This window comes from Citrus sinensis, chromosome 5 (genome assembly GCF_022201045.2).
Source record: "Citrus sinensis cultivar Valencia sweet orange chromosome 5, DVS_A1.0, whole genome shotgun sequence".
NCBI lineage: Eukaryota > Viridiplantae > Streptophyta > Magnoliopsida > Sapindales > Rutaceae > Citrus > Citrus sinensis.
Genome location: NC_068560.1, coordinates 11,119,634 through 11,263,812, shown reverse-complemented (window position 1 = coordinate 11,263,812; position 144,179 = coordinate 11,119,634). Strand labels below are relative to the sequence as shown.

At 33.6% G+C, this 144,179-nt stretch overlaps 10 protein-coding genes across 32 annotated transcripts; 7 read left to right on the top strand and 3 right to left on the bottom strand.

The window, feature by feature from the left end:
* The first annotated feature begins 22,198 nt into the window (after positions 1–22,198).
* On the top strand, positions 22,199–24,082 carry LOC127902245 (uncharacterized). The gene is made up of 2 exons (XM_052441082.1): positions 22,199–23,249; positions 24,039–24,082. The coding sequence occupies exons 1-2, from the start codon at positions 22,199–22,201 to the stop codon at positions 24,080–24,082; spliced, it is 1,095 nt and encodes a 364-aa protein (XP_052297042.1).
* Positions 24,083–30,064: 5,982 nt separating this feature from the next.
* LOC107178833 (putative disease resistance RPP13-like protein 1) lies at positions 30,065–34,940 on the top strand. Its single transcript, XM_025092823.2, has one exon. The coding sequence runs from the start codon at positions 30,166–30,168 to the stop codon at positions 34,744–34,746; it is 4,581 nt and encodes a 1,526-aa protein (XP_024948591.2). The 5' UTR covers positions 30,065–30,165; the 3' UTR covers positions 34,747–34,940.
* A 14,785-nt stretch (positions 34,941–49,725) lies between these two features.
* LOC102626160 (hypothetical protein) lies at positions 49,726–53,653 on the top strand. 6 transcript variants are annotated; one of them, XM_006491809.4, is made up of 4 exons: positions 49,728–49,899; positions 50,255–50,320; positions 50,530–50,603; positions 52,076–53,653. In XM_006491809.4, the coding sequence occupies exon 4, from the start codon at positions 52,089–52,091 to the stop codon at positions 53,181–53,183; it is 1,095 nt and encodes a 364-aa protein (XP_006491872.1). In that variant the 5' UTR covers positions 49,728–49,899; positions 50,255–50,320; positions 50,530–50,603; positions 52,076–52,088; the 3' UTR covers positions 53,184–53,653. The 6 variants fall into 6 exon arrangements, with proteins under 6 accessions (XP_015389946.1, XP_006491872.1, XP_006491871.1 ...); XM_006491808.4 differs by having other exon boundaries at positions 50,530–50,623; XM_015534460.3 differs by having other exon boundaries at positions 49,726–50,316.
* Positions 53,654–54,657: 1,004 nt separating this feature from the next.
* Positions 54,658–74,194, bottom strand: LOC102627230 (separase). 7 transcript variants are annotated; one of them, XM_025092810.2, is made up of 27 exons: positions 73,476–74,193; positions 72,725–72,902; positions 72,538–72,645; positions 71,103–71,240; positions 70,507–71,000; positions 69,811–69,916; positions 69,548–69,673; positions 67,753–68,052; positions 67,560–67,676; positions 67,195–67,416; positions 66,960–67,082; positions 66,695–66,832; positions 66,234–66,602; positions 66,039–66,128; positions 64,317–64,580; positions 64,099–64,222; positions 63,153–63,983; positions 60,843–61,080; positions 59,479–59,575; positions 58,292–58,489; positions 58,072–58,127; positions 57,756–57,985; positions 57,410–57,659; positions 56,436–56,838; positions 55,678–55,917; positions 55,389–55,476; positions 54,658–55,265 (listed from the first exon to the last, which is right to left on the bottom strand). In XM_025092810.2, the coding sequence occupies exons 1-27, from the start codon at positions 74,093–74,095 to the stop codon at positions 54,760–54,762; spliced, it is 6,654 nt and encodes a 2,217-aa protein (XP_024948578.2). In that variant the 5' UTR covers positions 74,096–74,193; the 3' UTR covers positions 54,658–54,759. The 7 variants fall into 7 exon arrangements, with proteins under 7 accessions (XP_024948578.2, XP_024948575.2, XP_006491875.2 ...); XM_025092807.2 differs by having other exon boundaries at positions 59,479–59,581; positions 73,476–74,192; XM_006491812.4 differs by having other exon boundaries at positions 59,479–59,581; positions 66,960–67,070; positions 73,476–74,192.
* A 19,082-nt stretch (positions 74,195–93,276) lies between these two features.
* On the top strand, positions 93,277–97,602 carry LOC102628015 (probable plastid-lipid-associated protein 4, chloroplastic). 8 transcript variants are annotated; one of them, XR_008054787.1, is made up of 8 exons: positions 93,277–93,713; positions 94,554–94,667; positions 94,838–94,936; positions 95,023–95,138; positions 95,225–95,269; positions 95,482–95,551; positions 96,665–96,732; positions 97,222–97,300. XR_008054787.1 is itself a non-coding variant. In XM_006491815.4 (6 exons), exons 1-6 carry the CDS (start codon positions 93,414–93,416, stop codon positions 97,292–97,294), a joined length of 729 nt encoding a protein of 242 aa, XP_006491878.2. In that variant the 5' UTR covers positions 93,287–93,413; the 3' UTR covers positions 97,295–97,602. The 8 variants fall into 8 exon arrangements, 2 of the variants coding, with proteins under 2 accessions (XP_052297527.1, XP_006491878.2); XR_003062326.2 differs by lacking the exon at positions 95,225–95,269; XR_008054786.1 differs by lacking the exon at positions 97,222–97,300 and having other exon boundaries at positions 95,482–95,556.
* A 4,019-nt stretch (positions 97,603–101,621) lies between these two features.
* Positions 101,622–104,451, top strand: LOC102628495 (uncharacterized). Its single transcript, XM_006491817.4, has 8 exons — positions 101,622–101,788; positions 101,899–102,061; positions 102,177–102,267; positions 102,394–102,452; positions 102,602–102,662; positions 102,983–103,073; positions 103,161–103,237; positions 104,086–104,451. Exons 1-8 carry the CDS (start codon positions 101,761–101,763, stop codon positions 104,200–104,202), a joined length of 687 nt encoding a protein of 228 aa, XP_006491880.2. The 5' UTR covers positions 101,622–101,760; the 3' UTR covers positions 104,203–104,451.
* Positions 104,452–105,867: 1,416 nt separating this feature from the next.
* LOC102628798 (partner of Y14 and mago) lies at positions 105,868–113,522 on the bottom strand. 2 transcript variants are annotated; one of them, XM_006491819.4, is made up of 4 exons: positions 113,220–113,522; positions 112,590–112,709; positions 108,992–109,240; positions 105,868–106,551 (listed from the first exon to the last, which is right to left on the bottom strand). In XM_006491819.4, the coding sequence occupies exons 1-4, from the start codon at positions 113,409–113,411 to the stop codon at positions 106,408–106,410; spliced, it is 705 nt and encodes a 234-aa protein (XP_006491882.2). In that variant the 5' UTR covers positions 113,412–113,522; the 3' UTR covers positions 105,868–106,407. The 2 variants fall into 2 exon arrangements, with proteins under 2 accessions (XP_006491882.2, XP_006491881.2); XM_006491818.4 differs by having other exon boundaries at positions 108,992–109,243; positions 113,220–113,521.
* A 461-nt stretch (positions 113,523–113,983) lies between these two features.
* LOC102629251 (uncharacterized) lies at positions 113,984–118,017 on the bottom strand. Of its 2 annotated transcripts, none has more exons than XM_025092826.2 (5): positions 117,597–118,005; positions 115,805–116,741; positions 115,628–115,723; positions 115,015–115,151; positions 113,984–114,627 (listed from the first exon to the last, which is right to left on the bottom strand). In XM_025092826.2, the coding sequence occupies exons 1-5, from the start codon at positions 117,797–117,799 to the stop codon at positions 114,453–114,455; spliced, it is 1,548 nt and encodes a 515-aa protein (XP_024948594.2). In that variant the 5' UTR covers positions 117,800–118,005; the 3' UTR covers positions 113,984–114,452. The 2 variants fall into 2 exon arrangements, with proteins under 2 accessions (XP_024948594.2, XP_024948595.2); XM_025092827.2 differs by having other exon boundaries at positions 114,357–114,627; positions 115,015–115,132; positions 117,597–118,017.
* A 2,114-nt stretch (positions 118,018–120,131) lies between these two features.
* On the top strand, positions 120,132–125,550 carry LOC102629537 (protein INVOLVED IN DE NOVO 2-like). Of its 2 annotated transcripts, none has more exons than XM_006491821.4 (8): positions 120,132–120,287; positions 121,546–122,475; positions 122,743–122,924; positions 123,027–123,116; positions 123,222–123,509; positions 124,002–124,211; positions 124,671–124,913; positions 125,174–125,550. In XM_006491821.4, exons 2-7 carry the CDS (start codon positions 121,575–121,577, stop codon positions 124,899–124,901), a joined length of 1,902 nt encoding a protein of 633 aa, XP_006491884.2. In that variant the 5' UTR covers positions 120,132–120,287; positions 121,546–121,574; the 3' UTR covers positions 124,902–124,913; positions 125,174–125,550. The 2 variants fall into 2 exon arrangements, with proteins under 2 accessions (XP_006491884.2, XP_052296927.1); XM_052440967.1 differs by lacking the exon at positions 120,132–120,287 and adding an exon at positions 121,118–121,440.
* A 1,272-nt stretch (positions 125,551–126,822) lies between these two features.
* LOC102630013 (probable U3 small nucleolar RNA-associated protein 7) lies at positions 126,823–132,367 on the top strand. 2 transcript variants are annotated; one of them, XM_006491823.4, is made up of 9 exons: positions 126,823–127,172; positions 127,478–127,548; positions 127,641–127,706; positions 127,789–127,878; positions 128,202–128,334; positions 129,581–129,699; positions 129,995–130,062; positions 131,071–131,119; positions 131,239–132,367. In XM_006491823.4, the coding sequence occupies exons 2-9, from the start codon at positions 127,492–127,494 to the stop codon at positions 132,268–132,270; spliced, it is 1,614 nt and encodes a 537-aa protein (XP_006491886.2). In that variant the 5' UTR covers positions 126,823–127,172; positions 127,478–127,491; the 3' UTR covers positions 132,271–132,367. The 2 variants fall into 2 exon arrangements, with proteins under 2 accessions (XP_006491886.2, XP_024948571.2); XM_025092803.2 differs by lacking the exons at positions 126,823–127,172; positions 127,478–127,548; positions 127,641–127,706 and having other exon boundaries at positions 128,202–128,377.
* The last annotated feature ends 11,812 nt before the right edge of the window (positions 132,368–144,179 follow it).

The following is a 144,179-nucleotide window of genomic DNA, read 5'->3' as shown; positions in this document are numbered from 1 at the left end:
TTATGCTCTCTCAAAAATGGGGAGCAAGAACCATGCTCTCCCAAGAATAGGGAGCAGGAATTATGCTCCCTCAAGAATGGGGAGTAGGAACCATGCTCCCCCAAGAATGAGGAGCGGGAATTATGCTTCCCAAGAATGGGGAGCATCATAACCATGCTTCCCCAAGAATAGGGAGCATGAATTATGCTCCCAAGAGTGGGGAGCAGGGATTATGCTCCCTCAAGAATGGGGAGAAGGAACCATTCCAAGAATGGGGAGTAGGAACCATTCTCCCTCATTCCCTCGAATGGGGAGCCAACAAGAATTATGCTCCCCCAAGAGTGGGGAGCAGGAATTATACTCCTAGGAGCAGGGAGCAGTAAAACCATGCTTCCAAAAATGAGGAGCAGAAATTATGCTCCCCCCGAAATGGAGAGCAAGAACTATGCTTCCCAACAAAGCATGGTCCCTAGGAATGGACCCAGGAGTGGAAGATGGCAAAAGTCATGGGTCGATGGGGCCCTAGACCCGGTTCTAGATTATGGATTGCATGGGAAAAGCTGAATAAAAGAGTTATTGTCGAATCAAGCCTAACAAAATAAAAGGCAACAATAGAAGGACATTGTTTGGTCTAGAAGTAAATTAAATAAAGTCTGACACGGATACAACCTATAAAAAAGAAGAAATATTCTGTAATTTGGCTTTATTCCTTCTAGAAGAGGGGGAATTCCACAGTCAAAAAGAAAGAAGAAGAAAAATAGAATTTGAAAGCAACAAATGTTGAAGGGTTTGGCATCGCTAAGGAATAAGAAGAAAGAAGAAGAAGTTTGAAGAAGACAAAATAGAGGCACACGGTTTTGACAAAGAAAAAAAAATATTAAACTTATAGACAATTTTGGCTATAAATAGAGGGGCTCACCCCCTCATTTCTATTATCCCATTCTTTAGTTCTCAATCCATTTTGTGAGAGAGGAAAAATTAAGAGTTGTGTGAGAGATTAAGAGTTCTAATACTCTTGTGTAATTAGTAAGTGAGAGATGGATGTATTGGGGTTCTAGGAAGTGAGCCAAAATATTACAATACTTGTTCCTCATATTACTAGTGAAATATTTTCCTTCTGTCTTCGACTGTGGACGTAGGCTAAAAGTCGAACCACGTAATTTTCTGGTGTTCTCTTGTGTGCTTATTTTTCATTTTCTTCCAATCTCATTTTATTTGTGGTCCTGCTTCACTCATCAATTTCCTAACAGTGATATCAGAGCTACTAGTTGTATTTTTTGAAGTCAGGATATTGTTCACATAAAAGTACTATTCATGTATACGTACTGTTCACGTATACAGTTATTGTTCACATAAAACGGTGTGAGCCGATCTTAGCAAAGTTAGTTCGTGGTGAAAAACGATGGCGGCAAAATACGAAATTGAAAAGTTCAACGTAAATAATTTCTCGTTGTGAAAAATGAAGATGAAAGTTGTTTTGAGGAAAAAATAATTATTTGGCAGCAACTAGAGAAAGGCCCATGGAGATAACTAATGACAAGTGAAATGAGATAAACGGCTACACTTTTGCTGATCTACACTTGGCACTTACGGATAGGGTATTATCCAGTGTGGCAGAGAAAAAGACAGCAAAAGAAATATGGGATACTTTCATAAAGCTATACGAGGCTAAATCACTACACAACAAGATCTTCTTAAAGAGGAGACTTTATACTCTTCAAATGGTGGAATCCACTTCGGTGACCAACCACATCAATACCTTGAAAACTCTATTTTCACAACTCACAACGTAGGGTCATAAAATAGAGGAAAATGAATTTGCAAAGCTTCTACTTCAGAGTCTACCAGATTTGTATGATCAACTTATCATCAATATGACGAAAAAAACCCAACGAACAGTCAATTTCTCGATGACATTGTACCCTATGTATTAAATAAGGAGAGCAGACAGAAAAATAAAGAAGACAGATAAGCAAGTTCGCAGCAAGCGGAGACATTATCGGTGACGAAAGGGAGATCGACGAAATGTGACCTCAGTGGGAGTCACAATCATGGTAAATCAAAATCGAAAAGTAAGAACAATATTAAATGCTACAATTGTGGCAAGAAAGGGCATGTCAAAAAAGAGTATTAGAACTACTAGAAGAGAAAAAAAAGGTAAAGAATCTAAGTCATCAAATGCTCAGGGGTGTGTAACAAGTACCTCAGACGATGGAAAAATTCTCTACAGCGAGGCAACAACTGTTTCAAAAGGCAGAAAACGACTATCTATCGTCTGGCTTATAGACTCAGGAGTTACCTAGCACATGATCTCTTGGAGAGAATGGTTCCACACATATGAACCTATTTCAGGAGGATCTTTATACATAAGTTATGATTATACCTTAAAGATCACTAGTATTGGTACTGTCAAAATAAAAATGTTTGATAGTATGATTCGCACAATTGAGGAGGTACGACATATCAAAGGCCTGAAGAAGAATCTATTGTCTTTGGGACAAATAGATAGTCATGGGTGTAAAACCCAAGTTGAAAATAAGATCATGAAGATTGTGAAAAGTACGCTTGTATTGATGAAGGCAAAAAAGATCAGTGTTAATTTGTTCATGTTTAAAGGAGAAACATTACAGAAAGTTGATGTGTTTGTTGCGTCAAATGGAGAAGAGTCAACGATGATATGGCATCTCAAACTTGGCCACATGTCGGAACAAGGTTTGAAGATTCTGTCTAAATGAAAATTGCTTCCAGAGCTTAAATCGGTGAACTTACCATTTTGAAAGTATTGTGTTACAAGTAAGCAACATAGATCGAAGTTTAGCAGATCCACCACTAGAAGTAAATGCATTCTAGACTTGGTTTATTCTAATGTTTAGGAATCACCAGAAATATCCATGGGAGGTGCCAAGTACTTGGTGATTTTCATTGATAATTACTCCAAGAGATGTTGGGTGTATCCAATTAAGAAAAAGTCATATGTGTTTCCAGCATTCAAACAGTACAAAGCACGAGTAGAACTTGAATCCAAAAAGATGATAAAGTGCTTAAGTACAGATAATGGTGGAGAGTATACAAACGGCGAGTTTCTTGCTTTCTGTAAGCAAGAAGGTTTTCAGAGACAATTTACGGTAGCATACACGCCTCAATAAAATAGAGTGACAGAGCAGATGAACAAGACTCTTACACAAATGATAAGAGCTATGTTGAGGACTGCTGGTCTACCCAACTCATTTTAAGTAGAAGTAGCAAAAAATACTTGTTATATAGTAAATTAGTCACCATCCACAGCAATATGTATATATGAATTCTGTATTTGTATCGACTGCGAAACCAAAATTGTTCTTGATATAATGTTTGATGCTTGGTTTTTGAAATATAACTGTTGAGGACAGAGATTACTAATCTAAAAAACCCAATCATCTCAGTTGATTTGGCCTTTCACAATCCCCCTTAAGAACATTTATCAAAAAGCAATTTCATAAGCTAACTTGCTTCAATGAACAATAACAAATAGCAGAAAATGCCAATGCAGCAACTAAAGTGCTGTGAAGTGAAATATAGACAAATATTAAGAAAAATCAGAGGTCTGATAAGCATACAACAATTGAATTAACAAAAAAATCTAAGAAACTGTTAGGAAATTGAGCTTCCTCCCAAGATCACTCTAAGCAATTTGTCAAGTAACAAATCAATAAAAAAATTAAATTGAGAATAATATAAATACCACAACAACCAGATTTACGTGGAAAACTCCAAATCCGGAGAAAAACCACAACCGTTGTCAAAAAACATCCAGAAAAAAATATTCACTATGTTAAAAATTATTATAACCACACTGTCAAAAATAATTTCTCTCACCCAAGCTCTAAATACACCCAAAACTCTCAATTTAAGAGTAATTAGATTCAACTCACAAATTCTCTCTAAATATAAGAGGAAGTGAATATTGAGGATGATAAAACTTATAAAATGCTCTCCTATTTATAACCAAACGGATAGCACTGTTCAGACCGCCTTACTATTCATATAGAGTTACTGTTCATACCACGTTACTATTCATGCTGCGTTACTATTCAAACCGCGCGGTCAAACCCTATTTTTAACATAAGCAAAAGAATCGAGGATATTATTATAGTCCTCGCATGATACTGAATTGCTTAAGTTGCTTCCGACTTTGTGATAGAAACTTAAGTGTTTGTGTTTGGCAGTCCAGAAAGCTAAAGAAAATGAAAGAAAGTGAAAGAAAATCTCATTATAGAAACTTATAGAATGTTCTCGTTTATTCATCTGAGTACAACTTACACACACTCTTATATATAGAAGCTCAATTGTGCTTGTTACAGTTCGTTAGCTAATTTGTTATACACACGTGAGAGCTAACACAAATAACTAACTAATCCACGTTGGCTTAAGTGAGCTTATTAGCTGCTGTCAAGAACACAATAACAGCATGTACATGACTACTCTGTTTCTTCTCATTTAATCAGCTTCACTAACATCCCCTCTTGAACTATTCTCATTACTTCTTTCATATTCTTGTCATGACTACTCTATTTCTTCTCATTTAATCAGCTTCACTAACATCCCCTCTTGAACTGAAGTATCATTACTTCTTTCCTCTTCTTGTCTCATTTCAACAACCTGACTGACATCCCCTCTAGAACTTGACATCTAAGATGAACATTTAGCTTACTTCGCAAGTAATGAAATTGAGTAAAAGTAAGAGCCTTGGTCAACACATCTACTGTTTGATCTTCACTTCGCACAAAACAAATTGTAATTTCTTTTGAAGCAACCTTGTCTCTGATAAAATGAATATCCAGCTCTACATGCTTTGTTTTTGCGTGATAGATTGGATTATAGGCTAAAGCAATTGCACCTTAGTTGTCACACCACATAAGTGGGGTTGTGCTAGCTTGATTTGAAGCTCAGCAAACAGAGACTAAATCCAAATAACCTCTGATGCAGCATGAGCTAGAGCTCTATACTCAGCTTCTGTACTTGACCATGAGACAGTTGATTGTTTCTTGGAAGACCATGAAACCAAATTGGGACCAAGATACACAGCAAAACCAGCCACTGACTTCCTATCATCTCGATCACAAGCCCAATCTAAGTCTGAAAAATAATTTATTTGCATAACTCCACAATTGTAAAATTGGAGTCCAAAATTAATTGTGCCTTTGAGATATCTTAACAATCTTTTGCAAGCATCCCAGTGAGAAGTTTTGGGATTAGATAAAAATTAACTAAGTTTGTTGACAGTGATAGCTATCTCTGGTCTAGTAAGTGTAACATATTGTAAGGCCCCAATAAGACTTCTATATTGAGAAACATTTGTAATATCATTACCTGAGGCTTTAGTAAGATACTGACCTGTAGACATGGGTGTGGGAACTGGGCTGCAATTAACCAAGTCATGTTTTGCCAAAATATTAGCAATGTATTTGGCTTGAGATAGATTAATTCCATTCTGCATTTTTTAAAATTCAAGGCCTAAGAAATAACTGAGTTCTCCAAGATCTTTCAAGGTAAAGGTCTTCTGCATATCTTGAATAACTTGCTGAACTTTAGCTGAGCTAAAACCAGTGATGATAATATCTAACACCAAAATCAAATGACCATTTTCTCTCTTGTAAAAGAGTGAATTGTCTGACTTAGAATTCTGAAAATGCCACTGAGAAAGCATGGTTGTTTTGAATTTAGCAAACCAGGCTCTTGGAGCCTGCTTCAAGCCATAGATTGCTTTCTTTAACTTGCAAATGTGTTGTGGTTTATGGGGATTAATAAACCCCTCATGCTATGCCATATAGACTTCTTCATCAAGAATGTCATTTAAAAAGGCATTTTTCACATCTACTTGTCTAAGAATCCAATTATTCATGACTGCAATACTTAAAATGACCCTGACAGTGGAAGCTTTTATCACTGGGCTAAAAGTTTCAGTATAATCAACACCATGAATCTGATGAAAACCTTTAGCCACCAGCCTTGCTTTGTACTTCAATATGGAGCCATCATGATTATATTTTATCCTAAAAGCTCATTTATTTCCAACCACTTTAACAGGAGCAGTAGTTAACACTAATTCCCATGTGTGATTAGCTTGCAAAGCTTGAAACTATTCTTGCATAGCTTTGAACCATAATGGATAAGATAAAGCTTGAGTGACATAATAAGGTTCAGATGGTTGAGCTAGAAGGGCAGTAAGATATGACTTTGGTTTAAAGATACCATTCTTAGATCTAGTTATCATAGGATGACCAATAGGAAGTGGTGCAGGGAGAGTATGTGGTGGTGAATCATTTAAAGAAGAAGAAGAATATTAATGAGAAAGAGGTGTGGTATTTGTTAGCCTATATGGCTATAAATATTGATTTTGATGATAACAAACCACATGTATTTATTGAGTAAAGATTTATGAATTGTGCTTTTATAATAAGAAAATGATGTTATGGAATTAAAGCATTTTGGACTAAAATGAAAGTAATTTTAAAATCTTTGATAGTATTTTAAATTTCGGATTTGGACCTATTTGAAACAATTTAAATATTTTTAGGTCATTCTATAATTTCACAAAGTTTGCACAAAGTCATAATTTCATAAAGTTGTGGGATTGACAAAGCATTATTCTAAAGTTCTGAAATTGGACCTTTTGGCAAACTTTCATAACCTTTTGGGCCACACTACAGTTTTATAAAGTTTTAGGGTTAAACTATAAATTTGAGAAAATATTCATTGTAGCAGTTACTGTAGCAAGCGAAAATCCGGATTTTGACAAACGGAAGTCCGGATTTTAAGCAAAATCTATCCGAATTAAAAGCGGAATTCCGAATCCTGACAAACGGAAATCCGGTTGTTGGGCAGTAAGCTACTGAGCGTAAGCGGAAATCTGGATGTGACAAAGCAGAAATTCGGATGTTCAGAAATTCAAATTTGTGGCTGTAACGGTAACATTAAGCGGAATTTTGGATGTCCATAACCAGTAATCTGGTTACGACCAAAATGTGCATAACGGCTAGTTTTTGAGCTAAAACTATAAAAACTCAAATCCAATTCATTTTCAATCTCTCCAACATGCAAAAACAAAAGTACACGTGATATCTTGAGCCTTCAACTTGCAAAACACAAATCATTGAATCATTCATTGTTCTTCATCTTTGAATATCTACTCATTGAGTGAGTTTGATTGTAACTTTCATTTCTTCATTTCATTTGTAAGAGTTTGAGTGTATGAAACACTTGAGTGAAGAGATTGGGAGATAATCTCTTTGTTGTAAAGGTTTATTGACACCTCGAAGTCAATTGTAATCGGTTGAAGTCTCGGAAAGGCTTGGATAGTGAAATCCTCAAGCTTGAATTGCTTGGAGGCGTGGACGTAGGCCGGGATTGCCGAACCACGTAAAAATTCGTGTGTTTGTTTCTCTTCTCCCTTACTCTTTAATTATTGTGCCTTTATTAAACTTATTGCTTTCAATTTTTATTAAGGCATTAGATTGCTTGTTGTGTGGATTTGCTAGGTTAATATTTTTTAAATTTCCAATTCACCCCCCCTCTTGGGTTGCACACTTATATTTCAGTATTTAGATGAGTTGAGTTATTTGAGGTTGAAAGCAGAGGAAATGATGAAGATGATACCTGAGGAGTAGTTGATACTAGAGTTGCAGAATCATTTGCTGAAGTTGTTGCTAAAGGAGCTAGAAATTGAATAACATAAGAAGATGAAGAGGGACACTCAGAATTTGTTTGAGAAGATACTGTGACTGAAGAAAAATCAATATGAGTGAAGACACTGATAACCCTTATTATTGGAGCTGTATCCAATGAAAATGCACCTGCCGATTCTAAATTCAAACTTGTGTCTATTAGAAGGTCTCATATATGGAAAAAATGCACAACCAAAGATTTTAAGACTGGAGTAATCTGGTTTTTAATTAAAAAGCTTCTGCTAAGGTGAGATGTTGTTTAGAACTAGTGTAGGAAGTCTATTGATTAGAAAAACAGCAGTGTGAAATGCATTCCACCAGAATTTTAGAGGAAAATGTGCTTGAGCAAGTAAGATAAGTCCAACATCAACAATATGTCTATGTTTCCTTTTCAGTCATCCCATTTTGGTGATGAATATGTGGGCAAGGGTGCCTAAATTGTATTCCTGAGTTATTGAGTAAGGAAGAGAAAGATCTAAATTCCCCACCCCAGTCGGTTTGAACTACTTTAATACTCTTTTGTAAGTGTTTTTCAATATAAAGATTTTTAATTTGATAAACACTGGCAGTGCATCAGACTTTGAACTTAGTGGAAATATCCAAGTAAACCAGCTAAAATCATCTAAAATGGATGGATAGTAAGCATAACCTTGGGTTGAATTAACATGAGAGGGTCCCCAAAGGTCTGCAAAAATCAGTTGTAAAGGTTCTGTGGATCTAGATTGAACAAAGTTAAAATGAAGTATATGATTCTTACCAAACTGGCAAGCATCACAGAAGTCTAAATTCTGAATTTTATGAACGCCAACAAACTTATTACAAGAATTCAGGACTGTTTTTAAAACATGAATAGTAGGGTGCCCTAATCTTCTATAAAGAAGATTTACATCAACAGCTTTTGTATCAATAACAGACATATAAGACTTTTTATTTTCCTGAGAAAAAATTGAACCAAACATTTCACAGGTTGAATATGGAAGATAAGCAAATAGAGACTGAAATTTGTTTTGACTAAGATACACTGAATTGACAGCAACAGACTGAGAATTTAAAGTAGGACTTTGCACTTTATAGAGACCTCCTCTAGCAACTCCTTCAAGCAATACGATCCCTGTGCTCCTGGCCTTAATGAGACAAGAAATTCCAACAAATTCAAGTATCACATTATTATCAGCAAGTAACTTTGAAACACTAAGTAAGTTTTTGGTGATTTTAGGCACATATAATACATGATTAAGAGTTAATAATTCAAGAGTGTTTGTAGCAAGCTTAATTGATCCAACATGTTCAATAAGCAATGCATTACCATTACCAACAAATAGTTGTTCAGTTCCAACATAAGCTTTAGGGTTGACAAGCTTACCTAAATCATTTGTGATGTGATTGGTTGCTCCACTGTCAATATACTAGGAAGGATCTTCAATAATCTCAAGATTTGCAGCACAAGTAGCTTGAGCTTGAGCTGGTGGTGCAGAAGTATTAGGCATTCCTTTAGTAACATTTCCAGGTAAAAATATGGAGAGACACCATAAGGAAAACAAGGAGTAAAAGTATTATAGCCAGTGGAGTAATTAAGAGGTGTAGCCTGATATGAAAGCAAGATCTGAGTAAGCCATATTAGCTTGAAATGCTGCTCCTCTTAGCATATAGGGATTCACAAAATTAGGTTCAGGAAACATTGAACATCTGCCAAAACCATTGAATGACATGCCTCTGCCATATTGACCTCTGAAATTTCCTCTACCAAAATTCTTCTGAGGGACAAATGAAGGATTGAACTTGTTTTTGCATCTATTTGCTCCATGTCCAAGAATGAAGCAAATTTGACAGATAATGTCTGAAGAGTTTCTAGCACCAGCAAATTGAGAAGTATTGTTGTTCTGAAACCCACTATTAACATTTCCAAAATTATCTCCAGTGTTTTTCTGAAAACCATTATTATTTTTGCCGGAGTATGGACTTTTCTGAGCAACATTTGCAGACATATGATGCATGACTTCACTAGCAATTTTTCCTTTCTTTTGTTCAATTCTATTTTCATGATTTAGAAGCAGTGAATACAAATCATCTAGAGTAATAGTTCCTTCCCTTGCTAGAACAGCAATTATCAAATATTCATAATCAGAAGAGTCAAGACCAGTCAACACATGCATAACAAAGTCATTCGGTTCAACTGGTTTCCCTGCTAAGGCTAGTGTATCCGCTATACGTTTGATTTTAGCAAAGTAATTAGTCATACTCATAGGCCCTTTATTAACAGTTTGGATTTTCATTCTAAGAGTTTCAATTCTAGCTTGTGATTGAGAAATCAACATACTGTTAAGTGATTCCCACAGTTGTTTTGAAGTTGCACAATCAATTACGGTTGACAGTAAACTTTGCTTAATAGAGGACATCATCCAGCTCAAGAGGAGTTGATCTATTTTCATCCAAGCAACGAACTCTGGATTTACAAATCTGGACTCACTTGCATCTGATTCTGAAGCTTCTCTAGTGTTGAAAAGTGAAAGAAATTGCTCTGGACATTTTCGATCACCATTAATGAAACCTTTGAAACCATTTCCTTTAATTGATGTCAAGACTTGAGTCCTCCACAGAATGAAATTGTTTTGATCCAATTTAACAGGTGTAATAAAGCTAAAAGATGAATTGGATTGTGCAATATTTTCCATTGTTGGCTCTGATACCATGATAGAAACTTAAGTGTTTGTGTTTGGCAGCCGAGAAAGCTAAAGAAAATGAAAGAAAGTGAAAGAAAATCTCATTATAGAAACTTATAAAATGTTCTCGTCTATTCATCTTAGTACAGCTTACACGCACTTATATATAAAAGCTCAGATGTGCTTGTTACAGTTCGTTAGCTAATTTGTTATACACACGTGAGAGCTAACACAAATGACTAACTAATCCACGTCAGCTTAAGTGAGCTGATTAGCTGCTGTCAAGAACACAATAACAGCATGTACATGACTACTCTATTTCTTCTCATTTAATCCGCTTCACTAACATTTTGTAACATAAATATCAACTACCTGATTACTCTAATATTCAAATGGAAGAGTTAATCAACATTGGATATTAGAGGCTCATGAAAAAGACAATCATAGTAGTTTCGACCGATCAGCGCAGTAGTCCCTTCTAGCATTTCAACAATCTTAGCCTCTTCTTTTGATATGACAAAAGCCACTTCTGAATCTGAATAAACCTGGAAAGAAGAAATTGGCTTCCGTAAATAAGAAGTTCTTAAAACAAAAAGCTAACAGATAACCAATCATAATGAATCTTGAAACCCATCTTATGGCTTAAATTAGACAAAATAGAAATCTCCTCTTGCAATAGCATAATTGAGCCAAATAGCCGCAATAATGAAAAACAATCAGCTGACTTTTAGCAAGGCCACAAATAACCGTCGAATGTGAAGGAGAACATCTCCAGCAAGATATTTTAGAACTAGATATATCCAAGAAAAGACGAGATCCAGCTTCTCTTGTTAGTCGTATTAATTAATTAGTATAAATTAGCTGAATGCTTAACTGCCATGCACTTTTGAGTGAGTTTCTGTGATTGTTGTGACGTAATACGACACTATTCAATTAAGCCGCTCTGCTTTTCAGTGATAGACTTATAGACACAAATGAGATTAGTGCACATGCGTTAGCTAGATATAATTAAAATACCAAGATTATATTCCCATCATAATTAACAACTAATTTTTCAGTTTCTTATATCAATTTCTTTTTCAATATATTTAATGGCAATATCATGAGCTCAATGTTAATTTTACTGTATTTTGCACATTTATGATATTTTATTAAACCAACACCAACACAAAAGAAAATTTGACAAAAGTACTGCTAAGATTATCATCATCTGAATTTTTGATACCAAACATCATATATAAATCAACAATCCCACACTAAGTAAAATGATTAGGATACCCATTAGATAGAAATTCACATTACAATTTGTCCAACAACTACCAAGAGAAACACCATAAGAGTAGAGTACATAACTTGTCACATAAAAACAGATTATATCTTCTCCTCAGCAGTTGAATCTTCCTAAGAGCTCAACGATAACACAATACACAATTCGATGGATAGCTGCATGATCGGGAAGTCTAATTTTGTACTTATAATATGATCTTTTCATCAGACTTGGTCAAAGGTCGTTTTGTGATTGATTTCAAAAGCTGAGTGTATATAAATGATCGGGTGTTCTTCATGAAAATAGCAAGATTGAACATAATTAATATAATGGAAATCAAATTATAATGATTGGATTTTCTAGATTAGCACTATTTCATCATTGTATAATCTAACTTGAGACGATCAATATTTATACCGATTTCATCCCTTTGATTGTTACTTTGATGTTTGCTTTTAAAATTCTCTTCATCTACTGATTTCATGTAACAAAACTTTTAGACACAATACAACTTTACAGAAAATTAACTAAACCCAAATGAAATATCAAGGCTGTAATTAGCTATTGATCAAAGTAAAAGAAGAAACGAATGAATTCGTAACGAGTATTGCAATATGTATATGAATCTGTTTAAGAGTTCTTTATCATAGATAAACCATGTATTTTTTTATGAGATTTATTGGAGTTAATTGCTGTTTTTATGATTATCAAATAATATATTTGAGAGTTATTCATTTTTGTATATATAAAATTGAATTTATTTTAATTGTGTACAAGCATTTGAGGGTCATTGGGAGGATTTGCTCATTAATAATGGTTTGTGAAGTGAACCGATCAGGGGAATTTATCAAAAGCACTCTGTTATATCATATTCGTTCATGTACACTCTCTCCAAATCCCATAACAACAAAAACAGAAAATCAAAAGAGAAACAATATCCCCCAATGCCAGGAAAGTATCAGAAACAAATCAAAGCTTTCTCTTGTGATGCCATGATCAAGAATGTTGCTATCATAACAAGAAATGGCATTGAAAAAATGTAGAATTCCACACGCTACCTAATCTGTTCTAAATCAAGATTATCATCATCCCAAATTCCGAATTTTGCATACAAGACATTATAAATCAACAATTCAAAGAAAAATGAAGAATTTAAACCAACTAAAAGGGAAACCATTAGGTGAAATTTAACATGAAGAGCAATCAATCAACCAAGTTTCTATCTGCCTGAATTGCCGAATGCATTCGGCCGCTTCTCATGAACTACTGATCCTATAGAATTTTGATTACATCCATTCTGCCAAAAACACTTAATATCGGCTTTCGGTTTGGACTAAAAGCAAACCTGCAGCTGAATCCGATTGATTGAAAATTTAAAACTGTGCCCAAAAGAAAAAAGAAAATGACAAGCAGCTCTAACTAATGCAGGGGATGCATGCATATTAATATTTCTCATTAAATCATCCCCCCATTGTGCTCTGAGACAAATAAAAGCTAAGGTAATTGATTTATATTGATTTTTCGAAACAAAACTATCTTACATCATTTAGTGATTAGTGAGGCTGATGTTTGATAGAATGAATCAAATGTTTGCTTAAATGTCTCAAGGAAGGACCTTTGAGTATTTATCATCTCAGCAAGCGACTCAACACATGAGAATGAGAAGAACATTCAAGAATATGCAAGACAATATAAGATGAGGGATGCAACGAGGACAAACGAAGATGGCTGCTGTAGTGTTTGATAGTACACATGTTATAGCCGTTAGATTAAACAAATGTAAACCATCGGATGCAAGTTTTGTATATATAGATTCAAAATGAATGAAACATTGCGGGGCTAAGTGTGCACTATTCTCTCATTTTGTTTTCGTTACATCTCTTTTAAGATTTTTTTTTTCAATAATTTTCAGTTTTATGTCAAATCTAACATAATATGATCATGTGCTAACTAATAACACAATGCATAACTGCAGCTCTAATCTTTTTCAAACTAGCCCAAAGTTGTTGAACACATAAATTCTCAAGTGTTCGGTGTTCTTTATTAAATTAGCATGATTGGACATAATAAAATAATGAGATTAGGCACTATTGTGATATTATATTAAACCATAGAAATGTGGGTTAGATTCAAGGAGATTTTGAATGATTTCTTAAATTGTAAATTGTCCGGATTATGTATGTTCGGTCAAAAACAAGGGAGCTCCTTGAATTGGCTTGACTTCCCATTTTGCACAATAGTAAAAAGCAGAGGCTATTCTGCCTTCCCAACTAAGGTTAATTTCAATTGTAGAATGTGATGCATTGAAATCCAGTTCATCTCTTAAGGACTTTGGCCATGTAAATTATTTTAAATTATTCAGATTATTTTTGTCAAACTCAAAACCGGGGACTTCCATGCGTCTTTGTCATCAGTATTAATATTTCTATTTCTTAACACAAATCAACTTTTAAAAACTGTTATAATGATGTAGGAAGCTCTTTAGGTACAATATCATGAAATTTTGATATTAACTCTTAAAAAGAGGTTAGGCACGGTCAAAGAAGTGACTGAAACCGAGGCTATGCCTAAGTAAGTCCAGCGGCTACTCTAAAAAATTCGGGTTATTTTGCCTAAAGGGTTTCCTACATCATATAAATTACCACGGTTCTTCATAATTATTAACAGGTTAATATGACTAATTAGAAAGTAATAAAGAGATGGATTTTTTATTTTAAAACGGACGTAATTGAATGAAGAACGTTATTTAAAGAATGGGGATTATTTGTAGTCCAAATTTTACTATGAATGTCCTTTCATTATGTGCACAAGCTAATAGATTTTAAGAAATCACTTTTTACTTAGAAACATTTTTCTTTCGATTAGAGATCTCGGGTTGTCCCTTCATAGAAGAAGGGTACACAAAAGATGAAGGACAATATCGGCACTTGCTATCCCATATACCTTGCGTCGTAATAAATGGTAGAGCAGTGGATTTGGATTTGAAACAGAGGAGGATTCGAGTAGTGAACTGTACAAATTAATCAATTATTCCTACTGCATGGGTTTGCAAATTTCTTTTGATTAATTTCTTATTGGGGCGGGTGTAAAATGTAACGGCGTCCGTGTAATTCTTGTTGTTATTATTATTGATCTCGAATCTTGGTAGTATTGTGTTGATGGCTTGGCAGTCTTTGGGATGCTGAGTTGCTTACTTCGAATGCCAGAGCTAAGTTGTAGTTCTTGAATTGCCATCGCATGGTTCAATAGCCAAGCAAGTCTTCAATTATTTGTTGATTTGGTGCGCTACTTATATACAACTAAAAGTCAATTTGATTCTTTGACTAATGAGAATTGCCATTCTAATATTAATCATCAACAATGGTAATCAACATCATCATCATCATCATCAATCATCATCATTTTTGTCATAAAAAATCATCATCATCATTATCGATTGGTTCTTCGACGACAGCTAAGAGGCCGACCATGACAGCGGCGATGAGCTACTGAACCGACGAATCCGAACAGTGACGAGCAATGGAGATGGGCTGCAATCGGCAAGCAATCTGACTGGTGACGAGCTGCTCAATTGGCTAGTGAGTGAGAGGAAACTTTATTTTGATAACATTAATTCCTTCCTCAACTGCTCCAGCAATTAGACCTGAGCCAAACTGATCCTCCACGAAACCCTCCATACAGGGAAATTGGGAGAAAAAAAAAAAAAAGTTATAACAAGTATGATTTATATCACCTTAATATGTTCAAATGTAACAACTTGATACAATATGTTCATTATTAGTCAATCTATGTGCACTCTATTTCAAAAAGCAATCTGTCAAAATCAATAAATTTTCTCGGTCATCCACAAGGCATAATAGATAGTAATTGTTAAGTTCACCTAGCAACATGAACTATGGGAATCAATGGCATTGTGAAGAGGTTACACATTAAGGGGAAAAAAAAACTAAAACCAGAAAAAAAAAAATCTTTCAGATCAAGTTTCCCTATCTCCTCTCAGCATCTGTCAAACTCACATTATCCTTTTCCCACTGTCTTCACTGGTTTGCTATATTTCCCAATTGATATTGACCAACTAAAGACATCAACCTTACCTAAGGTATCCAAGCTTCAAACCAAAGTTATAACAAGTATGCTTAGAAATATGTGAAACCAGAAGAAGCCTGTCAACTTAATTGCTAACTTCCCGGCAATTTGCAATTGCGCATCACAATTAAATTATTTAGAATATCTTCCAACCTGCAGGGCACAATAGTTACTCAATGAATACAGAAATTCCTCGCTTGCATTTTCAGTGATTATTTTCAACATTGCATCGGAATTGGGGTTGAGAATCTGCATGGAGAAAACAGAATAAATTAAACAAGGAGTTAAAAGTAATCCATGAGGGCACACTAAAATTCGAACTTAATGTTAGATAAACAAACTTCACCAAAATTTAATCCCCGAGAAATATCATGAGTTGCAGATAGTGATAATAACTGAGGTATGCATCCCACTATTCATTCAAGCTGAATGTCTGCAATACGCTAGGGGATCAGACTCATCATAGGCATTTGGCGTTTTGAGCTTGCTAATTAAGTCACGTATCGTGCACATGATTGAGATTGTTACAGCAGTTGATTTTAGTGGGAAACCAGCTGGGTTGTTCTTAACGTCGGGCATGGCCGTGTCTCCATCTTCTTCTTCTGGGACTGTAGCTAGGGTTTCTTCTTCCAGTTAAGTCTTCTGAACTCTTCTTTGATTCTATCTTTCAGTGACTATCAATGTTTTAAAATTTGGCAGGGTTTTTTAATTTTATACAATTTTTTTTAACAAGAAAATGATAAATGTCTGGACTCTGGAGTGGAAAATTTTTGTTTATATCCCTCGATTTTGATTAAAAATACAAATAAATTCATTTATTTTTGGTCAAATTAAAGAACGCCACACACACACACACATACATACATAAGCATTTGTATCAGTGTATCATTGCAACAGTCACTCTAATTTTCCCCCTTATTTCTCCCCTCTCTTAATTTATTATATGCCCATTGAATAATAGAGTAAAGTAGAAGAAAAAATTAACTATAAATTTTTTTTAAAAAAATTTGTGACAATTTGAACATTATTTTTGTTAAGTTAGGTCGTGCATCAACATAAAATAAGGGTTCAATTTATGAGTATTTATTTATGGGTGAATCTATGTGAACCCATAATTTTACTCATCAAACCCATAAATTCATTAAAAAAAAAATTATTATAAAATTACCCTTAAGGACAATAGTCAACTTTTTTTAGCAAAACAACTTCAAGAATAAGTGCGATGAACATCCAATTCTATGTATAATAGTCTATAGTCTAAATTCATTGTCACAAAATTAATTATTTGATTTAGGTGAAATTGCAATTATGTATTCTTTATAATCCAAAACTCACCAATTCAAACCTAGTTTGGTTTCTAGTTGTCTTGGAAACATGTCTGGAAGTTTTTCTTTTAAAACACAAGAATTTCTTTTACTTTATTTTATTAAGGTGAAAACAAGTTTATAAAGTTTCGATCAAATCTGAATTATTGGAAGTTTTTAGTCTTTTATTTACATACATTGCCAATAAAGCTAATAAAGCTTTTTCCATACCAAGAATATCATATAGAAAACAAACAAATAATTTGTTAATGATATTTTTAATCTCTATATTCTTATATTGAAACTCTAATTAGTGAATCAACAGTGGTAAAATATTGCAGATTCAAATAAAATTTGAGAATGTTGAAGAAAAATAGAATGTGAAGACAAATGCGTGATATTTGCGATATTAAGAGGTGCAATGAGTATAAGAAGGATTTTTGAATTGTTATGATGGGTTTAATGAGTAAATGGATTTAAAAAGTTGTTTAATGCGTTAAAATAATCGTGCCCTTTATTTATATGAAATAAGTGAGAAAGTTAGTTCATGCATCATACAATTAATTTAGATTGAAATTTAGAAATGTTTATAACAACCTACTTACACCCTACTGATTTTGAGTTGGAGCTATTATAAAAAATTTTTAACTTCAACAATTAATAAAGGTTAATACAAGAGAAAGTACTTCATTTGGCTGACTCCTTGTTCTGCATTTGCTAAGCCATTAACCACAATGATGAAGAATATTAGTACAGTGAGTTTGACTGATAGAAAAGTGTACATTTCTTTGAGTTAACAAATATGCAACATAATTCAGAAGCGGCCAATTTGTTACACACCATACCAATTAGAAGGAGGTAGTGGAATTCATTAATTAATTTTCATCAACAAAAGAGTTAAGATTAATATATGATATGCCTGCATGCAATTTTGTATAATCTTATTTTCAATTTTTTGGGACATGATCAATTTTTGTTTTTTCTTATTAAATTATACTCACATTTTAAATTAGTACCAAATTTATGTATATCTCTAATCTAATCTGGTTAATTTTTCTTTTCAAAGACTTCAAGTCAAAAAGATTCTTAAAATTAATTTCGATGTATGGCGGGTGTTGTTACTTTCAATCCGTGATGGCCGCCTGTAAAGAAACCAAACGATATTTGCCAATTTGTGAGATGAGATACAAGCATTTGATGACATTCAGCAAACTTTTACAACGTCAATAATAGGAAAAGAGTGAAATCAAATAATAGGAATTAAAAATATAAAAAAAAGTTATCTTTTTATTTTTCATACATTGATTGAAATTCATTTTCAATTGAAAATTATGACAAATTAAATAAATTAATCACCACAATTAGTAAATATTAGTACCTCAAGTTAATGAATTAATAACTTAATAACGATGCATTTTCATCGAAATTAATAAGTCTTACGAATTCATCTTACATAATCCGATGCTAGTGACCCCTTTACAAATGATTACATGTTTGCTTCGCTAATCTATATCTATATCTATATATATATATATATATAAAGTTGGGACTACAAGAGGTGATGTGGCATCACCATTTCTCATCATTTCATTTTCTCTATTATCTAATAAATTGGTTGAAATTAAAAAATAATTACATTATAAAATATTAAAATAGAAAATAATTATTAGATTATAAATGATTACATGTCTTTTCCTCTTTCTATTTAAATTCAACAATATGTAACCATTAATAATAATTAATTATAAGTCTTGAAACATTCATTTATTTTATTATGCCAACAATTAAATTTTAGTGGCTTAAAATACATCAATTAATTAATATAGGAAAGAATGTTCCTTCATCTTCTCTCAACAATACCATTAGAGCCTAATTTAATGTCATAATCCCATATTTAATTATTCAATCTTTTGTTTAGTGCCTTTTGGCTTCTTCAAACTCTATAAACATTAAATATTTAAGATTTGTGTCATCATTATTTCTCATCTTTTTTTATTCTCTATTATCTAATATATTGGTTGAGATTAAAAAATAATTACATTACAAAATATTAAAAATCTATATCTATCTATCTATATCTATATCTATATATATATATATATATATATATATATATCTCTCTCTCTCTCTCTCTCTCTCTCTCTCTCTCTCTCTCTCTCTCTCTATATATATATATATATATATATATATATATATATATATATATATATATATATATATATATTGTCCCTAAAAGATTTCATGAAAAAACAAATGAAAGACTCTCTGGCGCCAATAATTCAAAATTAAAAATAAAATCTAAAGTTGATTCCTCAGTATACAATAATGGTTTTGAATTTAGGACTTCCTTTCTTCTAACAAATGGGAACTCCTTTCATTAACATTATAACCCATTATAAAGTTAACTATGACAGTATATCTTTTAAAGCAAAAAGATTTCAAAGTTTTAAATTTCTGAAATTAATTTAAAGTTTTTAATCTTCATAAAAGCTGCTACGTTCCTCTAAGGCAAAGAGACCGGATCTCTGCCCTTAGTTGTATATTCTCTTCTCCCTCCATCCAATCAGAATACTATTTCTAGGATCCAGATCTGGTATTATCTTTGAGCCTTTAGATTTTGTTGCTAGGCTTGATTAAAGAACATTAAATTATTTTTAGTATATTGGCTGGAAAACAGAACGGGCGTGATATTGATCTGTTCTAAGTCAGATCTGGTCACAAAGGCAGATTAAGTTCTGCATCGATCTGTAAACAATGCCATGTACTAACTAAATTCTTGTTTATTAATTGCAATTTGAAGTCTAAAATTTTGAAATCTACTTAATCACATCCACACTCCGATCCTATTTCTTACTGATATCAGAGCCACGGGAAGGATAGTGTAATATCGAATAGAGACTTTATGTTTAAAGATTTGTGTTTTAGTTAAACTCTGTTTGTGTGGTGAGTTTTACCTCTGTGTGCCTTGGTAGTTTTTGGTCGCAAGTCCCGATTAGGTTGAAGGGCAGTAAAACCAATTCTTAGCCTTGGATTGTAGCCATACCGACAAGACTGATACTAGAATATAGGTCTTGACCCATGGATTCTTTGCTCTGTAGAGCATCGTCTTTTTCTAGCTCTTCTTCTGGAAGAACTAGTGATTCAAAGAATGTTGTGAATTCAGAAGAATTTGTGATTGAAAACTTTAATAAAGCAATTGATAATTGGGAATTACCAAAGGTTAATAAAGAAATGATTTATAAAACAAAAAAGCTTGATTTTTTAAAGAATTATTATGTTATAAAAACGGAAGAAAGAGACATAACCATTTCAAAGCCTTTTGAAAATATTCATCTATTGTCAGAACACCCTTTAAAGAAATTAAAAGATAAGAACTTTAATTACGTTCATATCGGCTTAATACAAGTTGGTATAAAACCCTTAACAAAAGAAGGTCTTAATACCTCCATACTGGCTATCCTAAGAGATGGGCGATTCATCTCTTTTGATGATTATTTACTAAGTAGTATAGAATCAAGTCTTTGTAAAGGTCCCATTTCATTCAATTGTTATTCGAACATAACAATTTCTCTAAAAGACAAGAACATTCTAAAAAGCATGATTTTGCAAATTAAAATCCATAATTATCACATGATTGAGGGATCTGTTCCAGTTGCATTAATCTATAAAATTTCCTACAAAGCCATGATTTCTGCGTTTAGCACGCAACATAAATTTCAGTTAAAAAGATATGAGACTCTTCTCTTGCAGACTGACCTGTCTAAAGCCAACACCGTTATTCCAAAACCAATCCAATGGAAAGATGTCAATCTTCCAGACGAATGGATTCTTAAAGGAGCCACTGCTCCAGTAATTCCAAAACAACTTGAGCCTAATACAGAGTTACAAAATGTAACTCAGTATTCAAATGGTAAAGTCAAATTATCCTTTAGGAGATCTACATCATCCAGATTCTCCTACAAAAACTCAAGTACGAGTATTCCTACTTTAGAAAGGAGATTTTCAAAAATTCCTTCTGTTATAAATCTCCCTTTTCAACAAATACAAAGTCAACCTAGGTTTTCCACCTCGAATATATCTAGTTCTTCCATACATTCTGTCGACTATACAACTAGTGTTCTTCATCCTATTTACACTAGCCGACAACATGAACAAAGACAGGAAGAGAAAAAACCTTCTCCTCCAACTTCTCCTACATTTTCTGCCGTCACAGAAAATGTAATTAATGTTATAGAAAAAGACTTTGAATTAGATAAAACACTTCTTCACAATGATTTTTATTCTGATTCCAACAAAGAAAAAAGACTTTGGTTTTTCAAACATTTCTTAAACCAAAGAAAAGAAATCCAACAAGTTTATTATGAGTTTGTAAATTTGCATAAAGTTCATATATTATTTTTTGATTGGTTTGAGATGTATGCTACGGATAACAACATTACTTATCCTTTTAAAGAATCAAATCCCATTACTGTTAGAAAGAAAATCCTAGAATGGAATCTCTCTGGTAGTGGTAGAGTCATCGAATCAGAGGATCCACCTCTTAGGAGTCTAATCATTGAGCATGGTGAGCCTCCTGTTGAGATTAAAACCTCACCCTATAAAATCCATAAAGATCCAGAATCGGATTTAGATAGCATTATTCAACAGAATAATTTCTGTAATGCAAATCTAAATACGCTAGGAAAACAGTTAACTAGGATAGAAAGCCAATTCCAAAAGTCGACCATAGTTGTTTCTCCTGTTACAACAAAATCGGATTCTGACAAAAAGCTTAAGGAGCCTATTTTCAAACCTTTTCAGGTTTCAAAAACTAGTCAAAAGCTTGTTCAAAAGTCAAAATCAGATTTTGTTAAAGCTATTAAAGAACAACCAGATAGAATAGAAGCCTTTTCTTCTTCATCTACTAAAATCCAAATAGCCCCAGATAATGCCCAATCCAGTAAGATTGGAGTACTAGAACAGGACAATATGTCTATAGCCTCTTCAGATATATAAGCCTTTAAAGAAGAACCTGCTTCTAAAGCCAATAAAATCCATTGGGAATTAGCCCTACCTTCTATCAAGTCCCCACCTGATCTGGCCATAGACAACAGACCTGCAGCATTAAATCAATCACGCTTTAATGCATCCTCTGTCTATGAGTGGAACATTGATAGTATGTCTGAATACAACATCCTAGGATTGTTGCAACAGATGACCATGGCAGCCAATGCTTATAAAACCCAGTCGGGAACGTCTGACAAAGCCATTGCAGAAATTCTCATAGTAGGTTTTATGGGTCAACTTAAAGGCTGGTGGGATCATCTTCTCACCAAACAGCAACAATCAGATATCCTTGATTCTATTCAAACAGATGAGAATGGAGTCCCCATCCTCGGTGAATTCAATAGTCCAATTCAGGATGTTGTTGCTACCCTAATTCTGACTATATCCCTTCATTTCATAGGTGATCCTTCACACCTAAGAGATAAAAATGCTGAGTTACTACATAACCTGAGATGTAGGAAACTTAGTGAATTCGAAAGTTACAAAACCACATTCTTTATCAGACTCTTCCTTAGGGATTATGCAAATCATATAACTTGGAAGGAAAAATTCCTTGCAGGTTTACCTACCCTATTAGGAGAAAAGGTTAGGAATTCCATAAAAGCCCTCTATGACAACCGTATTCCTTATGACGAACTCACCTACGGTGAATTAGTCAGTTTTGTTAATAAAGAAGGTTTAAAGATTTGCCAAGACTTGAAACTTCAGAAACGTCTAAAATGGGAGCTTAGAAAATCTAAGCAAGAATTAGGCAGTTTCTGTAAGCAATTCAATTATGATCCCTTTAAAGCATCCACCTCTAAAGATTGTAATGGTAAGTGTTCTTCAAAACCTTACAGGAGACATTACAAATCAAAAAGCCACAGGAAACCTTTTCAAGATTCTAGAGAACTTTCTTATAAGAAACCCCCAATGTCTTATAAGAAGCCTAACTTCTCCAAAAAGAAGGACTTTAGACCCAAACAAAAAGTCCCTTTTAACTACAAAGAAGCCACGTGTTTTAAATGTGGAAAGAAAGGCCACACTGTAAAATTTTGCAGAATTAACAAAAAGCTCCACAAGCTTGGCCTTGATGACGAAACACTTTCTAAAGTAGCCCCTCTACTTGTAGAGTCTTCTGACTCTGAGTCTTCCATGACGGGAGATAATGAACCTCTACAGGTTGATGAGTTAATTGACTCAGATACATCTGTATCCAGTGATAGTGATTCTGACACAGAATCTTATCTAAAGAAGATTCATATCTTGACTAAAGAACAAGAAACTTTTCTTGAATTGATTAAACATATTTCTGATCCAAATCTCCAAAAAGAATACCTTGATAAACTTTTAAAAACCCTAGAACTCAATAAAATAGAAACTTCCAAAGCCCCAATAATTAAAAAGAATACTTATGATCTTACTGAGATTTTGGATAAAAAGAAAACAAAGAAAACTATAACTCCTAGTATTCAAGACCTTCAAAAAGAGATAAAAGAAATCAAACTTGAGATAAAAGAATTAAAAGAAAAACAAAAGAATGATTCTGAAACCATTCAACTCCTCCTACAAAAACAATTAGAAGATAATTCTGATAAAGGTGTTGAATCTGAAAATGAACAAAACGTGAAAAATATTGAATCCATACCCAATGATTTCCTGTTTGTTTTAAAACAAATCACCACGAGAAAATACCTAATAAAAATTACATTAATTCTTTCTAAAGACTTTGAGATTGACACCATTGCTCTTTTTGATATTGGTGCCGATTTAAATTGCATTAGAGAAAATATTGTCCCTAAAAGATTTCATGAATATATATATATATATAAAGTTGGGACTAGAGAAGGTGACGTGGCATCACTATTTCTCATCTTCTTGTATTCTCTATTATCTAATAAATTGGTTGATATTAAAAAAATAATTACATTATAAAATATTAAAAATAAAAAATAATTATTAGCTTATAAAAGATTACATGTCTCTTCCTCTTTCTATTTGAATTCAATAATAGGTAAGGGTGTTCAGAATCCAATCCGATCTGTTCAATTCGTCTGATCTGCTAAATTCGATCCGTATAAATCCGATCTGTAGATTGGTGGATTTGATATGGATTGAAAATTTAAAAATTCGCAGTCGATGGATTGGATATGGATTCACTTCTGTAAATCCGCAGAAATCCGTGAATCCGCAAAATATATATATTATAAATTTAATTAAAAAAATTATAAATGTGACATTTCATAGTTACTAAGCACTATAACATATCTTAGCCATTACCCAATAATAATATAAAATGAAAAATAATTAAATAATCAAATATACAAATATAACTTGTAAAAATTGTAAAACAAAATAAAAGCAAAGTCACACACACTAGCAAAAGCAAAGTAACAAAACGCCAAGTCACCAACAATTTGCAAACAAAAAACTCTAAGCTTCCCCGCCGTCACACACACTAGTAACACTCAATACTAGTGGGATACACTCTCGACATGGATTTAAAGGACATCGGCCACGCGATTCCGGCGATAGCAAGCCATCTTCTTTCCCAAGTCCATCGAGCCACTTCACATTCACTGGTTCCAGCTGGATAATTTTACTATCACAACCTTCAAGATCGCCACCAGTACGGCTTCTCCTGATTCCCATCGTGGATGGCTTCGTAATCACCACTTTTCGACAGGTGCAACAGCCCTAGTGAAGGATCATATTGTGTTTGGTTTCCGAAACTTCGCCATTTCAATTAATTATGACTTTATTTGAACAATTAATTTTGGTGTTATATTAACGTATTATTGTAACTTTATTTGAACAATTAAGCTTGGTGTGTTATATTTTGAAACTTTGAACGTATTATTGTAGCTTTATTTGAATAATTAGTCTCGATGTGTTATATTTTGAAACTTTAAATGTATTATTTTAGCTTTATTTAAACAATTAATTTATTTAAATTTTATTCAATTTTAAATTTAATTGGTAGCAAAATTATTTTTATATTAGATTTTTTATTTCATTAGTTGGAGAGAATTAAAAATTTTTAATTCGAAAACTAATGCACAAAATGGTGGATTGCATATGGATTAAGTCAAATCCGCATCCGATCCGCAGACGTATGGATTGGATATGGATTGAGTCAAATCCGCATCCAATCCGCAGATGTATGGATTAGATTTGGATTGAATTTTATCAATCCGTGGATTGGATTGGATTGAAAAATTATAATCCGCAAAATCATGGATCGGATATGGATTGATGTCCAATCCATAAAATCTGATCCGCGAACACCCCTAATAATATGTAACCATTAATAATAACTAATTATAAATCTTGAAATATTTATTTATTTTATTATGCCAATAATTAAACTTTAGTGGCTTAAATATATCAATTAATTAATATAGGAAGGAATGTTCCTTCATCTTCCCTCAACAATATCATTAGGGTCTAATTTTAATGCTATAATCTCATATTTAATTATGCAACCTTTTGTTTAGTGCCTTTTGGCTTCTTCAAACTCTATAAATATTAAGTAGTTAAGATTTGTGGCATTATTATTTCTCATCTTTTTATATTTTCTATTATCTAATCTATTGGTTGGGATTAAAAAATAATTACATTACAAAATATTAAAAATAGAAAATAATTAATAGATTACAAAAAATTACGTGTCTCTTCCTCTTTCTATTTAAATTCAACAATATGTAACCATTAATAATAAATTAATTATAAGTTTTGAAACATTCATTTATTTTATTAAACCAACAACTAAACTTTAGTGGTTTAAAATACATCAACTAATTAATGTAGGAAGGAAAGGTTCCTTCATCTTTCCTCACCAATGCCACTAGGACCTAATTTTAATGTCATAATTTCATATTTAATTATGAAACCTTTTATTTAGTGTCTTTTGGGTTCTTCAAACTCTATAAATATTAAGCATTTAAGATTTGTTATGTTTGGGTTTTTTTTATTATTTAACCAACATCCTCTTTAGAAATATTCTTGTGTTTTTATTTTTTGACTTATTTAAATTTTTAGTATTGTGTGCTTCATGGAGTACTCTTTTCTTCATGAGTTAAACAATGATAAAGATAGTTGGATGATAAGGGTTAGACTTTATAAGATGTGGGAGTCTACTAATACCAAGAAAAATAGAGAGTTGATTAGTGTGAACATAATTTCTATTGATGAAAAAATTGTGTACACTTAACTATACACATTAATATATATTTTTAATGTTAACAAAAAAATAATTAACTTTCATAAATAACATTTGTTTTATAAGGCTACGTCATCTTTTAAAAAAATAATTCATATTTTTTGTCAGTTTCATCAAGTACAAAATAATAAAAAAAGATAATACTAATTTTTTTTTAAAGCCGCACGAAGTGCGGTTCCATTTCCTAGTATATATATAAAGTTGGGACTTGAGAAGGTGATGTGGCATCACCATTTCTCATTTTTGTATATTTTCTATTATTTAATAAATAGAGAAATTTTCTTTTAGATTTGACTTTTCATCTTCTCATAATTAATTTGATTGTTATTACACAATAACAATTATGTAAAGATTTTAATGAGGCATATTCTTTGTATTGAACATTCAAGGAGGAGTGCTATGAATTTATTAAAATAAATGAAGATGTTCATAATATATATCTCTTAGTCTCCGCACCATCTCTCATTAGCAACATTTAGCTTCCCTATAACTCCCACTATCTCACAAGGAATTATGATCCATAATTTTTCATTAATTTCATGGAGTGATTATGTAACTATAAAAGGAGAGTTCATCTTTTTGTTTTGTACACACAATTAGAATGAATAAAATCACTCTATAATATATTCTCTCATTTTATTCTTTATCTTGTGTTGCTTTTTTATTTGTATTTCTGGCTAATAGTTTTTCTGTTTTTTATAAGGCTGCCTCATCTTAAAAAAAAATCAATTCATATTTTTTATCAGTTTCATCAAGTGTAAAGTAAGAAAAAATGATAATACTAAATTCTTTTTTCAAAGCCGCGTGAAGCGCGGTTCTATTTTCTAGTTAATTAATAAAGTGAAAACAAAAACAAATAGACCCCCACACCAATAATTTTGGAAACAACCAAACCCCACAATCTCCTTTTAAAAAAGAGAAAAAAATACAATTAGAGAATTACCACTTTTCTCTCTGTATCATTGTTATTCGAGTTCATACAATGTTTCCAAATAAAAGGAAATCATTATGCATTGCTTTTGTAAATAAGTGAATTTGAAAATATCTTACAATTAGTCACATTTTCTGTTTTTTTTTTTAAATGCATAGTATCTATTTTGTTATTTTGTAACTCTTTCATTGATCCTTGGTGTTAATTCACCAATGTTTAGTTCCTGAAACACGAGCATGCGAAGCTTGCTAATTTAATTATTGGTCGTGGGTACTGTCTTTTATTTCATTTAGTGTAATATTTGCGTCATGTTAATTATGTTATTAGCTTATTATATATATACCTTTAACAAACCAGTCGAGTTTGTGTTATTTAAAATTTCGACGCGACGGGAATATGGATATAACATTACATTACAAATTGGCATGGTTGATTATAAAAAAATGCCGTGCACAGTGCATACATAGTAATAAGAAGAGAGATTAAAATCTTGTAATTTAGCTTGCTTTTATAAGTAGAAGAATTGATAAACTCTCTTCAAACTTTTGAAATGAACCTGAAGAGACGGTCAGAGGAGAAGCATGTAGCTTTATTTCAAGCTAATTATATTCCTGACATTCAAAAGGGTTCGTTACTTTCGTGTTCTCTCTGAAGTAGTGCCTAATTAATCATGTTAAGCAAAGGCAAAGATTCTTGGTTCGACTTTTATTTAATTTAGTATGTAAAGCAAAGGCATGATGTTAATTTCCACCGATTTTATATTTGTAGTGGGCTCTGCTTTTTCTTTTCACTTTTGTGCTGGGTTTTGCTTAATGGGGAATGGACAGTGATACCTAATGTTTGAAAAAATATATATAATGTTTTAATATTTTAAAAAATATGTATAACTCCTATTTTTGTTAATAAATTTCATTAATTTTATAATAAATTTATTTTAATTTATAATTACTATTATATCTATATAATAAATAAATCAATATATTGATTTAAGACATGTAATCGATGACATGTATAATAAAATCAACATCTTTTTATTTAAAACTTAAAATTGAGATATAATTATCTTTTACCTAAATTATTCACTTTAAATTATGAATATATCCTTCTCAATGATAGGGTGATAAAAAATGATGAATAATAGATCAAATTAAAATTAAATTTATTTTGCAAATTAGGCAAAATGAGATATTAAACATGCTGGTATATGAATGAAAGGCAAGTGGGCAAATGGGAAGTAAAATTGGAAGGCTCACTCTCTTAAGTTAAATATATTGATTTATTTATTATAGGGACATGATAATAATTGTAAATTAAAAATTAAGTTACTACTAAAATAAACAGATTTTACTAATAAAAAAGAGATTATGTGTATTTTTTAAAACATTACAAGGTTTTATATCCCTTTTCTCAAATGCTCACTGTCCTTTTCTCTTGCTTAATTGATTTCTAGATTTGCTGGACCCTTCGCAATCACAAACTCATTGTGCTAATTCACTTTCTCATTTGCTTTAATTTCCATAAACTCAAAATTCGGTTTCTTTCTTTACCCAAAAGAATTAAAAAAGAAAGTCAATCATCCAAGAGCAATCCTTAGGGCATCCGTTGAGTTGTTGGTCAATAAGTTAGCTTTAGTGGGGATTAGGTTGCTTGATCTATTGGTCATGAATGAAGGGGTATCATGAAATATGATAAGCCAAATAAAAGAGTACAAGTATATTTATGCCATTTAAACATGAATAAAATGTTTTTACACCATTCTTTTTTTAGCCCCATTTCCTAAAATGAATTTCATCTATGCATCAAATATCCAATAGATTTTTATTTTTTTTTTGCAGAAACAATATATTGATTCCTGACAAGCTTGTAACATTCAAGAATATTCAAGCACAATGCAAGCAAATAAAAAAGTGTTTCATTATATCCTAGAGGCATATTTGCTTAACCTATGTGCATCACTTAATTGGTGGGGGTAAATAATGTTTTAAGGAAAGTGATATTTATAACGTGTCTTGAATTAAATATGAATTTTCCACAGTTTACCTTTTTCGTTATATTAAAGTTCGATCATTTTTATTGCTTTTCTCGATGTTTGTCATTCCGCACAAATACCTATCGCAACGTATTAGTCATCACTTCTTAGAAATTTTGTAAACATCAATAATTAAATATCATTATTCAATCATTCAGAAAAACCTGAGTATTAATGATTAGTTTATCTCTCAATTAAAACTAGACACGTGTAAATCTGTGAACTCTAATTAAATCTTGATACTTTTAATATATCTAACAAAGTATGTTCTAATTTCTACTTCCATTTTTTAAATGCCAGGTCGATGTACATTATCTATGCATGTACTGAATAGGAAGCAACACATAAAGATGGATTCTTTTTGCTGGACACTGATTTTTATTTTTCATTTTTTCCAATTGTTCAATGATGCTTGGTCCAAGCGCAAGCGCGTGAAGCTTGCTAAATTATTGATGGTGGTGGAGGCTGCCTCTAGCTTTTGGTTCCACTTTCGTGTAATAAAGTGAAGTTTGCTAAATTATCGTTCTTTTAAGTCTTCGCTTTTGCATGGAAAATAATTCAATAAATAAAGTAATTATATAGTAAAGAGAGAGGGAGAAAGAAATGGTTTGATTTAACTTGGTTTATGAGTTCGAAGATTTGTAAAGCGAAGTTCGTAGTAGATACATTCCATTTTCCTCTTTATTCAGCATTTACCCGGACACTGGATCAATGTTGCTTGACCCTACAAATATCAACATGCGATTTTATATTTATTGAATCTGGTAACAAGTGGTGGTGACCGGTGATTGGTGAATTGCTAAATTATTAATGGGTGGTGGGCTCTGTTTTTATTTTCACTTTACTGGAATAAAAAAGTGGAAGACTTGTTACATGCATTTTGCTTTTCAATTTTCTCATTTTGCTTTTCAAAACTCAAAATTCTGTTTCTTTCTTTGCGCCAAAAAGAGAAAAAAAAAATGTCAATCATCGGAGAGGCAATCCTTACGGCGTCGGTTGAGTTGCTGGTCAATAAGTTAGCTTCAGAGGGGATTCGGTTGTTTGCACGCCAACAGCAAATCCAGGCCGATCTAATGAAGTGGAAGAAGATGCTGGTGATGATCAAGGCGGTGCTTGATGATGCTGAGGAGAAGAAGACGGCTGATCAGTCTGTGAAGTTGTGGCTTGGCGAGCTTCAGAACTTGGCTTATGATGTTGAAGACTTGATGGATGAGTTTCAAACTGAGGCTTTGCGGAGGAAGTTGCTGCTTAGAAATAGAGATCCAGCTGCGGCTCTTGATCAACCCAGTAGCAGTCGTACAAGAACAAGTAAGTTTCGGAAGCTCATTCCTACTTGCTGCACCACTTTTACTCCACAATCGATTCAGTTTGATTACGCCATGATGTCCAAAATCAAAGAGATCAACGAAAGATTTCAAGCTATTGTAACACAGAAAGACTCGCTGGGTTTGAACGTAAGTTCAGCTGGGAGATCCAAAAAATCCAGTCAAAGGCTACCCACAACCTCTTTGGTGAATAAAACGGAAGTATATGGCAGAGAAATAGAAAAGAAGCAGGTTATTGATTTGTTGTTGAGGGATGATTTAAGAAATGATGGTGGATTCTCTGTTGTACCGATTGTAGGTATGGGTGGGCTGGGCAAAACCACTCTTGCTCGGCATGTCTATAATGATGATCGAGTGCAGGATCATTTTGATCTCAAGACATGGACTTGTGTGTCTGATGATTTCGATGTTATCAGGCTAACGAAAGCAATCTTGACATCGATTGTTGCTGGCCAAAATGTGGATAATCACGACTTAAATAAGCTTCAAGTGGAGCTAAATAAGCAACTATCTGGAAAGAAATTTTTACTTGTTTTAGATGACGTCTGGAACGAGAATTACAATTATTGGGTTGAATTCAGCCGTCCATTTGAAGCCGGTGCACAGGGAAGTAAGATTATCGTCACTACTCGCAATCACGAGGTTGCAGAAATCATGGGGACTGTTCCACCTCATCCATTAAAAGAATTGTCAGATAATGATTGTCTAGCTATATTCGCTCAACATTCTCTGGGGCCACGTGAGTTATTGGACGAAATTGGCAAGAAGCTAGTGAGCAAATGCGGTGGCTTGCCCTTGGCTGCACAAACACTTGGTGGACTTTTACGTGGCAAACATGACAGACGTGTATGGGAAGGTGTGCTCAGTAGCAAGATATGGGAATTACCAGAAGAGAGATGTGGCATTATACCAGCCCTTGCAGTGAGCTATTATTATCTTCCTCCAACTTTGAGACAATGCTTTGCATACTGCTCATTGTTACCAAAGGATTATGAATTTGAAGAGGAGGAGATAATTTTATTATGGTGTGCCTCGGGTTTCTTGGATCACAAAGAGAGTGAAAATCCTAGTGAAGATTTAGGTCGTGATTTCTTTAAAGAGCTGTATTCAAGATCTTTTTTCCAGCAATCAAGCAACAATACATCACGATTTGTGATGCACGATCTTATCAACGACCTTGCTAAATGGGCTGCAGGGGAAATACACTTTACAATGGAGAATACCTCGGAGGTTAACAAGCAGCAAAGTTTTTCCAAAAATCTTCGTCATCTATCATACATTGGTGGAGCATGTGATGGCGTTAAAAGGTTTGGGAACTTGGTTGATATCCAACACTTGCGAACTTTTTTACCAGTAATGTTGTCAAATAGTTCCCCTGGATACTTGGCTCGTAGCATTCTTCGTAAGTTGCTCAAACTCCAACGCTTGAGGGTCTTCTCTTTATGTGGATATCACATCTCCAAGCTACCAGATTCTATTGGTGATTTGAGGTATTTAAGGTATCTTAATTTGTCTGGAACTGGTATTAGAACATTGCCGGAATCAGTCAACAAGCTTTACAATTTGCACACACTTCTATTGAATGATTGTCATCAACTAAAGAAGCTGTGTGCAGACATGGAAGACCTCATCAGATTGCATCATCTAAAAAATTCAAATACACATTCATTGGAGGAAATGCCACTAGGAATTGGTAAGCTGACTTGTCTTCAGACGTTGTGTAATTTTGTTGTGGGAAAAGACAGTGGTTCCGGGTTACGAGAGCTAAAGTCGTTGATGCATCTTAAGGGGACACTTAACATTTCAAATTTGGAGAATGTAAAACACATTGTTGATGCCGAGGAGGCTCAATTGGATAGAAAGGAGAATCTTGAAGAATTATGGCTTCGATGGACTCGCAGTACTAATGGTTCAGCTTCAAGGGAGGCAGAAGCTGAAGAGGGCGTGTTTGACATGCTAAAACCTCATAAAAATCTGAAGCATTTTTGTATAAGTGGCTATGGAGGCACAAAATTTCCAACTTGGTTAGGAGATTCTTCATTCTCAAATTTAGTGGCCCTAAAATTTGAAGATTGTGGCATGTGTACTACCCTACCATCAGTCGGGCAACTACCCTCTCTAAAGCATCTTGCACTACGTAGAATGAGTAGAGTAAAGCGATTGGGTTCACAGTTCTATGGGAATGATTCTCCAGTTCCTTTTCGATGCTTGGAGACTCTTCGTTTTGAAAACATCCCAGAATGGGAAGACTGGATTCCTCATGGATCCAGTCAAGGAGTTGAAGGGTTTCCTAAATTGAGAGAGCTTCACATTTTAAGATGTTCTAAACTGAAAGGAACATTTCCAGACCACCTTCCTGCACTGGAGATGCTTTTTATTCAAGGATGTGAAGAATTGTCAGTTTCAGTTACGAGTCTTCCAGCTCTTTGCAAATTGGAAATTGGTGGATGTAAAAAGGTTGTGTGGAGAAGTGCAACTGATCATATAGGCTCACAGAATTCAGTGGTTTGTAAAGATGCATCAAAACAAGTGTTTCTCGCAGGGCCATTGAAGCTGCGACTACCAAAATTGGAAGAATTGGAGTTAAACAATATCCAAGAGCAATCATATATCTGGAAGAGTCATAACGGATTACTGCAAGACATTTGCTCTCTCAAAAGACTAACGATTGGATGGTGTCCCAAACTTCAATCCTTGGTGGCGGAGGAAGAGAAAGACCAACAACAGCAGCTCTGCGAGTTGTCAGGCAGACTTGAATATCTAGGATTGAGTCATTGCGAAGGCCTTGTGAAGCTGCCACAACCATCGCTCAGCCTCAGTTCCTTGAGGAAGATAGAAATCAGAAACTGCAGTTCCCTTGTTTCCTTTCCTGAGGTTGCTCTGCCTTCCAAGTTGAGGGAAATTAGGATTGACGGTTGTGATGCACTGAAATCGTTACCAGAGGCATGGATGTGCGACAACAATTCGTCTCTTGAGATCTTGTGTATTTTGCATTGCCAATTGTTGACATATATTGCTGGAGTCCAGCTACCACCGAGCCTTAAGAGGTTGGATATCTACGGTTGCAGTAATATAAGGACTTTGACAGTGGAAGGGGGCATCCAAAGTAGCAGCAGCAGAAGAAACTACACCTCATCTCTTCTTGAGAACTTGCTTGTTTTCAATTGTCCATCTCTGACATGTATATTTTCAAAAAACGAGTTACCTGCCAAGCTTGAGTCCCTTGAAGTTGGCAATCTACCTCCGTCTCTTAAGTTCCTTGAAGTTAATAGTTGTTCAAAGCTGGAGTCAATAGCAGAAAGGTTGGACAACAACACATCTCTTGAAAGAATCCGCATTTATTTTTGTGAAAATCTGAAAATTTTACCGAGTGGTTTACATAATCTCCGCCAGCTTCGAGAGATAAGGATATCGCTTTGCTCAAAGCTGGAGTCAATAGCAGAAAGGTTGGACAACAACACATCTCTTGAAAAAATCGACACTTCTGATTGTGAAAATCTGAAAATTTTACCGAGTGGTTTACATAATCTCCACCAGCTTCGAGAGATTATTTTATTTAGATGCGGAAATCTGGTGTCCTTTCCCGAAGGGGGATTGCCTTGTGCAAAACTCACGAGGCTGGAGATATCTTATTGTAAGAGACTACAGGCCTTACCCAAGGGATTACACAATCTGACCTCTCTTCAAGAATTAAGAATAATAGGAGGTGAGCTTCCAAGCCTTGAAGAAGATGGCCTTCCCACTAACCTTCGTTCACTAGAGATTGATGGCAATATGGAGATTTGGAAGTCAATGATTGAGCGGGGACGGGGATTTCACAGATTCTCTTCTCTGCGAAAACTTGCAATCAGAGGGTGTGATGACGGCATGGTGTCATTTCCACCAGAGCCACAGGACATAAGATTGGGGAACGCGCTTCCTCTTCCTGCCTCTCTAACATCTCTGGGGATTTCTAGATTTCCAAATCTGGAACGCCTATCTTCTTCAATTGTTGATCTTCAAAACCTCACTGAATTGATAATTGAGGATTGTCCCAAGCTCAAATACTTTCCGGAGAAGGGCCTGCCTTCCTCACTTTTGCGATTACGGCTTGAGAGATGTCCGTTGATAGGAGAGAAGTGCAGAAAGGATGGAGGACGATATCGGGACTTGCTAACCCATATACCTTATGTATGGGGCTTTGAGGTTTCCACGACTGAAATATTTTATTATTAGTAACTTTTTTTAAAAAAATTGGGTGTGTATGTCATGTAATTTCAAATCTCAATTGAAAACTGTTTTAAATTAATATCGTTCGGTGTCGGTGATTAATGGGCTTTTGAAATAAAAAGAAAAATGATGAGTAGAACAATGGGCTCGTATTATTTAGCAGAGGAAGAATCTATTAATTAATGAATTAATTAATTTCCTATGCCTATCTCATTCTCAGACGTTGAAATAAACTTCGGTTTCTATTGTTTCTTCCTTCCGCTGTACGGTTATCTATGCATAATATTTCTCTTCATCAAGACTTCGGCAAAAATTGTTAATGTTCTTCTTTCGTTGTGTTTGTATACCAACAATGCTAACAAATATCAATTGACCAAGTAAATTAAATTTGGTTAATTAATACTAAACCGACCACAATTTGCAACACTTTATTACATAATCTTCGTACATATACATCGTCATCAAATCCCATAACAACAAAAACATAAAATCAAAAGAAAACAAGAACATGCCATACAATAAAATCAATAAAATATCAAAAATGAAAAGAATATTATAACGCCAAGTATTATATCAATAAACCAAGCATCTTAATGCCTATATTAATGAATTAATTTTTTATTGAGTGTGAATGCGCAATGCATAATGGCTATCTCTTTCTCAGCTGTTGAAATTAACTTCATTTTGCTGTACGGTTATATATATATATATATATATATATATATATATATATATATATATATATATATATATATATATATATATATATATATATATATATAATTCTTGTTAAATACTGGAATGGTTGATGAAATGGATTCTTAAACATGAATTTGCATCATGTTACCTAAAATAGGTTCATATTGTCCTTGACATTGGGTACAAAATTAAGATACCAACACGAACACAAAAGGAAACATGACAAAAGTACTCTTAACGTTATCTGAATTTTGGATATTAAACATTATATCCATATCAACAATCTCAAACTAACTAAAAGGATTATGATACCCATTAGATAGAAATTCACATTACAGTTTATCCAGCAACTAACAGAGAAAACCGCTTGGGAATCGGGATTTCTCCAGTATTAAGTGAGGAAAGAATATTCAGATTGTGTCCTACAACTACATCAAAAGACAAAAACTCCCGAAAGATTTCTGAATGCACATATCAGTAAGCTTCTGATTACAATATCAATGTATCAAAAAAAAAAAACAACTAAAGAGAGAAAGGCCATAAAAACAGAGTACATTATTTGTCACATAAAAATAGTACATAGCTCATTCACAGCTCTTATGTTCGCATATAACTCACTGTTAGCTAAGTCGTTGTCTGGCCATAATTGACATAAGAGCTCAACAGTACCACAATACAAAATTTGATGAATAGTTGCTTGATCGGGAAGTCTAGCTAATAAGATATTTTCATAAGACTTCGTTAAAGATTGTTTTCTAATTAATTTCACACAACACAACTCTACAGAAAATTAACTAAAACTAAATGAAGTATCCAGGTTGTAATTAGCTGTTGATCAAAGGAAAAAAAAAAAGAAACAAATGAATTTGTAAGGGGTACTGCAATACGTATATGAATTTGTTAAGAGTTCTTTATCATGATAAAATTTAATTATATGTCCTTCCTATTTTCTCTACAAAGACTTGCAATGTAGACCACATGTTTGTTATGAGATTTATTGGAGTGAATTGTTGTTTTTGTGATTATCAAATAATATACTTGAAAACTAATTCTCTTTATATATATAAAATTGAATTTATTTTTAGTGTACGAGAGTTTGAGGTTCATTAGGGGCATATGCTCATTAATGGTTGGTTTGTTAAGTGAACTGACAAGGGCAATTTATCAAAAGCACTTTATTACGTCATCTTCATGCATGTAGTGATGTATACTATCTCCAAATCCCATAACAACAAAAACAGTCAAACAGAAAATCAAAAGGAAACAGCATCCCGCAATGCCAAAAAAAATCAGAAACAAAAATCAAACAAAGCAAATCAAAAGCATTTGCTTGTGATGTCATGATCAAGAATGCTGCTGCCATAACAAGAAATGGCATTGCAAGAGTGCAGAATGCCATGTGTAAGAATGAGAAGAACATTGCAGTTAGACATAATTTAACCGGCTATTAATGCACTTTGTTCCTGTATTTTTCTAAGTTTGAATATTTATAAAATTCAAAATTGATATTCAATGGATAAGGTTTCTCATCCCTAAAATTTTATTTAAAGAAAAAAAAACCAATCTAAGAGAAAGGAATACAAACTGTAGGACCATTGCAAAGATCCTAGAGTAAGAGGAAATTTTGTAACTAGCTTGGCGTTGTTTACAAAGTAACTTCAATAACTAAAAGGAGAAAAAAAAAAAAAAGCACAACATGTGCCATCAGTGAAATTAGCTTTTATTCTTTGTTAAAGTGGAATCTATTTGGTAATTAGATACGTGCTTATATGTAGTAGCTAACATTCTATAGTAGTCGTAATAGCAGACTGTGCGTCTTTTCAAAAAAAAAGGCGACATTCTTTTTTGAAATAATATGTGTATAATGGTAAATATCTACTATGTTTTCTTCTGTTTATCTGCTCTGCCAACTTGTAGGTCTTCATTATTTTTCTATTTTCCTAGCCTTTTTAAAATCTCAAGCTTGTCAAATATTTTAGCAATTACTTTGTAAAAATTAAAAGTTCATGTTTCCTTCACTTGCATTGCGTTCAATTACTTTGCCTTCACAAACTAAACCAAACAAAAAATTTTCCTTTAGCAAATCTCTTTCAAAAAATTCCTATTTTACTATAAGACTCTCTTAATATATGAATTAATAATTACATAATTCAAAACTAAATTTATATTATGTATTTGTGGCCTTTATAAAATATGCTGTGGTTCTTGTAATTGATTTTGACTTATTTCAAACTACTTATAAAATATCCAATCTACTTAGTGGCCAATAGTACATAAAATAGACATAAAAATGGATGGCCATCTAATTCCCCATGACCTACAGCAAAATTAAATAAGGAACTCCATTACCATCAATTCTACGTTTTATCATGCATTTTCTATACACTATTAATCGTTTGAGCTTATAAACTAAGAATCAAAACATAGATTCTTTTCCAGCTACTGTTTTTCACTTCAGATTTGTGACTGATTTTCAGCTTCATCTTTTAGGGCATATGACATCCCAATATACGTATGTGACCAAGCTACTTCGTGGCCAACAGTACATAAAATAGACATAAAATGGATGGCCATCTGATTCCCCATGACCTATAGCAAAATTAAATAAGCAACTCCAATACCATCAATTCTGCGCTTTAGTTTCAAGTTGGAAAATAGTGAAACTAGAGGCTCAGTTGATTTAATTTTGTGTATATTTAATAAAGAAAAAATAGAACCAGCATGGTCGCTAGACACAGTTTAACTGGTGCTGTGAAGGCATTTTGTTTCTGCAGTTTTCTAAGTTTGAATAATAATAAAATTCAAAGTTGGTATTCAATGGGTAAGGTTTCTCATGGCTGAAATTTTGTTTAAAGAAAAAACTAGTCCTACATAAAGGAATACAAATAGTAGGACCATTCAAAAGATCCTAGAGCAAGAGGAAATTTTGTAATCAGCTTGGAGCAGTTTGCAAGGCAACTTCAATAACAAAAAGAAAATAAAATAAAAGAAAGCACAACAGGGGTAACAATGAAATTAGCTTTTATTCGTTGTTAAAGTGGAATTTATTTGATAATTTGACTCGTGCATATGTAATAGGTAACATGCTATAGTAGTAATAGGAGACCGTGCTTCTTCTTTGTCTTAAAAAAAAAAATCGCAACATTCGATTTTTGAAAAATAAAAAATAAAAAATATATGTATAATGGTAAATAAAAAATATATGTCTTCATTATTTGTCTATTGCCCCAATTTTTTTAGCATTTTAGCAATTACTTTTTCAAAATCGGAAGTTTGTATTTCCTTCAATTGCGTTGCTTCCAATTACTTCAGCCTTCACAAACTAAACCAAGCTAAAGTTGTTCCCTAAGCAAATCTCTTTTTAAAAAAATTCTATTTTTCTATTGGACTCTTTTACTATACAAATTCATAATTTCCTAATTTGAAACTAAATTTATATTATATGTATTTATAACTTTTGCAGAATATGTTCTTATTATTGTTCTTGTAATTGATTTTGATATATCTCATCTCTAATATTGTTTGTATACAGAATTTTCAACATTCTCTAAGAGTATTAGATCAGAATTAATTCAACTTCTGTTTAATATGTAGTTACAAATTGGTTAGTGAAGTGATAAAATAAACTCAAAGCATTGCATATATATCTCTTTTAATTGTCAAACTATTTTCTTCCAAACAATGTTAAATTTTTATAGCATCATTTTATTGTCAAATATCTTTCAGTAAATACATATTTCATTATTACATGATCAACATTTGTTCTCTATCAGTTCTCATCACACGCCACATCGATATCATTCCTTATTATTCTTTCTTTCTATTTTAAACCAACTCAAATCAATTACATCTTCTTTATGAAATTTTATAAAATTATGAAATCAATGTTTTTAATCTCATATCATCATGGTGATGGTACCATCCACGCCAGTAGCATTAATGTAGTCATGTAGGAATATTTCCTCTGCTGTCGTGGCTATTGCACGAAGAATTAAATTGATTAGTTATTTCCTTTGTTCTGTTTATTTGATCTGCTTAACTTGTAGTGTGAGTTGTTGGACACCTGGCTGTTGAGGTGTTTTCTAAAAAGAAGTTTACAGTATGTGGACCAACATTTTATTGATTTTAATTTTGCCACGTTTAGAGAAACAAGTGCTAGCTGTTAGATGGTATGATGACTAATTATAACTACCATCATTTCATCTTTGATAGAAAGATGAAATATAAGGAAATGGTTTACAATAGTTTTGGTCCCTGAGGGCTTGTAATAAAAAGAAAATAGTTTTGGTCCCTGAGGGCTTGTAATAAAAAGAAAATATATACTACACCATCACTACTAATTATAGAGACTTCAGAAGTGTCAAAATCAGAAGCAAACAGTTGCATATGACACATCAATGGCTGGAGATTCGATTCTAAACTTCCGCTCTTAATTTTTATGGGCATGTTATGTTTGTAGGTGGAAATCATACTTAACTATGCTTACATTTGGTATTAGAGCATGTTATACCTCTGTCTTGATGTGTTTCAGTTCTTTGTGATACATGCCAAAAAAATACCCGAATTTTTTTTCATAAACTTAAAGTCATTTTTACATGATGTTGTGATTATAACCATTGTAAATCATTAGGAAATGGATTCCTAACAGTTTTGGAGTTTGAAACATTTAATTTGGTGTTGGTGGTAAATCATAAATAGAGTCGGGTCTGTAATACGGGTCATTCGGGTTGAATATGAAGCAGTATAGACCCGACTGGAGGTTGAAGATGAATATGGATGACATGTCATTTAATAGAGATGATGTAAACGCCATGTTGTATTGTCATCTGCAATAGTACATTATGTCATTTGAGTTTATAATATACAGCCTATGTGTCATCAGAATATTTTATGCGATGACATGTCATCCATTTGTTACACAACTGTAGTTTGTTTCTGTACGACATGTCATTAGAGTGTGTAAATGTTAAACGACATGTCATATGTTCTTGCTCAACTTTGTGAATTTAGGTCTTCAGAACATAAATTTGGGGTGTTTTTAATGTATTTGACTCTTCGTTATATAGTCCACATATAAATATCACTATGATAATGTCGTTAAAATTTGTACACATTTTTTTTATCTAGTTGTTGACGCATGCAATTTCGAATGAATAATTATGATGTTTAAAAATAAAATAAAAATGTCAAGTGATCTAATATAATTTTAATTAATTAGGGAGTGGCCACAGCATCCTTAGTTATGCAAAATTATATATTAAGTATTTTTAGATCACATATAATATAATGGCATTAATTGTGATTAAACATATTTAATATAATGTATTTTTTTCCTCAAGAATTTATATTATATTTGTATGCTTAATGAGGATAAAATATCAAACTATTTTCTTAATGTACCCATATGAATTAAGAATTCGAATATGATTTGAAAGTTTTATCATAAAGACATATGTGAATCTACTTGAATTAGAACTTTAGCTCATAGGTAAGTTTTATGTTATTTGATTCATATTTTGTAACATGATATCTCTATATTGGCCTAAATTAATAATATAAGCATGCGTTTTAATTTAATACAGTTGTACAACCTGCGAGTTTTTTCTGAAATTAAGTGTGACATTCTCGAGTTAAATGATGATAATTATAAAGTTTGGAAGGAGAGAATTCTTCTTCATTTAGGTTGGATGGATATTGATTATGCTATTCAGAAAGACGAACCACTTATTCATGATAACAGCACTGAAGTCGATATTGCTCTTTATGACAAATGGGAGCGATCTAATAGCCTCAGTGTGATAAAGACCACAATCTCCACTACTATTAATGGTTCAGTCAATCAGCATAATGATGTCCGGGCATTACTGAAGGTAATTGATGAGCAATTTATAATTTCAGATAAGGCACTTGCAAGAACCCTAATAATGAAGTTTTCATCTATGAAGTTCACAAGTATTAGAGGTGTGCGTGAGCACATTATGCAAATGAGGGACATTGCAGCTCAGTTGAAACTTCTTGAAGTTGATATGTCCAAAACCTATCTTGTGCATTACATACTGAATACACTTCTACAATAGTATAGACCCTTCAAAATTTCATATAACACTTATAAGGATAAATGGTCAATTAATGAACTAATGACCATGTGTGTTTAAGAGGAAGCGAGGCTGATAATGGAAGTTGGTGAAGGTGCATATACTGTAACACAAGGAAAGAACAAGCTTCAAGCCAAAAAGAAAGAGAAAGGTAAAATACCTCTCTATGAAGAAATTAAAAAACAATCTAAGTGCTTTTTCTGCAAAAAGAAAGGACACATGAAGAAGGATTGCCCCAAATTTCAGAAATGGCTTGAGAAGAAAGGTAAATCAATCTCTTTTGTTTGTTATGAATCTAATATGGTTGATGTTAATCATAACACATGGTGGATTGACTCTGGTTCTACAATCCATGTAACAAATACCTTACATGGTTTGCAAAACCTAAGGAAGCCAGTGAGAAGTGAGCAATGCATCTTTTTTAGAAACAATGCGCTCACATGTGGAGGCAATTGGAACATGCGGTTTGATTTTAAGCAGTGGTTTTGTTTTATTTTTGGAAAAGACATTTTATGTTCCAAGTTTTTCTAGAAACTTGGTTTCAGTTTCTAGACTTGTACCACTCGATTTTTCTTTTAACATTTCAAATAAGTTATGTAATGTATATTGTAAATCTAAACTTGTTGGAAATGGTACATTGTTTGATGGTCTTTTTCATCTTAATTTGCAAAACAATACTTTTTATACTTCAATGCATGTTCATGCTGGTATTAAAAGATGTGTTATAAATGAAAATTCCTTTATTTTGTGGCATCAGAGACTCGATTATATCTCCATAGAAAGAATTAAAAGATTAGTAAATGATAGAGTACTTAATACTTTATATTTTATTGATTTTGATACTTGTATGGACTGCATAAAAGGAAAGCAGACCAACAAGAGAAATAAAGGTGCTCAGAGGAGTTCAGAAATATTAGAAATCATACATTCATATATTTGTAGTTCAGACATAGACTCATATGGTCAAAATTACTTCATCTCTTTTATAGATGATTACTCACGATATATGTATCTCTACTTACTCAATAATAAAAGTGAAGCATTAGATGCTTTTAAGGTATTTAAAGCAGAAATAGAGAAACAATGTGGAAAGTAAATTAAGATCGTGAGAACAGATAGAGGTGGGGAATATTATGGTAGATACATTGAGGATGGCCAAGCACCTAGTCCATTTGTAAAGTTTCTTCAACAACATGGAATAATTGCCCAATACACTATGCTTGGTTCTCCATACCAAAATGGTGTAGCAGAAAGAAGAAATCAAACTTTGCTGGACATGGTGCACAGTATGCTTAATAGCTCTGAGCTTCCTATATCCTTGTGAATTGAAGCTCTAAAGACGGATGTGTGTATCTTAAACCGAGTTCCAACTAAGGCGGTCTCTAAAACGCCATTTGAATTATGGAAAGGTTGGAAACCGAGTTTGCGACATATACGTGTTTGGGGATGCCCATCTAAAGTAAGAATCTATAATCCATAAGAAAATAAGCTGGACCCAAGGACCATTAGTGGGTATTTCATTAGATATGTTGAAAGGTCTAAAGGGTACAAATTTTACTGTCCATCTCATAGCACTAGGATTGTAGAATCAAGAAATGCAAAATTTCTTGAAAATGACTTGATCAATGGGAGCAATCGAATTTAGAATATTATTTTTAAGAAAAATCATTTACATGCTCAACCTTCCACCTCAAGTGATAGACTGATTGTCGTTCACAACACTCCTCAAGTTCAAACAAGTGTCGTGCAACCAATTGTTGAAGTTCCACAATTTGCTGATAACAATCCAGTAGATCAAGCTATTCAAGAATTACTAGAAACCCTTGAACAACCAATTGAACAATATGCTCCTCAGGAGAATCTTGTTCCAACATTAATAAGATCTACTAAAATAAAGAGACTAGCAATTTCTAGTAACTATATAGTGTATATGCAAGAATCTGATTATAATATTGGAGCCGAAAATGATCTTGAATCTTTTTCACATGCCATGAATTCCAAATAATCATATTTATGGTATAATACCATAAAGGAATAGATGAATTCTATATCATCCGACGGAGTCTAGGATCTTGTTGAGTTGCCTAATGGTGTAAAAGCCATATGATGTAAATGGCTCTTTAAGACAAAGAAAGACTCATTGGGCAACATTGAAATATATAAAGCAAGACTCGTTGCGAAATGATTCACTCAAATAGAATGAATCGATTACAAGGAGACTTTTTCTCCTTTATCAAAGAAAGATTTTTTTCGTATCATTATGGCATTAACTGCTAATTTTGATTTGGAACTACATCAAATGGATGTGAAAACAACATTCCTCAATGAAGATCTAAAGGAGTATGTTTATATAAAACAACCAGAAGGATTCTCCTCTAATGATGGTGAGCATTTGATATGCAGACTTAAGAAATCCATATATGAATTGAAACAAGCTTCCCGTCAGTGGTATTTAAAGTTCCATGATGTTATCCCTTCATTCGGATTTGTAGGGAACCTTATAGATCAATGTATATACCAAAAGGTCAGTGGGAGTAAAATTTGTTTTCTTATTCTATATATGGATGATATTCTACTTGCATCCAATAATAAAGGGTTGCTTTGTGAAATAAAACAATTTCTCTCTGAGAATTTTGACATGAAGGATATAAGTGATGCATCTTATGTCATAGGCATTAAGATCCATAGAGACAGATTTCGAGGAGTTTTAGGTCTGTTTTAAGAAACTTATATCAATAAGGTCTTGGAGAGATTTTAGATGAAAAATTGTTCACCTAATATAGCTCTTATTGTGAAGGGTGACATGTTCAATTTGAACCCATGCCCTAAAAATGATTTTGAAAGGGAACGAATGAAAAATATTCCATGTGCATCTGTTATTGGAAGCTTGATGTATGCTCAAGTCTGTACAAGACCTGACATTGCATTTGTTGTTGGAATCTTGGGAAGATATCAGAGTAATCTAGGTTTAGACCACTAGAAAGCTGTAAAGAAAGTAGTGAGGTACCTTCAAGGAACCAAGGATTACATGCTTATGTATAGACCAACTGATAATCTAGAGGTAATTGACTACTTCGATTCATACTTTTTTGGCTATGTTGATTCACGAAAATCAACATCAAGATATATTTTTGTGCTTGCCAGTAGAGCTATTTCTTGGAGAAGTATAAAGCAGACTTTGACTGATACTTCCATTATGGAGGTTGAGTTTGTTTCTTGTTTTGAGGCTACCTCGCATGGTGTGTGGTTGAAGAGTTTCATATATGGGATTAGAATTGTGGATTCAATCTCAAGGCCATTAAGAATATATTGTGACAATTCAGCTATAGTTTTCATGGCTAAAAATAACAAAAGCAGAAGTTAAAGTAAACACATCAACATTAAATATTTAGCCATCAGAGAACGTGTTAAAGAAAATAAAGTGGTCATTGAACACATTAACACTAAATTGATGATTGTTGATCCTTTAACAAAGGGCATGTCACCACAGAAGTTTAAGGATCATGTAGACCGAATGAGAGTTGGTTCCATCATATAATTTTCATTGTATATGCAATGTAATAATAAATTAGACTCTTGTTTATGTTTTTGTTTATTGTGATATTTTCTCGTCTTTATGTGCACATTCTTTTATATTGAGAAAATGTCAATTTTATTGGACCAAGAATAAACATATGATTTATTCATTAAGTTAAGTTATCATTCGTGGTTGGATTTAAGAAAATAATTCATTGTAATACATGGAAGATAATACTTGTTCTTAGAGGACCTATCGCTATGATTCATGTATTATATTTCTTAAGTCTAAAAAAATTGGTATATGAAAATATCAAATCAAGTAAAATGTCTGGTCCAAGTGGGAGAATGTTGGACATCTGTCTGTTGAGGTGTTTTCTAAAAAGAAATTTACAGTATGTAGACCAACATCTTATTAAGTTTAATTTTACCACGTTTAGAGAAACAAGTGCCAACTGTTATAGGCATGTTATGTTTGTATTTGGAAATCATACTTAAGTATGCTTACATGAGCTTCTTTATTATTTGTCTATTTTCCCAATATTTCATAAATCTCAAACTTGTTGAATATTTTGATGCTTATTTTATAAAATTATAAGCTGCTATTTCCTCTATTGATACTTGATCCAAGCCATATCCTGTTAATCAGACACATGCATGCATGTGTGGATCTTGCCCCTTTTTTGCATCGACTGAAATTACTTCTCTCTCTCTCTCTCTTGTCTTCGTTTTATATCTTCTTTGAAAATGTTATCAAAATCACCCTTAGCTTATTTCACTTGTATTAATTTCTTGATAATTTCTGAAAAATTAATCTTTTGCTTTAGTCGTGCATGTGGAGTTGGTCGGACATGAATCGTGCTAATTCATGATATGAAGATTTGGAAGTTACTTGATATTCATAGTATGAAGATTTGGCAGTCATTGAGAATTGCAACATGTAGTTATTGATAGAATATATATAATTTTCCTGCAGCTGTTGACGGTATAAAATTTTCAGTGATACTTGAATGCAACATACGCAAGAAAACAGGAGAAAGAAGCTAGCTCTTACTAATTGGCACATTTTACTTAATGATGTGTGATAAATGTGGGACTCTAATAAATGTTTTGGAGATATAAAAAAATGAAAGGGCTGGCAGGCAACAGACGTCTCTGCACATAACTTATGGATTTCCAAAAACGACTCACTATCAACATTGCCACGTAATTTAATTTTGTGTTGTGTGCGTATACAAAAATTAATCAAACTCTTTTCGACAAAATCATAAAAAAATGATGAAGTTAGCTTACATAGGGTTTGGGCTCTTTTCAATTTGTTGGATTCATTTTTTATTCGGATAGATTATGGTGGATTTGGTTGGATTTTAGTTCGCTAATGTCGTTGCCGTTTGTCATTGCTGCCACCGTTTGCCGTTTGTCGTTCAAGAGACAACAGTCTGGGGGTGTGGCTAGAGAGAGTTGGGCAGTTGAAATGAAGAGGATAATTTGAGGCAAAAAAAATTTATTTGGCTAGTTATGATAAGAAAATGTTTGAGGGGTTAAATTCAAAAAATTGAAAAGTTTTAGGGTTGATTGTGTAAATTTTTCCCAAATAATAATAATAGTTATTATTATAATAGCTTCCAATAATTCATTCAGATTTCAAGACAAAACAAGCACATCAATGGCAATACCTGTTGATGCAAGTTGATTACGTGGAATGAGCAAGGTGCCTTCTGTAGGTGTTCGTTTTGGGCATATAATATATCGTTTCGAAGCTTGCGACAATACAAAACCCAAAAAGCTTGCGTCGTTTTGCCATGTGGTCAAGTCAAAAATTCCACTTCTTTCTTGGTCTTTTTTTAGTTTTAAGTTATTTTGGTACTTTTCTTGCTTTTTTATGTTCTTTATCTTCTTTTTTTTTTTTTTAGATATTGGATTTGGGCGCTATTTTGTTTTCCTTAATTAGATTGAGAGAATTTCATTATAAAATAATACTTCAGATTTGCCTATTTTGGTAAATTTGATATACTTAGGGTTATAATGAGAAATTTTAGTTTTTCAAAATTATTCTAATAAAATTTTCATTATTTGAAAACCTAGTTTCTACTATCAATCAACATTTTAATGTTTCTACGTCGTCACATGTCATTCTGATTTAGATTCCTATAGTTTTAGTAAACATTTTAATTCTAATTATTATTTCAACTCATTCTAATTTCAGCTCATTTCGATTCTATCACATTCTGATTACTAATTGGTAAATACATTATTAATGACATATATATTGTTTCTTTTCTTCGATATTTTTTTCATATGGTGAAAGTTTAAGAGGATTGCTTGTTAAGGATAGGAGAGAGGAAAGGATGATGATGATGATGATGATGATAATGCTCTGTCACTTGGATTTTAGGCTTTCAATTTTTTTTTTAATTTAAAGGCTCAAAATCTGTCTAAATTTATATATAATATTTTTTTCTCTTAAACCTACCTCAATAATAATATAGGTTTGTATATATATATATATCTAATTAATTGTTTTGGGATACAAAATGTTATTGATTGATCTAATATCCTCTTGGAGGTCCCAAAAATTGTAATTAAGAAAATAAATGAGTAAATTTATTGTGAATTTTTTCTTTTAGTCGATAGAATTTGGAGTAGCAAATGGATGGGCTGAGTCGAGTTTTGTCAAGCACAGGTCCTGATTAAAAAAAAGGCCCAGATCCTCATTGGCCTATCCAAATTTGTACATGCTGTACCAAGCCTCCACTTCCTAACATTTTAGATTTTTAATAGTTTATAAAATAAAGTAAAAGCCAAAAAGCACAAAACGAATAAGTTAAATTATATTAATTTTACCTCCATTAAACTAATTAAACAATAATATTTATCTAAAAAAATTGGCATGACCTCCTAAAAAAGGAATTTTATAAGAATTTACCACTTGTAAAATATAAATTTAAATGTTCAACATAGCACCCAAATAAAACCAAACAACAAAATTAAATTAACATCACATTGTAGTAAAAAAAGAAAATCACAATATTATTTTGATAATATTAAATCATAATATTATTTTGCAAATTGAGCTTGAGATAATTATATCATGGATCAAAATATTTAGTTTTTAGTAAAATAACAAAAAAATGCAAACATTTAATACTGTGTTTTAACCTTTTTTTTCATCATCAAAATTTGTGTAAAAATTGAGAGGCTAAGATAGAGAGCAAAAATGAAAAAAATTTAGGTTGAGAGATATATAAACAAAAGATAAATAAAATAGAGATTGATTCTAATATTCATTAGTGTTGATGGCAGGTTCCTACCTATTATATATTTCTTAATATATTTTTATTTGAATAGAGATATTTTGGTTAATGTTGGCATTCCCGTCCATTATTTTCAAGTTCTTAAACGTCAAACTCATCGTTGACATAATCCTTTTCTTTCGGTTGAATTAAAGTTAACACTGATAGACTCTCTAAAAATAATTATCTTAAAGATATAGTCCATGATACTATTTTTAATAATTATATTATTTACTGATAAATAAATATATTTTACTAGAAATATTTGAATAGAGATGTTTTTATCTTTATTAAAATTTAAAAAATATTAAATTATATGATTCGGTGACGTAACGAAATTATATTATTAAAATATATATAACTTAATAGCTTTTTTCGATCTTCAATAAAAATTTAAGATGCCACATATGTATGTTTTGTTTAAATATTTAAACAAAAAGCCCGCGGTACCACCATGCCCACTCCCACGCCCACGTTGAAGCTTAGGGAAGCAAAAGTACAAATCACGTCGCCACTAACACTTGAATTTTTGCATAAAATAACTTGTTAGCCCCATTTTCAGAGCACGTCAGTTTCACTCCTACGCAACCGCGCGTGAATAGCCATCTTAACGCTAAGCCAGTAAGCCGCCCTTGCGTGGCCAGTTTGATTAGTAGTAGAATACGTCATAGCACGTGAGCCGCTGAAGAGGCGTCGCGCTCAAAAGACCAATCTCACTCTAGACGCGCGTGGGCCATTCCCCATCTCCCACCTGTATCGGAGCGTCCGAAACATTTTCTTCCGCCGCGCGTGCTGTCATCTTTTAAGAGGAGTAGGCGGGTCATACCGTAATATTAACACACACTACGGACAATAAGATCCCTAGATATTTTTATATCTACTTTAGTGAGCAGTCATTTTTCCATTTTATCAAATAGATCCATACTTGTTGCCTATCAAAATGAACAACTTGCCATCTACTATATAGTAATAAGTTTGAGTTCCAACTTAAGTTTCAAATATTATGAATCACTCATCTATGAAGTTTCTTATGTTAAATATCAATAATGCTACAAATTCTAAATATTTAAATTCCAACTTAATTTTTAAATATTATATGCTACTCATCTATTAAATAGTAAATTTTATAACTTTTAAATTTATCATTCTATTATTCAATAGATGGACACCACTTGGTGGAGATTTAATTGTTAGCATCTGTACCAATATAACGTATAATACATGATTATTTCAGTCATTTTGACAGTAATCATCGATTACTAGGATCTATTTGAAACAAATAAACATATTATATATTTATTTGAAATAACATTAACTTTAGGGATCTTGTTATCGGCTCGTGTAGTAGCGTCCGAACAACTCAACGAATCCCATAAAATGATAAAAGTAAAATGAGATGTTTCAGCAATCGATCCCGCCCATAAGCGATTAATTTTCCTCTGCCTCGATTCCGTCACCCATTTAAAACCCTAATTTTTTCACCTTAAATTTTATAAATTCTTTTAAACTATTTTAATTTCAATTCGCGCAAACTTTTGCATATCAACATTTTCCCGGTAACTGACTCTTATCTCAATTGCACCACTCATTTTAGTACAATTTCAATTTTCCTGTAAATTATGTTTTCGATTTAGAATCTACTGCCAGTTGCTGAATTTTAATTAAAAAAAAAAAATTTTTGTTTATTTGGAATAAAATATTGATTGTGGATCTGAAATGGATATTGGGGGATAGGTATAGATCCATGTGGGTAAAATTGAAGCTTCATGTTCTTCTAATATTTTTATATTAATGGTATTATCTGTCTTGTAGCGTGAATTTTTGCTTAAACACGTTGTTTTGATTCTCTTTGCTTTATCCTCTTTATATAAATATGTAAAGACTTGACTATGTTGCGAATGTTTCTATCAGATGCACTTTGGTTTCTTCACTTAATTCTCGTTCATCGATCTAGATTTTTTGCGCTTTACCAGGCAGGTAATATATATATATTTTTTTTTACTGTTTCTGTATATACCCACATGCTTTTTTGATTGCTCTATGTAATGGGTCTGTTCGTTTCTTCAGAGTTCTATACCTATTGCTTTGTTGTTGTGTTTAAATTATTAACTGTCTTATTAATATTTGTTTAATAACAGTTTGTATATTTCAATGGCATTTTTTGTTTTTGGAAACTGTCTTAATAGTGTGGGTGCAATTCTGAATCAAAATTAGACAAATGCTTGTGCACTGAATGTGACTTGCCTGGAACAATTGAGCGGTGAGAATTCCTTAGTGATGGTAATGAGTTTCTCTATTGATTAGCCAATAGATTTTATCTGTTCTTTTGACTGAAATCTCATATCATATGTGTTACGGGTGCAAAGCTGAATTGCTTAACTGAAACCATGGGAAATTGGGATATGAACATGTTTTTCGGTGATGATTTGGCTATGAGTAGTTTCAGCTTAAGACTATCAACAAGGATGCAGTTGGCACTAGAATTGATATATTAGGAAAAGATAAGTACCATGCATATATGCCGTCTTCTGTTAAGTTCAGTGATGCCTGACCACACATAAATAGCATTTGCCATTTGACATCTTTTTTATGTTCAGAAAACATTTTAGTGCTTACTTACTTTGGATTACAAAAAAAAATCAGCAAGTATGACGCAAAATAGTACTGGAATCTTTGAGGCTTTGTTGGTGTCTTTACAAAGTGCGTGATAAATCTATGTTTGAGGGCTTTGAAGTTCAAACTTACAGTTTTATTGTCTTTTGCTTTTCTTGTTCTTGCACCGATGCTTGTCAAGTATTCATCCTGTTCTTCCGAAGAAATGAATAATTGATGTTTCTCTCCCATACACTCAATATACTTGTTCAGCCGCTGTTTGAAACTTTTGGTTTTCAATTTTCCCATATTGAAAGGGAGGACATTAAAAATGAAGAGGGAGGGAAAAGTTATTAAAGATTCTGTTTCACTCATTCTTGAGAGAATTTATGTCAGAAGTTCTAAGATTAATGTAAAGTATGATGACTAAAGTCCATTTTCATGTTGATTTGAAGAACAGACAGTGTAGGAAATAGTGCAGTAATTGGTAGCTGGTATTTGTTATTTCTACAAAATTTCTTTTCTTGGGTTTTCACGAGTGCTGTGAGTTGCATGCTTTAATGAGGAGATGTGAGTATTTTTCAATTAACTGTGTATGGTAAAAAGGGATTCCTTTTTCTAATGGTAGGATGTATTCACTTGTGTTGATTTAGTTCATTTTTCTTGAAATCAATTTCTTTCTAGAGAATGGAGAAAAGTGCAGCTGTCTAACTATGATGCATTGGTTTTAGAAAAGCAGCCAATAGATAATGTAATGTATGAACATGACTAGTTGTTTGCTAGCAGGTTGCTTTGAAATTTTCAGATTTTTTGAGCTGTTATGATATGATATGGGTAACCTAGTAGCTTTTTACAAAGCAGTTCAATACTTTGTGCAGAAAGCTACCTTTTCTGGATATTATGGAATTGATGTTTGCTTATTTACATGTCTTTGGAGCCCTTTCTCTTCCCACTTCAAAGTTCGTGATAAATGATATCTTGTTCTTAGAAATATATGTTTTCATCAATGTAATAGTTTTGTACGGACTTTACACTTTGTTTCTTGACAAATGAGAAACAACAGAAAGATATGCATGGTTTCTTGCATATCTTTATTATTGGAACTTGGTAATTATAAGGTTGTAAAGTTGTGTTCTTCAGGAGTAGTTTGAAAATGGCAAAAGGCAGCAGAGGAAGGTGCAGGGTTGCTTCCCGACAACACAGGCCAACCCCGTACTCATTTCCATCTCTTAATCACAATACAACCGGCAGAGGATTGTACCCAAAAAAGTGCTCCAAAGCCTTGGATAAGAAAGACTGGGAGGATGCAACATGCTCTGTGTGCATGGAGTGCCCACACAATGCTGTCCTTCTCCTTTGTTCTTCTCATGACAAGGGCTGCCGACCCTATATGTGTGGAACAAGCTTCCGATTTTCAAACTGCCTTGACCAGTACAAGAAAGCCTACACCAAAGTAATCTCATCTAATCATGGACAGTCCTTGCCTGGTTCAGTTGATAGTCTCTTGATACCTGATTCCAGCTTGCCCACAGAGAAGTGTGAAGTTATGGAGCTTGCATGCCCCCTTTGCAGAGGCCAGGTAAAAGGTTGGACTGTGGTGGAACCTGCGCGAGAATTTCTGAATGCAAAACAGAGAAATTGTATGCAGGAAGACTGCTCTTTTGTCGGAACTTACAAGGAGCTGAGGAAACACATGAAGGCAGATCATCCATCTGCAAGGCCACGTGAAGTGGATCCACTTCTTGAACAGAAATGGAGAAGGTTTGAGCGTGAGCGCGAGCGAGACGATGTGATCAGCACAATAAGGTCAACAATGCCCGGAGCAATGGTTTTTGGAGACTATGTAATAGAAGGAAATAATTATGGCTACGACACTGATGCAGAGGATGGGAGATTTGTTGCTGATTCTGCAGAAAGAGATGGAGGGTTTGAGGCAGGCTTTGATGGTAATTTGGTGAATGTCTTTTTGCTGTTGCATGCATTTGGAGCAGGGAATGACCTCAGTAGGCGAGCAAGGCAGTCAGAGAGGACCTTACACCGTACATCAGATGAGAATGATGTTGGAATTCGGCATACAACTCCTGTCGGTGGTTTGGATTTCTCTGATCATGATGAAGACAATGACGGTAATAACGACCATGAAGGTATGTCATTGGTTAGCCGCCTCCGCCGCCACGGCAGAGTGTTGTTGAACCGTTCAGGTAGGAGACGTAGGCGTAGAGAAGTCAATGAGGCTAGAGGTAGATAATTAAAGAAAAATCACATTGAAAGACAAAGAGGAGGGTGGGAAAAGGTCTGTTGATACATAGTCGTAGGAGGATGAAAGTTTAGAAAAATAAAAAATATAAAGCATTTTGACTTGATGTGTTGGTGTACTTCTCATTTGTTTTGCAAAATCTACATGATAGATTGGCTGAGAAGAAATGGGAGGTAGAAAACCAATTTCTTTCCTGTTATGTAATTTTAGATGTAATTTCCCAGTTACCTTTTTCCTTCTACCTCCTGTATGTCTAACCATAAATATTGTTAATCGTGCAAATAACCTTTGTAAACCTTGTAATTTGTTTGGTCATCTGTGAAATTATGTTCATTGTAATTTTTTCAATAAGCATGTTTATCTGAACATGCCCAGGGAAACATTATTACCTGGGAATTTATTTGAGATGGGAAACATGTAAATGACTGACTGTTTCCAATGTATGTAGTGACTATTAGATCTTTGATTGTGGATAAGTTTGATTGGTTTGCATCTTACTGCTTCTAAATCCAATGCCCAGGGAAACATTATTACCTGGGAATTTATTTGAGATGGGAAACATGTAAATGACTGACTGTTTCCAATGTATGTAGTGACTATTAGATCTTTGATTGTGGATAAGTTTGATTGGTTTGCATCTTACTGCTTCTAAATCCAACTCTGGCAGCCAGACGGATTATAGCAGTTAGTAAATTGCAGAACCCCATTGGCCGTTGACATGACACAGTTCAACGTAATGCAGTTTCTATCTGAGTAAATACCCTATATCCGTGAGATTAAGATCGTTCAAAGAAAATCAGAGGCATTTTGCAATCTCGGCTTAGGAGCACGAGAATTCGGACGGCTGTGACCCCCACCTAAGTGTGTGGTCATTCTATCGGATGTTGTGTCGTAGAAAAATACACCGTCATTGACTTCTTTTGTCTACCATCTTTTGAGCTAGCAGTGTTTCGTTACTCCCAGAAATAGGAATTTCACTTTGACAATTGTCATCCCATTTGAACATCTTCAGAAAGGAACCAAACTCTCCGAGATGAAGGATGTCATCCCATTTCACTTGATTCTCAAGGATGCCAATCATCCTAGCTAAAAAATAGTATGTGTTGTAAACAAATCCCTGATTGAAATTTAAACACGTCATTGAAAATTCCCTGAGGTGATCAGTATTCAGTAGTAATTAGTAAAACATTTTTCCTTGCTATCACATGCTTAAGAGTTAAGGAGACAAATGTGGACAATTTCTTCACATTTCTAATTGGTAAATGCTCAAAAAATTTCTCTATTACCCGGACCAAAAGATTTCAAAATGAAGGAGAAATATGGAAAAGAGAAACATTTTCTTTCTTTCTTCCTTTTTTTTCCCCACTCTATCTGACTAGGATTACATAAGGTACACGAAAATTTACATAATTTAGTTGAACAGAGTCCGTGTTTGATAGACCTATATTACGTATGGGGAATAGTGAAACTGAAACAGTGAATAGTTGCCAAACCTTCTTTGGCACAGCAACTATATTGTTGATTGCTATTTGCTAACGGGCAAGAGAAAATGATTTCTTTTCTAGTGCTATAAACTTGGTTTTCTTCTTATACCGGTTGGGACACCGTAACACACCGGTGCAGCCCCAATCAAGAAAGGGAGTTTACATGCTTCACGAGCTTGGCCCATGAATGATCCAAGCTTTGGTCTATGATCACAACCATTGTTACATAAACTAATATCCGAAGTTTCAGGTAATTTCTTCCGCAACATTCTTTTTTTGTTAACTTTGCCTCTTCCGTTCTTGGCCTCATCTTGAACTGAAGAGCATTGGTCACAGCCCATGGGAACACTTGACCTTTCCCTTAACCAAGCATCAAGCATGGTCTTCCCAAAACGGTCTATGTCCTTGTCTGTAACGTCCCAAAGGTTGGCAACAATTACAGGGGACCCGGCTAGCAGATAGGACAGAGGAGTACCTTGCGGAATGTAACAACCGTTTAATGACAAAGAACCACTACTGCATCCCATCAAGAAAGTAGCAGCACACTTCTCCAGCTTCAGAAGATCATGCCTAGAAACGTATTGTGAACCTTTATGGCCAGAATGATAAAAAATCAATAATCAGGGAACTTTCGTCAAACAAAACAACAGAGGAAACAAAAGGACAGATGGAACACCCTTCTATCATTTACAAATTAATTAATTCAGCATACCACTTCCATGGCCAAGATATATGAAGAGGTCATGGCTTTTCAAGGCTAGAGTCAGTTCTTCAGCTGTGGGTGCAGATCCAGCCTTCCCCTGTAATTCAAACAAAATTGCTTAAAGATTTTTTCTGTGAATCGACTTTGATGTATTATGATGAGAATTGAGATTCATGCAAGTACTTATTAGTGCATGTTTATGTCCACAAGAAAGTGCAGAGCAATGGGTCTACAATGTGATTTTAAGATCTGGCCTTTCTATCATGCTCTTTCTTACAAAAGGCCAGATCAGACATACCACCAAATTTTGATCTCTAAACCAGTCCTCAAACAGAAGTTGTGTTTCGCTGAGGTCGCCACTGGGATTTAACAAATAAAATGCATCCATGGGATCTATCAAAGGAAAAGTAGCAAGAAGCCCCTTAACAAGCTGTTCATGGTGGTGGATTCTCTCCAGAGTTGCAGCTATGCTACCAACAGAAGGCATGCGATAGACCTCATGGTTTCTCAGTATAGGTAAATTCTCCCATGGTAGCATCTGCCAACAGTCACCAGTTTAACCAGTTAGGTATACATCTGTGTGTTTACTAAGAAGGGGCAAATCATGATCATTCCAAAATAATGCCAATAAAATCCACTGATCAGGTTTGAATTAGAAACATGTTAAATGCTAAAATCAGCTATATGTGTGAAGCCCAAATATGACCATTAAGAATATGAAGTGATTTTCATTCAGGTGATGCACTTACTAGAAGACATCTACAAAGGAAGGTCCAGCTTAACGCTTCCAAAATGGAAAGGGACTAATCTGAACCCATTGCTTAAGACCATAAACACCTCTACACAACCCCATCTATATCCAAACCGGCAAATAATAGAAAGGAGTTGATAGCTGCCTATTATATCACATTGAATAACAGAAGAAACTGAATCACTAAACATATTTTACAGCTATCCAAAAAAACAAAAACTGGCTTCTTAATAAATAGACATTGAATGCAAACTGCCAAAAACAATATCAGAGAAACACACAGGATGAAGGATTTAAAGCCTCACCTGCACTTCACAATCCAGCACTAGAATAGTAGGTTCTCTATGTCCAGAGTCATCTTCTAGTTCATCCACTGCTTTGTGTATTAATTGAAGGGCCAACTCAGAAAGTCTTTCAACTCCATTTGATGCCTCAGATGAGGTCCCACAACTACTGTTATCAGAATATCCAACTGTACCCACGTAGCAACCTTTCTTGAAGCACAGTTGTGCTATACATTCCTCGCCTTTAAAAGCACCCTTCAAACCTCCAAGAACAATTCTAAGAAGGCTTTCGTTTATGTTAGCTTTGCATTTACATTTCAGATCACGGACCAGTTTTTTATGTACTGTGTCCAGGTTCTTGCAGTTTGACCATTCTCCTAGAAGCATGTATTTCCAAGGACCCAACCATGAATCCTCTAATTTCCTGATATATGAAAAGATAATTAGGAGCTACTAATATATCAGTTCTAGAAAATTTAATCTTCCAAGCCGAGGATAAAATATGAACCACGGCAGATGGCAGCCTATGATTGTATGGAATTTTCAGCTGCCATTACCAGAATAGCTCAATAAGTTTGTTAAAGACCACAATATTAAAAAAATTTAAGTTTATAGGTAAGGGACTAAGAATAGTATTATGCTCTAACAGGTGCAACACATGGATCAAACATCACCATAACTATAAATATAACAAACACAAATATCAACTCGTTATGGTTTAATAAATACAGTAGAGGTATCCCAACAGAATACCAATAGATCATCTATCTGGCTCTAACACCAAGTAAATTACCACTTGACACAAAAAGCTTAAGCTCATATGAAATGGCCTAGATATAACATTAAGCTCCAATGAAGAAAAGTACTATAGGTCATATACACCAAAGTGCATCCAAGGGAAAACTAAGAACTCTAACCATGAAGTTAGATTGACATGTTTGGCAACTGTGCCATCATAAACATATGATACATAGATAGATCGAGAAAGTGACTACCTTAAAAATTCACAAAGACGCTGATCAAGCTTTGTCCTCCGGTTCCACCACAATGATCTTTGCCCCAGTGAATCTCCGTAGGAACTTCTTGACGATAAATAGTTGTCCTCCATTATTAGTTTAAATGCTGGAGCTACATCATCCGCTATGGTGGAACCCCAGGGGCAGTGCCAGTTTTTACCACAATCCTTAATCTCACGCAATTCCCTAAAGCTAGTAATTGCATCATCATCGTCATAGTCTGCATCCTCTGATAAATACAGCAAAATAGTTATAACAAAGAGAAGTACAATTGTGTGTATTTGAATGATCTAAGGATTTCCAATCTCTATATAAAGCAAAGTACCTTGTAGTACTGCATTTACTGGTAGAAGGACAACAATAGGCTGATTTATAGAATTGAAGCGTGACAACATCATCCATGCATGAACACATGAAGGGAGCGGTAGCAACTCTTGTAATAACCTAGTATAAGCACCTCCTAGCAAAGTCACACAGATTACGGTGGTGCAAGGAAGGCTCAAAAGAAAATCTTTTACAAATTGTTCAAGATCTTTGATGGATTCAGGAGAAATCCTACAGCAGAGAATAAAATAAAGACAGATTTAGTAAGATGTGATTTAATCCAGAAAAATGTGTCCTGAAAATGCAGCAGCTCAGACCTGATTAATTTGCCCGTTTCTGTCTTGATGCAAGATGAGCCAGTTACATGTGAGGCCTGCAAATATAAATTACCAAATCCAAGCAAAATTATGTTTTCAATTCCACGTACTTATTAGGATATTGGGAAAGATAAAAAGAGAGATAAAGGTGGATGTCCTCTCTGACATACAACAACTGGATGCTAAGCGACCAAGATGTTTATGAAGAAAGCAGACATACCTCAGTATCCACAATGTCTTGTGCTTTAAATCGCCAACTCATATTTGATAAGAACTTGTAATTAAGATGAGTTCCAAGTGAAGCTTGATGAAAAAAAGAAGCCCAATGACTTTCAGAGAGTACTTTGGAGGAAGATGACAGAGAAAAGAGCTTGCTTGTGGAAGAGAGTACATAAATAACTGCGAGCAGTTTAGAAACCTGTTTTATCAAAATCAACAAAAAAATAATTCAAACATCAAGAAGAGTCAGAGAAGGGGGGTTAGGGACAAAAGTAGGAAAAAATACCAACAATTGTCAAAATAAATGGTAATAACTTGCAATTGGACCAATGAAAATTAAGTTAAATATAGAGCAAAACACAGAAAATTTCATAAGAATTCTACATCCTAAATTCAGAAGGTGTTACACACTGACTGAGATCATATCTGATTTGGACTTGTTTATTTAAATTCAAATAATTCCTGTTTGAACACAGTCAACACTTGACGTCATACTGCAAGTAGATTCATCATACGCGGTGCAGGATAGTAAGCAAAAGAGAAAGGAGAGAAAGAAAGAATTAGCAAAGAGAGAAAACCAGAGAAGTTAGGGAGAAATCCAATTTTCATTACATCAATAATCAAATATGCTAAAAGAACATAAACGTAAGGTCCTATTGTCCTATTTAGAGTGGCCAAAGACCATTCAAAAAGGAAAACTCAGAAACTATGTAGATAAGATCCTCTGATATAACATCTGAAGGAAAAAAAAAAAACATTCCACTATCATATAAACTATCCTGAAATAAGATTTCTACGACAGCAATCTGCATCAATACCACCAACTTTCTTATACTTTTGTACACAGGTGCCTGCAGAGATAGAAATGTGGAATTGATACTTCACATGCAATGATACAATCCCACAACAACATGGGCAGTCTTGAAAAACTATTGAGAGTTCAACAACTCCATATATCTCCATATGAATTATCTAGCACGTATAAGCCACAGTTTACACGTCATTACACAAATACAAACTCAAAATGGAGCACATTTAAAAACTCATGAATAGAAAAACCATGACGGAATGGTAAATCAGCAATTTTTCTTCCTTTTCTAAAATCTTTAAACCATGTTAGATAATGTTATGTACAACAATAAGAGAGAATTTCAAAACCAGGAGGGAAAACAAGAGTAACATTTTAACCTTCTGAAAAAGAATGGGAGCCTCACGGCAAAGCACAAAGGCCAGCATCAACCAAGAAACTAATTTCTGCAACTGTAAGTGAGACAGATCACAGCAACTGTTCCTGATGAACAATGGTAAATAAAGAAGAGAAAAGCAAAAGGAAGTTAATTGGGGGGGAAAAAACACTTGTAAAGAAGCTATCAGAGCTGAATCAATTAAAAATAGCGTAAATAATTTACACAAGTCAGAATAATAAAATGTAATCTAGGGCGACTACAAAAAAACCCATTATCACAATAACAAAGCTACCCTCCTAATGCTGCAATTACATGTCAAAACTACAAATTATATATATTCTTATCTTGCATAAATTTATGCTTATACAATATCACAAACACTTTAATGGAGGATTATGAGTGGCTTAGACGATTGAGACAGCCTTAGGGACCAGGGGGTTCAATTGCACCATGCATTCAAATTACAGCTGTCTATTAAACTTCAGTGATTATTTTTTAGTCATGAAAAGAATTAGACCCAGTGAAAAAAGGTTGAATAATGTCCAAAGCCATACAGCATCCATATCTGTTATAAGAAAAGTGTCAAGCTCCGCATATCATATAAAATATTTTATCAATACGAGTCTAATACCATTACCACAGACATGCCATGAATAATAAGTTGACTAGCTAATTACTACTTACAAAAAGAGGTCATAACTCTCCACACTCATTCAGCCTCAAAATGTGTCTCAGACTTACAACATTCAGGACAGGAGAGCAAATACTTTCTCATCCACCTCTCTCCCTTACATCTGATATCTCTACATATCTCCCCAACTACTCCCTCTCTCTTATCTTGCCAACCTCAGAAGACATGAATATGCTAAATAATAGCTTTTGTAATTTTTCTTATCAAAATAAATTACTGCAGTTCCTCATCCTAACCAATTAAGAAAACCGTAAAAGTCTCAAGATCCACCCTTATTCCATAAACACCCCACCCAAGATATTAACAAGGCTAAAGCTGGGCAATTAATTCCTCGATCACTTCCACCGCCCTTTGCCGTTATTTGGCAACAGTAACATTTCATTGACAAATGCATATTCTTCTGATCTGAATTTGAGAAGGCAGAAATAATGGAATTAGTGATTCTCAGTGATGATTAAATGTTTGATGACTCTAAATTATCCAACTAAAGCACCACAAATGGTGGTATTCATTGATGGCACTGAGGAAAAAATTGAGGAAGATATTGCAAAAACCCATGCCTGAACCCTTCTTAATTGTAAAGGAAAAAGAAGACTAATTCTGTTGGAAATTGAGACACCACTAACCTCTTTATAAACAAATACAGAGACATCAGTACCTAGAATAACAAGTACCTGGATTTCATAGAACAGTAACCCTTCAAAGAGAACCAACAAAGGTTGTAAAGTACTCCCGCACGTTCAACAGCAAAAACATCTTCTGAGTACTCCTTACCAATTAAATCAAGCAAGACAGTCACTGGAAGAGAAGAGTCAGTATGAGAAAATGAGTTTCTGCACAGGAGGACAGATACACTTTGAAAAACAATTTTGTGTGCCTCATGAGTCTGATCACGATTTCCAAAGCATTTTCCTGAAACAGAAAAAAGATAATTATATCTTAAGAGCAAACAAAGAAAATGAGGCTCTTCAAAAAATCATAGGTTGGTCTATGATTCGGGATAAGAAACTACTCATTGACATAAGTATTCACATGCAAGTGAGGTTATACGAGTATATATCAATTTCTACAAATAAGTATCTATGTCCATCTAAAGACACACTAGCACTTTCCCTCTCTATGTAAACGTGAGATGGGAAACATGTCGTGCTAAAAATAAGTATCTAATGCTAAAAAAAATTTTTTTTTTGTGTGTGGGTGGTGGGGGGAGAATGGCAAACAAAGAAACCTGTATTAAGAATAAAAACATGTACAAAAAAGAACTCCAATAAGATCACAAAAAGATCTATAAAATAGAACACTGATCAGATTTTATATATGACGACTATAAGATCTCACAGCAAAAACAAACTCAAAAACACAGATTTAAGCCAACATCCCTTCCTAGTTTAGATGAATGAAGGAGAAAGAAGAATCTTTAAATTCCACAATCTTTCCCAGAAATCATAAGCAATGGTCAAAGTCACAACAAGAATTTAATACCTATAAAGTCTACGGAAGGTGAGAGCTCAGAAAACCCCAGGTTAGCTCATGATTTGAACCATACAAAAGATGCATCACAGTAGCTGCATCGTCATTACCCCACATTTGGTCTATCAATCTAGTAGGAGCTTTCTTTTTTCTAGCCCTTATGCCCATCAACATAGCCAAACATGAAAGGATAAATCAATTTCTCACAGACAGTTTCCAAATTAACAAAGAAAGATAATATTTTTAAGTTTGAAATTATTCTATAGTAGAGGTCTTCAAGCGCCACCTGAAGCAAAGACTTCTTTCTTTTATGTTTCTAAGCAAACCCAACAATAAGCCGTCATGGTGTGTCTGTGCACACGACCCATCAGCCTTAACTCAGTCATCTCTGATTTTTACATTGTACCAGAGGAAAATACAGTTTGGCTTGTGGTTCAAGCAGACCTGGTACAAACTCATGTTGAAAGGAAAACAACGGTAGATGAAGACAGTTCACTGTTTCAGGTTGCTGGCCACTTTCAGTCTCTTTTATGGACAATATGGAAATCCCTTGTTATTTATACCGATTTTGAAACTGGGGACTACTGCCAGACCCCAAACCTTGATATCAAGACACTAGTGTAAGACATTAAATCCCAGAAAGGTGGCCCCTGTAGGGAGATAAACTATTATCATCTCCAAAAACTTTCAATAGGGGGAATTGAAACCCCAATTACCTTCCCTGACTGTTTCTAAAACTAAAATCTTGGTAAGCAACTTTTCAGCCTGCTTTCAAGTGTTAGACCAACACATGAACACAAATACCAGACTGTCAGTAAATCTGCATAAAAGTATCAAACGAAGAATATTTAAAATTTAAAGAACTTGAACTTTCAGAATTCATGCAAAAAATAACAAATATTCTAAGGAAACCTGGATACAATTCAACTCCTTCTGTATTGGTGGTCTTGGCTGTAAATAAGTACCATTTCTCAAACTAGTTCACGATCTTACAATTAATTTAGCAGCATCCATCCCCCACTGCCCCCAGCCCAATTTCTAAAAGTCCAAAATAATCACCCTTTACATGAGTGTACTGGTGAATCTGGAGTTGCTTAATCAAGAGGATATTAACCAATGACAATCGACATACATATCTATATATGCCGTCATAATGAAGAGCCCCATTTTGTAACACAAATTATGAAGCAAGTTAACGTGCATTGTTATAAAGCACCTTCACCAGTTGAGAAGACATATGACATCAAAATACTTTAGAATATTCAACAGGAAGTAATTATATCATGTCAAATGAAATAAGATTAAACAACTATTTGATGACACAATAAACACATATTAAACAGTTAAAACCTGACCTAATGTTTAGGAGGATGGATCAAAAGATATGTTTCATATGGTAAGCATATCATCTTTAGTTAAAATTTTACATGTTTCACACAAACTAATGTGAGTGTGTACATGAGTGTTTGCATGCATAATAGCAGTAACGTTAAAACAAGCAGTTGCAATCATACCTATACCAGCGAGTACTCTCAGCGATAGACGCCTGCGAGTGAACTCCCATTTCACGCGTAATAAATTGTCTAGCAACCCAGATTCAATAACTTCCCCAGGAAGGCATTGCCAGCACTTCATTTTGTTGCAGATGCAAGCAGCTTGATACCCAGTATCAACAAAACTTTTTGCCTCCAAGACTGACTTCCCTTGACTAAGAATGTCAGGAAGATCAGATAAATTGTTATTTTTAGCATGTTTTGAAACACCTGATCGTTCCTCAACGCAATTGTTAACAGATTGGTTTTGAGAAGACCGACACTTGGAACGAGTTATCCTGGAATTGGGATCAAGGTCCAAATTTTGATCATTTACCAACGATTTTAGTGCATTCTTAGTCTTTCTACACTTAGTTCCCCCCACCTTTGCACTCAACTGGTTCCTTGCTGTAAGTTCCACTGTATCTGGCTGATGCAAGGTAGAATGGACAAAAGTATTGCCAGCACCATGTTCAACATTTTGTATAGAAGGTTTTTTAGGCAGTATGCTCTCCGACCTAGCTTCTTCAGGAAGACTAATCAAGTTTTTCCACTCAGAAAGATTTAATTTGTCTAAGGCAGATTTGTAGAGTTTTTCAGCATTAGACAGCCTTTCGATCAAAGTATTCCCTCTATCATCACAACCAGAATAACTTCGTGATAGATCACCAAGTTGCTGATCAACAGTCACTTCCAGAATCAATCTACACTTCAAGCATGATAAATTTATACTTTTCTCTACCAAAATTTGTTTAGCATTCTTAAGCTCCTTTTCTGCCTGATCCCAAAGCTGTTTCTTACGGTACAATTTTCCTAGTGATATTTAAGAGTAACGAGAAAGCTTTAGCAACATCTCCTTTAAAACCAAGTAGGCAGAGAAAAAGGAGTCACAACCATGAACAGGACATATACAAGTTGATTTTCATACCTAAAATAGAAGAAAAGGCAACTATAAATTGTGGCAAACTTTGAGTGCAAGAGATGCTTTTTCCCCACAGTAAAAAGGCTTCAGCCTCAACTCCATTTCCAACTAATTCATGGATGATTCCAACCTGTGTGAAAAGTAAAAGCACTGCCCATAAGATAAAAGGGGTGTATGTTGATTCCAATATTTCAAAATGAATAAATAAGAAAGATAAGTCAAACCTGGAGGACACTTTCAAGATAACACTGTAGCACATTCCATGGACTGAGATAGCAGCCATCTACGTTCCATGAAGAAGCATCGAAAGACCAAACTTCACTTGCAACTGAACTAGATGGTTTGAAACCTTTAGGACTGGAATGTAGTTTCTGACTGATGTCCCCAGCATCATTGTACTCTTTGACACTGTTCTCAACAGAGTATGAAAATTTCTCTTGAAAGAGTTGAGTACGTAGTCGATGGGCCTCTATAGCGTATGAAAGAGCCTGATTATTACAAAACATGCCAGAAACGGCATTTTCAATTGAACAGGAAAAAATAATACCGCAACCACTGAAAATATGCTGTAAAGATTTCTCCGTGTAAATTAAAAACGAAGGTTGAAATAGGTCAAAGAACTCAAAATCAATCAAGTCCTATTTCAGGAACTTTGCATAATTAAAACAACTGGAATACACTTTAAAACAATCAGGGAAAATGAAAATGTTGTTACGTTAAATACCAAAAATATCCCCACCAATTTATCAATCTACTTTCATTCATAAGGGAGGAATAAAAATGCCTTATGCCTTCAAATTTGTGCAAGTTTGCATGTGTCTGTGCATTTGCGTATAGAGTGAGTCTATAGGAGATTATTAGGAGAAAGTTTTTGGAAAGAAAAAAACTTAAATGGAGGAAAACCAAATTATTGAACCAATGGGCAAATTTTGATTTACCTAAAGAACTTGGCCCTTTTTTTTTTTTTGAATCATTTGATTTTGGGCCTGATCTACCCATTTAATATGAGTTTTCTAACACTGAAATATAAATTTGGGCCTATTTTTTTATGTTAAGCCCAAGCCCAGCATTGGCTGAAATAGAAAACATTTTACAAATAAAATTTTTATTAAATAAATAAGGACTGAACGGGGGCAGCTTCCTATGGCTCTGCCGCTGTTGTCAGTAAATATGAATTCCAAAAATAAATAAATAAAAATCAAAGCAAATTCTTCAGTGCAGAAACAATGAACATTAAAAAATGAAACATATCAAAAAATGTTAGCTCTTGAAAAAAGTTATATGGTTAGTGCAACGAAATGAACTCCTTCATCCGGTCAAGATAAACACACTATTTCCATAAAGTTCAAACAGAAATGGCAAAATAGTGGAGCCTGATGGAAGGAATATTAACCAATCAAAGTGGCAGCCAATCACTCCAATACATGTCACAATCTGAAGGTCATCAACATGTTAAAAACAAGATAGACCACATTGAGAAATCAATCTACACAAAGCAAACCCACCTAAATTAACATCCATACTGGCACATGACATTAGCCCCATAGAAAAGAAAGATGCGTCCTCATGTGATTACAAAAATGTTCAGTATTCAGCTCATTAGCTCACTTCAATTTCAAGCCAGCTAATGACATAAAAACTCAAAATGTTCCCACAGCTGCCCAAGAGAGGACTAAAGCTTCGTACTTGTCAAGAGCGTTTGAGCAACTACGAGGAATCCATAGATAGATAAAATCTATTATCCATACTTCATAATGAAAATAGTTTCTCAAAAATAAGAAAGGAAACAGGACAGAGCGAGAGGAATCCAATAATAGAGTGAAGAAAAATGCATTCTTAACATCAAAGTGTAAATTACATCTATAGTCTAGAACTCATGCACATGTTCTCAGAACAAAAAGAACTGGTCACAACTCAAATTTGAAAGGAAATCTAATGTTGGTTACCTCCAACAGTCGTCCATTTGCAATGAGTCTTTCGCATAAGTCATAGTAAAGATATCCAACAAGGAAAACAGAACGAGGGGTTACAGGAACCTAAAAGAGTAGCAGGCAGAAAAAGGGATAATTTTACATCAAATAACAAAACCAGAAAAAAAGAAAGGATTAAGAGAAAATTTGTGCTAAATTGAAAATTCTTACACTTGAGATCAGCTCAGAAGCAGCCTCTTTAACATCATTGATTGTGATGCATGGCTGAACAGAACTTTTGCGAATGTAACAGCCATGAGAAGAATTAGCAAATAAAAATAAGAGACTCTGTTGGAATCCAACCAGTAATGGTTGGGATCCCTGTAAACAGCCCATCCAGAATTCAATAGACTTGGAAAGTTCGCCACATTGCTCCGCTAAGTTCACGAGGAATGCGTCATTTACAGGTGAAATGCAAAGAGCATGACTGAGCCTTCTACTTTCCCACAGAATGGACAAATACTTTTCCAATGGAACATTCTTGCACTTAAATAATCTAAGCATCAGTTTATATATGTTATTGTGAAATTCGATGAAACCCTGGGATTCCCAAAAAAGAAAAAAAAAATCAGACTTCCAGCACATACGCTAGCTTGCAAACTTAACACCACCTAATCAGCAGACAAGCATACCTTTAATGATAATAAATCGACTACATTATAGAGTAGTAGCATTGTATTTTCAGAGACCATATTGCAACGTTCGCTCTCAAAGCAAATTGATACGCTCAACCACAGATTTAGGGCAGCCCCAATATCTTCAATAACTTGCTGTTTGTAAGTAAAACGAAGCAAACACTCAGTAAGGAGAAATACTAAGCAGAGATATTAGGTAACATTTAATATCATTAGACATTAATCACTCAATTCTGGAGACTAGCCTTTTACACATCAACACCTTAGAGTTTGGTTCAGCTTCCTGGGTACATAATGCTCGTAAGCAGTATGCCACTGCTAACTGATGGCAATGCAAAGTTTCATGTTGAGACATGTCTCCAGATATGTCATTCTGTTTCAGAAACTACTTTAAGTTATCACAAGTCCCAACTTTAAAGGTGACGAAGAATACACAAATGCAGGTGTTATCAACTACAAAGAAATGGGAAGAACAATTCAAGAACTAAGGAAATCACCATAACACATATTGCCTCTGACAAACACTGAATACAGTCCTTCAGACCTTCAGTTCCCCTGGCCCTCAACGCCCTACCTTTTCTGAGTAGAATTCCTGATCTCTGAAAATAACTATTCCTTGAATTGTACACACTTTGCAGAAGGATGGTACTGATTTTCATTTGCATTCTGTGACACAATTCTGGGCTCAAAGGATACAATTCTTCATATGAATGAAGCTCCTGAAATGGTTCGGGGACCAAAAATATGGTTTACATATACAGGGGGAAAAGGAAAAACCCATATATTATATAGGGAGGAACATCATAAGCTAAATTCCATTCAAATTAAAATGTAAAATAAGCACTTCATAAAGAGGCCAAACCTGCTCTAAAATAATGCTGACCGTCCTCTCTGAGACTTTTCCAGAAGATGACAGCAAATAGTATAAAGTTGGAGCATCATCCTCTACATCTAAATTCTTACGACGTTTGCATTCTATCTGACAATCAATCAACGATTAGGAAGGAGAAACAAGAAAAATCGTAGCTAAGATATTTGCGGCTATCATATGTTACCTTAACCCACTGTTTCACCAAAGGCAAAGGACCTGGCAGTGTTTTAAACAAAATTGCAGCAATAGACCAATTCTCCAGACTATCTACAATTACTTTTTCCATCTTCTGACTGCCACGATGATGGAGAACATCCAGAAGAAAAGCACTTCTAGTACATGCCTCGTTTACAAAATCTACAATAGCACCTTCTGTCATGCCACCATGGAACCCATCTGAGTTGCAGTTGCATGCAAACATTTGGGATAGACGGGCAACACAAGCCCATGCAGCCCTACAACATAATTTTAACGCCTTTGAAGCCTGCAAAGAAAGATCAATTACTCATACAAGCCACAAGCCTCTGAACACAAAGAATTCAACACATACTTGCTTTTCTTGACTTCACAAGATAAAAAAAAAGTAAGTGCATATGTGTGTGTGAATGTGTCGACAATGAACTCTACTCCCCAATCTCCTCTCTGCAGATAAAGATGTGAGTGCATATGTGCGTGTGAATGTGTCAACAATGAACTCTACTCCCCAATATCCTCTCTGCAGATACTGATGATTACAAGTCTCAATAGGCCGCTAACTCTCTTTTTCATGATGCAAATACGTTTTTTCCCAGATCATCAGTGTCCGTACCTATGTGTCTTCATATTATCTTTTGGTTATTATATGCACAGTGATTTTAAAACTAGAGAACTTCCCTTTTCCACTTCCTGGTGGTGGGATTCAGAATTCATTTAGAAAAACCTAGATACACCTGTAATAAATGCAAACCCCAGAAATAATTATGTCAAATAATGAATATTGGAGAGTTTCAAGCCTCTGTGAAGCAGAAATATTAGCTTTTTTGACAGTTTTCACTGCTCCTAAGTGGCATTCAATTTGAAGAAAATCATCAGAACAAAAGTATAGGTTCAGTGGAAAGAGGTCTACACTGCCACAAAAATGCATAAACTGCCAACAATTTCTTTCCTAGATTAACTAATGCATTCATATCGCTTAATTTCCAAACATCCGGAAACCTTACCAAAGGTAGAGCTTAAATCTAGTCAACTATGTTTTTGGAGATATGTTTATCAATTAATTATCTGGCTAACTGACTCAGTCCTACTGACAGCAGACAGCCAAAGTATGAGCAGCAGTAGCAGAAATAAATAATAAAACCAAATTTCTGAAATCTAGTTATTTCTTATTGACTCCGAACAAAATCAATCTGATGTGATGCCTCGACAAACAATTTTTAAAAAAGAAAGAGAACTAAAGAAACTGTAAAGGCATAAAACAGCTGTCATGAAGACCATTTTTATTAAAGAAATACATCTTCAAGCTGCAATAATTCAAACTGCAGCCGCAAATAACAATTTCATCAATAGACCAATAGAAACTTAGTGAACCCAATCGTCAAATTGACATGATTCTATTTCTTATTTGTTAAAGTAGATAGAGGTTATGAGTAACATGAGCACTTAAATCCTTGTAAACTTATGCTTTTAGGTTGAAGAGTAGTTTAACATTAGTATCACTACAAGGTTGACCAAGTGATCTTGTTTATATACACTCCACTGTATTTAGTTAAACTACAAAGAGTTGTTAGTGTTTGTTGCCGCATTTATCAGGTGCAAATTGTGTTCGATTGAAGTGCACATGTCAAGGGGAATGATTAATCTTATTTAACAATTCTAGGCCCTTACCCATTAGAGGAAGCTTTTGGGATTGCTAGTCACTCAATTATTAAAAAGGTATAAAGCAAGAATCACTAATATCATATAGAATGCAAGTTAGAAACCACATCACTCCTTAAAGGTACCTCCTTCACTTGCTTATTTCTGTACAGAAGTACACCAATATTGTAAAGGGAGGCATATAGATATTTTAGCCCTTCAGGTTGAATCCATTCATTAGCAATGATGTGCTTAATCAAAAGCACAGTCTTCTGAAATAAGAAAGAGAAGAAATTAGCTAAGCAATAGTGAAATACTTCAATATGAAATAATAAGTAAATGAAGATTGCAACATCAAGAAAAAAAAAAAAACTCAGGCCATCTCTGCGTTACACATTAAGATTGCCACCTTCAATTTACGATCCATTGTAATGGAAAGAATGAAAGCAGCCACAGTCACACTAAGTATTCTCTTATTATCATCAAGCCCATCTCTCTTTCTTTCAGATGCAAGGCTGCACATACAAACAAGCAAAATTTTAGAATTTAAAGAAGCACTAAAAAACGAAAAATGTTTCTAAGAAATGATTCCAAGTCCTATGTATCTACACCAGCTCAGCATAATCCGTAACTCTAATCTCATACTCAAACGGTCTGTTACAATCTAACATCATTTTCATTTTTTTTTATAGGGGCATTAGACATTTATTCCTAGCACAATCAAAGACATTAATTTTGTAGCAGACAACATACCTTAAGACAAAAAAAATCAGCATATTGATAATTAGCCTTTACTCAATGCATTGCTATAGCAAAGATTTTAAAAATAAAACACAAAACAGAACATAACAACTTTTTTAGTGCACAAGCAGCTACTAGGACACAGCTTACAGACCATTATGAAAGTCATTTCAATAGCCAAAGTTCAAAAATTAAGTGCACAACAGAACATCAGAACTTTCCAATCAAAATTAAGTGCACAACAGAACATCAGAACCATCCAATCAAAAAAGAACAGAACAGTAGAACTCTCTTAGCGCACAACCAACTCATTGGAGACAGTTAAAGCAAACAAGTGATTACTTGGGAATTTTGATTCACTTACCTCTGAGAGAAAAAAACATCAAAAAACTGATAAAATGCATCCTGTATGCTGCAGAGCTGTGGGCTAATATAAGCAGCTTCAATGTCAGAAACTAACTCTTTTTTCTCCAAATTTACTTGTTCAGCAAGTGGAAGGCACAAGAATTTCAAAGCATTTAAGTATGACAGCATATAAGCTTCTCTATTTTTCTGCATGGAAGTTATAGAGGACTCAGAATCTGGCTGCAAAAGTAGTTGGCTGATAGAATCCTCACATTCCACACTAGATGACACAAAGTTCTTGGCGCAGCAAAAAGAAAAGTAACTTCCCAATGCACTAAGCAAAGAAGCTAAATTGTGCAGTTGATCCCCATCATCAGGCAAACAACTAAGCACAAACTCATCTTTTGCAGCTCTGGTGGATGTTAAATCACCACCTCTAAACTTAACCTCATAGTTGGTCAAGTACAACCCAGTAGCATAAAGCCTCAGAATCAAATCAACAGGTGTTATAACCTGCCACATTAGTTCAACTTGAATTAATCATACAAAAACAACCCAACTAAATAATGGTTAAAGATGCACATAAGTAAATAGCAGAGTGTGTGCACAAGATACCTGGGGAAAGTGACCACCTATGTGATTCAGATGTCCTGCAACGGTACTGCAAAAAATTGTACCTGCAGTGCGACATTTGTTGGCACAATAAGAGACAAGTTCAACCAGCTCTATTCCAGTATTATCCGATTCCACCTGCTGAAGAAATAAGAAATTAACTTTGGGATGGCTCTGGTTAGAACTTAATAATAAAGTGTTGAATCCACCAAACATTACAGTTTAATTTAACAACCAGCATTTTCTTACAACTTAGAAACCACTACATAAATGGTCCAAACCAAGTATTTTCATGTTTGATACAGAAAATAGAAGACCAAAACATATTAAGAGTGCAACTTAGCCCCATCATTCAAAGAAAATGGACAAGGAAAAGTACAAAAAATGCATGAAAGATAACCTTGGTTCTTCCTATTTATGGACTAGACTTTCTGGTATTTATCAATATTTGTACCACAAATGACAAATTTAATGGATAGCCAAAGAATAGGAAGAATTCACATCATAACTTGCTAATCATTAAATAGTAGTTATTTCATCACCTCTGTTAAAGTGTTATCTATCATTATGTCAGTTCAAAGTCCTAATTCTTTTTTTTTCCTTTTTCCTGCAATAAGCAATACTCAAATTCTAACATTTAAGCTATTTTAAAGAATAAAGAAAACATTAACAGTTCTTAGAAATTTTATAGGAATATGAATTTGCTAAACCAAAGCTGGAAATTTTTTGAAAACAAAACAACAATATGTTTCAAATTTAGGTGACAAATAAGACATGAAAAAGATCATAATGTTCTGAAGTTCACATGATATTATCATTATACCCTGCAAGGAAGAACTAAATTCCTAAGAAAGCAGCTAACATGTGAGCGCTGATACCTTAATAATGAAGTTGATCACAAAAAAATAGCACAGTTAAAATTAATTAGAGAGAGAAAGATCCGACTTCTGAGGTGAAAAACTAGTTACAAACAGAGTAAAATGAGAAGGACAAAATCTTCACTTAGAGTTTAAAAGACTGTATTCCCCAGGACAAAAAGCCCTACCAAACGAGTAACTCCAGACCTGACATGTTCCATGCTAGTTTATTAACTACAAACAGGTTTCTTGAATAATATCCATATAAGTATTAAACGAGGATAACAGAAATGCTAGCAATAATCATTCGATACCATTAAACAATTAGCAATTTATCAGAAATTTTTTTAAAAGAAACTCAAAATTGTATTAAGAATGAAGAATCATGAGCAATTTATCAGATTTAATATATTGAACCTATATATAATAACATACAATTAAATAGAATTCACATATTGTAATCTGAAGATACATTGTCAAGAAAAATAACACCGAGAGTCACTATAGATAAAGTTAGATTCATTATCTACATTCGCTAACTGTTAAGAATCATTCTTTTTCTATTATTCTCTTAATCTTACCTTGCATTGACAGGCAATGGAGTCCAACACACAAAGTATTATTTCAATGATAAGAGAGGGCTTACTCTCCTGCAGTGAGAACAGAGTGAAGCACAGCCGACGACAAAACTGCACTGCAGAAAGTTAGTCAAACAATTGCTTAAAGTTCATTGTGACATAAATTGGAGGAAAGTGAAAATACATTCACCTTGTAAAATTGATCTTTCATTGATGACTTTGCATATTCAGTCAATGTTGCCTCACAGAATTCACGTACCAAATCTCTATTAAAACACATGATCTCTTCAACCAAATGTTGAGTGCATTTCCCCAGATAGGACACAAGCACCCTGTGCAACTTCGCATGTGCATTTGCATCTAATACCCTGAAATATTCAAACTCAGATAAATTAATCGATCAACTACACACCAATATCTGAAGTCTAAACAGCAAGCTTAAACCTTCTAGCAAAATTAAAATCCAAAGTCGTTACATACTTTTGCATATTAAGAAGCACATAGACACCACTCTGATAGCACCCTGAAACTAAAATCAATTCTCTTAAGACCTTAAGCCAATGAATTTTTCAGTTCGCTCGTAAAAGTCACGGAAGGTTGCATCAAAATTTTCAGTACAACAATACCCTAGAAAATAGCGAGGTTCAACTACTCTATTTTCTGCATGTTTGATGTACAAACAAACAAACAAACAAAGAACTATCACATGCAAGCCAGAAAGCCATAATAATAATTAAAAGTATATATAACCACAATCTCAATTTTCTTAAAGCTACATTTTGGAATGAGGTGTCGGGGCTTTTGATCTACATCTACTGTCGTGTTTATCAAATAGTTTAGTAACTGCGCTTTCAAAGTTGAGCAAAAGCACAACAATCAACAGCCAACATTTCACGTCACGCAAAAACATAATTTCATTTAGAAATAGATAAGAAAATCACCTGAACCAACACTTAGCCTCTTGGAACAAGACAAGCACTCTCCTATAAACTTCACAATCCTTACTCCGTCCCACGGCCGCACACTGAACTATCGCGGCCACAGCCTCCACAAACACCTTACCAAACTCCGAATCACCGCACTTCCCTTCAAAATCCATCCTTCTAAGAGTCTCCAAAACCCTAAGCCCCTCCCTCACGGCATCCTCGCCCTTCCCCGACGCCACAAGGCAACACACGAACCTCACCCTCTGCAACTGAATCGTGTACGGCTTGCACGCCAACTGCGACGAGATTAACTCCAGGCAGTTCAAGCAAAGCCTGTAGGTGTCGTAGAGCTCGTCGACTAGGGTTTGGTGGTCGTCTTTGGATTGTAAATTGGAGAGGCGTTTGGGGAGAATGGTGATGGAGTTGTTGAGGAATGTGAGGAATTTCTTGGCGAGTGGACGGATTAGGTTTTGATTCGGTTTTGCTTTTGGTTTTGATTTTGGATTTGGTTTTGTACTCTCGTTTTGCAGATCTGAGAACGGGCGGAGATAGTTGGCGAAGAAAGAGTAGATTGGAGTTGAATCGGAGGTTTCGAGTTTGGAGAGGAGAGAGGATTCGGTAGAAGCAGACGCCATTGCTGGCTGAGGGAGAGAGAGAAAAGAGTGTAACAGAAGATTAGTTCAAAATGAAGGAATTTGTGGGCGCCAAGAGAGCGAGCCCCTTTGGAGGCGATTTCAAATTCTATTTTTATTGAAAAAAAAATATGCGTATTTTCTTTTATGAAATAATAATAATAATAAAATTCCAAGTGGTGAACCGACCGGCTCGGCTCAATCATAATGTTTAAAAAAAGGGTTATTTTTCGCCTACCCCCGTATGTTTCAACAAACTTTGGCCCCAACCCTAATATTTCAACAACTATCACTGCACACCCTAATTAGTGAATTTTGCCGTTAACTTTGACGGAATTGTCAGTTATTTGAGTAAAAGACTTGTTTACCCTTATTTCCAATGCTATTACTGAAATATGAAGGTGTGGCTGAGAAGTATGTGTCCGCTATAAATTTTTCTTCTTTACTTGAAGCAAGTGAAAGGAAAATTTCGTTGGATTATTTGATTGGATTTGGGCAAGTATCTGTTGCAATTATTTCACTTCCTCAAAGAACTGTGCAGCACTTGAAGGGGATGGAATTTTCAGTTATTTCAGTAATTTTCAAAAAAAAAAATTCCTTACTCATTTGTAGTCAACCCCACAAAGCCCACCGCGTTGTTCTTTAAATCCAAGCCTCGCCGTTTTAAACAAGCATAAATGCAAATGAAATAGCAAACCAATCTTTATCTTCCAAGCCTTATGCACCAAACTAGCCATCCAATTTTCCGAACGAAATAGCTAATCGAATTCACCAAATCATTTTATTCATCATGCTAGAACGCCCAAAAAACTAGCAAATCATCTAATCAATTTTAAAATTAATTTATATTTTGCCATCAATTCCAATTTCAATATTGACCAAGTAAAATTATACCCAAATCAATCGATCGGCTTTGTGTTGTGGTTGTTGTACGAGCGGCCAGCGATGTGGCAGTGCTTTGTGGCATGGGGTTCCAGTGAGTGGCTTAAAGGAATTACCGCTCTTAGCAAGAATGGGATTTATTCTTAGAATACGGGCGAAGAAAGGCATATAGGATTGATGCCGCAAAATCCACAGTGATTGAGTCAGCTGCACATTCATCTCTAGAGGGGCTTGTTCTCAAATACCTGCAAGTGAATCAGATCTGGGCGTACTCATCTTTAGAGATCCTGCGGGTTAATATGACTTCCACCTCGGACTAGATTCACTAGATGGAATCTCTTGATAAGGTGCTTAGCGGTCACGAATTGACGATGGTGATGGTGGATGAAAATGAAACTGAAACAAATTTGGTGAGGTGTGGAATATGAGTTTTGGTAGATTGGTGAGGTGAGTGTACTTGTGTGGATTTTGATTTGGATGAGCATAAAACGATAGCGTTTGTTTATGAAATTGAAATTCTGACGTGGGCTTCGGGTTTTAGTTGGGGATCACGGGAGCAAACCATCATTTTCCTTTTTACCCTTGTTCTGTCAAAGTTATCTGCATAATTTGTTGATTAGGGCATGTGGTGATAGTTGTTGAAACATTAGGATATGCGCCAAAATTTGTTAAAACATATGGGGATTGGTAAAAAATAACCCTTAAAAAAATATATTGTTGGGGTGGTTTGTGTCAATAATTTTATGATTTTTTTTAGATTGCACATTGCACCAACTTTTCCTTTAATTCAGGAAGAAATGGAGTCCCTATATTAAAACTGTGGGACTTGAACTGCTGCTTTCGCATCAATCTATTTATCTATATATTTATATAAAGTTGGGACTACAAGAGGTGATGTGGCATCATTATTTCTCATTTTTGTATATTATCTATTATCTAATAAATAGAGAAATTTTCTTTCAGATTTGACTTTTCATCTTCTCATAATTAATTTGATTGTTATTACACAATCAATATGTAACAGTTCATCAAAAGATTCACTATCTTTTCTAATTGAAACCTTCTTGATCATAAATTAAGCAATCATTTATAAACATTTTTAATCACTCTTCTCATCTACCTCACCTTAATTTATAAATAGTAACAAAAAATATGATATCTCACGTAAACATAAACACAAAATAAAAGAATAGAAAATAGCAAAGGCTCTAAAACATGTGTTTTTCATTTTGGCCCTCACTTGCCTGATCATAGCAAATATTGCAAATGCAACCAGCAGGAATGATCGCCTCAACAACAATATGAAATCAGGCTACGATCTTGCAACAAGACTTGAAGCTAGCGGAGGTCTAACGGAGTGCTGGAATGCGTTAATGGAGCTGAAATCATGCTCAAATGAGATTGTTATATTCTTCCTTAATAGCCAGGTTGATATTGGCCCTGATTGTTGCCGCGCTATTGATATCATCACGCATAATTACGGGCTTGCAATGCTCACCTCTCTCGAATTCACTACCGAAGAAGGGAACATACTGAGAGGCTACCGTGATGCATCTTTTGCTCCTTCTCCAGGTGATCTCGCGGTGATATATCAGCCTCAGGTTTCCAAGGTTTTGGCTTAGACAAGGTGCATCTATAGCACTTCTATTTCCGTGGTGTTAATTTAACTAATGCAATTTTAAATAATTAAAAAAATCTTTTTGGTTTTAGCGTTACTTTATTTTTTTCATGTTTTTTTTGGAAATCTTATCTCTTAATCGAATAGAATAAATCGTTAAAAGTATAATAAAAAAATGATAATACTAAATTCTTTTTTTAAAGCCGCGCGAAGCGTGGTTTTATTTCCTAATTATTATAAATGAGTGGTTTAAAACTATAAATAAGGTGTTGAAACTTAAAATTTATTTTCATTCCCATAATTAATTATTTAATTAGTTACTAATTAAATCATTTTGGACTGCATGTTTATTGTTCTTTATAATTATAAATGGGTTGTGATTAAATGGATTAACAAATTAAATAGGTGAAACGGTTTATATAAATAAACTTTCGAAAGCACGGGTGAGTTATTATTATGTTAAGTTTGACTTCTTTATATAAGCAATATAGCTATCTTTCTTTTCAATATTTTTTTTAAGTCACTCTTTCTTTTCTTATGGGATATTCATATTTTATAAAATACCAATATTTTATAATTTATAATTTATTCATGCAAAATGGTATCCTTTCGAATCCAACATATTTTTCATGAATAAATTTTTACCTTTACAATTTATATTCATGTGTGTGTTAGTTGCGGATAATGAAAGCTTGAGATCAAAAAGTATATGGATTCTTATTGTAAAGGAAAACTATAATTTGATTAAAACAGTAATTTCACTTTCTTTGTCAAAAGAATTTCAAGTTTTTAAAACTAATAAAATATAAAATATTGGAGGAAATTAAAAAATTATTTGAAAAACCAGATATGGAGTTTGTTTGCTTAGTGATTCTATATATGAAAGTGCTTAATTGATAATGGGACCTAGTTCCTATAATGATCCTGAATTAAATTCTCAAATCTTTTAGAAATAGGTCAAATGGACTCGAGCATATGCCTCTAAAAGATACTACGATGCTCAGGTCAGTATTTAGAGATTTCAAAAGCTAATTTGAATCTGGATTTTCTCTTGACCTAATTCTAGAAATTGCAAAAAGATAGTTTCTCGGTGTTCCATCTCTTATTTATAGACTGAGAGATGAAATGTTATCAAGAAAATACTTTTCAAATCGAAATCCTCGCCATTCATTCTCTTAATATGATTTGTACTGCTATACTTAATAATTATTTTTGTTCCCATTCGAGTTCTCAACACATGGTTCTGTTAGTAACCACGTGTTATTACTTATCAACATTTCCGAGTTAATTACTATTCATTTTCTCTAGGTTTTTCGTGAGAATCATTTGATGGTCGTTGATCTCAATTTTAAATTTAACTATAAATTTTATCCGAAATTGATTTATAATCCCGAGTCGATGTGAACTAGGTTTTCAATATGAAATACATCAGTTATTTGAATTAATAAATTTATGGCCGTTCAAAAATAAATAAATTTTATGGAATATGCGGCATCTGTAAGTGGTTATATTTTATGTTCGGTCACTTACAATATATAATTTTCAATTGTATCGATAAAATAGAATGGTTGTGCGGCTACACGGATATGAGCAAAATGTCGGGAATATTTTATGGCATCTGCTTTCTTGCCACAAGTTTCACCACGCCGTCTTTGCATCAAATATTTCCATTAATAAGTGTCATTAAATGTGTTTATGTTATTACTAGTATTTTGCTTTGTTTGCAGTGCGTAAATTTTTTAATTTTTAATTTTATTATTATTATTATTATTTGGCTGTAAAACTAGTGCATCTAAGAAAACCATAATGTGCCTGCAAATCATCCTTTATCTCGATGGAACAAATGCAGACAAATTTCTTCTTGTTTTAAGCCAATGAACATCCATTAATTGTGTTTGTCTTATTAATAATATTCATAATGAAATTGAAGTTCATAATTAGATACCTTTATTTCTTATAGGGAAAAGGACAAACACACCCCCAATATTTAGAAAAAATGACAAAAATCCTCCCTAATATTTCAAAAAAGACATTTACACCCCTAATTTATTATAATTTTACCATTATACCCTTCTAGCATATAAAAAAAATTATTAGATTATCCAATTTGTCTATATATTATTAATAAAATTATAAATATATCTTCATTACCTCATTCCTCTATTTAAATTTTTATTTATAACCAATTTTCAAAAAAGACATCTACACACTTAAAAAAAATTGTAAATAAATTATAATTTTAAAAATAAAATTGGTTATTAATACCATAATAAATAACATAGAAATTTGGTTATAAATGTACAAGTTTAAATGATTGACATGTGGAGAATTGTTAAATATACAAGTTTAAAGTTTAAATAAAATTGCTTATTAATAACTAATTTTATTTTTAAAATTATAGTTTATTTACAATTTTTTTAGGTCTATGGATGTCTTTTTTGAAAATTAGTTATTGATAAAAATTTAAATAGAGGAATTGGACAATGAGGGTATATTTATAATTTTTTTATAATATACAATTTGTCTATTTATAATTTTATTAACAATATATAGACAAATTGGATAATTTAATAATTTTTTTTTATATGCTAGAATGGTATAATGATAAAATTATAATAAATTAGGGTGTAAATGTCTTTTTTAAAATATTAGGGGATTTTTGTCCCCTTGCCTAAACGTTGAGAGTGTGTTTGTCCTTTTCCCTTTCTTATATTATGATTGATAATGGTGATTAATTTGCAAGGCACTACCAATTTGGTTGAACTGGGGCTTGGATGGTTTTGAATGGGATGTTGATGCAATTTAATTATATGTTTATTTTTATTTTATATACTTCTATATATATTTTCTGATTTTTTTAACTAATTTTAGTTCTTGCTTTGTTAAATTAATTATCTTTGCTCTCATGAATTTGTTTCTCCGTTATGCTAATGAAATAATGACAAAATACGATCCTACAACGCAACAAAATAAAATTACATCTGTTGATAGTTTTCTACTCTTCCACTGCTCAAGGTCAAGAAAATAACAAATAAACAGAAACAATAAGGAAAAATTTGAAATTTTATATTAGATTCTAATTGTCCTCTCGTTTCAACAATTTTTATGTTAAAGTCTACTCAATTTATGGTTTCTTTATTATAAGCCCCTAACTTTGGCCCATTTCTATTTGACTAATTTTATGTTATAGCTAAAAAAAAATTATAATTTCTTTATAGTGGTCCAATCAAATTGTTGCCCCTATGCGAGGCAAACGACCATTGTTAAAACTACAGAAAAATGAAGTTAAATAGTTTAATGTCTATTCTCTTAATATCAAATTAGTTTTGAGATATGAATTACAAAGTATGACTAAATAACTTTAAAAAAATAATAAATACAATATAGTTTTACTAGATAAAAAACATAAACATAAAAAAAAGCTTGATTTTTTTCCCCAATAAATTTTGTAAATCCACCTCATTTCCAATAAATAATTACAATGAGTTATTATTTTTTAAGAAAGCAAATAAATGAAGCCTGGAGATTTAATCAACTAAAATTCAATAATTAAACTATTACATACAAGAGCTCACATTTCTTGGACCATTTAATCATTTCAATTATTAGGGCAGAATAGTCAAATAAAACTTATCTTAGAGCAATCTTAATAGTTAAAGATATCTAAGTCGAAAAAAAATTATAAGATTTATTTAATTGATTTATTATCAAAAAATTTTGTTGATTTGCATATTTTAAAAATAATGTGATCTTATTATAATTATTTTCTAAAAGTGTGGTGGATTTACAAAGATAGTGAGGTGAAAATATATCTACCCTAAAAGAAATTAAAGAAGAAAAATGGTGGCGATATTCCCCTCACATTTTGTATAAAACCATCCACTTATTACATTTTATATAATCACAATATTATCATTAGCTGAAATGACTAAAATAGGTACATAAATAATTATTAGTTCAATTATTGTCTATTATGATTTATAAGTTAAATTTAGTAGACCATAAGCTTATGAGTTTTTATATTCTAACACTCTTTCTTAATCATTCAAATAAAAAAAGAAGTAAATATTGCAATGATATAAGAAGAAGAAAGGGAATGATTTTTTTATTTTATTACATGAAACTATTGTTCATAATATAACTCATATTACGTGAGACTATAACTGATATTTACAAATCAAACTATTACTGAGAATAGTTTGCATCAATTCTATCAATTCTATCAATTGTATCAATTCTTATTATGTACTGCTCAAATTATTTTTAACTCTTATTAATATTCGAAAGATGTCTACTCTACTCACATTTGGTAATAGCTTGCATCAATTCTATAAGTTTTTATGATGTACTGCTCATATTATTTTTAACCTTCACTAATATTTAAGGGATGTCTACTTTACTCACATTTGATAAGCGAGAAAACTGTTTTTACTCAATTACACATTATAATTAGGAAAGAAATTACCCACATAGCACGTTTGTGGGGATTCAAACTACTGCCCTTACATTTGGAGGGTAGCAGCCCTTACCACGAGTGGTTAAAGAAAGGGAGGAATCTAGAAAAGAAAAACTATGTAATATTGAATTGATAGAGGAAGAAGACATGGCATGGGAAAAATTTGAAACATAATTATTAAGTTTCAAGTTTTGTTTTTTTAAAAGTAATTTTTAATTAAAAAGTGGTTCATTCATGTGGTATTAAGAAGTAGTTTATACTTAGAAGTATCAAGAGCTTGTAAAGGAAAGAAATTGGAGGCAATCCTCTTAATTGTTACGCTGTCATTTTCTCTGCAGATCATGAGTGAAGGAATCATGTCAGTTGCTCTCTCATTTTCTGTAATACTGATTACACATTAGATTACTGTATTGTACAGATATTTACAACTGCTATTATATCAAATATTACATTAATATTTACAATCAAATATATATAATTGTAACTTACATTATTATATTAAATTCTATGAAATACATGTCCAAACAAATAACCCTTACAGAGGAAGAATGTCTTCGCTCCATTCCCATTTCGCAAGGGAGAAAGATTTTAGAATATTTTAGCTCCCACAATACTTTTGTGAGAGGGCTTGAACTGATGCCCTCACACTTGTGAGGGTGCTGCTCTCCCATTAGTGCCGCTACCTTGGTCCTTAGACAAGATGCAATTTTCATGCTAGATTTCAAAAGCAAACATAAATGTACTCTTCAACGATCATTAAGACATTTCAAAAGGGGTATTTTTGGTATTTATGGGATGGATTTACAAAATGTATTTATTTTAAATTTTTCTATAGGGTGGGTTAGTCAAGGGGATGGTTTTACGGAAAACATGAGAGTGAAATATCAAATCATTGTCCTAAGAAAAAATTATCAATATTCCACTCTAACATATAATGAAAGTTTGAAAATATCTGAAAATACTTTAAATTACCCGTAATTCTCCTAAAATATCTGCACCACCTGCTTGATTAAAAAGTGCGCCGTGCTACAATGCTCAAAATTCTAGATTCAGATTTTAAACCTGATATTATTGTCTTGCATAGATAAAATAAAAAATAAAAAAATGCTCAAAATTCTACAATGCTCAAAATTCTAGATTCAGATTTTAAAAATGGAATTAATAGGTAACTAAAATTTAAAAATTGCTTTTGAAGTTCAATGTTAGGGCTCAACCAAAAATAAAAAAATAAAATTTAAATTATTTTTGAAGTACATTGTTAGGGCTAAACAAAAACATTTAATTTAAATTCCAAAAAGCCTAAAACCTTTAATGCTTGATTCACCAGCTCAATTTTTTCTATTTGATAAATTAAAATTATTTTTATTTGTAGCATCGAATTTGCGGTAACACATTGGAGAATTTTTCTAGTTTTGAATTTCATGTTCAAATGCTGACAATACAATTATTATGTAGTAAATTTTTTAAGATATTTTTGAAGTCCAATGTTGGGCAAAATAGCAAATTAAAAGGGTAAATTAAATATCAAAAAGTAAATTACTCAGGTAACACATTAGTGTTCGATCCAAAAGTTCAGATTTTTGTCTATAAAATGATTAAATTTGTCCATACCGTTTTCGCCAATTTTTTTTTAATAATGTCTAAATTAATTTTTTTTTCAAAATAATAATAATGAATATGTTGCAACACATTGGCATGTTCTATTCAATTTAAAGATGTATGTAGGTTCATCTTGGCAGTAGAATCATTATATAATTACATTTTGAAAGTATTTTGCCAATACGAGGCCTAAAACCAAAAAGTCCATCCTCAAATCAGACCTTATCGTTTGATCCACAAATTAATTATTATTATTATTATTTTGTCAATAAGTTAAAAAGTGGTACTACTGGCACGTCCTACAAACTCACTTGAAATCCCATTTTCATGTTAATAGTTTTAGAGTTCGACTATTGGCACCCCTCCAAAATTCTTTTAAAACCTCTCTTCTGCTATAATTATATTCAAGGACAAATATTCTAATATATCTCACATTTATTTTATCTCAATTCAAACTTTTGTATTTTCTCTCTTAAAAAAAAAACTTTTGTATTTTTTCTACTATCAAACTCACATATGTAATTTTTTTCTCAAATTCTCTATAATTTTTTTTTCAATTACTAAAACAATCTATTCATAATAAACAAAACACATTCTGACAAAATTATCTGCCTTTTTTTAAGGCTCATAATAAATCTTTTTACATCATAATCTTACAGATATTTTATTTAATTAATTAATTTTTATTAAGAAGTTAATCGCCCATAAAAGTTTGTTTGTGAGGAGCGAGAAAATAATAAAAAAGTAAAAGATTCACAAATTAAATGTGTTTATTTAGAAATAAGGGTATTTTTGGCATTAAGCCTAGCATTATTGAAAAAGGGGTTTCAAAAGAATTTTGGAGGGGTGCCAATAGTTCAACTCATAATTTTATTCTCGGTTAAAATTACATAAAAGAAGACAAAATAAATTGAATTTCTTTTTGTTACTAATTCTTCAAACTCAATCAATTACTTTATTGGGATTTTTGTTATTTTGCCTTAATTTCTTATAATAAATTTTTTTGTAAATAAAATAATTGCTCACTTGGCAAAGAAAATTCAATAAATTTGATAAAGTTTTTTGTTTATTTTTATTTTTTTATAAAGATTTGATAAACTACTTACATGTTTTATCTTAATTACTTCAAAATCATTTCGGAACTAAAAAAAAAATGAATCCAAAATATATTAGATCCTGAAAATAAGGAGTTTATGATGCGTGGGTGACGTGTACTGGGAAGCAATTGTATGAAAAAGAAATATATGGATTGGGGTTTAATTAATTTGTATTTGTAGTTTTATGTAATTTTATCTTGTAAAAATGATGTTAATGTAAAAAAATGGGGGGTTTCGTAAGCATACTGAGGGGGTGCCCACAGTATCACTATAAGTTAAATTGTGGTCGGATTGTCCGCTCATTTTTACACTTTCAGCCTGCACAAATTTATGGTTCCTTCATTATAAGCCTCAACGTAGTCCTCTCTATATGAGAGATTTTAGGTTATTGTCTGATACTTTTTTTTTAAATGGTGTATTAGTTTTCTCTTCACTTGTTAAATTTGCATTTAACAATCAGTTTCTTGTCCTCTCTATCTCTTTGCATCTCGCATCTCTTTTAGTTGTTTATCACACAACTAATATCTCTATTTTCAACCCTGCATTTGCTCGATTTCAGCAACAACAAAAAAAAAAAAAGCAGCCATAAGGAAGAAGTTAGATCTGGATCTGCATACAGAGGCAACTTGATAAAATTGGTACTGATTAATTGGTAAATTAGTCACTCTCATTACATTCAAGTAAAGTTTTTTTTGTGTTCTATATATTTAAATGGTTAGAATTTTTAATTTAAATTGTAAAAATTCGTAGATTTGTGCTTTTTATATATTTAAATTGTTATTATTTTTTAAAAAAAATTAAATGGCTGGAAATAATGGAATAAATTATAACAATTTCTGAATGTGTTTTATATATGTTAGGATTTTTCTTAATTTAAATGGTTGGAAATAATGAAATAAATTATAACAATTTCTGAATGTGTTTTATATATGTTAGGATATTTCTTAATTTAAATTGCTGGAAATAATTGAATAAATTATAACAATTTATGGATGTGTTTTATATATTTAAATTGTCAAGAATTTTTAATTTAAATTGTTAGAAAGTAATGGATTAAATTTATAGAAATTTCTGGAAGTGTTTTATATATATTAGGATTTTTTAATTTAAATTGCTGGAAATTATGGAATAAATTATAACAATTTTCGGATGTGTTTTATATATTTAAATTGTTTGGATTTTTTAATTTAAATTGTTGGAGATAATGGAATAAATTATAAAAATTTGTGGATGTGTTTTATATATTTAAATTGTTAGGATTTTTTGTTACTGGACGAAAATGTTATATAAGTTTTTTAATACAAATGTTAATTGTTTTGTAGAAATGGAGAATTTGGAAAATGAGCATGCATTTCAAGAGTTGCAAGAAACAAGAGCTAACAATGTAGATGAAATTGTGCAACCGAAAAATGTGAGCCAACTCTTGGAATGTTATTTGATAGTCATGAAGAAATGTGTGCATTTTACAAAGCTTATGGTAAACAAGAGCGGTTTCCTGTGAAGGTTAAAAGTACTAAGAAAAAGACTAATGGAATTGTAAAATATGCGACATTTGAATGTGGGCGTAGCGGCAAGTCGGAAAGTAAATCTGCTAATGCATTGAAGCCGAAACCTAATGTGAAAAATGGTTGTGATGCAAAAATTGGAGGTTGTCTAAATGAAGATGGAAAATGGGTTCTTCGAACTTTAAATTTTCAACACAACCATGGATTGAGTCCAGACAAAGCTAGATATTTCCCATGCAATCACATAATTAGTGCAAGTGCTAAAAAACGAATTGAAATGAATGATTGTGCGAGAATTATAATTGCCTAAAATTTCAATTCTATTGTTGTTGGAGCTGGTGGGTATGAAAATGTGTCATTTTTAGAAAAAGATTGTAGAAATTTTGTTGACAAAACAAGATGATTACAACTTGAGAAAGGAGATGCTATGGCGCTTTTAAAGTACTTCCAGAAAAGCAAGCAGAATGTAATGAGTTTTATTTTTTAGCATTGATTTGAATGAAGAGGATCGATTAAAGAATGTGTTTTGGGCATATCAGAGGAGTAGGGCAGTTTACAAATATTTTGGAGATGTCTTTACATTTGACACTATATATCTGACCAACAAGTATGACATGCCATTCGCGCCCTTTGTCGAAGTTAATCACCATGTGTTAGCCTATATGTTTATAAATATTGATTTTGATGATAACAAACCACATGTGTTGGTTAAACAAAATTTTATGTATTGTGCTTTTATAATAAGAAAATGATTTTATGAAGTTAAGTTGTTTTTCAAGTTATGGATTAAAATGAAAGAATTTTACAATCTTTAATTTTAATAAATATTGTTTTGAATTTCGGATTTGGACTTATTTGAAACTATTTAAATATTTTGGGTCATTCTATAATTTCACATATTTTGGGTCATCTCATAATTTCATAAAGTTTTGGGATTAATAAAGTAATATTTAGAAATTCTGAAATTGGACTTATTTGAAAAGATTCATAACGCTTTGGGCCATAATACTATTATATAAAGTTTTGGAGTCAAATTATAATTTTAGAAAATAGTTCACTGTAGCAGTTACTGTAGCAGTTACTGTAGCGAGCGGCTTTCCGGATCCTGACAAATGGTAGTCCGGATTTAGGCAGTAAACTTCTGGAACATAAACGGCTATTCGGATTTCATTAGCGGCATACTAGATATTCAAGAATTCAAATTTTGGCTGTAACGGTAACATTAAACGGCTAACCAGATGTCCATAAATGGTAAGCCGGTTATCACTAAAATGTGCATAACGGCTAGTTTTTTAGATCAAACTATATAAACTCAAATCCAATTCGTTTTTGGTAATCTTGGCAAGTATAAACAAGTGCACGCAACATATATCGAGCTTCAATTTCGTAAATCATCATTTATTGAATCATTTTTGTTCTTCAATTTATATATATACTCTTTGAGAGAGTTTAAGTGTGTGAGACACTTGAGTGAAGAGATTGTGAGATAATCTCTTTGTTGTAAAGGTTCATTGACACATTGGAAGTCAATTGTAAGCTTCTGAAACCTTGGAAGACTTGGATAGTGAAATCTTCAAGCTTGAGTTGCTTGGAGCCGTGAATGTAGGCAGGAATAGCCGAACCACGTAAAAATCCTTGAGTTTGCTTTCTCTTCCCCTACTTATTTATTATTGTGCTTTCATTGAATTTATTGTTTTTGAATTTATTAAGACATTAGATTGAATTGTTGTGTGGTTTGCTTGGCTTAAGTTTTAAAAACCCAATTCACCCCCCTCTTGGGTTGCATAACTTATATCTCACCATGGACAATCTATTTTGTTAGGATGCAGATTGATTTCACATGATGATACAAAGACATTTACATGGTTATTTGAGGTGTGGCTATCATGCATGTCTAATTCTCCCCTTGATATCATTTTAGATCAAGACAGGGCAATGCAAAAGGCAATTGAAAATATCATTACAGATCAAGACTGTTTTTGGACAGGGATGTCAACAACTCAGCGAATTGAAAGTATAATTGCATTTTTTTATGGGTTTGTTAACTCAAAAACAAATCTGAAACAATTTGTGAAGCAAAATGAAAATGCATTGAGGAGGAAAGCTGAATTAGAATGGCAAGCAAATGCCAAGTGTTTCAGTAAAAGGACACCATGTGTATCAAGATATGAGATGGAGAAGTAAGTTGAAGAGATGTACACAATTTCTAAGTTTAAAGAAATTCAATAAGAATTGACTGTACTGATGTATTGTGATATATTGGATTTTGTGGGATCAATATATAAAATAATTGAATCATTTTGGCAAGGTCAGAGAGGCATCTTTGAGGTTGTTTTCGAAGAAGCTGAGTGTGAAATTAATTGTATATGTTCAAAATTCTAGTTTATGGGGATTCTTTGCAGGCATGCCCTTGCAATGCTAATGCGTAACCCAGTTGAATTACTTCCAGAAAGATACATTTTATCAAGGTGGAGGAAAGATGTGAGGAGATGTTATAACAAGGTGAAAGTTAGTTATGGTGTGCAGAATTTGTCCATCCAACCAGAAAGATATGAAAAAATGTGTAACGTTTTCAGTGAGGTTGCAGACATAGCCTCTGATAATGAAAATAGCTATAAAACGGTGATGGATTGCATTGAGAAAGCAATGAAGGATCTACCCAAGCAAATTCGCTGTGAAAGTGTGGAAAAAACTAATATTGGTGGAGCAAGTTGTAGCAGCAACAAACAAATTCACAATGAGAGTGTGGAAAGAACTGCTACTAGTGAAGTAAGTTGTAGCAGCGATAATGTTCAACTTGCACTGAATGATCTAGTAGTGACACATCGTAAAGGCCGTCCATCTTGCCTAAGGAAAAAATCTTCGATTCGTACGAAATCCGTTCAAAGGAACAAGACTGCACAGAAAAATAAAGTATGATTAAAACAAAGATCTCTTTTCTAATTAATTTGATCTTAGTTTAATTGTTTTTAATAATCTTGTAGGATTTACAAGAAAATGCCCCATCATCTTATCGTGTGCCTAATGAAATCTCCACATAAGGGAGCAACATAGCCATGTTAAATTTTTTGAATTTGTCTTTTATTTCGAGGATATGTAACTAAGTATAAGATTGAGCATATATAGACGCTACATGAAGGAAGTACTATTTACAGAAATCTCAACCAATGCGGCACTATAAGCTATTATAATGTAAGAATTAAATTATTTAAATTTTAGTTTTAAGATTTTTATATGAATTTTACATATATTTTATTATTTGATTAGGTACCTATTTACCCATCCCAATTCAATGAAAGCAACATTTATCAGTCATTTTCTTATAATTGACACATAGTAAGTTTTGTTTATAAGTCATTAATGTATACTTATATTTTAATATTTCTGTAATGTAATATGATGTTTATTTTTATGTATTATAGCAACTAGTCCCACCGTATACTTCGCAGTTACATTATTATTTTTCCTTCGATGACCTATCAAGGATCTCAAAGTGAGAATTTCCAACAGTTACTACAGTAGCAGCAGTATAATGAAGATAACAATCATGATGCTTGATTTGTATTTTGACTTTAAATTGTAGTGATGGAATAATGTTTTGTGTTAAATTGAACTTTAAAATTTTGAAATTATTATGATGGATTAATGATATATGTTAGATCCGACTTTAAATGTTTAAAATTATGGTAGATTTGACTTTAAATGTTTGAAATTGTAGTGATGAAATAATGTTTTGTGTTAAATTGAACTTTAAATATTTGAAATTATTGTGATGGATTAATGATATATGTTAGATCCAACTTTAAATGTTTGAAATTATGTTAGATTTGACTTTAAATGTTTGAAATTGTAGTGATGGAATAATGTTTTGTGTTAAATTGAACTTTAAATTTTTGAAATTATTGTGATGGATTAATGATATATGTTAGATCCGACTTTAAATGTTTGAAATTATGTTAGATTTGACTTTAAATGTTTGAAATTGTAGTGATGGATCAATGATATATGTTAGATTTGGCGACTTGTGTATCATTGCATTATTGTTGTTTCTTTTGATACACATAATATCTCTAGACATGCATAGGGTCTAGAGGAAAAAGTTATTCCTTCTTACAGTTAAACGTTACAATTCATACATAACAATCACTTTGTTTAAATTATTTAAATTTATACATAACACGAAGTACAATTTCATTTATGCAAAATACATATAGCAATGATTATTCCTAAAATACAACATACAATGGATAATATAGGCAGAATAATACAACCATTTATGCCTTTATCAGTTTGTACAACTTTGTCGCATGTAGGCACTTCAATTTGCACCCCCTTTTTGAGTGTTTCCATAATAAATTTTGTAGTTTCTAATATATTGGATGTCTCTGGCAATTTTTCATGCCTTTTTTTTTTGTAATCATTGTAGGCTATTTCGGCATCCAACAAAAATTTATAAGATTGACAAGAATTCTCTTTGAATCCATTTACTTGCATCTGGCATTCAAGCTAAGAATTATATATGTCCGGCTTTCGTCATTTGAAAACAACATAACATCTTTGAGTAGGCATTTGAATTCTACATTGAAAAAATTCAGATAAGATATTATATGCAAAATACAAAAACATTAGTAAGAACTATGTTACTTAATATTAGTAATAAATTTAAATTTCTAACCATGTATCTTAAGATTTAGAACTGATAGATGGAGAAGTTAAAAAATTCAGTAACTATCCTCTTAATATGTATAAACAAAACTAATTATTTCTTAAATTAAATATTATGCAAAATGCAAAGCTATTCAAATCAATTATTATGCAAAAATTCGGTGCATTTCAAAGCCAAAAATTATCACAAATAAACATTTTAGACAGTGATGCTGGAGAAATTTATGCAAAGAAACTTACTAACTTTGTCGAGAAGCGATTGAAGTCTGAAAGAGTTGCCTCCGTAAGTTTCATTCATAAATATTCTAGACTAAATTTTCAATGTACATTTTTATTTAATATCCTTTTGAATGCACGGAGTTATTGTAACTTGACTTTTCTTAAAAGAGTTAAAAGGCATGTCTAGAATCTTATGTTTATTTACTGGTAAATGAAACTGCCTGTATTCTACATATGTCTCATTTTAATGAACTCTTCAGCAGTGGGCATTTCAAAGCCAAAAATTATCACAAATACAATATTTTTCAAATCAACTTATCACACAAAAATTATCACAAATCACTTGATTAATTTTTTCTTTTTACATAATTATCATTATTTCTTTCACACAACTATCATACACAAATAAAATATCTCACAGAATCCAAAACAAAATATTATTTTTTAATTATTTGACAAAAATTGATACAAAATATTGATTATGTATGAACGGAGGGGAAGTTTGTTCGTTTCCGGTTGTTCTGTTGGTGGCAGCTCCGTTGTAGATCGATCGTGTCCATTGTAGAACGATCGTCAGCAGGCGTTAGGGACGAGTTCTGATACTACCAGCAGCGTTGGATGGTGATGAGGATGAAGTTAACGAATGGGACGAAGTTAACGAAGTGCTATTGTTTTCAAACAAGTGGAGGGGATTAAACAAATCCGGAGAACGAGTGGCTGGGGAGGGAGGAGAACAAGTGGATAATGTATAAGGAAAAAGATAAAAGGAAGATATTTGAGTTGCTTTTTTCTATTTTTTATTCTTTATTTTTTATTTATTGTGGTCCCATACATTTCCAAATTGGCCTAAGAGAACGCGTGAAATGACAAGCCCACGCCACCGTTTCTGTTGTCCTTTAGTCTTCCTTTCGTTTATTTATCATTTTCCTTTCGATAAATTTTGTATTTCCATCAACACCCATATTGAAAGTAACATAATCAAGAGGACTATCCAATGTACATAATTAGATGTTTCTGCCAACTTCTCTAATGCTAAGGAATTCATTCTCCATAAATGTGACATCTCGTGATTCCAATTCACTCACAGTTTCATCTGGACGTTCACCAATGAACACGTGCCTTTTGAAACATTCAAAATATCTAATAAAAATCTATTTTTTACCTCATGCTCCCAATTTTTCATATTTATGAGATGGTTTGTGAATGTAGGCTGCAGACCCCTATAGTCGCATATGAGTTAGATTGGACTTTCTTCCTATCCATAACTCATAAGGTGTAGAATCGACTAATTTAGAGGACACTTGGTTAGGTATATAGGCAACAATCAATAAAACATCTCCTCAATAAGAAACCAGAAGACTTACTTTAGACCTAACCATTTCCAACAATATTGTATTCCTTCTTTTTGCCCCATTGACATGTCTTAAAAGTGATTTATAACTCCCAAGTATAAGAGTGTCTTATTATATTATAATTCGGTGAGCCCAAGGTCGATTCAAAGAGAAATGATTTAATTTTTTATTTAAGTTTATAAAAAAATTAAAATTAAAATTAAAAATATGCAATTTAATTTAAGAAAAACTATGAAATTGAATTAGTTAGGGTTATGGATCCACTCCTAGTAATAAATACAATTTAACAAATTTTTTATTTTATTTCCCAAAAGATTAATTGTATAAATTAAAATAATTTTTCCATTAATTTTATTATGGATTAAGATTAATTGTTAGGGTAATTTTCCCAAAAGATTAATTGTGTAGAAAACGTCTTAAAGGAGAAGGATTCGACCACCACATAAAGTCAATTTGCAAGTGTATATTCCTTTTACTTCAACTCTAGAGTTGTTCCTCACGTATATTCATCTCATCCCTTGACTCATCTAATGATACTCCACAAAAGTTTCATGATCTCGAGCTATGTAATATGTCGCTCTCGAGTCTATAGTCCACGTAGGACAATCATAAGAACATAACTAATAACATAAGTGCAATTTATTAGAGTGGAGTGGGGTCATATCTTTTCTGACTCAGTACACTCTCGAGCAAATAATAATAATAATAATAATAATAATAATAATAATAATAATAACAACAATAATGATAATAGTGTTAATAATGATAAATTAATTATTATTTTTATCATTATTTTTATTGTTAATAATGATAATATTAATAAAAATAATTAATAATAACCAAAATTATAAAGTTAATAAAATTTAATAATAATAATTATTATTTTTATTAATGACATTTAAAATAATAAAATTAATTGTGATTTGAATGAGGGTAATTTGGAAAATATAAAAAACGTAAAGGGATACAAAAGTAAACATATATTTCATTTCCATTTCTTCATTTTCATTTTCATTCTTTATTCCCAAATTGTGTGGAACCCACACATTTTATTTTCATTCCCCAATTATAAGAAATATCCACTCCACTCTCATTTCAAGAGAGAAGACTGCCTTCACACAATTATTTACATAATTGTGAAGGAAATTTTAGCCCCCACAAAAACAATTAATGTACTTGCACACAAGATGAAAGTTAAATTATGATCGTTTATAGAGTTAATTATTATTTTTAGGATCAGAAGGCAATCACAGAAATGTCGAAAAGCCTAGAGTAAGAACCAAAATCAATGCAATCGGCTAACTAAAAGAATTTTAAGATAATGAAGTTATTTAACCTTTCATCAACTTCTTATTCAAATTTACAACCATCCCTATGTGTTCAAACTCTGCAACTTCCACTTGGGTGGATAGTTAATAGATTGATTTGGGTCATTCGATCATGGACGACCCACTCATGTCTTATAAAAGTGATTAGATTTTTAAAATTATTTTTTTGCTATTTTTAAAATTTATTGTAAGATAAGTTAATTTTGTCAAAAATAATTTTTTAAAAAATTTATTAAATATTAAAATTAATTTTTAACTTTTTAAAATTACGTTTATATTTTTTTAAAATAATTCGAAAGGGCTCTAAAAGATTAACCAATTAAAAAGTAAAAACTCAATAATTTAAAAATTTTGCCACATTTTATAACCTCGACCCCTGTGCAGTCATTTTTGACTGTTGTGAAAAAGCAAAACGACACGCACGCTCTCGTCGCCCACAAGAGTGCTGGCTGAGGCCTGAGGGCACTCGATTTTCTTAAGTCGAGTCACTTTCGCTCATTCTCCATTAATAACCACTAAAACTAACATTTAAAATAAATAAATATTAAAATATATAAAATTAAAAAATCTATTGTATCATGCAATGATTCATCGTCATCTATGGCTATCACTTGTTCTTCTTCATCTCTAATTTGTTTTTCATCTGATTTCGCTTCTTCTTCGCTTAATTTATTCTATTCAAAACCAAATATTATAATTAGAACCCATTTGTTATTTTGCCCCCGAAACCAAAAGCCATTGAATTCCTCGGTTTCCGACAAACGGAGAAATAGAGTGTCTTTCTTTTCAGGATTTTCGACCAAAAGAGTTGAGAGCTTCAAGGAGGAGCTTTTCCAGGCAATAAAGCCTCTTGATCGTGGCGCCGAGGCTTCTCCTGAGGACCAAGCTCGTGTTGATCAGGTGATTTTATTCATACTGTTTCTTTGAGCTTTATAAATTGATATACCTAGCTTGTTTGGAAGCAAAGAAAGTAGTATGAGAAAGTGAGGGAAAAATGAATGATGAGAAAACTTTTTATGAACTAAATTTGGATGATAAACAGAGAATTTTGAATGAAAAGCAAGAATATTTAATATCACTATAATATTAAGAAATGATGCTGCAGCTTTTACCTTTTTTTTTTTTTTGGGGTACTTATATGAGGGGACCCCTTTTATTGGCTTGCGATTAATATGTGTGTAATTTGGATTAATATGAATCGATGCGGCAGTTTATAAGTAATTTGGCCTGGTAAATTAGTTATTAATGTGTATTATAGAGGTTGAAAATTTTAATTCATTAACAATTAATCTGAGGTAATTAATCAGATGGTGAGGGAGCCATGGCTCACAACTGATACTGAAAATTTCTAGGCATTAGTTGTACTATACTGAAAACTAAATTTAGGAGCAATATCTAGAGTTGTAGATCGGCTATGGTTCATTGCATGCACAGCAAGCAAGGGAGAGATTGGCTCATCGTTTTACTCTTTACAACATGCAAGGGAGAGGTTGGCTTATCGTTTTACTCCGCACAGCATGCAAGGAAGAGATTGGCTCATCATTTTACTCTACAATTTCTATTAGCCGCTGATTTATTGAAGATGTATATATAAGTTATTCCATTTTCAAAATTCTTTAGTTGTGTCACTTAAGAAAGAAATTTTAGGATGAATTATTTCTTTAAATTTTATCTATGTACTTAAATTTGTATGAAATTTTCTGCTGATAGTGGGATTGTAAAACTTCTTTTTTCGATCAGATTGCTCGCAAACTTGAGGCAGTGAATGATATAAAGGAACCTCTAAAGTCTAACTTACTGAATGGGAAATGGGAGCTTTTATATACTACATCTCAATCACTTCTGCAGACAAAGGTTGGATCTTCCCCCCCCCCCCCCCCCGCCCCCCCGGCTGCTTCAGTTCTTAGCTTTAGTTACAATTTTTTTCCTTTAGATTTAACATTTATATGCAAGTCTCCTAGCATTAAAGTAAAATGGTCTCCTAGCATTAAAGTAAAATGATTTTCATCACTTTGATGTGACAGAGACCAAAATTCTTGCGACCGAATGGAAAAATCTACCAGGCAATAAATATCGACACATTGAGAGCTCAAAATATAGAAACTTGGCCATTTTTTAATCAGGTGATCATTTTTCTTGTTCAATAATATCAGTTGACATTCATTGTCTGCCTATTATATAATTTACTCGGAATTTTTATTTTTGATAGCTACACAGACAGAGTAGTGCTAAAAAGATGAAACAGACTGGTATATGTTTAAATCTTTCTTTTTCTCCATCTAGTCCCTTTGATTCTGCCAACAAGCAATTCCATTGCTATCCAATGTGAGGTTTGATTTGCTAGTTTCTTTGACATTTATTGTTTACATATTATATAATTTGTAATACTTGGAATTTTTATTTTTTGATAGCTACAAATTAAAGACAGAGTAGTGTTAAAAAAATGAAACGAACTGGTATATGTTTAAATCCTTCTTTTTCTCCATCTAGTCCATTTTGATTCTGCCAGAAAGCAATTCCACTGTTATCCAATATCCAATTTGAGTTTTAATTTGCTAGTTTCTTTGACTAGCAAAATCTACTCAGTACATGTGTCCAATTTAATTTACTATGATGCTATATATTATTTAATATCGTGTTTGAGATCAATGTATCAATATTTCTGCAGGCCACAGCGAACTTGGTACCTCTAAATTCTAAAAGAGTGGCTGTTAAATTTGACTATTTCAGGATTGCAGGTCTGGTATGTGATATGTAGTATCCAATTTCAAATATATATATATATAGGGGTAGGTTCAAGAGACACAATATTCAACATAATTTTAAGCACTCATTTTTAACCATTAGATTACAACTCATTAAGGGGTTGAGATTAAAGCTGACATGGAGTATATTAATTGTAAAACTAGTAAATTAATGTGGGTCCACTATGATAATAAATTATTTACCTAATCTTCTCTTTTTTTTATTAAGGTGTTCCTCCACTTTTTTCCCTTTCCTCTGTAATGTAAGAGAACTGAAAGACTTCTATCTCAAACTAATTTACAATTGATAAGTGCTCTAAATTCATTTTCAAATTAATTTAGGATAAATCTAACCTTTTTTTTTTAATTATCTTTAACAAATCTTTCTAAAATTTCAGGAATATAAACCGTGCTGTACATTGCCACAGAATGAATATCCATGATTCTAATATTTAACCAACTTGCAGAATGAATTAATAATGCATGTAAGATTAAAAACAGATCTTGCTAGAGAATATAAAAATGGATCAGCCCATCCAATTTTGTGAGTTTGGATCCTAAATCATCCTTCTGTTGAAGAGGCTAAAGAAGCGGTGGGAGATGCGGCTTTATTCCTCCTTCTGTAATGATTCATCCTATAATCTATATTTTGAATAAACTCAATTCAATTAATCAGCACAATGTCCTTTCTGAATCTTGCAAGCTTAATAAAAGTAGAAATTGCATCTTCATGAACTAGAAGTCTTTTGTTTCATCTACGGCAGTGAGGAAGAGAGAGAAACAAAATAGAGAAATGTAAGAGAGAAGAATAAGTAAATAATTTATTACCATAGTGGACCGACATTAATTAATTAGTTTTTAAAATTAATATATTCCATGTCAGCCTGAATCTGAACGCTTGAATGAGTTGTAATCTGATGGTTAAAAATGTGTGTTTAAGATTGTGTTTAATATTGTGTCTCTTGAACCTACTCCATTTGGGTGTAAATATTGTATGTGCAATGGCAGAAGCATTGAGCAAGTGCAAATTCTAATATAATAATAAAGTAGCACTATTTTCTTAATATGTACTTATGTAATAACTAACCTTAATCTATTGTGACATAGATACCAATTAAGTCACCTGGTAGCGGGCGTGGACAATTGGAAATTACATACTTGGACGAGGAGTTAAGGTATGAAGTGCAAATTTCCAGCTAATACGGTAAATTGTCACATATACAAATTAAATAGGGGGAAAAACTATTTATTTGCTAGATTTTGAGTTAACACGTACTAAAATTGGGATAACAACTATCAATATAATTCGACGTTTCTATACCAAATGATAGTATGCTCAGTTCAATTGTTTTACAGGCTTGATTAAAAATCTAATGCCCATTTAAAGCTCTTTAATAATGCTTTCAAAATTGAAGTGAATGTCCCCCCCGAAAAAAAAACCAGCCTTCGCGGAACTACTAAATGCACTAATCGATAATCAAGTTTTCAGTCTTTTAACTATAGTTTCAGTTCTGTGTCATTTTTTCTAGCATTCTGAATTTACAATCACTTAATCATAAGTCTTGCAAAAACTGCTCTCTATTGTTATTTTTATTTTCTTTGATGATGATATATTTGCAAAACATTAGTTATTTACATTGAATCATGTTTTCTCTTTAATTAAGAATCTCAAGAGGGAATAGAGGGAATCTGTTCATTTTGAAAATGGTGGATCCGTCCTATAGAGTTCCTCTCTGACGCGGCCTTAGCGAAAAAAGGGATCATTGAAGCGCACACAAGTAAATTTTCAGATTGCCAGAGTTGATATCAAATCTGCTCAATCAATTAGCTGCTAATTGGCCGAGGAAACTGAAAATATACTTACTCTGCTTTGTAGCTAGCACAGTTTGTGCGAGTACTTTGTTTAACGTCTAATTTATAACTTTTGTAATCCATGCCATGAATGATATGATTTGTATAGTACAGTACGTATCAAGGGTATTCCAAAATACTAAATACACAGTTACACATGAAAGGAAATACAATTACAATTACCATGTAGTAAATTTTCAAAGTTTTTGAAGTACTATTTCAGGTCTCAATAGAATAAAAGGTAAATAAATATCAAAACCGGCATCGGAATGCCTTCTTCACCTTCTTGTTTAAGGACAATAAGCTTCTTCAGAGGTTTGGTGATATTCATTAAGACTCGAATGCGCCCAAAACACTCACCTTGAGCATCCATTCTTGTATCTTCAACCTTCCCCACTCTTGACCCCATTTCCCTGATTATACTAAAATCTATACACATCAGTGGCACACATTATGAATCTGGATCCAAAAGGAAGCATGAGAGAAAGATTGCTTTTTGATACTACCAATGCCACTTAGTTCTTGGAGCACCATGAGAGCTCTGTCGAAGTGCCACGATCCTCCATTTAGAACTCTCTTTTTATCAGCTTCTAAAGAGAACTTAAAACAAGAAGATGTTACTTCCTAAGCTTTCAATCTTAAAATCTCGTATTGTACGCCAAGCTTGATGCATAGCTATTTTCGGCCCTTCGCGATTAACCCCTCTCGCAAAAAGAATCTTCCCAACTAGACAGCCAACTACAGCTCGAGATCCCTTCTTTCATTTGGTCTTGAAAAATAAATTGTTCAGCTTCCTCTCCTTTTAAGTGTTATGGCTCTACATATCCGTACTAATTCTTCTGTTTCCATTGCTTAATCAGAACGCCAGCTATTCATTTCAGCATTTAACAACACCCTGCTTTAAAGTCACTCACCAACCTTTCACTCTCCCTTGTGTTAATGACCCCTCTATGTCTGAGTAATCTCTTACTTTGTGTTTAGAATTCTGACCAACCACTAAAGATTAAGGAAAGACAACAAGAAAAGGAAACAAACACTAGCACTCGTTAAGAGTGATGTTCAGGGCCCTAGAGTCCTAGGAAAGCTACCAGTCAGCATTTTCTCATTTAGAAAAGGAGTACTGATATTTGTTCCGGGTCAAATCCCGAAATTAAACAAAACGACATCGTTTTGTATTGTTTTTTTTTCTTTTTTACTTCTTTAAAACGTTGCCGTTTCACTTACCATTTGCAAGTGACTCCATTCATTCTTAGACTTAGTTGAAACAGAGTTGCACCGTAAATCTCTTCCTCTTCGTTTCTTCGTGGCTTTCTTCGTGGCAGATATTTTTCGTGGCTTTCTCTCCCTCTCTCTCTCTCTCTCTCTCTCTCTCTCTAGCTGTCTCTAGTAACAATTTCATTGTCTCCTTTGACGAAGCAGATCCATTGTCATCTAATTTCACGTTTCATTTATTTTTTCAGCTCCCTTTCTTCATAAATTTTGATCTTGGCGTTCATCATAGATTTGCAGTTTTGTGAATTTACGTTTGTGTTTCGGAATCTTTGAGCTCACTTCTTGCTTAGTGCCGATTCCTTTGATCTAATTTGTTGCTCGAATTGCGAGCCTTCATTTTGAGGTAATTATCTTTCAACTTCAAGTATGTCCTTCTCTCCTTGTAACGATTACTGGCGAAACCTGAGGAAGATTACGGTATTCGAGCTCTCAAGTAGAAATCGCGCGCAATCATTCAGATTAATAAAAGTAGAAGAGGCATTAAATCTTGTTGAATTCATTTCTTCCTCTGAGGGATGTGACTAGTGCTATTATTTCTAGGGCAGCATTTGGTAACAAGTGCAAAGATCAAGATGATTTTAGTTCCACTTGTTGAGGAAATATTGCCGCTTGCTGCAGGATTTGTCATTACTGATTTGTACCCTTCTCTTAAATTTCTTCGTTCTGTAACTGGGGTGAAGTCTAAAGTGCAGAAAATTCATAAGAAGATGGACAAGATTCTTGAATATATTATTGCTGAACATAAGATGAAAGATAAATTTCTATTAATTACAAAAATGTTGAGACTGGCGACAAAGATTTGTTTCAGATTTAAAATGTTTCCGTACATTTTTCATTGGAACAAAATGTGTTTCTTCTGCAATTTGCTTTGCATTTGTTTGGCTGCTGAGAAACCTTCAAGGAAAATGTAGGCGCAAAGAAATCTGATAAATGGGTGCGTTCTTTGTAATAGAAAGCTAACAGCTTAAGACGAAGAGGATGAAGAGAAAAGCAGCTGTTAAGTCAAATGAAGAGGAAGAGAGACGCAGATATTGTATCTTCATTTGGCAAATGATAAGTGAAACGGCAACGTTTTGGAGAAGCAAAAAAGAAAAGAAAAAAAACAAAACAAAACGACGCCGTTTGTTTAGTTTTGGGGTTTGACCCGGGCTTTGACCCGGGGCAAACATTATTTCCCTTAGAAAAGGCTATGAACGAAAATAATTAATCATAATATATTAATTAATTAATTATAATATTATATTAATTAATTATAAAAGAGGATAAAGTGGATATTTTTAATTTTGTGGGAGGGCAAAATGGTCAATCCTGATAATGAAAAACGCATTCCCACCTCCCCCATGGAAATCAATCTTCCATTCCTCATTCCCAAATAGTGGCGGACCCCACCATTCTGATTTTGATTCCTGCTCTATATTTGCGAAGTAAACGCCATCAATCATTCTAATTTCGGATTCCGATTCTCCAATCCGGCAAGTAAACGCACCATTAGTAGCTTTGCCACTTAGAAAGAAGATATGTATGTGTATAGGATCGCATAATACTTTAGGGACATGTTTGGTTATAATATTAAGAGGGTATTAAAATACTGTTCACATTAACTTAATACTAATATCATGTTTGGCAAAATTTTATTAAGGGGTATGCTAATGTAGCAAACTGCTGCATTAGCTTTTTGCTGCTTCTTTTTTTTTTGGTTGCTTTTGTTTTTTTTTTAATAATAATAAATAATATAACTTTTTAATTTAATATAATATTAATTTTTATTTTCTTTTATTTTTTCATTATAATTATTAATATAAATTAATAATTTATTATTCATATTTTAATTTTTATTATATTAAAAATATTACTAAATAATGTATTATTTAATTATATAATAATTAATATATCAAATTAATTAATAAGTACTTAAACAATATATAAAAATAAAAATATAACTTGATATTACATTATTTAATTATATTATAGTAATTAATATATAAATATTTAATATAACTAATAAAAATATTTATATATGAATAAATTTAAATAATATTAATTTAAAATAAATGTTATGTTGTCGATTATTAGGCTATAAGCTTCAATCTTTATGGAAAATTTATTTTTTTAATATTTATACTAAAAAATAATGTTAAATTTCTAAAATTTAAGACTTCTATATTTTGTATTTTTCTAGGCACTAATAAATATTATTTTCTAAATATATAATTTAAGTTAATCACACAAAAATTAATATATTACAGTATAGCACCAAATACTGTACAACATTATTATAATACAATATTAATACAATATAATATAATACAATATGTCAGTATTAAAATAATGTAATACAATATAATATAATACAGTATGCCAAACGTACCCTAGGGTTATTACTTATAAAGTATGATATATGAAAAATTAAGACGTAATTACCTTTTTGATAAAATAAGAAGGATATAATTAGAATTTAAAAAATGTGTGGGTGACTTATTCTATAATTTACTTTTGAAAAGCAACACTCTACAACTTTTGAAAATTACAATTAAAATAAAGAATTTTTTTTCCTTTGAAAGGTGTTATAACAAAGAAAACTTATAAATAAACAATTTTTTGAAGATTTACCAAATATTCTTTTAATCAAGACTGTACATATTTAGTGTGACTTGTTTAGTGGCCAAAACTACGTATTTAACACCTAAACCTCTTTTTACTTGTCTAATGGCCGAAGCACGTCATGCGGCTCTACACTGGTCTACGGCCTCGTACCGTAGGCTGGGCTAGGCCAGCCTCGCTGGCCACCACACTACTATTCTGCGTGGGCCTTCTTCAGAGGGGTCGGCCCGACAGACATCTTTACTCAACCTTACAAGGGTGCTTCAGTCATTTCGTGTTGGGACGTCATTGATACAAAACCATAACAGAAGTCCATACTTAAGAAATCATAAGTAAATGAGGGGTTCATTTGTGATTATCCCAATAAACCTTTCCCCCTTGACACTAAGTCCTAATTCTCCATAAAACCCTAAGAACGAAGAAGAGTAATTTGCAGAAGCTGAAAAGACCAAACGAGCCGCCGTTTTAACCGTACCAACATGCCGAAATCCAAACGTGACCGACCAGGTGAGCCGCCTCCTTCTCCTCACCCTCCGTCTCACACTTAGCTCGGTCTTTTTTTCTTTTCTAAAAAAATAGAATTATTGATTTATTGCGTTAAAATGAATGAATTACAGTTACTTTATCAAAGACCAAAAAGAAAGGAAAGGAACACAAAGAAGTAATAGTAAATTCCATAAGGAATGCAGTTGAAAATTACAAATCAATTTACGTTTTCTCTTTTGAGAACATGAGAAATCTCAAGTTCAAAGAGTTCAGAGAGCAGATCAAACCAAGCAGGTGATTTTTTTTTAATTATTGTTATTATTTGTTTTATTTCAAGTTTTAATTACTTCTACTTAATGGGTATTTAAAAGAAATTAATTTTGCATTTTAATGCATTTTTTTTGTTCAGATTTTTTCTGGGGTCAAATAAAGTCATGCAGGTTGCTTTGGGTCGGTCGGTATCCGATGAGATACAGCCAGGCCTAAACAAAGTTTCTAAGGTGAGCTTGCTTCTTGGCTGCTTTTTGGAGAAGCACTTATCATGTGCTCTTATATGAGGTCCTTTTCAAATAAGATACCCTTTAGAGTGTTATCAGTAGTGTTGATTTATCATTTTGTTCTTCCAGTTTCTCTGTGGAAATACTGGACTTTTTCTTACAAATATGCCCAAGGAAGAGGTTGAAAGGTAAGTTTTATAGTCATGAAATTGTTTGGAATTGAATTGAATATTCTGCTCTGATGATTTATATGGCATTCTTCTAGGCAGATTTTTCATTTTAATGTTTTACATTTTCTACTTTCAACTAATTATTTTTCTTTAATCGCCATTTGCAGCTTGTTTAATAAATATGAAGACTATGACTTTGCAAGGACAGGAAGCATGGCAACAGAAAAGGTTTGTGAGCTTATGTGCCAATTTCTTAAACAGCTTGCTCGCTTGCCTAGCTAAAATTTGAATTAAATACATAGATTTTAGTATTTGGGTTCATAACCTCGGGATAGGATTTAAACATCATCCCTTTTTAGAATACTATGTTTAAGATAATAACTCTTCACTGTTGATAATGTTGTATAAAAACTTTTCATGGTTGATAATGCTTTTGTTTCTTCATAAATTTTTGTTGACCTGAAACATCTGTGATTTGAGGTTAGTTTTATAAGATGCATGATATATTCATAGCATTATAATTTGTATATACTTCCAAAATATCTCAGGTGGAACTTCCAGAAGGTCCTCTGGAACAGTTCACACATGAAATGGAGCCATTTTTGCGCAAACAAGGGATGCCTGTTCGGTTGAACAAAGGTGCATTATTGCTTTCTTCTACTGATTCTGGTGTTACATGAAAATATGCAAAGATTGGATGTAATATTAAATTATCTTGGTGTGCAGGTGTGGTGGAACTTGTTTCAGATTTTGTTGTTTGCGAAGAAGGAAAGCCTCTGTCACCTGAGTCAGCTCGAATACTGGTTTGTTTTGGCCTCTTAGTTATATTGTTCATAAGAATATTGTAGGACAGGGAAAGCCTTCTTGTAAGAGTATTGTAGAACAGAAGAAGACCACTTTTGTATTGTAAGAAAGTGATAGGGCTTAGGGAATTGGGGCTGAATTTTATTACTTGCATTAAAAGAAAGAACAAATCATGATCTATAATTCGAGATGTAGGTCAATCTCTCCCAGAAACTCTTAATCCCTCCTAATACTTTAGAAAAACTCAGCATTAACCCTAAATGACTCCTTAATCTCTTATTTATATTTGAGCCCTAATTAATGAATAAATAAAATTACTAAACTGCCCCTGTCTCTAAAATTACTAAACTGCCGCTGCCCCTTTATATTTGCGCCTAAAATAAGTTTTCATTAGTCTAACAAAAACGTTCTAGTTCGTATTTCATTTTTTGTAGCTATGCCATTTTTGTATCAGCAGAAAATGGAATGCTGTCGATGTTTGGCATCGTCTGTTTTCTAACTTAAATTTCTACCTTAGATTTTATACAGCATCTTCATCTTGGCATCATCCATGATGTCAATCTTGCTTGTAAGTTGTATCAGTATTTATAGATCTTTTCTTGTGTTCAATTAGGTCTCCTTCATTGTATTCATATAAAAAAAAAGTTAGGTCCCCCTCATTTTATTTGTTTGTGATCTTAATACAATAAATATCTGCAACTATTTTATTTTATCCAATGCTCCAAGCATTTATTTCGATCATTACATTTTATATGATGTAATTGGTTTCTTCATTTATTTCTTGCTTCTTTCTCACTCTCACCTTTGCTTAGAAGTTGACGTGTGACTGAACTCTTCTCTTTGGCAGCGATTGCTGGGCATCAAGATGGCTACCTTCAAACTTCACTTAATCTGCAGATGGAGTGCTGAGGATTTTGAACTTTACAGAGAAGGACTTGATGAGTCGGACGTTGAATCTGCATGAGGCAATTATGCTGATTCATCTAAATTTTGTAGTTTAATGCCCGAGTGTGCTTGAAATATTGATACCCAATTCATGAACATCCAGGGGACTAGGAAGCTCCTGCCTAAGCTAATTGAGAATAGATTGGAATTGGCTGTAATTCTAAGTTTTAGGTTTTGTTTGATTGGTTGGTGATACTTCCTGTGCGCGGAGTTTTTGTTTGTTGTAATGTCATATATATATATATATATATATATATTAGTGATGTTACTTCCTAAACAAAAATTTTGAGAATCTGAAATCTAATTGTCAGTTTTGAAATGTGTAGAATTGGTTGAAAAAGTAACAAACAATCCAGTTCCTCAAGAAGAAATGGATAGAAAGAAACAAAATGATATATACCGTATGACATCATCTGATTTGGGATTTGCTTATATGGGATTTTTCGTGTTATTGATTATTGAATCTCAAGATCATTTTCGAGAATTTTGTATTAGTCTTTTAGTTTCCAAAGATCTTGTGTATTTTTAATCTTTACGAATCAATGAACAAAGTAACATAAGATCTTCAAATATTTAAGAAGACTCAGAACAAAGAGAAAATTTAAATTCTCAATGAATAAAATCAAAAAATTATAAAATCACGGTACTATTGAAATTTGTTATGAAAATAAAAGTGGTGTTTTTGAGAATTGGGAACAAGTGGTATTATTTTTAAATGATAATTTTCTAATTATTTTTTTTTTTCACACATCGATAAAAGTAGAATGCATGTGATAGAAGTAAAAGAACATTTCAATTGAGAAATTAATGAAATTTATTTCTTAAATGATGCAATTAACTACATTCTGTTGACTGGTGTGATGTTCTTCGTTTATTTCATAAATTTCTTCTCTACACAAAATTGAACACTGATATGGGCACAGAAACGGCAGCCCTCAACTGCCGTGTTATTGTTGCTGTTTTATTTATTTATTTTATTATTATTATTATTATTATTTTGGCCACAAAGCATAGACCAAAAAAGGTTTTATTTATTTATTTATTTTATTATTATTATTATTATTTTGGCCACAAAGCATAGACCAAAAAAGGCAGCAGCACAGCAGGAGGCTGCCATTTCTGTGCCCATGCTGGGCTCTTTAAGGGCAATTATCATTTTTCAAGATGAATATTTTGAGTCAGCAAAAATAACGAGGATTGTATTCGATAACAATGTTCTAAAATAATTACTTTTTTTTTAAAAATAAAAAAATTAACATGAAAAACTCAAAGTCATTAATTTTTTTAATTGATAAATTTAAGACTTATTTGTTTTTATTGGACTGTTCAATTCACAAAAACAGTTTGAAGCTCTTGAAAAACCTAAAAAAAAAAAAATTATGACATTTGTAAAATGTAACTTGATTAATATTTCATAGATAGAATACAATGGACTAAAACAAGCTTACGAGTATTTCTAGTTTCAATGAGAACAAGAAGACTGGAAGCCTGGAACGTTTTTTTGTAGCAAAACTGACTTATTAACAACTGTCAATTAGGTCAGATTTTAATAGCAAATTTAATATTAAAACCTATTCACATGCGTAAAATAAAAAAGGATAATTGCTGTTAAATTAATTTTTTTTAATTTTATTAAAAAGGAAGTCCATTTTCGAATGTTTGACTGCAACCTCAATCCTTCAGATAAGAGAAATGGTAACACATTCTAATAACAACCTTCATGCGCCAATTTTAAAGCGACTTTTAGTTTAATATAACAATAGAATACAATGGCAATACAATACAATCCGACCTATAAGTACTACACTATGATTCAACATGCCAAACGTGTTGCCAAATCTATACATTTCCCGGACAAATAACCAAACACAAATACATTACTGCAAACCAACACCACAAAAATGTTTGCATCACAATTGGTTAGAATGCTTTAGTGATTTCAAACTCTGACGCAGTTCATTCAAAAGACTGTAATTTGGAAACTAGTAAGCTAAATGTTTTAAGATGTAGGAAGAGTGACATTCAATTAAACCCATATAGCATAATTTGGGCAAAATCTCGATAGATGAACTTCGATTCAGTATTCGGATCTTGACCAAGCAAACTATAAAAGAGAACTAACTACACGGGGTTTTTCATACTCACACAAACCAAAAACATGATGTTTCCAGTTCAGCCATTTTTTCTTCCAAAAGCTTTAGTTCCTTGCGCCAAACTTCCAGAATCATGATGCTTCCAGATCAGCCTTTTTTTCTTCCAAAAGCTTTAGCTCATTGTGCCAACCTTCCAGTTTTGACAGTTTCTCCAATTGCTCTGGTTTCAATTCTTGTTGCCCAGCTTTTTGCTGTTGAGCTTCCGCGAGTCGAATCTGCAGCCATGGGGAAAAAGAAATACGTGAACAAGTAAATTTGAAATGTATTGAAGTTACACTTAAGATGTTTTTAGTAGACCTTGCTTTTGCAAGCTGCCAAACAGTGATCTCTAGTCATTTTTCGAATAAAACAACTAACAGTGACATACTTGTTAACCACTTTGGATCAAAGTTAAGGTAAAAGAACACCACCACCAAACACAATTTAGGCTAAGCTACAGGGCTGAATGCATTCTTTGAAAGAAAAATAAGCTGACACTTGAACTCCCTTCATCACTTTTTTCATCAAAATGAGTGCAGCATTTTCCAATCTAACAAAATTGCTGGAGTCCTAATTATGTTACATAGGTTCAGAAAATCCTTCCAATAACATGGATCCAAAAGCAAATAGCTAACATGCAATGTACTTCTTCTGATATATGTGATTTATCAACATATAAGTCCATGCTTGATTCTATGCTCCAGATTGTCAATAAGAATTAGATCAGAAAAGACACCCAAAATGACGTATTTGAAAGAGAAGTTTAAATGCATAATGCAAATAGCTTACAAGCAGCTCTTCTGCTCACTAAAAGTTATTCTTGCACCTTTTTTTTTTTTTGGGTTTTTTGAATCATGAGAAATGATCAAACTTTTAATGATAAAGGAAATGAGTTATCAAATATTGGGCTAGCAGTTTACCAACAGAAACTATTATGAAATAAGAAAAAATGTTAATCATGAATTACCAAAGTCATCCAACAGCAGCATCCAAATTTCCGTAAATTATAAAGAGGGCAATATCCTTGAATTGAACTGAAACCCAAAATCAAGGAAGAGGGGAGCTTTAACCTAAAAACCTGAAATCCTCATCCCAAGAATCTTAAAAGTATTTTTCTAATCTTTTCCAAACAAAAAAACCCAAAACACTCTCCACAAGTGTTACAAACAAAGGAAAAAAGGAAAGGACCAGAGGAAATGGTAGCAGCTGTTTCACTCTAGAACAACATTACCATCTTTCCAAATGTTGGCAGAGAATTTTCATGTTGTTTAGCATTTCTTCCCGGCATTATACCACCAGTTCTCTTCTGAGAAAGAACTTCAATTCAATTCTGCCTAGTTCTACAAACTTAATTCATTTGGGGCCTAAATTACTTGATTACAAGAGTCCTTTAGGTGTATAAGGAAATAAGTCTATGTCAGCCTCATATAGCTAGATTGCAGAAAATGAGCCTTGGACTCATCAGACATTTGCTCTTCCCCCTCATGCATACTCAATAAACCCCTTTCTTTAATCATTTACTCTAGTCTGAGAGACGGAAAATAAAGATGTAAGTAGAGCAAAAAAGAGAAACAAGAAGCAGAGAGAGAAGCTGTTACGACTAGGAAGACTGGTAAACATATAAATGCAAAAAGAAAAGAAAAATAAGCATTCCATAATAGTTTGGACGAATTTGATTGTGTTGAATTGCGGGGCAAGCTTTTCCTAGTAAATGTTTATGTCAACTACTCATTTAGAGTTTACAACTAATAGAAGTGCAGAAGATTCTAACATGCTGACAAATTATGTGTAAAGCTTTCCCAGTAAATATTTGTGTCAACTACATCTACATAATTAAATTCGGATACATTGATGCATGCATGGGTTAATGGAAACAAAAGTTAACATTTAATACATAAAGCAAAAGTTTTTGGGTGTGCAAACTACAAAGCAAACATCATCAATGACATTTAGACTCCGTTTGGGATTGAGGTGTTGTAACTTCTGCTGTGGAAAAAAAGCTATAAGCATGAAATGAAAGTTAATATTATGTAGTAAATATAATTTCTAAATAATAATTTTGACAAAATTAATAAAGATATAATAGATTTCCATCATACAAGTGTAAAATCAAATAAACTTATCTTCAAACTACAACAGCTACTGTTTACCAAACACTTTAGTGCTGTAACTTTTAAGTTATAGCTGTCCAACATCAATTGCAAACACACCTTTAATGATGTACTAGGAAGTTAAAAGTTGTATTATCTTAAAGTTTAGAGACACTCAACGCTCTCCCACAATCACTTTCATTAAAAATATTTATTAAAAGCCCATTGAATAATTTAAGATAAAATATGACTCCAGTATTTCCATGAAAAAGAATCCAACAACTATGATGAGTCAAAATGTTACATGCTTATTTAAAAGGTAGAATTTAGTACATAGTGGCTAAATCCTACTAGTTTGAATGTACAATATTAATTTTTTTTTTTTTAATTCCTTTCACGACCATCACATTTCAAACTTGCAAATGTTAGATGCTCAGTAGCATCCTCTTGCAATGTGTATTCGACCATTAAAACTTGGAGATGTCAAATATTTGCTTCCGTTTTTTAACACAAGCAAAAAGTATAATGTTATAAATTCCTTAGAGAAATTGTTAGACCCAAGATTAAAACCATGAATGAAACTTACCTTCTTTTTAATAGCCCGGATTCTTTTATCAATATCTTGTCCTGGAGCTCCTGCATCTCCAGGATCCTTGGCATCTGACAGAGGGTTCTCGACAACTGGATTTGCAGAAACAGACAGTTCATTCATCTGAGATGTCAATGAGTCGGTGGATGCTGACCCATGACTTAGATTTTCAGCAGATACAACTTCTTCCGTCTTAATCTCCCCATCTACCAGTTTTTCCACAATTTTACCCTTTTCAAGAGCAGCCTGCTGCAGGTAACTTGATAAATTAACATGCATTACATATAAAAGAGGAAGAAGCTGATTGTATGAAACTGGAAACTTAAGGAACATTAGCCTTTTCCTACCATTACCATGACAGCAAAAACCAGAAATTTGTACCAAAGTAACAGCAATAATAAATAATTTCAAGTTCATTACAGAAAAGTAGCACGTTCCTTAAACTAACCAGTTTACATTACCAAAATATTTGTATATCGTTTCAGTTTCCAAGATCATAGATGCTAAATAATCCTTGAATGAACAAGTTCTAAAAAAAAAATGAAAGTTTGCATATTGAGACTGGAGGGACTTCATCCCATTCATTTTTTAGACGCTCTAATAACTTAAATGACACACTATTCAACAGGCATGTGATGGTGAAATAGGAAGTTGGGGATGATTGGTGCATAAAGATATATTATTCTGGCACAACTCCTCCATGAGAATTTTCTCCTCAATCACTCTTAAAACATTCTGCGTTCTGAGGTTCATGAGCAGAGCAACAGAAATCATTGTCATGTTCACATTCAAATTATTTCATAAACTACTAATGGAGAATGAGCCAATGGATTATATGGCTTATTGGAATTACTTATTCAGAGTATTAATTATTTCAGGGATTATGGATACCAGGGCTTTTGGAATCTTATTTTCTCAGAAAATTTGATATATTACTTATTGCTGTTGGTTTGAGTTTTCTGTTAGTTATTCAGAGTAGGTTACTCTAGCTATTTAGAAGCATACTCTAGTTTCTTATTAGATTAAGACTAAGCCACTATAGAGAGGCCCCATGCTTATCTTTGAGGAGCTCTGTGATTAGAAATAATATGAAGATTGAATTGCTTTTCCTACAATCTCCTTCTAAATTATCTCTTCTTTATCTCCAAGTTAAATTCTTTATCTCCTCTTCCCTCTCTTTCCTTCCTCTCTCCTCCTTTTCTTGCCATGTGTCAATTGGTGCAAAAGCCATATTAATCATCCTACACCATTTACGTTGCAGAAATGTCTTAACAATTTCGTAGTTTGTAGAAAGAAAGATTTTATATCTGGTGCTCCCCCTTGGAATTTATCTCCTCTTCCCTCTCTTTCCTTCCTCTCTCCTCCTTTTCTTGCCATGTGTCAATTGGTGCAAAAGCCATATTAATCATCCTTCACCATTTACGTTGCAGAAATGTCTTAACAATTTCGTAGTTTGTAGAAAGAAAGATTTTATATCTGGTGCTCCCCCTTGGAATTTATAACCACAGAGTATATGGCTAATTTTGTCAAAACAATTTAGTTGGCAAACAGATAAAAGAACCAATTAACCATGATAAATAAGGTTATCATCCAGATCCATAAAACTCCTGAATTGACAATATTTCTGGCTTGACAAGAGATCAATGTAGGGATAAGGCTCCTCTCCTAGCCTCTCTCTCCCCCCTCCCCCCCCTTCTTTTCTTTTCTTTTTTCCCTGTAGCCTCTCCTAGCTTAATGAGCGGCCAAGATTGAGTTTTGGATTTTAATGTTGACAATCAAGCCAGCGCTTTTCACTTTATTTACATTTTTTTTTTTGATAAGAAACTCAAAAATGTATTAATGAAGAAGATTTAAAAACAGATTGTGGACCAGCTGTCCACTCGGAAACAAATACTAGCACTATTTGTGCTCTATAAAAGTATACCCAATCACCCCTACAAGGCTAGAATCAGCTATAACTCCCTATCTCAAAACCCTAACCCAGTTTAGATATATGAAGAAAAAGGTATTGAAGCCCAAAGTGAAGCAAGAAGACAAACTCTATCCCGTAGATCATCAGCATTATCAGCACTTTTCCTCTCAAAAGTACAAACATTTCCTTCCTCCCATATTACCCAAAACAGTGCTGCCACTGCACATTTCCAAACAGTTTTAGCCTTTGTTCCTCTACCAAAAGCAAAGGAATACTCCATAAGAAAGAGAATCACAAGAACCCGGAATGACCTTCAAAAAATTATCTTCTTTGCACAACTTATACCACAACTTTGAAGCCACCAAACAGCGAAGAAAAAGATGGTTAGAAGTTTCTGCACTTCTCTTAGGCATCAGACACCAAGAAGGAGAAAGACAAAAATTAGCAAACTTTCTTTGCATCACTTCTCCAGAATTTGATTTCCTTATGCCAAGGCCCACATAAAAACTTGAATTTTGTGGAAAGGTTATGAAAATGGAAATGGATCTCATGTTATGAAGAAGGTTGCAATGCCTAAAACTAGAGATGGTTTAGGAATCAGCAATGTGGAAAGAAAAATAGAGCTCTCTTAGAAAAATGGCTTTGGAGGTTTCCCTTGGAGAGGACCTCTCTTTGGCACTCGGTTATTCGCAGCAACTATGGAATTCATCCAAATGGATGGGATGCAAACATGGTTAGGAATGGGTCCAATAGAAGCCCCTAGAAGGCCATATCTAAAGAGTACCCCGCTTTTCTTAGTTTTGTTGCCATAGAAGTAGGTAATGGGAAGGCTATTCGTTTCTGGGACGATAAATGGAGGAGTGATGCTTTGTTGTGTGGGAAATTCCCCCACTTGTACAGGTTATTCCTTTCTAAGAATATCTCGATTTTCTCTAGCATGGCTTTCTCTCCACCTAGTATGAATTAGAATTGGAACTTCAATTTTAAAAGAAATTTTGATGATAGAGAGGTTGAAGAACTTGCAACGCTAATGTCGAGTATTGAAATTATCAATATTGATGAATTGGAGGAAGACAAGAGGAAACGGAAGCTAGAAGCGTCAGGACAATATACTTGCAAGTCATTGAGAAGCTGTGGATTGATGATTCTGCTGGAGAGTTTTTACTCATCAAAATGATTTGGAAGGTTTGCATTCACCTTATTTACAATTAAGCCAATTTTTTTCACTAGATTTGGAAAACTAGGAGAGAGACAAAGAGAGAGAAAATCTAGGAGATGATCCTAATCCTCAAAGGAGACCATGTTATTTCAACATATTCTTAACAACTGATCATAGTAAAAACTAGAATTGAAGGTGTCAGAAAATTTTATATCCATTTTGAAAATGTTCCTAATCTTTTGATGTGTAACATTTCATGAAGGATTACACATGCATGACATTGCATGAAATGCCAACCATTTATAATGTTTATGAAGCACACTTGAGAAGTGGCATTCAAACAAAATAAGTGGCATTCAGACAAAAACTAACTTGCCTAAGAAATTGTTATTCGTTGGTAAGCACCATAAGAAATCACGCTATAGTAAAAAAGACATATACGGCACAACTTCTTCCTAGCAAACCAAGCTCAAAACTCAATAAGGCTAAAAGATTAGAACCATTGAAGAGAACACCAAATATACCTGTTGCCGTTTCTCCTTCTTTCTTTCATTTCTCTTTACAGACTTCGTCTTTGGTTTTGCATCAAGTTCTGGATCATAACCTGGCGGCGCCTCCTGCAATGCCGTCAGTTCTTTTCTCAACTGCATCAAAACCAACAACAACAAGACCCAAGTTTACTTTAAAATCCCATATCTACTCATAAATCATCCATCAACTGTGATGACTCTCACTATTCCTTCCATGAGCTGATAAATTGCCACTAAATTAACAACAATGCAAAGCATTTCAGCTTCAGAGTCTCAATTGATATAACAGTTTATACGTAACTGCCATGTCATGTTTAAATTTTTTAACTTTAATAACTAACCCCATGTGGTTATTAACTAATAAGTTGCCACAACAAATTGGGTCTCAAGTTGTGACTGGAATGCTAGCATTACTCTCAAATTAGTTTCAAATTCCATAATCTTCATTTTCCACCACAATCCAAAATAACAAAGGCTGAACTCAATAAAGACTAACACAGCTAATAGACTATATATATATATATATATATATAAAGAAAAAGTACAAGTGATTTGAAACGATGTTATTTAGTTAAATTACTACATTTTCTGAAAACAGAAGAAATGAAATTAAAACGTACATACCAGTGCACCTTTAGATTGATAGATGGCGACTTCATCTTGAGGGACGTAACCGGCCCGAATCCGAATTGGTTTTCGGAGGGTACCGTCGGGTCTACGCGTGGGGGCCAAAATTCGCTCTCCTTCTTTTAGGGTTTTGCTTAGTTCTGCCATTCTCTTCAGCTCCTCGTCTCCTCCTCCGTTACTGCTGCCCATCGATTTATTTATTTTTATATTAATTAATTAATTATTATTTTTTTTAATCAACTGGCCCCTTTCTTGTGACTGATTGGTTATCACTTCCACATCACTCGCATTGCTTGCTTCTTCAGCTCGTAACATCAAACGATGACCGTTCTGTTTGCTCTTCTAAAATTTGGGAGATTTGCAATTTAGCCCTTAAACATTTTATCTTTATCACTTATACCCATAAAACGTTTCTATTTAATCTTTATTCCCAGTATCTTAGAGCTCTTTTCATTTAAGTTCCTGACCTCGTAACCTTTCTTTCAGATGTGCAGAATGTTTTTCTGTACCATTTTTCTCATACTTTGAGCTTCCAGCTCTTTTGTAATTTATGGTAGAGAAAATCATAACTTGAATGGGCATTTGCACTTATCGACTTATTTGCATAAAATAAGACATTTACAAATAGAATTTGAGGTTCATATGTATAAAATCTTACAACAATAAGATCTTTAAGAGTATAAGAAAAAGAATTTGATGTTAATATTTTAAGCGCCAAATGAAATATTCTAAAAAATAATCAATAGTGAATAGTCTCAGCGAACCCTTGAAACCTTTTCACCCTTCTCATTAAAATTATCGAACAATGAACATGCAAGTAATCAAGCAAATGAGCAACCTACAACATGGAAAGTAAGTAGTAGTACAAAGAATATATCACAAATCACAATGATAATCACAACGATACACCTCATCTCTACCCCCCTCATCGGAGATTTCTGTCTGTGATTTTCAATATTTCATCTACTCTAAGCTAATCACCCATTTGCCAAGCTTTACTTTACAGAACGAATTATATTGTGAACAAATGCAGCAATCTGAGGGGAAAAAAAAAATCACATTTTTGCAAAATTTTGCAGCTCCTCCACACGGCAAGTGGATACGGGACAGATTGTTGCTCCAAAGACGTTAACAGGTTGAAGTAGGCTGATGTTTCCATGATCTCTCTCACACTGGACAAGATGTTTCGGCACCATCAATAACGTTGCTAACGTGTATGTTTTCAAGTAATTATTCCCTCTTGTCCTCTTCTACATCATCTTCGTCAGAAATATTGGCAGTGACTCCGGCATCCTTTTCTTTCTTTTCCTGCTTGACTAAACTAAGATCACCCTCTGGCTTGCCCCTTGTTAAAGACTGAGTTTCTTCATCATATTCTTCTCCCACTTCCTCCGAGTAGGCGTACCTGATAAAGTTAAAAAGGTTGACTTAACATTGCAATGTGGAGGCAAATAATTTTTTCCTTTGGTTCTTCATTAATGATTTTTAAATAAAGCTAAAATATGTATATATCAATTAAAGTTTCACCATTGGTAGTTGGTACTTGTTAATTCAATTGGTAAGACTTCTTGGTACGGTACAAGCTGTCTTGGGATCAAATTTTGCTCACGCTAGGGGCCAGGATGGAGTTTGGTGTGTATTAAAGGAAAATGAAGAAAATTGAAAATGAGAGTACATATTTGACAGAAGGCTGATTGAGCTTTCTTTAGAAGATCTTCCCAGGAAGTTTGGCATTTTAATTCCTACACAGATACTCCACCAATTATTTGAAATTCGTGAAACTACAACATACCTTTGGGAGTTCTGAGATGGGGCCCACAGATAGCAAATAACACATAGCAAGGCAAAGGCAAGAACGTCCCAGAAAGCAGTAATGATCCAAGCACTCTGCCATCGCTCATTGAAAGGATCTGTTGCTTTGAAATACACCTGTAAGAGGAAGCATAATATTTCCACAAAAATAAACACTATGATAACCAGTTAACGTCTACATCAAGTAAAGAAATTTATATTAATTGGACAGGAAAAGAAAATATTCAGTCAAAAGGTGAAGGAAAAAGAGCTTTCCTTGATCTTCCAAATCCACCACAGTTAAAATAATCCATACAACTCAGACTAAGAGATGAGTTTGCATAAATGATGTCCCATCTACCACTTACCAGGAATATCAACAAACAAACTACAAACAGAATGTGTTGAACTTGAGAATCTAAATTTATAAGATAATGAGCTTCTTAACCATCAAATTTGTTGTTCATTAATAACAGCAGTTCCAGATAATACAGTGGTAACTGTTTTTTCTTTTTCCCTCATTATAAAAAACTCATTCCCTAAGATAGGATGATAAATCACAGGATATCAGCTAAATTTGCACAAAGGTGATAAATACTTGACTTTAATCATACCTCATAAGCTATCCAAATAACTGAAGCAATGACTGTCACAGCTAATGCATTTGAGAACTTCCTATATATATCCAACTTGATAGAACTCCTTTTTGCCTGGATAAAAATAACTTTAGCATCCTAAAGTGATACCATATGAAGAGAAAATGAAAAGCACATCCATAAATAAAGTAATACCTGCAGCTGCTCCAGTGTCTTTGAAAGAGAAGTAAAAATCCACAATATCAAAAAGGCATCCAAGAATGCAACAGGAAGAACAAGAAAAAGTCTTGCTCTTCCGGATATGTCGCTGATGGTTCCAACAAACTCAGTAATATCCAGCAACTCAGATGCCAAAAAGTATGTCGCACCCAGAAGAAGCACCTTTGAGGTAAGGCCGCCAAGAGTGGGCCGCACAACCCCATAGCCCATTGAAACACAGAGAATAAGAAGGCGAGTAAGTGATTTTCTTACTGCTCCAACTGTCACAACCCAAGTTGTAATTACAACTGGTCTAATTCCTGTGTTATTAAAATTTGCATACTCAGAAAACCAAAGAATCATCTCAAACAATCCGAGAGTTATCACAGCTGTGATGCAATGCTGAAGTTGCAGTATATCCTTCCAATACCTCACATATTGAATGAACCAAATTACACTAAGAACCACATATGCAAGAGACATATACACATAGAAGTTCATTAGTGGAGCCATTCTCCCCGGTAAGTAACCATTAGGATTCTTCCATATTGTCTTCCCACTCATTACCAGACCCTTGAGTTTAGGGTCACATGCTATGAAGAATAAATTATACATTCCAGTTTTTGTAATTGGCACATCCACATTATCCATCTTTGTAGACAAGTAGTTCCCACTGAATTGTACATTTAAAACGATTGGCCAATTAATATCTGTAGCAGAAGGCATCCTAATAACCTCACCCTGCTTGCAGCCTTCCAGCTTAGCAAGATCAGGGGTACAACATATAGACCTCTGTCCACCATAGGCGGAACCCCCAATATTATTACGATCAGCTGCCTCAAAAATAACAACTTGTACCAACCCAGTACTGTGCTCCATTTCTGAATGCTCATCAGCAGCTGCCTTAGTCCTCCAGAAAGTGACATTCTCAAATCTAGTCAAATAATATATATAAAAGATCATATTATAAGAAAAGGAAATGATAACGAATCAAAATGTATTAAAAGTATAAAGTAATATAGTGATGTCCGCATTTATCTTTTAAAAATATGATAATAATTTATATGGAAGCAGATAATCAAATCCATTTGCAGGTTTCACAAATCAGAAAGTAGAAAATTATCTGAAAAATAAGGTCCTTCAAAATTTATGCAAAACCAACAAATAGTATATAAATTACAACTAAAGATCTAGATGTTTATCAACTTGCCCCTGTTTACTTACCCTAAACTAAAGTTTTAGATTAGATTAGTTCAATCTTATATCATGCCATTTTATAAATTCTTCTTCTCGTAAAACCATCCCAGCTAACAGAAAGCGACAATGCACCTAATAAGACACTTGAAGCAAACTCTACAGCCAAAAGTTCAATAATAGCATGAAATGTGTCACTGGAACTTCATTCATAGTTCATCCAGACAAAAAATTTAGATCCGTAGAACAATCCCACAGCAAAATCAACAATGTTCAAATAACGTAAGTAATAATAATAATAATAATAGAAACAAGCAGCAGCCTTGACTTAGCAGTTCAAATTGAAGAAACAAAAAAAGAAAAAAGAACTAAGAATCGCCTTTCAATGCAGCAATTTGGATAGTTAAGCAGGAGACTGCTAAGCTCAAGTTTGTTTCAATATGAAAAAGGATCAGTGAGTAAGCTATCAGATCTAAAAAATTAAGCCAAGATTTGATAATACAAATTTGAAAAAGCAAAAAAAAAATTAAAAGAAAAAAGCAAGAAAACGACGCCGTAGATCCAGCGAATAATACATTTTAAAAATTTTACATACCGAATGAAAGAGCGGGAGCCGTCGAGGGAGGCGGCGAGGCCTTCGCTGCCTCCGGGGAGAAGGGCGGAGTTGCCGACGTCTCGGAAGGGATTGTTGTCGTAAGTGTGAATCGAAGCATTGGATGATTGGAACAACAGGAAGAGGAAGGAAATGAGAGCGAGAATGAGAATGCTTGTTGTTTTGTGAAGAAATGAGAAATCCATATTTAGGCGGCGTGTGAAGAAAATGAGAGAAGAGTGGCGGATTTTGGGGGTGGGGGTGGGGGCAGTAGAGAGCAGGCAGGAGCAGTAGTAGTGCGATTGAAGCAAAAGCTTTGTACCTGTCGGTGGAGTTGAGTTGAGCGTGTGTGAGGAGGAAAGGTTGGAATTTCACGCGCCTTTTGGAGCGTGACAGGTCGCCAGTTGGATGGTAAGGGTAGGGCCGGTAACGGCGCAACGCCCCCCGACGAATAAATGAACTAGTACTACCGTTTTATGACATCAACACGTTAATAAAACTGGACAGCAGAGTAGGGGTATATTAGTCTTTTCGGAGGAGAGTTGGGGAGCTGTTTGATTTGATTTGATAACTGATAGTTTGATACAGGCACGCAGTCATGCCGTTTTGGAATCAACGTGTTAAAACTGGGCAGCAGAGCAGGGGTATATTAGTCTTTTCAGTGGGGATATGGGGAGCTCGTTTGATTTGATTTGATACACAAATTGACCTCTTCTGCGTGTGTTAATTTGAGTTGGTGAAAAAAGTTAAGAAAAATTTGGATTACGAAGTATTACGACTGTATTTATGCTGCGTTTATTTTTAGATTGGAGTGAGAATTTTGAGAAGTGAGAATTTTGAAGAATGAGAATATTTGAATTAGAAGTGTGGAGTGAGAGTGGGAGTAGAGTGTTTATTTAGACTAAATGAAAGTATGGATTGTCAATCAGAATCCTAATTATTTGTTTACTTTGTCTTAAATTGAGAGTAAATTATTTTAAATTATAATTTTATTCTTATGTACAGAATTATAATTTATAATTAAAAAATTAATAAAAAATATATTTAGAAAATAAAATAAATATTTTATTATATTTATAAATTAATAATAATTACTAATATTCTTAATTATGTAAATCATAATTTTTTATTAATTTTAATTTAAATTATGTGAATAAAAATTATTAATAATCGCAACACAAATGAAATATTATTATTGATAATTTAGTACAAAATTAATATTTTTTTAGAATAAAATATTTATTATTATTAATTAAATAAATAATTAATATTTATTAAAATTAATGTTTAATATTATTAATTTAAATATAATATTAATTTATTTTTATTTTATTAAATTTAATAAAATAAATATGATATAATTATTATTTTTAATAAATATGATATTATTTATTTTATTAAATATTATTTATTTATTTATTTATTTTTATAAGGATAAAATGGGAAGAGAGGGGAGTTGATTCCCACTCTCACCTCCCCCATGGGAGTGGGAATCCCACTCCCTACTCCAAAATTAGGTGGGACCCACGGATTCCTACTCCCACTCCCACTCTCTTTTTTTTTAAGCTAAGTAAATACTGGAGTGGGAGGAATCCACACTCCACATTCCCACTCCAGAAAGTAAACACTGCCTTATGGGCAGTGGCGGAGGAGACACATTTAATTTTCTTAAAAAAATTTGATTTTTTCTCAAGTGTTTTTAAATTATTTTAGATTTAACACACTCACTTAAAGTGATTTTAGTGATGATAATTTAATTTCAAACCTACAATTTTTATAGATTATTCACAATCCATACGGATAAATTCAAATTTTTATTTGCAATAAATAATTTTTTTGGTTGAATTTTAAAAAATATTTTCTAAAAAAATTAAGACTCGCGTAGGCAGCTATCTCCACCAGTCTGTATGTGGCTCTGTCACTGCTTATAGGCTTCCGCAGTTATAATACAAATAATGCCTAGTTGGATAATTAATAAAAAATGAACGTTTCATATTGTATTATCCATTTAACATGATTTTATTTTATTTTTCAAAAAATCACCTTTACATGTCTTTATATAGTTCTAAGAAATTTGTAGTACTACCTATTTGCACTCTAATTAATTTTGTTTTCAATTTAAATAAAAGGTTGTTAAAATATGAAAAGTATAACACAATTCTAATTAACAAGAAAGTACCTAAATATAATATAAGTAATCAATTAGTAAATCATATCATAAACGAGTTATCATGTCAGAAATCAAGTGATGCCACCCAATCTATTTAATAATTTGTATCAATTTCAGCTTATTTATATAAACTCTTATTCATATTATTCTCGTATCAATTTAAAGATTGTTTAAAAAATTATCACCTCGGGTTAGGGTTGCATTTTTTACTCTTTGATAGATCATATTTGTATCTTAATAATTTTAATTAATGAAAAGCAGTACGCCAATTAATTTTATGATGTAATTAAAATTAAAATTATTAATTGTTTTTGGTGAAATTAACTATTAAAAAATAAAATAAAAAATTTTAAATGGGCTAATGGACCTATTTACCCGCGAGAAGTCCGCCAGACCCAACACAGTGAATCGAAGTTACTGTATGTAAAACGATTCAGCTTCACTGAATTCGCAGTATCAAAACCTTACCTTAACTCACAAATCAGAGTAGCGACCTTTTTACTTTTTGATCACGAAAAGTTTGTGTAGGTTTTCCTATCTTTTGCTCCCATTAATTTCAGTATCATTTTGTTTTGAATGCATGCTTTTTTTTTCTTTTATTCGCTGAAATAATAAATAATCGTTGGAGATTTTTTTCTGTATTTTTTTTGTTTGTTGGGTTACGGTGTGGCTTTTCAGTTTAATCACATTTTTTTATAAAATTTTAGTAATTATTATTTTTGAATTATAGTAATTGTTATTTAAAAATAAAGTTATACATGCTTCCATTTTTGTTCTTTTTTTAAGACAAAAAAAATCATGCTAGCTTCTGTTTTTGAATTTTTATTCATGATATTTGGAGACAAGTTTAATTTATTTGTTTATTAATTTATAATTATTTTTTACCTTTTTTTTCTTGACTAAATTTGTGTTCAGGTTTCTTTTCACTGTAATCATATTTCTACTAAAATTTCAGTTATTATTATTATTTTTTTAAAAAAATTATTCATGCATATGCTTCTATTTTTGGTTATTTTTCTAAAATATCATGCTAGCTTCTGTTTTTGAATGTTTAATCATAATATCTGGACTGTGGAGATAAGTTTAGTTTATTTTGTCTAGTATTTGTTTTTGTTATTGTTGTTGTTGTTATTATTATTATTATTTTTGATGATTTGGTTCAATGTTAATGCAGACATTAAGAAATTTAAGTTAATACATGTGTATATGCCTGTTGATTTTTTCCCCCAATTTATCTTGCTATTTTTAGACCACTTGATTCAAAAGAGAGGGTTTGGTTTCTTTGATTTTTTTTTTTGTTGGTTGTTTTTGGGGGGGGGGGGGGGGGGAATCATTTCATTAATGCTATTTATTATAGCTACTCTTACAATACTATTATTCAAGATGCATAAATTTAAACCCAAATTTTTTATATAATTTTTGGTTTGTTTTTATTCATCCTTGTGTCTTTTGCTGGTAAGTAAGGAGACCAGTGAATGATATTCCTATTTATTGTTTTTAGTCAGATATTTGCTTCCATGCTTAATGCAACTGAGGTTTTTGTGTTTTTCGCCCTGTGATTTTTCACTTGATGGATATTTCTGATTGCGTTATATGAACTTCTTCCCCAAGACAGAAAGTTTTCTTGGAATGTTTAAAGTTTAATATTTGATGGCATAGACGTAAAATCTAAGAAATGTAAGGTGTCCCGATAAATTGTTGCTGTTGTTTCTTCACCTGAAATAATGGGCACCGTTTTCCTTTTGTATCTATGACTCACTTCTTAACTTTATTCTAATTCAGGTATTGTTTGAGATTCAAGGGGAAGTTTGATGGATCACAGCTCAGAAGAGGATGCAGATATAAGTGACTCTGAAATGGTCGATTATGAAGATAAATCTTATGAAAAACTTAAGAGTGGAAACTACAATGTGAAAATCTCAGATGAAACTTTTACTTGCCCTTACTGTCCGAAGAAAAGAAAGCATGATTACCGTTATAAGGATCTCCTTCAACATGCTTCTGGGATTGGCAATAGTAGCAAAAGAAGTGCAAAAGAAAAGGCAAATCATCTAGCTCTGGCAAAATTCTTGGAGACAGATCTAAGTGATGTAGGCAGTCAGTCAAAACCTGTGAATGGAGTTGATCCTCTGAATGTTTGCAGCGATGGGAAGTTTGTGTGGCCTTGGATTGGTATTGTGGTCAATATTCCTACAAGAAGGGGGCAGGATGGGCGGTCTGTCGGAGAAAGTGGATCCAAGCTGAAGGATGAATTGATTAGGAGAGGGCTCCACCCCACGAGAGTTCAATCACTGTGGAATTTTCGGGGTCATTCAGGGTGTGCCCTTGTACAATTCAACAAAAACTGGCCCGGTTTAGATAATGCCATGGCCTTTGAGAAAAGTTATGAGGCAGATCATCATGGGAAAAAGGATTGGAATGAAGGTAATCAAGAAAAGTCTGGTCTTTATGGGTGGGTTGCCCGTTCTGATGACTACAGTTTGAACAATATCATTGGTGAACACCTACGCAAGAACAGAGACCTTAAAACCATTTCTGGATTGGTGGAGGAAGAGGCACGAAAGAAGAATCTACTTGTATCCAATCTGACAAACACGATTGAGGTCAAGAACAAGCATTTGGAAGAGATGAAGGAAAGATGCATCGAGACTTCAAACTTCATTGAGAACTTAATGGAAGAGAAAGATAGGCTTGTTCAGGGGTATAATGAAGGTAGATCTTCTCATAGAATTTAATATTTATCAAGAACGGATCACAGAAATCCAGTTATATACATTTTAGGATTCTATTGGCATCGCTATATATTCTGCAATTTCTAGGAACAAAATCAATGACTTTATATTCTTTGATTGCAAGCAAGAATATCTGAGATTCCTTTCTTCTGAACTTTTAACAATTAATGGTTGTTTCTGATATCATGAAATTGTGGTCATATTCTCTTCTGCTTTAATTAATTTTTATTGTTTTGTTGATTCAAAGAGATAAAGAAAATACAACTTAGTGCACAGTACCACTTTCAGAGGATTTTTACTGAACATGAAAACTTTAAGTTGCAACTGGAGGCTCAGAAGAAAGAGCTTGAGTTCCTTGGGGTAGATCTGCAAAAGCGAGAGGCAAAGAATGAAAATGATAGAAAGGCTCTTGCCGAGGAGATTGAAAAGGTACTGATCTTGGTACTAGAACATTTCGCTTTCTGTCTTGTATGTCTTATAGGAAAATGTTAAAAGGCGTGGCTGCAAAATGAATTTTTATTGCTCTTTTAGAATGCAATGAGAAACAGTTCGCTTCAATTGGCTACACTGGAACAACAGAAGGCTGATGACAATGTTAGAAAACTGGCCGAAGATCAGAAGGTTTGTCTTTCTTAATTCTCTGGTCATCACAACGATGCATCCATACCACTTCCTCTGAAACCAGACCAACAGATGACTGTCGTTGCTACTTTTATTTTCATACAGATAGAGAAGGAGGAGCTTCATAACAAAATAATTCAACTGGAAAAACAACTGGATGCAAAACAAGCTCTGGAACTGGAAATTGAGAGACTGAGAGGCACATCAAAAGTGATGAAGCACATGAGTGACGGTGGTGATGCAGAGGTTCAGCAAAAGATGGAAACAGTGCTTAAAGATTTGAGAGAAAAGGAAGGAGAGCTTGAAGATCTAGAAGCATTGAACCAGACTCTAATCATTAAAGAACGTAAAAGTAATGATGACCTACAGGATGCTCGTAAAGAATTGATTAATGTGAGTATTTCTTCTTCCACTCGTGTAGTTACCTACTTCAGCAGTCAACTGGATGATTTCCATTATGGTTTTACAAGATCATGAATTGTGAGAATATGTACTTTAGTCTTGGCGTCTTGTCTGTTATTCCGGATTTATTTTGCTTTCCTGAACTGACCTTCCATAGTAGTATTGATGGTAGATATGAACTAAAGAAAGGATTTTGAATATATTGGCACACGGTATCCACTTTTTGTGCTATCAGATAATTATCTGTTGTTGATGGCAGAAATCCGTAGGTGGCTCAGAAACTCACGAGTGAATGAGAAAATTGGAAAACTCTGATTATGTGAGAAGGATGTGCAGACTGTTTATGTAATCTCTTTCAATGGGAAATGATGAAGTTCAATTTTTTCTTGTTTTTATATGATTTGTGAACTCTAGTTAAAGGCTAACTTTAGTTCTGCTCCGTGGTTCTAACCCTAGCTACCAATTTATCTACCAATTTCATAGGCCATGAAAGAAACATCAGGTCATGCTCATATTGGTCTTAAGAGGATGGGAGAACTTGATGGTAAACCATTCTTTGAAGCAATGAAAAAATGGTATAATGAGGAAGAAGCAGAAGAAAAAGGTTCAGAACTGTGCTCATTGTGGGATGAGTATCTTAGGGATTCAGACTGGCATCCTTTCAAAGTTGTTACAGCTGAAGGGAAACATAAGGTGTGCATTTCATTGATCTCGTGATTTTGGCTTTCACTCTCATTCCATGTGACCTTTAAATATTCTTTTAATTTGATTTTCCCCTGTTCTGCACTCTTCTCTGTATATTTTTTGTGATGATGATTCATGATTATTAAAATATACCACTTGTTTAAGAAAAAAGAGTTCAGCAGTTGCACGCATTTATGGCTGTGCATCTCATTTTGTTGGCTCGAGAAATGCTCTATCTGCTTCAGTTTGTTTATTTATGCATGTCTTTGTTAGATGGTCTATATCTTTCAAACAAAATTTTCAAGAAATGTTCCAGAGTTTCCTGCAAATTTTACTGGTAATAAATTTTATTGGTCCAAATTCTGGATATAGTTTAGTTTCTTTGTATGTGTTTTCTTTTTGACTGCTCCCAAGCTCCTCGTTACTTTGCTTTCCTCAAAATGTGCATAACATATGCTAGCCATTCAGGAAATACTAAAGGAAGAAGATGAAAAATTGAAAGGTCTGAAGAAACAAATGGGTGAAGAAGTGTACAAGGCAGTGACTACAGCTTTACTGGAGATCAATGAATACAATCCAAGTGGAAGGTATATAACCTCGGAGTTGTGGAACTTTCGAGAAGGAAGAAGGGCTAGGCTACAAGAGGGAGTTGAAATTTTACTGAAACAATGGAAATTATTAAAAAAACGCAAGAGATGATTTGATTTGAAGGTTAGCATGCTCTCTCTCACTCTCTGTCCCCTTTGCTTTTGCTCAATTTTGGATCCATCAAGCTCCATCTAAAATGATCCTTTATACATAAAAGTCGACGCAGGTTCCACTTCCCTCCCTACATGAATTTGTCACCATTCTACTTATTTTCTTCTTTTTGAACTGATTGAATTCTGCTCAGATGATAAAAAAAATGATGATACTGCTTTTCATGATGTGTCTCTGATTAATTTCCAACTTAACTTGTCATTGTTACCCAGGTGGGGCTACTAGAAGTAACAGTTTTATTGGTAGAAAGCCTAACTGGGACTTGGGAGAAGCACAGTTTGTAGAAACTAGAAATATATAGAGACCTTTCACCTTTCACATTTTCACTTGAACTATCAAGGTACAAGTAGAATACATATATAAAGCAATGTGTAGCTTTGTGAGAGATTTTGATGGGATTATTCGGTTCCTCATTTTTGCCCAAATATGATCGTTGCTGCTTTCCATCATTTCCATTGAATGATGGAAACTGATGTGGAAATGCAGAAAGTCCATAGTTTTGTTAAGCATACTATATGTGAGATTGTTAAAAATACATTGTTGCTTGCACATTGCCATGCCGTTACTGATCATGCTTAAAATTTTCCCAGACTGTATTTGGTACTTTTTGATATTTGTATTGGTCTCCAAACTTCTGGTTGATTGCTGCCCAAGCAGCTAATATCCGATATATTATGTATCCTCTATTTAGAGTTAATTCATCCATTATTTTCAAAAAGTGCTATCTAAACAGGATCCAAAAAGTAATAAAACTTAGTGCTTGTTTGGTACGACTTATTTAATGAGTATAAGTGCTTATTTAATTCCATAAGCTGTTATCATATAAGTGCTTATAAGTGCTTATTTAATTCCATAAGCTCTTATCATAGTTTTTGTTATTGTTTGGTTGTTCTTCTAATAAAGCTTTTAAAACTTAAATAAGCTATTTTGCATTTGTTAGGAAAAACTTAAATTTTGAGCTTTTGCGAGTAGAGATTGAAAAGTTATTTTTAAATGTTAAAATATCTAAAATATCATTTATTTATTTAACAATCTTTTTTTATTCTTTTCATTACATAATTTTAAAAAATTTATCTATTAAAGTAATTTTATAAATTTTTAATAAAAGTTTTTATTGACAATCAAATAGCTAAAGTTTTTTAGGTAAAAATTCTATTTATAAAAATTCTACTAATAAAAATTTTAATTAAATAAGTTCTATTTGAAAAACTGTACCAAACGGATCTTTACTATTACAGACAGGTAGAATCGTCTGCAGAAATATTCAAAAAAATTTATTATTCTTCAAACCTACAAGGTCATGATCCATTGCAAGTGCTGTAATGAGCTGTTGATCAAGCGGCATGCCCTTCTAACCTACAAAAATGAAATATTAGCATTATTTTATTTAAAACATAAACTATGTAATTATTCTTATAATAAAATACACCATAATATTAAATTTAGAAAAATGATATTTAGTCCGAAATTTTGTCCAACAGAATTTACCGAATTTTTTTTTATTTGGGCGATGATTGCCTGATCGTAGTTCGATTTTAACGAAAATTTTTATTTCAGTAATTTTAATTGACAAAATTTCAAATCAACCATTAGTACTGTTAAACTAAACCTAAAAGTTGAAATCAATTTCTGCATAAGTATTTTGTGAAACCTATCAATAAAAACATGACATTTTAGATGGGATATAGATCGCTTAAAAAAAAAAATAATAATAAATAAATATTTAGTTTGTTAATTTATTTAAAGTAGGTTCCTAAATTCCATAATTTATATTGAAATCGTCCCATTTTATTCTCATTTACAATTACTATATAAATATTACAATAAATTCTATTTAGATCCACAACAAATTGCAATTCACAAAACATACCCTCTCTCTCCTTCAAAACTTGAAGTCTATAACCCTTTCAAGTTTCAGCTCGGTTAAAAAACGGAGAAAAAAAAATAAAACTAAAACCCTAGAGCTCGGCACTCATCTCCTTCTTCTTCTCTCTGAAATTTGGAACTCCTCGTCGCCGCCGCCGTTTGAAGCTCGCCGCGGCTGGAAGCTAGGCCCCATCACCGTGTTACTGTTGCTGCACTAAGTTCTTCGCCGCACGTAGCTCACCTAGTCTCCGCTGCACGGCTGCACTGCATCTCCGTTAACTCTCTAAACGGTGCTTGTTGATTGCTGATTGGTGTCGGTTTTGCTGGCCTGGGCATCTGTTGAAGGTAATTTTTTTTTTTTTCAAATTCATAGTTTTTTTCTGTTGTGTATTTAATTGGCCATTTGATTGTCAGAAAATTCTGTTAATCAATTACATGTGCATTTCTCTATATTTTTGAAAATTTTAATTTTAGGATTTAAAACTTGTCTCTGTTTGTTAATGTGCCATTAGCGGTATATTTTATTGTTGGCCCATTTTTAATGTGCTAATTGATAATATTCTGATTGTTTATCTGCATGCTTTTTAAGGAAATGAAATGTTAGTATTGTTGTATTACATTAAATTGGAATTTTTCCTAAAATTCTACAGATTGCACGTCCGGGATGGGTGCGAAAGAAGAGAACGGAGATGGTGGAGGTATTCGGCCTCCTATTGAACAGGTTTCAGCAATTGGTTTAACTACTTTCTGTATATATTTTCCAAATTTCTATTTCGAAGTTGGAAAGTGACGTGATATATGTTTAATCTTCAGGAGATCTCCAAGGAATTAGATACAAACATGAAGAAATATCTCAGAGGAGAGGGTGCTAATTTGGAGGTATGGTATTGTTGATTGAGATTTCTTGTCAGAGTTGATTGTTTATGATATTTATTCAGTTCTAGGCTTTTCATTTCTGCAGATTTTAAAAGACAAAAAATTGAAGGGGCAACTTGCTCTCAGAGAAGAATTATATGGAAAGTCTGCGAAAGCTGCTGCCAAAGTTGAGAAGGTAATTTAGTTTCCTATTTAACTTGTCATCTGTCATTAAATTTTCTCGAATTCTATTTTGAGAAGATAAGGTGAAAAATTTTACAGGACTGTATGTTTATGATATACATTTTTGTTAAAGAATTATATTGAGCTTGCTTCTTAGATAAAGATAACATATTGAAGGGGGTGGTTGGTAGAAACTTCTTCTTTCTAAGGTGGTGTAATTTTGTGGTACTCCATTGTACCAGATTTTACATGTTTCTAAACTCATACTTCTTTTTTAGTTGGGCAGTCAAAGGTAATTGGTGATTTAATTAATTAATTTTTGCTCCTTTCTTCCAGTGGCTTATGCCAAGTGAGGGAGGCTATTTGGAGGCAGAAGGTGTAGAAAAGACATGGCAGATCAAACAAGAAGCAATTGCTCGGGAAGTAGATATCCTAAGCTCCAGAAATCAATATGATATCGTGTTACCGGGTTGATGCCTGCTCCCTGACTATTTTGCTACCAATTTCCATTGGTTAAGATTTTTTTTGACTCATTGTCTATTTAAGGACAATTTTAATTTCAAATTTTCTTGTTCCCGTAGTGAAATTGTGGCATGTCTTATGTAGTTGCATACCTATTATCTTTGTTTAAATTAGTTAAAAATGCAAAAAATTAAGAGAAGTGTAGAAACTATGAAAGAAAAATACTGAAATCATTGCAACTCTTTTAAGGTTTGCTGAAAATATGTTGTTATCTATGGAAAGATCTTGTCTGAAAAGGGAAGGTGGATAAGGAATTGAAAAGTAATAAACAGTTTTATTTTGTAAAATGAGTAGAATGGGATCAGAGTTCTTAACCATACACTTGCTCTAGAATTTCTGTCTGAGGAGTGAAATCTGTAATTTGGCTTTTGTTATTCAACTTTGAAGAGACTGGTAAAAGAAGGAATTTTTCTGAAAATAAAAAGGGAAATTGTGCTTCAATGTTCAATTAAATTTGCTAGAGTTATCTTTAGAGTTAAAAGTTGGCTCCCATTGCATTCTTTTCTTAATAAAATATAGGCCCTGTTTGTTATTTAGATGTTGTAGCTTTCAAGCTACACCTATTGTGAAAAAAACTGTAATTATGAAATAAAAGTTAGCAGTACGTAGAAAATATGACTTTTAAATAATAATTTTGAAAAAAAAATAAAGGTATTATAGGTTTTCCATCATGCAAGTGGTGGATCAAATCAACTTAGCTTCCAAGCCACAGTAGTTAATGTTTACCGAACACTGTAGTGTTATAACTTAAAAGCTACGGTTGCCCAACCTCAATATCAAACATGGCTGTAGTCTGGTAAAGCAGAATCTTGGACTTTTTGTTAGGTTGTAATACGAACAACAACACTTGGGTACAAACTTTTAATTTTCTGTTTTGTGCCATGTCTTCATCTTATAAGTTATAAATATAAGTATTCTTGGATTCTTCTTTGATTTTCTGCTCTCTCCAATTTGAGATAGTTATGCTATGTATTTTCATTGCTTATGACCTTATAAAATTGTTGCTGCGGTTCCTCTGTATGACTTAAAAGTACATTTGGTCTTTTGGTGATGTTGCTTGATCAATGGTTCACTCACTGATGTTCATACTGCTCTGTTGGGCAACCATCTTGAAGAAAACTTACTTATTGGTCTATTGCTTGACTAGTGTCCTATTGCTAATGATAACTTTTGTTTTCGTCCCACCTGTGCAGAACTTGGTCCATATACTCTGGATTTTACGTCAAGTGGTCGATATATGGCAGCTGCTGGACGCAAGGGGCACCTAGCTGTTGTGGACATGAAAAATATGAACTTAATTAAAGAAATTCAAGTATGCTGTTCTTTTGATGAGACCTCTTATATCTGTTGACAAACTGATTGCAATGTTACTTGTGTTTATCTAGGAAGCCTAGTATTTGTTGACAAACAAGAAGTTATTTAGAATTTTGAAAAATAGGTTATGCTAGGACAAATGACTCAAATTTGATATTTTATTTATCTTACTGTTTGTTAGATATGTCAGTATTACTTAGCATACTCTAATGGAGTAATTTTCTTTGTTTGGACCTCCAGGGTCTATCTGGGAAGATTAAATGGATATACTGATTGTTTGTTGCTTTGTTCAGGTTAGAGAAACAGTACGCGATGTGGTCTTCTTGCACAATGAGCTGTTTTTTGCTGCTGCCCAGAAAAAGTATGCCCGTTTTATTTTATTTTTTAATGTTTCAATGAATAGTAATTCATATGCTCTAAACTTATTGGTGTTCATCCATATAGAGGATGCATTATTAACTATATTTGATGTCTGATATCTTTTGGAACCTTCGTAAGAATTAGAGACTTTGAATTAATTGAATTTTTTGTCTCTGGGACCAGAGGTCCATTTTGGTTGGAGTCCTACTTGAATTTTCACTGCTGGCTATATTGAATATCGCTGGAACTTGATCAATCTAATTGATCATTCTGCATGAGGTCCTTCAAGGGAAAAGCAAATCATGTGCAGAACTGATTAGTTATTTTCCTGATTTAGCTTTATTTTAACCAGTCATTGACAATCTTCTTTTGAACAAAATTGGAGACTTTCAATTATCATTTGTTTAAAGGAATCCTTATTCCTCCGCAGCATGCTGCATATTTCTGTACAACATTGGAAAATTATTGGCATTTCCTTTCTTGCTATGGTCGGCTATAATAGGAAACTGGTCATCCCAAGTCCTTTATATGGCTTAAATTTGAACCCCGTGAAGGCATAACTTGTTTGAGTTGATTTTTCATTGTTTTTGGTTTTTCTGGAGTTTATTTTTCATTGTTTTTGGTTTTTCTGGAGTTTACTTTTCAACCTGAACTCATTATGAAGTTCTATTTCAGGTGCTCCAGTTCCATTTTTTTTTTTTCCAAATTCCCAACATGCTCTGTTTTGGACATTTGGTCTTATTCATATATTGTACTGACCTGCTATAAGTAATAAGTAAATTTCTTTGTTACTGGTGACACACACACACACTCTATAATTCCTCGCAGTTTTGTAGTTCCTTAAATGAGCTTTCATTTTTACCATTGTTTTTATGTTTTGCCATCTTTTGATGACTGTCTCAAAGTTATATTTTTCATGGTTAGATATCAATATGAACAATGATGTAATGGACTCAGATAATTCTGTAGCTTTGTTTGAATGACAGCTAAAAGTTCTAAATTTTGACAGGTACCCTTATATTTACAATCGAGATGGCACTGAACTTCATTGTTTAAAGGCAAGTTTACTTGTAGGACTTCGATCTTTTTAGCTGTAGGTCGTTCAAATTTGAGAATGCCCAAGGTGATGTGGGACAACCCAGCAAGACTAATAATTTATGCTCTTTTAATCTTGCAGGAACATGGTGCAGTTCTGAAACTTCAGTTTCTGAGAAACCACTTTCTCTTGGTGTCCATAAACAAATTTGGGCAGCTTCGATATCAAGATGTTACAATGGGTGAGATTGTGGGTAATTTTCGAACTGGTCTAGGCCGTACTGATGTAATGCGGGTGAATCCCTTCAATGGGGTTGTTTCTTTGGGTCATTCTGGTGGAACGGTAACCATGTGGAAACCCACCACTGCTGCTCCCCTTATCAAGATGCTATGTCATCAGGGGCCTGTTTCAGCGTTGGCATTCCATCCTAATGGTCATCTCATGGCCACATCTGGCAAAGAATGTAAAATTAAGATTTGGGACTTGAGGAAATACGAGGTTCTCCAGACATTACCCGGCCATGCAAAGACTTTAGACTTCAGTCAGAAAGGTTTGCTTGCTGTTGGGACTGGATCATTTGTACAGATTCTGGGAGATTTTTCTGGATCTCATAACTATAGCAGGTACATGGGTAATTCTATGGTGAAAGGCTACCAAATAGGAAAAGTTTCATTTCGCCCATATGAAGATGTGTTAGGCATCGGGCACTCCATGGGTTGGTCTAGTATTCTTGTTCCCGGATCAGGTGAGCCCAACTTCGATTCCTGGGTGGCAAACCCATTCGAAACATCTAAACAGAGGAGAGAGAAGGAAGTGCGCTCTCTTCTTGACAAGCTCCCACCTGAAACAATCATGCTGAATCCATCTAAGATTGGTACGGTGAGGGAAGCGAAGAAGAAAGAGAAACCAACTAAGCAGGAGAGAGAAGCCGAAATGGAAGCTGCTGTTGAGGCCGTTAAGGGCTTCGTTTGGAAGAATAAAACAAAGGGTAGGAATAAACCGAGTAAGAAAGCCAAGAAGAAACAAGAACTGGTTGCAAAAGCCAAGAGACCGTTTCTGGATCAACAATTAAAGGGAGAACAATCATTGTCTACAAAGAAGCAAAAATTATCCGAGGAAGTTGAACTACCGGCATCTTTGCAGAGATTTGCACGCAAGAAACCAACGGCATGATTTTGGTTGGTTCTTGTTTTGTTGACATTTTTTGAAATGTTGTATTTATTTTCTTTTCTATCCCCAATTTTGTTTTAATGCCAAAAATTCTTCTTGAGATCTTGTTTAATTATTTTCCCCGTTGAGACACTAATTGGCAGAGAAGAGTACTTCTATGGTTATTTTTGTGCAGTCTAAGGCGCTACAAAAATCCGTTGGCATTGATCAACTTTACGAAGATCCCATTTTATTCCAGACGCTCGTAGCATTGGTCCTGTTAAACCCCAATTTATTGCTTCTTCTCCACCGATAGTGGTTGCTCCTTTAACTTGATCTGAAAAATTAGGGTTTCGCAGGTATTTTATCTGGAAAATCTGTATTGTTATTGGGTGCTTGCGGGTGCCAATCATATAAGATATAAGAAGAAAGATATTGAAATTTTGACGCAAATTTTTAACCATTAATTTCAAACAATCCAATGAAAAATATTAAAATTTAAAGTAGCATTTAATGATGGTTATTCATTCACCATTAAATTGCTTGATTTCAATAGTTCAAAATTTTAAGTTGAATTTTATGACTCGTATGTTATAAATTCATTGATGTATAATAATACTTAAAACTTTTTTTTCCTAATTGTTAATGTATTTTAATTTAAAGTAATAAGTTATTAAGTTTATTTCGGGAAACTTCTTTTTTACATTTGCAACATGAAAAGTGCACACGTGTGTAAAATTTAATAGGATATACATGCCAGATAGTTTTCACTTCTGAAAGCTAGTTAAGCTGCTGGTTGGACCATTTAAAGGAGTTGAATATATTCATTAGAGCCACAAATAGGCAATAGCAATTTATTAGTTGAGGAACAAAAAGAAACCAAATCTGAAAGTAACTTGAGAGGAACACTGCATATGTAAAACATTTCTAACAATTCTTGTTTACAAAAATAAAACGACATCAAATTACAATTTTTTTTTACAATCATGGCTCTTTGATTTTCTATTATTTTCTTTCATACCAAACAACCCTGCATGTATCTAAACTAGTAGATTAATTATTTGAGAAGAATGGTTCCGAGACCAATTTCTGAGGGATAAATAATTTGGCTGTTGAGATTATAAAGGAGGACACCATCTTGAGATTCAGAAATAATACTAGAATTGGGATCTTGACGATGCCTTAGAATTTTGTTAAGGTCTCTTTGAAGCCTTTCAATTGGTGAAAGACTTTGGTAGACTACTAAGGATCTTTTTCTTGAAGGAATATGAACATCCCACAAGCTCTGTTGGATTTCACCTGCATGCATGCAATTAGACCATTAGAGAATCATCATCATTTGAAATAAAATAATGATCATTTGTTATGTACTATGATCATACATTTGAAAAATTGTTTTGATATTCTTCTTCACTCATTGCACTTTTATAAATATGAAATATGTTAAAGTTGTTGACAAAAAATATGCTGGCAATGCATAAATGTGAAAATACAAACAATAAACTTGTCCACTTAGAGCATACTGCTATTTGTGCATGTCAACTAGTCCAATTGTTAAAATCCCTAGAGTTAAAATAATTAATCGAATCCTGCTCACGTAAGTGAGAAGGGGCTTTAATGACCATTAAACTCAATGCTTCTGTCTATATTAACATTGCTAACTGAGGAAAGAAACCAAAATCCCTCTCTATTTTGGTGAGATTCATTAATTATTTTCTCCGTCATATATTAAACCACTAGAATCCCTCTGATGCTGATAATATTCTGTTTACGGCCATTTTTTTCCAATTTAAATCCAGTGTTAAGTGGTCCAGAAATTTTATTGTATTACTGTTGGTGGGTTTTTAAAACATGAGCAAAAAAGTGATTAATTTCGGCAAATAAGGAGGAGCTTGGGTTAAGATTGTGACAAAACCCCTTTAGTTGCAGAATTCGGAAAATATTTATGTAAATAAATTACCTGGCGGCTAGCTTCTATCCTCATGTTTATTACTTTCAATGCAGCTTCCAGCCTCAGTGCAAGAAATGGTTGTGGATTCTGAAGAACTTGACCCATCATTAATATTATTCTCACAACCTTCTGAAGCTGCAGTTCTATAGACATCATCGCAGCTGCTGCTTGAAACATCATAAATTTTCTCTTCAGTTCTGGAACTATTGATCAGAATCATTTTGCTTTCTTGCTTCTTCTTCTTTAATGGAAAAGCACTTTGAAGATGCTTTGGTGCATAGTTGTTAAGAGTTCCTCTTAGCCTGTACCTTGATCCACATGCATTGCAAAGCACTGGTTTCTCAGGGGGTCCATTTCGCCATAGCGGAGTCCCTGTTCACTCCTTGTATCACTCACTAACACACATATCTTAAATAAAAAATTAAAAAAACAAAGGCTGGTTTGTCCAAAGTTGTTGCCCAAACATGCAAAATCCTAAACGACGTGGTTCTGATTTTGCCCATTCATAAACTGCCGAGTTAGAACTGTGATACAAAATTACGGGTATCCTTACTTAAAAATGATTGATGGATTTATATGTAATTTATGAAATGATAAATTAATTAATTTAATAAAACAGAAGACTCACTTTCAATTCCACCATGTAAACAAGGTCCTTGTTTTCCCATGCAGGCATGCAGTCTCTAAATCTTGTTCCAAATCTTCATTTACAGCCAATAATAATCCAACAAAAGAAAAAGAAAATAACCAAGTAAAATATATATATATATATATATATATATATATATATATATATATATATATATATATATATATATATATATATATATATATTATGTAGTGCAAACCATTGTAATTTTATTTAAATCTTTTAATTTATTAGTACAAGATAATGAATCAAAGATAATACGACCCTTACCAAATTTTAGTACTTTTACTCTCTCTGAATAATTGTTGAAATTTCAATTCAGAATAAGAACATAAGAAAATTGAATCTATTGGAGAAGACTGGTAGAGATGGATGATGATGTGGAAATGGGTGAAGCCCTTGTTTTTTTTATGCGTCCAAAATTAATTCACTTTCCCAAAATGGTTAAAAGATTAGCAATTTATGTAATGAACTGCAATAAATACATTCAAACTAGTAATTTCTTCTTATAAAAGGATGATCCAAATTAAGAATATTTATTTAGTTAAAAATCTAGAGAGTAGATTTGCCAAAATTCATAAATTGTTCTGGATAATCTCTACAAGTATTTACATTCAATAACGTAATTTTCTTCTTGTTTACTGAAATTTAAAATTTTGATTTTTGATTTTTTTAAAGAGTAGTTATGCTAATTAAACAATACTAAAATGACCAACATTACAATGCCGCATCGTGCTTACAATAAGATAGCTCCGAATAAGGGAGTCAAAATAAGTAATCTAATAAATTTATAAAGCTAGACTAACACTTGACTTTCAGAACAAACTCCCTTTAGATGAGTAAACCCAATTTAACTCGATGGATCTAATCCAATTCAACTCAATTTAATTAAATTGACATAGATTGATTAGGTTATAATGAGTTAATTGAATCAATTTTTTTTTTTTAATTTTTCAGCTCAATTGATGATTGGGTTGGGTTGAGTTCATATTCTTATATAGTTTAGCCCAACCCAAAATTTCTAAAAATCATAAAAAGATTAATGTCAACTATTTGCTATTAAACTATAAATACCTAAACTTACCATTTTCACTGAAAGTAAGTTGATAAATATTCAAATATTGTGTCATGTTATTTATCAATAAATGTTGGATACAATGGATAACATTTAAAGTTATGATAGAAAATTAATATATATTTTCATATATGAATTTGATTTTAAGTAACAAATAGTTTTTTTTTTAAATTTTAATCAATCCAATGATTTAAGGGTTGGATTAATTGGTGTTCGAGTTGAATTTTTCTGATAGCATCTACAAATAGAGTCAGCATTAATCTACTTAGAATTTATTATCGTTGAGCAAACCTCATAAATACAACCTGGAGCCTATGTTCGCGACCTAGTTTATAAGTACAACATGAGATTTATGCAAATGACCTAATTTTAAGCCTATGTGAGTGACTCGAAAATTCACCAATCTAGGAAGTAAGTAAGATAGTCTAACCTCGAAATTCATTTGTCTGACTTGAGAACTACTTGGCATGGAAAATTACTAGTTGAGATAACGTGGCCTAATTTTTAGGGAAGTTGTATGCCACAATTTCTTAAACCACCTCTAATTAATAAGCACTTGCAACTGTTGAAGAAAGTGGGCTAAAGTTAAGATGGTAACCGCCCACGACCAAGGGCCTATTAAGCTGAAGAGGGCAACAGAGGAGGGGGTTAGCAAAATCAACCAAAAATTTTACAAGTCACCTATTTAAAAGCCTCTTTATTTCCTACAAGACTTTCAACACCTCTATCGAAAAAATTCCTTAATTTTAACTTATTCACGATTCTTCATTCTCGTTTTTCTTTCCTTATATACAATTTTTGACTTAAGCATGGAGGGTCTACGCCAGAACCCCATGGGCGTATCCTAATTGTGTTTTCTGGTTGGCAGGTGTAAAAAGTTGCGATCAGACTGACATTTGAGCTTGGATTCGTGCTATTATTCCCCAAAGAAAACATTCAGCTGTTGAGGTCATTTTTCAGCATCAACATCTTAGTGTCGTCTGTGAGGAACGGTGCGAAAAGTCTTTGAAAATTTAGAGGGAGAAGGCTATCAGATTAGAAACGGCGATGGATGATAATGACGGAGATAGGTAGACCTTGCGCCAATTGGCGGAGGAAATGAATGCCATGACAGATAAGAGATGGAGAAAATGGATCAAGAGGCAAATGGCAAGATTTGAGGAGATGATCAAAGGGCTGGTTGATGCCTAAGTCAGAGGGTCTTAAGTTCGAATTAGTGATCCAGAGAGTAGTGGAGCGCGGGAGAGGGAAGAACTTAGTGGTCAACAACAGAGCGAAATGGGACGACCACAAGTTGGGGTACGACATGATAACAAAAGTGCAGGAGAACAAGTGAACGAGTTGAGGGAGAGAATCAATGCCCTGAATCATGAAAGAGAGAGAGAAGACTTGAGAAACCCTTAACGGGAAAATGAGCTTGAGCACAGAATGTTGCAATTAGAGGCATTAAAGGCGAAAATGGAGGGCAAGAAAGTGGTAGGAAGATTGTTTCTTGATGATGAATACCCCTTGGTACCTTAGGTGATGGCAGTAACTTTGCCACCCAAGTATGTGGTTCCAGTCGTGGTGTAGGAAGGAAAAGCTAACTCGAATCATCATGTGGAGAGGTTTAATGAGATGACCGGGATTCAAGGTGTGAATGATTTTCAAAGGTGTCGTGTTTTTCCCTTAACTCTAGAAGGACAGGCACGGAAGTGGTACTGGAGATTAAAGAAGGGAAGCATAGGAAATTTCAAAGAGTTATGTGAGCTTTTAGCCGTGCATTTTAGAGGTTCATGCATACCAGAGCAGGATACAAGCAGGTTGAAAAAATTGGTCCAAGGAGAATTTGAAAGTTTGAAGAGCTTTGTGACCAAGTATCATAAAGAAGTCATCAATTTAGGGGCCTTTGATCATCCGGATACCTTGAAAGGATTAAAAAAAGGGTTGAGAATCAATCGATTATGGAATAGCTTATATAGTAAAGGGATAACAACGTACGCTGATGCATACGACCAAAGAGGCCGGCTCGAGATTGGGAAAGAAATCGCGAAAGAAGAGAAATCTCATTAGTAGATAGGGGCCGAGAGAATGGAAATAACTATGAGAGGAACCCATGGGAAAACCGAGTAAGAGAGTATAACAGGTTGCCGCTACTTGTAGACTGGAGAGGATCGAAATCTGACCATGGGGTGAACTTAGTAGAGCAGGGCAGGAAATACACTCCTCTGAATACGAGCATAGCAGAAATATATACTGTAATAAAAGATAAGGGATTACTAATCCCGCTAAAGTCAATTGTACGAGGCTTGGGCGGAAGTGCTCACCACAAGTATTGCGAGTTTCACAAGGTGTCCGGGCATGGAACCGCAGATTGCATAGACTTGAAAGAGTAGATTGAGTGGTTAGTGCAAAATCAATACCGAAAGGAGTATGTAAATGATCAAGGAAGAGGTGAGAAAAGCGAGGACATAAGAGATAATAAGACGATGATGAATATTGGAAGGCCGACCCTAGCAGGAGACTCAAACCGTTCGAGGAGAAATTATAGCAGATATTCACTAAAAAGTTATAAGGTGAATTTTAATGTTCCGGCACCAAAGAAGCAGCAGATTTAAAGAGTGTCAATCATGGTCACAGACGAAGATGAGGAAGCGGTTGCACATCCGCAAGAAGATGCACTTGTAGTGAAGGTTACCTTGGCAGGGCAAGAGTTAAATCAGGCTCTTGTAAATAAGGGTAGCTTGGTCGGCATCTTGTTTAAACAAACTCTGGAAGATCTACAAATAAGGGACCTTAAGCTCGATCCTGTCAGAACATTGTTACAAGGGTTTGGCAAAGCTGAGCTGATTCCCCTTGGGGTGATTGACTTGCCACTGAAAATAAGGTCGAGCCCACTACAAAAGATAATGATGGTGACATGGGTGGTAGTTGAAGAGCCTACATTTTATCAAGTTATTTTGGGCAGACCGTTCAACAGGATAACATGAGCGGTAAGCTCAACACATATGCAATGTGTGAAGTTTAGAGTTCAAAGTGGGGTTAGAGTGATGATGGGCTAGCAACAAGTAGCTCGAAGCTGTTATGCTATAACTGTGAGGGAATCCATGCAGATCACGAGTATTGATATACTAGCTAAGAATAAATTATACCAACAACGGCCTAATGAAGAAATGAAACAAGTGCCAGTGAGTGAGGATGATCCGAGTGAAGTGGTAAGAGTGGGAACAAAAATGACGAATGGCATTTCCAATCAGCTTCAGAATTTATTGATGGAGTACAATGACATATTTGTTTGGAGACATATTTGCTTAGAGCCATGAAAATATGCCGGGAATAGACCCACAGATTATGTGTCACCGGTTGGCTATAGATAAAGGACTTAAGCCCGTGAAGCAGAAAAGAATAGTGTTCAACCAGGAAAAGTACGAGACCATCTATGATGAGGTAGATAAACTATTGAAAGCGGGGTTTATAAATAAAGTGAATTATTCGGAATGGGTTTCGAATGTGGTAATGATTAAGAAGGTGAATGGAAAATAGAGGATGTGTATAGACTTTACTGACCTCAACAATGCTTGTCCTAAAGATAGTTTCCCTCTCCCAAAGATTGATCAGTTAGTGGATTCAACCGTGGGGCATGGCTTGATGAGTTTTGTAGATGCATTCTCGTGATACAACCAAATTCGTATGTCCATAGAAGATGAGGAAAAGACAGTTTTTGTGACCGATTAAAGATTGTATTGGTACCATGTGATGCCATTTAGATTAAAAAATGCAAGAGCTACTTATCAGAGGTTGGTAAATGTGGATGACATGATAACTAACTTTGATAAGTTGGCTGACCATATAGCGCACTTGCGTGAGACGTTTGAAGTGCTACGAAAGAATTATATGAAGTTGAATTCGTGTTTCTTTAGAGTGGAATCGGGGAAGTTTTTGGGCTTCTTGGTTAGTCAAAGGGGGATAGAAGCTAATCCGAAAAAAGTAAAGGTCATCCTCAAGATGAGGTCACCGAAGGACTGTAAAGATATTTAAAGCCTAGTTGGGAAAGTTGCCGTGCTATGCAGGCTCATATTGAAAGCATCAGATAAATGCCATCTGTTTTTTGAATTAATGAAAAAAGGAAAATGATTGAAGTAGTTAGAAAAATGTGACACAACATTTCAACAACTAAAGGTGTATTTGGCCAACGTACCAACTCTGACTAAGCCCATGTTCTCTTGCTCTACTTGACGGTTTCAAATTATTCATCTAGCTTGGTCTTGGTAAACGAAGAAGGTGGAGTCTGATGTTTGGTATACTACACGAGCAGATCTCTTATAGGGGCAGAAGTAAGATATTCTATTGCAGAAAAGTGGGCAATGGCATTAGTTGTAGCCGCAAGAAAGCTGATGCCATATTTTCAAGCTCATGAGACCGTGGTTGTCACCAATCAACTTTTGAGACAAAGTTTGCACAAATCAGACATTTCAGGAAGGCTAACTAGGTGGTCAGTAGAATTAAGTAAATTCGACATCAGTTATCGACTGAGGTATGCAATTAAAGCACATGCTCTGGTTGGCTTCATTAATGATTGTAATGAAGGGAGTGAAGAGATGGATGCCGAGCAGAAGATTAAAGAGGCAGAAAAGAAGAATGATGTATGAGAGCTTAATGTAGATGGAGTTGCAAACCTAGAAGGGTCAGGTAGGGGAATTGTTCTGGTTTCGCGTGACCAAGAAGAAGTATGCTACGCTCTCAAGTATCAATTTCAACCTATAAACAATGAAGTAGTATATGAAGCTCTCATTGCAGGTCTAAAATTAGCAAGGGCATTGGGGGTTCAGCATTTAAAGGTGAAGAGTGACTTGTAACTAGTAATGAATCGCCTGAATGGGATATTTCAAGCCAAAAGTGAGAACATGTCGAAGTATTTGAGCAAAGCACTGCAGCCATGGGGTAGTTTTGATCAAGCTACAATAGAGCAATTTCCGAGGGGAGAGAATTACCGAGAAAATTATATAGCAAGACTGATAGCTACATAATGCCCAAAGATCCCATGAGGAATCCCATTGGAATCAGTTTCAAAGCCACGTATAGTTGATCCCAAGATGGAAGTTTGTATGGTAGAAAATGAGAGGAGCTAGATTACCATGAGGTATATTGAATTTGGGGAACAACCTCAAGATAAAGCAAAGGCAAGAAAGCTATGATGTCACGCAACACGCTACTCCATTATTAAAGGCATACTTTATAGACGAGGTTATACTTTACCTTATCTACGATGTTTGGGCTCGGCTGATGCCAACTATGTAATGAGAGAGGTAGACGGGAGAATTTGTGGAGATCACGGCAGAGGTAGGGCATTATGTCATGGACCGCAATCATGACACCCAAGATATGCGCTTGTACACTAGAATCGACATTGGTTGTGCTGATTGTAGGAGATATGCTTTAGGGGTGTGCGTGTGGGGAATACAATGGTCTTAGATTCTTTGGAGTTCAGGCAGGCCGACCCGATTGAATTTGGGGAGCTTGTCGCTAGTCAGTGACTTAATGTTTAAGAAGGGTATAGGCGAAGCCCTACATACATTGGTTGGGAACTGGAGTCGTTCTTCATATGAGCCTAGGGTAGAGCGAAATTAGTTAATATTGTACTACTTCCACTAGACTTACTCTCATAGTATGAGATGCGGGAGTGCTGCACGAGCTCAAAACCTCTAGTTGCATGAAAAATCGTATTATAGCCACACTTTTCATTTCTCAAAGCTTTTGTTGCGAGCTTGCCAAGCGCTCTAATGTCGTACCACGCAGGTCCTCACATTTTTTAGCACAAGGGTCGGCAAGGATCACGAATATGTGGGTTTTTACACCCCCAATCATTCGTACTGAGGCCAGCAGTGTTTGTACGCGAGTCCTCTCCTTGGATTGAGGACGAGTAGGTAGGAAGTTCATAAGAAAGATTGACAAGGCGACCTTCACGAGTAGGTACTCTTCATGCACGAGGACGTGCATGGTCACGGCGGTGGAAAAATGTCACGGACCGCAATCGTAACACACAAGATATACGCTTATACGCTAGTATCGACACTGGTCGTCCTTATTGTAAGAGACATACTTTAGGGGCGTTTATGTGGCGAATACAATCGTACTAGATTCTTTATTGTTCAAGTAGGCTGACCTGGTTGAGTTTGAGGAGTTTGTCACTAGTCGAGGACTTAACGTTGAAGAGGGGTCTAGGCGAAGCCCTACACACATTGGTTGGGAATGGGAGCCGTTCTCTTAATGAGCCCAAGGCAGAGCGAAATCAGTCGATATTATGCTACTTCCACTAGGTTTACTCTTGTAGTATAGGATGAGGGAGTGCTGCACGGGCTCGAAACCTCTCGTCGCATGAAAAATAGTGTTAAAGCCACACTTTTCATATCTCGAAGCTTTTGTTGCGAGCTTGCTAAGCGCTCTAATGTCGTACCACACAAGTCCTCACTTTTTTGAGTGCAAGGGTCGACAGGTAGGACAAATATGTGGGTTTTTACACCCCCATGCATTCGTACTGAGGCCGGCAGTGTCTGTACGCGGGTCTTCTCCCTGGATTGAGGACAAGTAGGTAGGGAGTTCATATGAAAGATTGACAAGGCGCCCTTCACGAGTAGGTACTCTTCATGCACGAGGACGTGCATGGTCATGGCAGTGGGAAAATGTCACGGACCGCAATCGTAACACACAAGATATGCGCTTATACGCTAACATCGACACTGGTCGCCCTTATTGTAAGAGACGTGCTTTAGGGGCGTTCATGTGGGGAATACAATCGTACTAGATTCTTTTAAGTTTAAGTAGGCTGACCTGGTTGAGTTTGAGGAGTTTGTCGCTAGTCGAGGACTTAACGTTGAAGACGGGTCTAGGCGAAGCCCTACACACACTGGTTGGGAATGTGAGCCGTTCTCTTAATGAGCCCAAGGCAGGGCGAAATTAGTCGATATTATGCTACTTCCACTAGGCTTACTCTTGTAGTATAGGATGCGGGAGTGCTGCATGGGCTCGAAACCTCTCGTTTCATGACAATTAGCCCACAAAATAATAAGACAAGGTTATTTTTGGCCGACCATACATGAGGATGCGTGAGAATTAGTCCGAAGATGCAATGAATGCCAGAAGTTCGTTGTAATTGCAACAGAGCCACCAGAAAACATGACAACAATGGTGAGCACTAGGCCATTTACACAATGGGGGTGGATTTTATCAGACCAATACCGATTGGGAGAGGCCAAATGAAATTCGCGGTGGTAGTCATTGACTATTTTAGCTAGTGGATTGAAGTTTAACTGCTTCAAAAGATAATTGAGAAGCGAACAACATATTTCATATGAAGAGATTTGATTTACAGATATGACCTACCATAAGCTATTATCACTGATAATGAGACCCAATTCAATAATGAGAACTTCAAAAAGTTTTGTGCTCAACTCGATATCGAGCTTCGGTTCAGCTTACCTGCTCATTCGAAGGCAAATGGATAAGTGGAAGCGGCGAACAAAACTATAAAGCAGTTGTTGAAGAAAAAGTTAGGTGAGAAGGAGGGCGCTTAGGTGGATGTGCTTCCAGGAGTGTTGTCGGCCTATAGAACGACCATGAAGACTTCAACGAGGGAGACTCTATTCTCGCTTGCTTTCGGACATGAGGTAGTAATCTCAGCTGAAGTTGGCATTGAGACACACAACACAAAATATTATGATAAGACAGTGAACATGGAACATATGCTGTTGGATTTAAATTTGCTTGATGAGAAAAGAGAGGCAGAAAGAGGTCGAGCAGCAATTTATCAGCAAAAAGTGGTTAAGTTCTGCAACAAGAATGTTTGGCTATGACAATTTCAGGAGGGGGACCTAGTGCTTCGCAAAGGCAATTAGTTAACAAAAAAGCTAGCTGATGGAGTTCTGGGGCCGAGTTGGGAAGGACTATACAAAATACTACACTCATTTGGTAATGACACATATAAGTTAGGTTATCCAGATGGTAGGGTCGTCAGCAAGGCATGGAATGCAGAGCACCTACGAAAATACTATCAGTAGGCTAATCTTATTAATGATGTTCTTGTTTGTTTATTTTCTTTAAATATGCTAGGAAAGTTTGTTTCTTTGTTACTTCAATATGTTTGTGTTCAATTCTGTAATTTCTATTGTATTAATATCAATGACGTTATTTAGAAGTGCAACTCTATTTCACAACTTATATACTTGTGACCGGTCTTATTTGAGATCAAAATCGACTTTTGGGCCTTATTAAGGTCTTACGTG

Excerpts from the sequence above, each read along its gene's own strand:
- LOC102628495 (XM_006491817.4), top strand. The coding sequence starts at position 101,761 with ATGCCGAAATCCAAACGTGACCGACCAG. Across the intron at positions 102,062-102,176 it reads GAGCAGATCAAACCAAGCAG|ATTTTTTCTGGGGTCAAATA; the intron begins GTGATTTTTTTT and ends TTTTTTGTTCAG. Across the intron at positions 103,074-103,160 it reads GCCTGTTCGGTTGAACAAAG|GTGTGGTGGAACTTGTTTCA; the intron begins GTGCATTATTGC and ends CTTGGTGTGCAG.
- LOC102626160 (XM_015534460.3), top strand. The coding sequence starts at position 50,233 with ATGTTGCGAATGTTTCTATCAGATGCACTTTGGTTTCTTCACTTAATT. Across the intron at positions 50,317-50,529 it reads GATTTTTTGCGCTTTACCAG|TGTGGGTGCAATTCTGAATC; the intron begins GCAGGTAATATA and ends CTGTCTTAATAG. Across the intron at positions 50,604-52,075 it reads TTGCCTGGAACAATTGAGCG|GAGTAGTTTGAAAATGGCAA; the intron begins GTGAGAATTCCT and ends TGTGTTCTTCAG.
- LOC107178833 (XM_025092823.2), top strand. The coding sequence starts at position 30,166 with ATGTCAATCATCGGAGAGGCAATCCTTACGGCGTCGGTTGAGTTGCTG.
- LOC102630013 (XM_006491823.4), top strand. The coding sequence starts at position 127,492 with ATGGGTGCGAAAGAAGAGAACGGAGATGGTGGAGGTATTCGGCCTCCT. Across the intron at positions 127,549-127,640 it reads TTCGGCCTCCTATTGAACAG|GAGATCTCCAAGGAATTAGA; the intron begins GTTTCAGCAATT and ends TTTAATCTTCAG. Across the intron at positions 127,879-128,201 it reads CTGCTGCCAAAGTTGAGAAG|TGGCTTATGCCAAGTGAGGG; the intron begins GTAATTTAGTTT and ends CCTTTCTTCCAG.
- LOC102627230 (XM_025092807.2), bottom strand. The coding sequence starts at position 74,095 with ATGGCGTCTGCTTCTACCGAATCCTCTCTCCTCTCCAAACTCGAAACC. Across the intron at positions 64,581-66,038 it reads CAAATGGACGACTGTTGGAG|GCTCTTTCATACGCTATAGA; the intron begins GTAACCAACATT and ends TGTAATAATCAG. Across the intron at positions 55,477-55,677 it reads TTAGAGATCAAAATTTGGTG|GGGAAGGCTGGATCTGCACC; the intron begins GTATGTCTGATC and ends TTTGAATTACAG.
- LOC102629537 (XM_006491821.4), top strand. The coding sequence starts at position 121,575 with ATGGATCACAGCTCAGAAGAGGATGCAGATATAAGTGACTCTGAAATG. Across the intron at positions 122,476-122,742 it reads TGTTCAGGGGTATAATGAAG|AGATAAAGAAAATACAACTT; the intron begins GTAGATCTTCTC and ends GTTGATTCAAAG. Across the intron at positions 123,510-124,001 it reads CTCGTAAAGAATTGATTAAT|GCCATGAAAGAAACATCAGG; the intron begins GTGAGTATTTCT and ends CCAATTTCATAG.
- LOC102628798 (XM_006491818.4), bottom strand. The coding sequence starts at position 113,411 with ATGGGCAGCAGTAACGGAGGAGGAGACGAGGAGCTGAAGAGAATGGCA. Across the intron at positions 109,244-112,589 it reads AGAAGGAGAAACGGCAACAG|CAGGCTGCTCTTGAAAAGGG; the intron begins GTATATTTGGTG and ends AGTTACCTGCAG. Across the intron at positions 106,552-108,991 it reads TCCGGGCTATTAAAAAGAAG|ATTCGACTCGCGGAAGCTCA; the intron begins GTAAGTTTCATT and ends CCATGGCTGCAG.
- LOC127902245 (XM_052441082.1), top strand. The coding sequence starts at position 22,199 with ATGGCAGCCAATGCTTATAAAACCCAGTCGGGAACGTCTGACAAAGCC. Across the intron at positions 23,250-24,038 it reads TACATCTGTATCCAGTGATA|GTAAGGGTGTTCAGAATCCA; the intron begins GTGATTCTGACA and ends ATTCAATAATAG.
- LOC102628015 (XM_006491815.4), top strand. The coding sequence starts at position 93,414 with ATGGCTATCACTTGTTCTTCTTCATCTCTAATTTGTTTTTCATCTGAT. Across the intron at positions 93,714-94,553 it reads ACCAAGCTCGTGTTGATCAG|ATTGCTCGCAAACTTGAGGC; the intron begins GTGATTTTATTC and ends TTTTTCGATCAG. Across the intron at positions 95,557-96,664 it reads ATTTCAGGATTGCAGGTCTG|ATACCAATTAAGTCACCTGG; the intron begins GTATGTGATATG and ends ATTGTGACATAG.
- LOC102629251 (XM_025092826.2), bottom strand. The coding sequence starts at position 117,799 with ATGGATTTCTCATTTCTTCACAAAACAACAAGCATTCTCATTCTCGCT. Across the intron at positions 115,724-115,804 it reads AGACACTGGAGCAGCTGCAG|GCAAAAAGGAGTTCTATCAA; the intron begins GTATTACTTTAT and ends ATTTTTATCCAG. Across the intron at positions 115,152-115,627 it reads TTATTTGGATAGCTTATGAG|GTGTATTTCAAAGCAACAGA; the intron begins GTATGATTAAAG and ends TTCCTCTTACAG.